We start from the raw sequence: 144,179 nt of genomic DNA, 5'->3' as shown, positions 1-144,179 counted from the left end.
AAGTAATTCTCATGCCTCAGCCTCCCGAGCAAACTGGTGTTACAGGTGCTCCACTTCCATAGATTCTGAGTGGATGATGATGAAGCCGCAGGAGCGCGGTGATACGCTCTACACTAATACCTGGCTAATTTTTGTATTTTTAGTTGAGACAGGGTTTCACCATGTTGGGCAGGCTGGTCTCGAACTCCTGACCTCAAGTGATCCGCCCACCTCAGCCTCCCGAATTGCTGTATTACAGGCGTGAATCACCGCGCCCGGCCTTTTTTTTTTTTTAATTAATTTATTTTTTTTAATAACAGGAAGTTTTGTTACTGGGATTTGTTAATGGGTATTTGGAATGGACAGCACAGTGGAAGCCCTCATGAGCGCAGAGTCCGCTACTTGTCTAGAAGGACGCGATTATGTGAGGGGATGTATCCTACCCCACAGCCATCTGGGATAAGCCGCTTCTCAGCCACGTGTCTTCAAATTTATCCGAATCGAGAGTGGTAACACCCAGTCCCCAACACCTGGGTCTTCAGGCGCCAGGAACCTGTCCTTGGCCCTGCGCAGTCACATGCTCAGTGTTTTGCGGTTTGGTGCGAGCGCACTTGACTACCCGGCCGCCCCTGTGAACCCGGCCCCTGCAATTGGGGCTTTCCGTAAGGCACCCGCAGGCCTGTCCGGAGACTACAGCCCCAGCACAGGACGAGATCAGTACAGCCGCTGACACGGACGGGGTGGGGCAGCGCTGGGAGGTGAAAGCATCCCTGCCACCACTTCGACCTTGTGCTCCGCATAATTTGTGCGCAGCCTCCCGGGATGCAGAGGGGAGCAGCTCGCGTTCATCAGACACCAGGTGGCCGCAGAGGGGGATCTCACCACGTGACCAGAGAAGGGGAAACTTTTGCCTTCTTCCGTCCCAGGTAAAAGATACACATGTTGGCAAGGGGGACACCCCCAGCCCCCAGCAGAAGCAAGGCTTGGGGTGCAAGCGCGTTCTCGAAACTTCAACAACACCGGAGGCGCGGCCCTTGGCAACGCCATGGTCTTCCAGGGTGCAGAAGGGAAAGATCCCTCTATAATCTTACCGGACTACCATCGCATACACGGCCTGTAGTTGACTGAAATGTTATCTGGCGCCTGACTGTAGTAACTTTCCATTTACCATAGAGATCAGATTTTTATGTGTAAGATTTTTTGTTTGTTGGTTTTCTGAGACAGACACGCACTCTGTCACCCAGGCTGGAGTGCAGTGGTGTGATCTTGGCTCACTGCAACCTCGATCTTTCGGGCTCAAGCAGTCCTCTCACCTCAACCTCCCAAGTAGCTGGGATCACAGGTGTGCGTGCATCACAATCCGTGGCAAATTTTTGCATTTTTTGTAGAGATGGGGAGTTTTGCCATATTGCCCAGGCTGGTGTCTAACTTCTGAGCTCAAGTGATCTACCTTCCTCGGCCTCCCAAAGTTCTGGGATTACAAGTGTGAGCCACCAGCACTTGGCCTTGTTTATAAGTTTTTTAAAAACCAAGCTGGTTTTAATAATAATATTAGGTTAATAATTAACTGTACAGGTGGTAAGAAGCCATTATGGAAAATAGTGAAAGTGGCATTTGAAAGACAAGTTTCTGAAACACGGCGTAAGAAATGAGTTAAATCCAGCAAAGGGGTGTGGCATAAAGTAGTGCTTGCTTACCAGTAAGTGTGCACTAAATAGCTATTTGCTACAGTACTGAGAGCCTCCTATGTGCTGGTGGGTTTTTAAAAACAGTTTTATTGGGGTATAATTTCTTTCTTTCTTTCTTTTTTTGAGACTGAGTCTCACTCTTTCACCTAGGCTGCAGTGCAGTGGTACCATCTTGGCTCGCTGCAAACTCTGCCTCGGTGGCTCAAGCTATTCTAATGCCTCAACCTCTCAAGTAGCTGGGATGACAGGTTCACACCACCATGCCCAATTTTTGTATTTTTAGTAGAGATGGAGGGGTTTGCCAGGCTGGTCTTGAACTCTTGACCTCAGGTGAGCCACCTGCCTTGGCCTCCCAAAGTGCTGGGATTACAGGTGTGAGCACCCGGCCAAGATATAATTTCTACACTATAAAGTGTCACTATTTTAAGTGTACTATTCAATAACTTTTAGTCCATCTACGGTTGTGCACCCCTCACCACAATCCAATTTTAGAACATTTTCATCACCCCAAAAAGATCTCTCATGCCCATTTGCTCTTCCTGTCCTGTTCCCCAGCCCCAGGCAAATCTAAGCTACTTTAAGTCTCTGTAGCGTTGCCTTTCCTCAAGTAAATAAACTCATTCAATATGTCATCTTTTTTATCTGGCTTCTTTCACTTAGCATAATGTTTTTGCAGTTCAGTTATGAATAATGCTGCTATGAACATTCACACACAAGTCTTTGTGTGGACATATGTTTTCATTCCTCTTGGGTAGATGCCCAGGCATAGAATTGCTGGGTTGTATGGTAAATTTATGTTTAACTTTTTAAGAAATTGCCAAACTGTTTTCGAAAGTGGCTGCACCATTTTACATTTCTACCAGCAAAGCATGAGAGTGCCAGGTGCTGTACATCTATTATTTTGAATACATTCATGTGGGCATTTCATAACCACTGGTTTAGAGGTGAGAAACCTGTGGTTGCAAGAGGTTAACTAACTTTCAGAAGGTCATTCAGCCTGACAAAGCCAGTATTCAACCCTATCTAGTTCCAAATCCAATCCTTTTCTCCTGGGGACTGGCTCTGTGCTGGGTGTTTGTGCTAATTGACAGGGTTGGGGGAGGGCACTTCGGTAATTTCCAGCTCACTCTGTGGAGCCACCCGACTAATCAGGTGAACCATGGAGACTGCGGCCATGGAAAAAGGAAGGAGGGCTAGTCTTTTTGGACCGGATACAAAGCCCCAACAATGATTTACATGACTGATGTATCTCTTTATGTTTAGAATGAAACTTCAGATTAACCAGTGACACAACAAAGAAACAAGCTGAGCACTATCAAGAGTCCCCATCACTGTGGACTTTGACAGCCTCGTTATCACTCGGCTGGCCACAGAACAGGGAGAGGAGATTTTTGCTTTCCTCTGTCTCTGAGTCAGCAAGTAGTTAGTTACTGAAATCACATCCGCTAACAAGTCCAGGCAACTGCTGACTGCATTGTTCCCGTTGCCTTATTTTGTACTGTTAGCCAAAACACAAACAGCAGGGTGCATAAATTGATTATATAAAGACATGGAAAATGGCATAGTCAAATTGAAAATATCAAGCAAAAAGTATATTGCTTTCTATAATCTTTATCTTCAGCAGGATTTTAATATAAGCCTATCTTCTCTTATCCATATCTTTCTATATCACTGGCTCCAGAGGAGTAATGTTAGGGTAAACAAGCATGGAGCTGGCATTTTCATTCATCCATCCTTGACAGCAGGGGTGTGTCTTGTTCAGCTTCGTATTCCCCACAGTGCGTAGCATGACATCATTTAACACCAATCTTCCTATCTTGCCTGGACTCTTGTCGTCTGTCTCTCACTAGCCATCCTTCATCCATAGCTCCTCTATCCAGGCCACTTTCTACACTTCTTTTTGAATTATCTTTCTAATATGCATTTTTTATTCAAGAAGAAATGATGACATTGCATTATTTTTATTTTTAGAGACAAAGTCTTGCTGTGTGGCCCAGGCTGGAGAGCAGTGGCATGATCATAGCACACTGCAGCCTAGACCTCTGGTGCAAGAGTGATCTCCCACCTCACCCCCACTCCCACCTCCCAATAGCTGGGACTATAGGTGTGCTCTACCACACCCAGCTGATTTTAAATTTTAAATTTTAATTTTTTTTTTTTTTTTTTTTTGAAGAGACAGGGTCTCACTATGTTGCCCAGGCTGGTCTTAAAGTCCTGGCTCAAGTGATCCTCCTGCCTCAGCCACCCAAAGCCCTGTAAAGGCATGAGCCACTGCAGCTGGCTAATGACATTTTATTATTTGATTAGATTCATGGTGCTGCGAATATAACAAAGGTTATACCAAACATGTCCATGTATTTTAAAGATGCCTATTGATCTATGGGATGTCCAAAATAAAAGAAAAAATACTTTAAGGCTGTCAATTGCTATGAAACAAAGTCCATATTCTTTAGCAGATCATGAAAGATCATTATATAACCTGGCTTACTGACCTACAGCTCTGTTTCTCACCATACAATTCCCCTTTCTGCTCTTTCTAGAAGGATCACTATTCATTCTTCCTGTATTTTTCAGCATCTGCCTCAGGCTTAGACATAGAACAAGTGTTCAATAAACGGTTCTTGTTAGACTGAGAGTTGCTTTGACCCTCTAAGAGCTATATTAATTCCATAAGGCTTCAAAGGAGACTTCTAATACCTGGGACATTCTTCATAGCAGAGGAGGTGTGAGAATGGTGAATAAATGACTACCTATTTTTACTCTTCTTCTCAGAGTACAATCATTGATTCATTCAACCTAAGTCTTGAATGCTTTTAAAGGTCAAATCTTTATTTTGAAATTGTACAAATGGGCCAGGCTCAGTGGCTCATCCCTGTAATCTTAGCATTTTGAGAGGCCGAGGCGGGTGGATCACCTGAGGTCAGAAGTTTGAGACCAGCCTGACCAACATGGAGGAAACCTGTCTCTATTAAAAATACAAAATTAGCTGGGCCTGGCGGTGTGCCCGTATTCCCAGCTACTTGAGAGGGTGAGGCGGGAGAATTGCTTGAACCCGGGAGGCAGAGGTTGCAGTGAGCCGAGATCGCACCATTGCACTCCAGCCTGGGCAACAAGAGTGAAATTCTGTCTCGAGAAAGAAAAAACAAAAATAGTACAAATGGCTGTTCCTCAAATTAGAAGAAATTCATACAGAAATAGCAACTGAATGTTAATTTTCCTAACATTAGACAATTTAGTGAAATGCAATTTGAAAGATTTTAATGGTCATTTAAACTTGACCTGCTAATTATTTCCTTAGGAGAACATAATAATAAATGAAGCAAAGAAAATGTAAATGAAAGATCTCCGTAGGCTATTAAAGGCTGTCTATTCTTTACAAATATCATGGAGGTCAACATTTAGCAGTTCTGTCAATGCTATTCTGGGAATTGGATGAGTCAAAACTATCTAGAGAATCGAAAAACGTAGTCAATTTCAAATTAACATATCCATTTGTAAATTTAATAATATATTAATGATTTTACAATCATACTGTTCTATGCTATTATATGTATCCCAGCCATATAAGCAAGCTGACATAACAGAATTACTTATCAGACCCTTTAATTATATACATATAGACATTATTGTAAAACTAAACCGGGTACAAAAAAAAAAAAAAAAAACTAGGAAAAGTATCTGTAGCTAATTTAACAAGAGTTAGTATAGTATTATATAAAAAAGCTATTAAGATAAAACACTGTTTCCAACAGTACTGATGGACAAAAGGTATGAAAAGACAAAGGAGTTCATATGATTACAGATAACAAGGAAAAGTTCTTCAATTTCAACTTCACCAGAAATCAGTATACCAGTTTTCGCTAAGCAAATTAGCCAAAGTTGAAGAAAGAACTAGTAATATCATCCATAGCTGCTAGTATGTGATAAAACAAGGAACTGATATGTTTGGTGGCAATAAAAAATTTGTACAATCCTCCAGTGTGGCAGTAAGTATGTGCAAGGATGTTAAAAATGTTCATGCTTTTTGGTAATTTAACACCAGGGAATTATCCTAAATGAGAAAAAAAAATGTATTATGTAGAAAGACGTTTGTCAAAACATTATTTATGGCTGCAAACCACCTAAACATTGAACAGTAGGAGAACACAAGAGAAATTATTATATATTTATTTGAGAATATATTTATATAAATACATGTTTATTAAATATTTGAGCAAATATGAATCAACATGGGCAACTTCCATAATCATAATGTTGAGCAGGAAATAAAAGCAAGTTGTAGAATACTTTATACATTTCGTTATACTAATTGTATAAAGTTCGAAACATGCAAATAATATTACATATTACTTAGCAATACATACGTATGTGGTAAAAGCATAAAGAAATGTGTGAGCTGAATAATCACCAAATTTCAGAAAGTGGTTACATATGTTAGAGATGGAGGGAGCTGCAAATGAGGATGATTACACAGAGGGTATCAATTGCATCGATAATGTTTGTTTGTTTTTGAGACATTGTTTCTTGTTGCCCAGGCTGGGGTGCAGTGGAGCTATGTCGGCTCACTGCAACCTCCGCCTCCCGTGTTGAAGCAATTATCCTGTCTCACCCTCTGAGTAGCTGGGATTATAGGCATGCACCACCACGCCTGGCTAAATTTTTTGTATTTTTAGTAAAGACGTGGTTTCTCCATGTTGATCAGGCTCGTCTCGAACTCCTGGTGTCAGGTGATACGCCCACCTCGGCCTTCCAAAGTTCTGGGATTACAGGTGAGTGAGCCACAGCGCCTGGCCTGATAATGTTTTATTTCTTAAGCTCTGTGAGATACATGGATGTTCATTTCATTATTCTTTTTTATCTTCTTGCGTGTCTTCAGTCTTTCAAAGTAAATTCACAACATTACGTAGCTACAAGGTAGTCTCATAGAAAGCCAGTATGATCACGTGGAGAACAGGGCCGTGGCCGGAGGGGGCGGGGCGGCGCCGGGCCGGCCGCGCGCGGGCTGCCGGGAAAGGGGCGGATCGCGACGGCGCCGGCGTATAGACGGGAGAGGCTGCCGCCGCCATGGACGTGTTTCTCATGGTCCGGCGCCGCAAGACCACCATCTTCACGAACGCCAAGGAGTCCAGCACGGTGTTGGAGCTGAAGCGCATCGTGGAGGGAATCCTCCAGCGGCCACCCGACGAGCAGCGGCTGTACAAGGACGACCAACTCTTGGATGACGGCAAGACACTGGGCGAGTGCGGCTTCACCAGCCAAACAGCGCGACCGCAGGCCCCAGCCACCGTGGGGCTGGCCTTGCGGGTAGGTGACGCCTTCGAGGCCCTGCGCATCGAGCCGTTCTCCAGTCCGCCCGATCTCCTCGACATGATGAAGCCCCAGGATTCGGGAAGCAGCGCCAATGAACAACAGGCTGTGCAGTGAGGGCCGCGCAGAGGCCCATACACCCCAATGAAAGAGGTTTGGGAGTCTGAAAAAATATAATATGGAAAAAGTGTGTACTCGAATAACATTAATACTCAAAATGATTACAGCTACTTGAAAGCCATCCAAAAATCTCTCGAAGAAATAACCCCCAAAGTTACTGTTTTTCACATTGGATGGTGATGTTATGACCTCCTTATTGTTTTAAAACTTTTCCTCTGTGTTCTCTTACGATTGACATTACAGATATAATTGAAACCCAATAAACCTACTTTAAAAATAAGCATGGCGTATTTATTAGTTACTAAGCCATTTGAACTATTATGTCACATTTGATTTGTAAATTAATGTTCTGCTTAGCTTTGAGTCTAGCATTGTGTGTAAGATGTGGAAAGATGGAAAAGACCGGAAAGAGCGGAGGTTGGCGGGGACCTGAGTTAGTTGACGAAGGGGTATGAAGGCAGGATGGGGCCGGGCGCAGTGGCTCATCCCTGTTGTCTTAGCACTTTGGGAGGCTGAGGAGGGAGGATCACTTGAGCCCACGAGTTTGAGACCAGCTTGGGCGGGGTAATGGGAGCTTGTCTCTACAAAAAATTAAAAAAATTAGTTGGGCATGGTATGGTGTGCCTATAGGCCTGGCTACTCAGGAGGCTGAGGCGAGACAATTGCTTGGGTACAGGAGTTTGAGGCGGTGGTGAGCTATGATTGCACCACTGCACTCAAGCCTGGGTGACACAGTGAGACCCTGTCTTAGAAAAAAAAAGAAGAAGAAGAAGGCCGGGCGCGGTGGCTCACGCCTGTAATCCCAGCACTTTGGGAGGCCGAGGCGGGTGGATCACGAGGTCAAGAGATCGAGACCATCCTGGCCAACATGGTGAAACCCCGTCTCTACTAAAAATACAAAAAATTAGCTGGGCATGGGGGCGCGTGCCTGTAGTCCCAGCTACTGGGGAGGCTGAGGCAGGACAATTGCCTGAACCCGGGAGGCGGAGGTTGCGGTGAGCCGAGATCGCGCCATTGCACTCTAGCCTGGTTAACAAGAGCGAAACTACGTCTCAAAAAAAAGAAAGAAAGAAAAAGAAAGCAGGGTGGGCCAAGGCTTGCTGCTCCAAATTCCTGAAGTGTTTGAGGAAGATTATTCTGATTGTTATGGTAAGGTTGGCTTCCAAAATGAGACTTGAAGTGGCAGCAAGGTTCTTTATATGAAAGTAAGCAACATAAAATAAATTCACTCTGTTGACAGAAAGAATAAATGAAGAATAAGTCAGAGCTAATATTAATTGAGGCTATTAATTCTTAGATACTGTTCATTAGATACTGTTATTTCAATGATTTCCCATGGATCTTAGAATTTTAGAACTGGCATGGGTCTTTGAGAGCATTTAACTTCTTTATGTTAGAGTCAAACAAACTAAATTCGAGAGAAGCTGAATAACACTACCAAGTAAATAAAAGAGAGTATTTGTACTTTTCTTTCATCCTACTATTTCCTTTCTTAAAAAAAAAAAGCAGGTAGGCAGGGCATAGTGGATCATGCCTGTAATCTCAGCACTCTGGGAGGCCTAGGTGGGTGGAGTTCGTGACCAGCCTGGCCAACATGATGAAACCTAGTCTCTACTAAAAATATAAAAATCAGCCAGGCGTGGTGGCAGGTGCCTTTAGTCCCATCTACTTAGGAGGCTGACCTGTAGTCCCAGCTACTTGGGAGGCTGAGGCAGGAGAATCACTTGAGCCTGGAAGGCAGAAGTTGCAGTGAGCTGAGGTTGTGCCACTGCACTCCAGCCTGGGAGACAGAGCGAGACTCCACCTCAAAAAAATAAAAATAAAAAGCAAGTGGGGGCCTAATCTTTTAACAAGAAAATGTGGTACAAATTCCTTGGCCTGCCCTTTGCCACTTACAGAAAACCCCTTACAAACTGGCTCCAACCTTATCTCCCACTAATCCTGAAGAACAAACATGGGGTTTTTGGCATATTCACCAGTAAGGCCCTCCACTCTTCTCTCTGCCTGTCTAAAACAATTTATCTTTCAAGGCACAACTAGAATACTTTGTGGGTTGATTATAACCAAAAGTGTAATCCAGAGGTAACATCATGAGTGCCCGAATTTGAAGTGTGTAGAAATGAAGTGGAACAGAAAAAACTTGTGTGTAGGAAAGAGAACAAAGAAGCCAGGGAGAACAGTAATAATAACAGTACTACTAATAATGGCAGTGTTAACTACTAACAGTAATGCATGCTTATGATATGCTAAACCCTGTGTTAACCATTTTTATGTTCATTATCACACTTAATAATGTTCTCAGTAACTCTGAAATGGTAATCAGGATTGTGTTACCTGTAACAGAATATCCTATTGGGCTGGGCGTGGTGGCTCACGCCTGTAATCTAAGCACTCTGGAAGGCCGTGGCGGGTGGATCACCTGAGGTCAGGAGTTCAAGACCAGCCTGGCCAACATGGTGAAACCCTGTCTTTAAAAAAAAGAAAAAGAAAGAAATAAAATCCTATTATAAGAAGTCAGGTTTTTATTTCCCTTCCATTCAATAAGGAGGCCAGTTCAGTTTTGTGTGACTTCATGAGAGGTCACCAAGAACCCAGAGTCGTTCTATCTTCTTTCTGCACTATTCTTAGCATATGTCTTTCATTTTTGAGATCATAATATAACTTTTCAAGACATTACAACTGCCTTCCAGAGAGAAATGCAGTGGGTATTTCTTTTGAAGGACTTCTGTCAACATGTCTGGTCAGAGCTAGTTTCGAGGGGGGCTGGGAGACCACCAAATGAAATTCTGTTAATAAAGAGGAAGGAGAGAGGGATATTTAGGTAGGCAGCCTGCAGTGTTATCCTTGTTTTATAGATGAGGAAAAAGGGGCATAAGAATGCTAAGAGGTGGGCATGTGGCTCATGCCTGCAATCCCAGCACTTTGTGTGGCTGAGGCAGGTGGATCACCTGAGGTCAGGAATTCCAGACCATCCTAAACAATATGGTGAAACCCTATCTCTACTAAAAATACAAAAATAGCCAGGCATGGTAGTGTGTGACTGTAGTCCCAGCTACTAAGGAGGCTGAAACAGGAGAATTGCTTGAACCCAGGAGACAGAGGTTGCAGTGAGCCAAGTTTGCACCACTGCACTCTAGCCTGGATGACAGAGTAAGACTCCATCTCAGTTAAAAAAAAAAAAAAAAAAAAAAAAAAGGGCCAGGCACGGTGGCTCACGCCTGTAATCCCAGCACTTTGGAAGGCCGAGTCGGGTGGGTCACGAGGTCAAGAGATCGAGACCATCCTGGTCAATATGGTGAAACCCCATCTCTACTAAAAATATAAAAAATTACCTGGGCGTGGTGGCGCGTGCCTGTACTCCCAGCTACTCAGGAGGCTGAGGTAGGAGAATTGCCTGAACCCAGGAGGCGGAGGTTGCGGTGAGCCGAGATCGCACCATTGCACTCCAGCCTCGGTAAGGAGCGAAACTCCGTCTAAAAAAAAAAAAAAAAAAAAGCCAAGCAACAGGCCAGGCATGGTGGCTCACCTCTGTAATCCCCAGCACTTCGGGAGGGCAAGGCAGGTGGATTACTTGAGGCCAGGAGTTCGAGACCAGCCTGGCCAAATGGGAAAACCCCATCTCTACTAAAAATAGAAAAATTAGCCAGATGTGGTGCCACATGCCTGTAATTCCAAATGCTCTGGAGGCTGACACAGGAGAATCGCTTGAACCTGGAAGGGCAGAAGTTGCTGTGAGCCAATATCATGCCACTGCACTGGGTGACAGAGTGAGATTGGATCTCAAAAAAAAAAAAAAAAATGCTAAGAAATAGTGGGACAAGTAGATCTGACAGCATCGCCTATGTCCCTAGTCCCTAACAGTCTGCATTATATGGCACAATTGTTTGTTTTGAGACGGAGCCTTGCTCTGTCACCTAGGGTGGAGTGCAGTGGCACGATCTTGGCTCACTGCAACCTTCACCTGGGTTGAAGTGGTTCTCCTGTACATGGCACAATTTTTTAAATGGTTTAGTCCTACTCTCTACTTAAGGTGTGGTATAAACACTATCAGAACACATTTTATACTACTGCTTCCCTTTTTTGGTAACTTCTCTTCCTCTTTCCTGCTATCTTTTCCTTTCAGATCTCAGAGGGGAGGCTGCGGGTTTTGGTTAGAGATGGAAGGAAGGAAACTAGTGTCATTCTTTTGTTTCCCATTTGAAACTGTGGCTAACTCTAGGAAACAATGGACAGGATGGTTTAATAAGACACTTGATTAAGTGTGGAGCTTGACATAGAGTCAAAAAAAAAATCTTAAGGTTTTGACCACAAGGTTTTCATGTGGACAATGGCAGATGCGTATTAGTAAGAAAGGAGAATTGTTGGTTTACTTTTCTGCATTAAGTTTCAGATGTTGGCAAAAATTCCTGATAGGTATCAATAAATCTTGTGTAAATCAACCATAATGAGCAAGGGAGAAGAAAAATAAGGTAAACGTACTAAAAAAAAAAAACAAAAAAAAACCACATGATGATCCTGTCCTTACTGGAATAATGAAATGTATTTGTTTTACCTATTTTAATACCTGTTTATAATAAGATGCTATATGCCTAAAGATGAAAGTATTTCACAGTTTTGAAGATAAGGCAACAATTACATTTTTTAAAAAATGACCAGAAGCATCATCAGTTTCTATTTTTGTCTGCACTTGGAGGACAGATGGCATTTTATTAAATTCCTACAAACCAGGTCTATAAATTGGGTAGATGGAATAAACACAAAAAAATTAGGAATTCAGTGCCTCCATGATGTATGACGTTGGCAAAAATCAGCTTGAGACATCTCAATAGTGGGGAGTGCTATTACTTTTCATCTCATGGATACACTGTTAATTCTAAGTGTGGCAAAAGCCAATGCCAGTTAATGTTTAGTCTTGTCTTTGCTGAACATCAGGGTTTATTGACAAATTTGGTATTAGAATCTTCTTAATGGGTGAAATTTTCTGAACTCTGCACGCCCTCTTTGGATGTATTTTTTCTATGACTTAAAGTGTGGTCCATGGACCAGTATTGACATCACCTTGGAATCTGTTACAAATAGAGAGTCTCTGGCTGGTTGCAGTGGCTCACGCCTGTAATCCCAACACTTTAGGAGGCTGAAGTGGGTGGATCATGTGAGGTCAAGAGTTCGAGACCAGCGTGACCAACATAGAGAAACTCCGTCTCTACTGAAAGTACAAAATTAGCCTGGCGTGGTAGCACATGCCTATAATCCCAGCAACTTGGGAGGCTGAGGCAGGAGAATCGCTTGAACCCAGGAGACAGAGGTTGCAGTGAGCTGAGATCACACCATTGCACTCCAGCCTGGGCAACAAGATCAAAATTCCATCTCAAAAAAAAAAAAAAAAGAAAGGATCTCTCCTCAGACGAAATGCACATGTAAATTTGGACACAGTGCTTTGCATACATTTTAGAGGAATTCAAAGTTAAAAACCAGGGTCTTATTTTCCTCTCTAACCTGGGGGAACACTTTTAAACAAATCTCATGTGGTCATGAGCAAGTAGGTCATGAACAGAGCATGAATAGCTGAGATGTTCATGTGCCTGTGTGACTTTTCGGTGAAGAAACAAACAAAATTTAAAAATATTTCTTCTAGAAACCTAGTCACCAGCAGTGATTGCATTTTTAGGTATCAGTGATTAATGCTTCTTCCTGGTGAGGAAATAAAAAAATTAAACCTAAAAAGTTTGATTGTGTCTTGACTACAATGAAAAGCAATTGGGTGCCATATTGGAATTTGAAGAGAAGACTTGAAAGGGAAGACTCTTACTCAGTTCTCAAACTCTCTGTTGTTTTTTTTAATACGATAAGAAAGAGCAGTTAAGAGAATATTTGCATTCCATGACCACATGAGTAGAGTAAATAAAAAACACTGCTAAGGAGGAGAAAAGGTCTTACTTAAGAAGAAATCCATACAGAACCAGTCTCTTGCTGTTTGCTGAGAGAGAGCAACAAGCTCAAGCAACGTACAATCTAAACATGAATTATCGGCCAGGCACGGTGCCTCATGCCTATAATCCCAGCACTTTGGGAGGCCGAGGTAGGCAGATCACCTGAGGTCAGGAGTTCGAGACCAGCCTGGCCAACATGGCAAAACCCCATCTCTACTGAAAATACAAAAATTAGCCAGGCTTGGTGGCAGGTGCCTGTAATCCCACCTACTTGGGAGGCTGAGGCACAAGAATCACTTGAACCCGGGAGGTGGAGGTTGCAGTGAGCTGAGATCACGCACTGCACTCTAGCCTGGGTGACAGAGTGAGACTGTGTCTTAAAAAAACAAAACAAAACAAAACAAAAAAAGAACATGAAGTATCATGGTAGGTATCAGGGTACAGTGGCGTTTTTCCTCATTTCTTCCTGTCTCTTTTAATGAAGTGTGGTCTTTAGTAACAGAGAAGGATTATTTCTCTTCTCTAACCAATAGCACTTAGTTTCCTCTTAGTCTTTAAAACTTTGCATCCATGGCCCTCAAGAATGTCACTGTCGGCTAGGCACTATGGCTCACACCTGTAATCCCAGCACTTTGGGAGTTGGAGGCAGGCGGATCACCTGAGGTCAGGAGTTTGAGACCAGTCTGGCCAACATGGTGAAACTCCGTCTCTGCTAAAAATACAAAAACTAGCTGGGCATGGTGGTAGGTGCCTATAGTTCCAGCTACTTGGGAGGCTGAGGCAGGAGAATCTCTTGAACCTGGGAGGCAGAGTTTGCAGTGAGCTGAGATCCAGACACTATACTCCAGCCTGGGTGACAGAGTGAGACTCTGTCTCAAAAAAAAAAAAAAAAAAAAAAAAAGAATATCACTGTCTCTTTAGACTTCTCATAGGCTTTATTGCCATATGTGCTGGAAAAATTCATCCAAATTTTTTTCATCTGATTTGCATGAGCAATATCTATTTCTGAGGATTATTCATGGATTACCCATAAATATTCAGAACAATGTTCCTGTAGATCTTAATCTTTGCTATATTTGGCTTAGGGTTTTGTTTTCTAAAAAATTTTCCATTTACTTTATCCCATCCAGCATAAGATTCCCCCTAGTTTACCATTTGGTCAACCACGATATTTGCAATCTCACTTGAATCAAATGGGACTATCTGTATGAAAGGCTCTGTGTGTTTTAGAGTACTATACGAAAAGAAGAGTTTTACTTAAGATAGAAATATTTTGTCCTATATTGAGTTTTTAAAATTAAGCTTTAAGTAAACAACAGAAAAAGATGCCTGAATGTTTCATCAGTGAAAATTCTTAGAAAGTATTTTCTATAATGTTTTTTGGGAGCTGTCATTTAGAACACGAGTCATTCATCTATCTTCTGAGACTACTCTACTAAAGGTTTTGTGCTTGTTTTTGTTTTTCTCTTACCATGTTGCTTCCCAGTAGTACTTCTCTGCTCTTGTTTGTAAGGAAACCAGTGGCTCAAAGTCTACAACCGTTTTTCTTTTCCATCCCTATTATGTTCTTTTGTCATTTCCCCTATTCTTCATCAGCTAGCCGTCAAGCCAAATCATACACGGAATAGAAGGTGGCAAAAGGCCACAGTTTGTTTAAATCAGGCTGGAAAGCAACTTTCTCCAACAAACAGGTAGCAGTCCAGCGCCGGTGAACACACACAGAGGGGCCCTGGGCTGTGACCCATGCACTCCCTTGGGACCAACTGGTGTGATCAGAGGAAAGAGAATCACAGATTGCTCAGCTGTGTTTCCTGCTGTCAGTGAGCAGAGAGAATGAAAACTAGGCTTGGTGAGTGAACAGACCAAAGGCAAAGTGATGGAGCTAGTCAAGTGTGTCTGGGGCAGAAACCTTGACCCCAGGCATTCCAGAAATCATTTCTAATAATTGAGTCATATCACACATCTCTTTTTTTTAGGTGGAGTCTTGCTCTGTAGCCCAGGCTGAAGTGCAGTGGTGTGATCTTGGCTCACTGCAACCTCCACTTCCCGGGTCCCGGTTCAAGCAATTCTCCTACCTCAGCCTCCCAAGTAGCTGGGATTACAGGCACAAGCCACCATGCCCAGCTAAGTTTTGTATTTTTTAGAAGAGATGAGTTTTCACCATGTTGGCCAGTCTGGTCTTGAACTCCTGACCTCGTTATTCTCCTGCCTCAGCCTCCCAAAGTGCTCGGATTAGGGGCGTGAGGCACTGCGCATATCTCAGTTTTTGAAGGATCAAGTTAAGTACATAGTTGGCTCACCACAAACTTGTATTTTTCTATGGTGTTTCCTGTAATTATTGTTACTATTTAGGGAAAACTATTAATCTGTGTTTATTTTGTGTCTGATCACCAAACTCTCTTGTAGACTTAATTGCATACCAATGAGTCTCCTTTGGATTTCTCCATGTAACGATAATTTTGTTTTCTCTTTTCTAATAATTATCTCTTCTTTTTGTCCTATATTTTATTGCATTGATTTGAACTTCCAGGGCAGTGCTGTTTGTTTGTTTGTGAGACAGGGTTTCACTCTGTCGCCCAGGCTGAAGGCAGTGGCATAACCATACCTCACTGTAATCTCACACTCATGAGCTCAAGCGATCATGGCCTCAGTCTCCAGAGTAGCTACTACCACAGGCATGTGCTACCACCCCTGGCTAATTTTTCAATGTTCCGTAGAGAGTGGGGTGTAGCTATGTTGCCCAGGATGGTCTCCAACCCTTGGGTCTCAATCAATACTCCTACCTTAGCCTCCCAAAATGTTGGGATTACAAGCATGTGCCATTGTGCTCAGCCTCAAGGCACTGTTAAATAATTGCAATACATGGGACATCGTTGTCACCTCCTTTAAAAAAAAAAATAGAGACAAGGTCTCACTATGTTGCCTAGGCTGGTCTCAAACATCTGCACTTAAATGATCCTCCTGCCTCAGCTTACCACAGTGCTGGGATTACAGATGTGAGCCACCATGCTTGGCTCTATTTTTCTTTTTATCATCTCCTTTTTATAGGAATGCTTCAGTTGATTATTGTAAGTAGGATATTGTAGGGGGTTGAATGTTATCCCCCTAAAAATATATTCAAGGTCTAACCCCCCTACTCATACCTGTGAATGCAACCTTCTTCAGGAATAGGGCCTTTGTAGCTTTAATAAGTTAAAATGAGGTTATACTTGATAAGAGTGAACCTTAAGTACAGTGATTGTTGTCCTTGTATGGAGAGGGAGATTTGGAAATGAATACAGTTCAGGGAAGACAGGCAGGTGAAGACAGAAGCAGAAAGTGAACTGATGAAAACTGCAAGCCAAGGAATTCTAAGGGTTGCTGGCGAACACAGGAATTTAGGAAGAGGCAAGAAAAAATTCCTTCCCAGAGACTTCTGAGGGAATACAGCCTTGCCAACAGCTTATTTCAGACTTCTAGATTTAGAGCTAGGAGAGAATGAGTGTCTATTGTTTCAATCTTCCAGTTTACGGTAGTTTGTTCCTAGGAAACTAATACATATATTGTTTATGTTTGAAAATAGATACTTAAGAACATTTCTACTTCTCTTTGACTAGGATATTTTGTAAAATTAATAGGGAATGAGCATTCTTTTTTTTTTTTTTTTTTTTTTTTTTTGAGACGGAGTTTCGCTCTTGTTACCCAGGCTGGAGTGCAATGGCGCGATCTCGGCTCACCGCAACCTCCGCCTCCTGGGTTCAAGCAATTCTCCTGCCTCAGCCTCCTGAGTAGCTGGGATTACAGGCACGCGCCACCAAGCCCAGCGAATTTTTTGTATTTTTAGTAGAGACGGGGTTTCACCATGTTGATCAGGATGGTCTCGATCTTTTGACCTCGTGATCCACCCGCCTTGGCCTCCCAAAGTGCTGGGATTACAGGCTTGAGCCACCGCGCCCGGCCGAGCATTCTTTAATCAAATGAGTTGTTAGCATCTTACTTGCTAAAATGTATGCATTTTTTGAAAAAGTATTTTAGTTTTACAATTGTCCATATATGTATATGCACATAAATTTCATATTTCATGTAAGTCCATAAATGCATGTCATATATCTTGGATTTTATGTTTTTCGTTTTCTTTTTTTTTTTTTTTTGAGACAGAGTTTCGCTCTTGTTGCCCAGGTTGGAGTGCAGTGGTGAAATCTCAGCTCACTGCAACCTCTGCCTCCCAGGTCCAAGCCATTCTCCTGCCTCAACCTCCCGAGTAGCTGGAACTACAGGCACACACCACCATGCCCAGCTAATTTTTGTATTTCTAGTAGAGACGGGGTTTCACCACGTTGACCAGGATGGTGTTGATCTCTTGACCTCGTGATCTGCCCACTTCGGCCTCCCAAAGTGCTGGGATTACAGGTGTGAGCCACCGTGCTTGGACTGTTTTTCATTTTTTTATGTTTTTCTTTTTCTTTTCTTTTCCTTCTTATTTTGCTTTGGACTCTCCTCTTCTTCTGCCCCTCCGCCTACTTCACCCTAACCCACATACCCAAGTAACTGTATATTCACAGATATTCATATATTTGCATACACACACACACACACACACACACACACACACAGAGAGAGAGAGAGAGAGAGAGAGAGAGAGTTTTTTCATTATTTATTTTACAAAAACGAAATATCACACATGTGATGGTCAATTCTATGTGTCAAGTTGGTTATTCCATCAGTTACTAATCTAGGTCCTGCTGTGATTAAAGTCCATTATAAATGACTTTTAGTAAAGGAGGATATCTTAGATAATCTGGGTAGGCTTCATCCAATCTGTTGAAAGGCCTTAAGAGCAGAACTGAGATTTCTGGGAAGAAATTCCACCTGTGGGTAGCAGCCTCAGCCCGTGCCAGAGAGTGTCGGCTGCCCTAGCTGCCCTTCCTTGTGGCCTGGTTTATGCATTCAGACTTGCCTAGCTAGACCTGACAATTAATCGATCAATTGTGTAATTGAATTTTCTTCAACAAATCCTTTATGATGTCTCCTGCTATTTCTTTCTTCCTACTTGAGCCCTGACTGATAGAACAGACTTTTTCTCATTTTGCCTTTTTCATTCAGCAATATGTCTTGGAAATTATTCCAAGTCCACTGACATAGCTATTGTTCATCCACTTTAATTGCTGTATACTATTTTATGGTGTAGATGTGCCATTATTTTTTCACTGTCTCCAGTTTCATGCCATTATGGAAAATGCTGAATTAAATGCTTTATATTGGTTCTTTTATTTCCTCAAGATAGAATCCCAGAATGGAAACTTTTGAATTAAACGATTATACAAATATCTCCTATAATATATATATTTCATCCCTTGGTATCCTTGAGGATGGGTTCCAGGACACCTGTGGGTACCAAAACCGACAGATGCTTAAGTCCCTTGTATAAAATGGCATAGTATTTGCATATAACCTACACATATCTTGCCATATACATTAAAGCCGTCTAGATTACATATTACAATGCCACATAAAAGTGATGGTCAATTTTATGTGTCAACTGATTATTCCATTGACTACTAATCTAGGTGTTTCTGTGATTAAAATACATAATCAATGACTTAGTAAAGGAGGATATCTTAGATAATCTGGGCAGGCCTCATCCCGTCAGTTGAAAGGCCCAAAGGGCAGAACTGAGATTTCTGGGAAGAAGTTCCAACTGTGGAGAGTAGCCTCAGCCCATCAGCCTCAACAACAATACAGTGTAAATGCTATGTAAATGGTTGTTATACTGTGTTGATTCTTTTTTTTTTTTTTTTGAGACAGAGTCTCACTCTGTCAATCAGACTGAAGTGTAGTGGAACAATCTCAGCTCATTGCAACCTCCGCCTCCTCCAGGGTTCAAGCGATTCTCTTGCCTCAACATCCAAAGTAGCTGGGATTACAGGTGTGCACCACCACATCCAGCTAATTTTTGTATTTTTAGTAGATATGGGGTTTCACCATGTTGGCCAGGCTGGTCTCGATTTTCTGACCTCAAGTGATCTGCCAGCCTCACCCTCCCAAAGGGCTGGGATTACAGGCATGAGCCACCATGCCCGGCCTTGATTCTTAGTTGTATTATTTTTTTTATTGTAGTATTATTATTTTTAATTGCTTTTTTCCAAATCTTTTCAAATCTATGCTTCGTTTAATCCATGGATGGGGAACCTATAGATGCAGAAGGTCCACTGTATACCTTTATACATAGTTAACTTTAACTGATATTACTACCTTCCTTCCTAAAGAGCTGGAACAATTCATAACACCACTAATATTATATGAGAATACAAAATCGTAGGTGCTACAGTTCTTTTTAACCTTTTTTCTGTTTGATAAATATAAACCAATATCTGTAATAATAATTAATTTCCATGTTCCTGATATGTAAAGTTTGAGCATTTTTAATATGACATTTGTATTTGTTTTCCCCAAATTTTTCTTTATATTCTGTGCCTATTTTATCATTGGGTTGTTTGCGGCTCCTTCCTCTTTTTTTTTTTTTTTTTTTCAATAGAGTCTTGCTCTGTCACCAGGCTGGATTGCAGTGGCGTGATCTCCGCTCACTGCAACCTCCGTCTCCCGGGTTCAAGCGATTCTCCTGTCTTAGCCTCCCCAGTAGCTTGGACTACAGGCATGCACCACCATGGCCAGCTAATTTTTGTATTTTTAGTAAAGACAGGGTTTCACCATGTTTCTCCTGACCTTGCGATCTGCCTGCCTCGGTTGCCCAAAGTGCTGGAACTACAGGCATGAGCCACCATGCCTTTGCCTCTTCTTATTATTTATTTATTTATTTTATTTATTTATTTATTTTTTTGTTTTTTTGTTTTTGAGACGGAGTTTCACTCTTGTTATCCAGGCTGGAGTGCAATGGCGCGGTCTCGGCTCACCGCAACCTCCACCTCCTGGGTTCAGGCAATTCTCCTGCCTCAGCCTCCTGAGTAGCTGGGATTACAGGCACGTACCACCATGCTCAGCTAATTTTTTGTATTTTTAGTAGAGACAGGGTTTCACCATGTTGGCCAGGATGGTCTCGATCTCTTGACCTCGTGATCCACCCGCCTCGGCCTCCCAAAGTGCTGGGATTACAGGCGTGAGCCACCACGCCCGGCTTGCCTCTTCTTATAAATTTGTTTTTTTTTTTGTTTTTTTGTTTTGTTTTGTTTTTGTTTTTTGAGACGGAGTTTCGCTCTTGTTACCCAGGCTGGAGTGCAATGGCGCGATCTCGGCTCACCGCAACCTCCGCCTCCTGGGTTCAGGCAATTCTCCTGCCTCAGCCTCCTGAGTAGCTGGGATTACAGGCACACGCCAACATGCCCAGCTAATTTTTTGTATTTTTAGTAGAGACGGGGTTTCACCATGTTGACCAGGATGGTCTCGATCTCTCGACCTCGTGATCCACCCGCCTCGGCCTCCCAAAGTGCTGGGATTACAGGCTTGAGCCACCGCGCCCGGCCTTCTTATAAATTTGTAAGAAATTTCTCACTTTTCTCTAGCCTTGCTCCTTGGCTCCTGCCTATAATCCCAGTATCTTGGGAGGCCAAGACTGGTGTATTGCTTGAGCCCAGGAGATACAGACCAGCCTGGGCAACACAGCAAAACCCTATCTCTACAAAAAATAGGCCTGGCTCAGTGGCTCATGCCTGCAATCTCAGCAATTGGTAGGCCATGGCAGGTATATCACTTGAGCCCTGGAGTTCAAGACCAGCCTGGGCAATATGGTAAAAGTCTACAAAATAAAAAATAGTAACAGCATGCACCTATAGTGCCAGTTACTTGGGAGGCTGAGTTGGGAGGTTTGCTTGAGCCTGGGAGGTCAAGACTACAATGAGCTGTGATTGTGCTACTACACTCTAGCCTGAATGGCAGAATGAGACCTTGTCTCAATTTTAAAAATAGATAAATAAAAAGAAATTACTCTTTGTTCTCTCTATAGCAAAAATTGTAATGTACTATTTACTGAATTTGTTTATGGTATGTATAGCTAACATACATCTGTTTAGATGAATGTAAATACGCTTATTGTCTTCATTATAGCTTTTTTTTCAGTTACAGCTTCTTGGTTTCAAAACCTGGGTAAAGAAGGTCACCCATGTCCCTAGGAAAGATGGTACAGGTGGTATTTTAGATTGTCCTGCAAGATGTTTATTGCTTTCTTGTTGTATTTTTCTTCTTTTTTTTTTTTTTGAGACGGAGTTTCGCTCTTGTTACCCAGGCTGAAGTGCGATGGCGCGATCTCGGCTCACTGCAACCTCCGCCTTCTGGGTTCAGGCAATTCTCCTGCCTCAGCCTCCCGAGTAGCTGGGATTACAGGCATGCGCCACCATGCCCAGCTAATTTTTTTGTATTTTTAGTAGAGACGGGGTTTCACCATGTTGACCAGGATGGTCTCCATCTCTCAACCTCGTGATCCACCCTCCTCGGCCTCCCAAAGTGCTGGGATTACAGGCTTGAGCCACCGCGCCCGGCCTGTATTTTTCTTCTTTTAAAAGATGGGGTTTCACTGTGATGGCCAGGCTGGTCTTGAACTCCTGACCTCAGGTGATCCACCCATCTTGGCCTCCCAAAGTGCTAGAATTACAAGCATGAGCCACCATGCCTGGCTGTATTTGTCTTTAATTTAGTCTTTTTTTTTTTTTTTTTTTTTTTTTTTTTTGAGACGGAGTTTTGCTCTTGTTGCCCAGGCTGGAGTGCAATAGCGCGATCTCGGTTCACCGCAACCTCCGCCTCCTGGGTTTAGGCAATTCTCCTGCCTCAGCCTCCCGAGTAGCTGGGATTACAGGCACGCACCACCATGCCCAGCTAATTTTTTTGTATTTTTAGTAGAGACGGGGTTTCACCATGTTGACCAGGATGGTCTCGATCTCTCGACCTCGTGATCCACCCGCCTCGGCCTCCCAAAGTGCTGGGATTACAGGCTTGAGCCACCACACCCAGCCTAATTTAGTCTTTTTGTTTATGATATATTCACCTAAAAAAAAACCCCAAGAGGCTGTAATAAATCTTAGTCATATTATGAACAAAGGGAGAATTAAATTCTTCTTTTCAAATTCTTAGCCAATTTAAAAATGTTCTTGGCTTATTATAATTTTCGGAAATTCCAAAGCAATTGTAATAGCACATTGAGTTACAATTGACATATAATTTCAGAATGTTTCCTTTGGAACTTTTGCAGTCCCTCCCCTGCCAACTTCTCTTCACTCCCCCAGGCAACCCCTGATCTGCTTCCTATCACTGCAGATTAGTTTGCATTTTCTAGGATTTTTTACAAATGGAATCGTGCAGTAAATACTCTCTTATTTTTTAAAAATTTTTTAAAGATGGAGTTTCACCACGTTGGTCAGGCTGGTCTTGAACTCCCGACCTCAGGTGATCCGCCTGCCTTGGCCTCCAAAGTGCTTGGATTACAGGCGTGAGCCACCATACCCGGCCAGCAGTAAATACTCTTTTGGGGAGTCTGGTTTGTTTTACTTAGGATAATTATTTTGAGATTGTGTTGTTGCACATATAACTAGATCATTTCTTTTTATTGCTGAATAGTACTAGATTTTATGGATATACCTCTTGTCTTAGTCTGTTTTCATGCTGCTGATAAAGACATACCCAAGACTGGGCAATTTACAAAAAAAAAGAGGTTTAATTGGACTTAACAGTTCCACACAGCTGGGGAAGCCTCCGATCATGGTGGAAGGCAAGGAGGAGCCAGTCTGGTCTTACATGGATGGCAGCAGGTGAAGAGAGAGTGAACTTATGCAGGGAAACTCCCCCTTAGAATACCATCAGATCTCGTGAGACCCACCCACCACTGCAAGAACAGCATGGGAAAGACCTGCCCCCATGATCCAGTTACCTCCCGCCAGGTGTTTCCCACAATACATGGGAATTCAAGATGAGATTTGGGTTGGGACACAGCCAAATCATATCACCATTATATACTTACCCATTCAAATGCTAATGAACATTCTAGTTTTTGGCTATTACCAAATATAAACATTCATATACAAGGTGGGTTTTTTGTTTGTCTGTTTGTTTTGAGATAGGTTCTTGTTCAGTCATCTAGGCTGGAGTGCAGTGGCACAATCATGACTCACTGCAGCCTCAACATCCTAGGCTCAAGCAATCCTCCCAGCTCAGCTTCCTGAGTAGCTGGGACTACAATGCATACCACTATGCCTGGCTAATTTTGCATTTCTTTGTAGAGATGGGGTTTTACCATGTTGCCTAGGCTGGTCTTGAACCCCTGGGCTCAAGGAATCCACCTGCCTCAGCCTCCCAAATTGTTGGGATAACAGGCATGAGCCACCACGCCCAGCCTCATATACAAATTTTTGTATGGACATATGCTTTCATTTTCTCTTTGGTAAATACCTAGTAGTAGAAAGATAGGCATATCAATACCAAGGCATATGATAGGTCTATGTTTAATGTTTTAAGAAACTGCCAAGCTTTTCTCAAATTGCTCATATCATTTCATTTATATTCCCACTAACAGTTATGACAATTCCAGTTGCTCCACATTTGTCAATACCTGATGTAGTCAGTCTTTTTTTTTTTTTTTTTTTTGAGACGGAGTTTCGCTCTTGTTACCCAGGCTGGAGTGCAATGGCGCGATCTCGGCTCACCGCAACCTCCGCCTCCTGGGTTCAGGCAATTCTCCTGCCTCAGCCTCCTGAGTAGCTGGGATTACAGGCATGCACCACTGTGGCCAGCCTGTGTGTGGCTTAAATTTGCATTTCTCTAGTGACTGATAACGTACAGCATCTTTTCATGTGATTATTTATCACGCATATATCTCCTTTGGTGAAGGGTCTGTTTATTTGTGTTGCTTCCAGTGAGAAGCCCGCTGTGGTTCTAACTTTGGTACTCCTATACATAGTTTGATCACTACTCTGCTGATTTAAGGGGGCCTTCTGTACCTCTCCAGAGCTCTCTTTCTTTTTGTAGCTCTCGTCTGACACTGAGCCCTGCAAACTCCAGCCACCCTGGAAGCCCAGATGTGTCTCCTCAATTCAGAGAAATTGCCGAGCTCCTGCAGGGTTTTTCACCCTGCACTGCAGTCTGTCATTTTCTGCAGCAAGCTTACTAGAGTTTCTAGAGCTTACTGCAGAGATGGAAGCATACTGCAGCTCTAGTCCGCTGGAGCAATTGTGGTGCACGTCTCCTCTTTTGGGTTTCTGTCCTTTGTTCCCTTATGTTCACTTTTTTAAACACTGTAATTTTAAATACTTTGATTTTTTTTTTTCTTAGTTGTTTTAGGTGAGAGAATAAATACAGTCTCATTTTTCCATCTTGGCTGGAAGCAGAAGTTCTTTACCAAAATGTTTCTGAATTTATATAAAAATAGTACAAAACAGTATATATGTTTTCTCATGAATTAAAAACTTTTTTATCTTTCTGTAGTGGCTCGATTTATCTCCGGCAGCGCTTTCTGTCTTACGATCTATTTTGTCTGACATTAATTCTGGTTTTCCTTCAGTTAGTGTTTGCCTGATGTCTTTTTCTATATTTTGACTTTCAGCCCTTGCTGTGTCTTTTTTTCTTTTTCTTTTTTAAAGTTTCGGTTTTTGTTTGTTTATTTGTTTTTTGTTATTGAGACAGAGTCTCATGCTGTCACCCAGGCTGGAGTGCAATGGCATGGTCTTTGCTCACTGCAGGCTCCACCTCCGGGGTTCAGGCGATTCTCCTGCCTTAGCCTCCGTAGTTGGGACTGCAGGTGCATGCCACCACACCTGGCTAATTTTCGTATTTTTAGTAGAGACGGGGTTTCACTATGTTGGCCAGACTGGTCTTGAACTCCTGACCTTGTGATTCGCCCACCTCAGCCTCCCAAAGTGCTGGGATTACAGGTGTGAGCTACACCGCACCTGGCCTTTTGAAAGTTTTTTTCCCAATGACACATGCCCAAGGAGGTACTGAGAACATGTATCCCTGTGTCTTTATTTTTTAGGTGTCTTTTCAAAATCAGTTTGTAGGTGTGTGTGTATTTGTATATCTATTATTTGTGACAATCTTTTTCTTTTTGTTGTATTGTATAGTTGTTTTATATTTATTATGATCTGGATTTATTATTATTATTATTATTATTATTATTATTATTTTGAGACAAAGTCTCACTCTGTTGCCCAGGCTGGAGTGTAGTGGTGCCATTTCAGCTCACTGCAACCTCCGCCTCCTGGGTTCAAGTGATTCTCCTGCCTCAGCCTCCCAAGTAGCTGGGAATACAGGGTGCATGCCACCATGCCTGGCTATTTTGTATTTTTAATAGAGATGGGGTTTCACAGTGTTGGCCAGGCTGGTCTCAAACTCCTGACCTAAAGAGATCCACCCACCTCAGCCTCCGAAAATACTGGGATTATAGGTGTGAGCCACCACACCCGGCCTCTATTATTATTATTATCAGACAGGGTTTTACTTCTGTCACCTGGGCTGGAGTGCAGTGGCGGGCGTGATCTCCCCTTATTGCAGTCTGCCTCCTGGGCTCAGGTGATTCTTCCACCTCAGCCTCCTGAGTAGCTGAGCCTACAGGCACGTGCCACCACGTCCAGCTAATTTTTGTATGTTTTGCAGAGACGAGGTTTCACAGTGTTGCTCAGGCTGGTCTTGGACTCCTGAGCTCAAGTGATCTGCCTGTCTTGGCTTCCCAAAGTGTTGAGGTTTCAGGCTTGAGCCACCATGCCTGGCCTCTAATATATTTTTTAATTTAATTTTTTAATATAAAAAATTGTTTTAGAGATAGGATCTCACTGTGTTGCTCAGGCTGGAGTACAGTGGCTATTTACAGGCATAATCACAGTGCACCGTGGCCTTAAACTTCTGGGTTCAAGTGATCCTTCTGCCTCAGATTCCTGAGAAGCTGGGACTACAAGTGTGAGCCACCACACCTGGATAGCTCTACAATTACATGCTGATCCTTTGCTCTACGTTTTATCCTCATCCCTGTCTTGCCTTTTTTGGATTGATATTTTTAATTTTTCTCTTCAATTCTATTTTTACTCTGCTGTATTAGAAATTATGCCTCTGTTTATTTGCTTCCTAGTCTCTCAATTAAACATGTATTACTAATAAAATAGACAACAAAATATTTACCATTCTCTCAAATACTTCAAGACTTTTAGGATACTCTACCTCTGATCATCCCCCTCTATAAGTGTGTGCTATTCTGTCTCGTACCTTAGTTCTATCTTGTCATTTTATTAATGCTATAGAGAGACATTATTGTTTTATAAATTCAGTATTGGTTTAGAATTACCTACATATTTTCTAATGTTGTGCCTTACAATTCCTTTATAGATATATATATATATGTATATATATGTAAATATATTTATGTAAATACATATATATGTATATATATGTAAATATATTTATGTAAATACATATATATATATATTTTTTAGATGGAGTCTCATTCTGTCACTCAGGCTGGAATGCAGTGGCACCATCTGTCTCACTGCAACCTCCACCTCCTGGGTTGAAGTGATTCTTTTGCCACAACCTCCCAAGCTGCTGGGACTACAGGTGTGCACCACCACACCTGGCTAATTTTTCTGTATTTTTAGCAGAGATGAGGTTTTGTCATGTTGGCCCCGCTGGTCTGAAACTCCTGGCCTCAAGCGATCCTCCTGCCTCTGCCTCCCAAAGTATTGGGATTACTGGCATTAGCCACTGCACTCAGCCTAAAATAAATAATCTTTTAAAAAATTTAGGCCGGGCGCAGTGGCTCACACCTGTAATCCCAGCACTTTAGGAGGCTGAGGTGGGTGGATCACCTGAAGTCAGGAGTTTGAGACCAGTTTGGCCAACATGGTGAAGCCCTGTCTCTACAAAAAATACAAAAATTAGCTGGGCGTGGTGGTATGTGCCTGTAATCCCAGCTACTTGGGAGGCTGAGGCAGGAGGCTCACTTGAGCCCAGGAGGCAGATGTTGCAGTGAGCTGAGATCTTGCCACTCCAGGCTGAGAGACACAGTGAGACTCCATATCAAAAAGAAAATTGTGTTAATTTTGGTAAAACACACGTAAAATTTACTATTTTAACCATTTTGAAAGGTCTCACTCAGTGACAGTATATTTACGTTGTGTAGCCATCACCACCACCCATCCATCCTCAGAACTTGTCTTAAAAAGCTGAAATCACAATTCCTCCTTGCATTCTAAATCTTCTACCTGTGACTGTATTTATTGTGCCTCATTTAGTACTAACGCTAGTGTAAAATATTTTGGTAGTCAATTCTTTTAATTCCCATTTGTCTGAAAATATTTGTATTTTACCCTTGGTGGAGAGAAGCAAGTTTCTCTGATGGATCTCTCTTCAGGGCCAGTTTGCTTTTTATCACCCAGACACTCTCATTACATAATTCAACTTGATGCAAGTATCTTCTCTTAGGCTTTATATTTTGAGTGGGCCCAAGACTCTATCACCTGTCTCTTACCTATACCCTGTATATCCTTAAAATAGAAACTCAAGGTGTTAGTGTTCTGCAGCATCCCCTGATGAAAGCCAACTCTGATGCAGGTTCATCTTCTAGGAGTTCCACTTTGACTTTAAATTTTTTAAATGATCATAGCTTTATAATATTTGTTAGCAGATCGTATCCTCAGAAACCTGCAAGTTTGTTTCTTCTTTCCTAATCCTTGTGCTCTTTTTCTTTGTCTTAGTTGTATTAGTTAATCTCTCAGGACCATGTTAATTAGAAGTTGGGTAACAGCATCCATCACTTGTTCCTGACATTCAATTGGAATGCTTTTAAAAGTTTAGCATTGGGCCGGGCGTGGTGGCTCAAGCCTGTAATCCCAGCACTTTGGGAGGCCGAGGCGGGTGGATCACGAGGTCGAGAGATCGAGACCATCCTGGTCAACATGGTGAAAACCCGTCTCTACTAAAAATACAAAAAATTAGCTGGGCATGGTGGCTCGTGCCTGTAAAAAAAAAAGTTTAGCATTAATTACATTTGCTGTGATGGCTTTTTAAACCCAGTCTCTTTTCTTTTCTTTTCTTTTCTTTTTGAGGGAGGCTCTCACTCTGTCGCTCAGGCTGGAGTGTAGTGGTGCTATCTCTGCTCACTGCAAACTCCACGTCCCAGGCTCAAGTGATTCTCGTGCCTCAACCTCCTGAGTAGCTGGAATTGCAGGTGTGTGCCACCAAGCCTGGCTAATATTTGTATTTTAAGTAGAGATGGGGTTTTGCCGTATTGGCCAGGCTGGTCTTGAACTCCTGACGTGAAGTCAGCTTTCTGCCTTGGCCTCCCAAATTGCTGGGATTACAGACGTGATCCACCACACCTGGCCTTTGGACCCAATTTCTAATATACTGATGAAACGACTTCTTATTAAGAATCTCGGCCGGGTGCGGTGGCTCATGCCTGTAATCCCAGCACTTTGGGAGGCCGAGGCGGGTGGATCACAAGGTCAAGAAATCGAGACCATCCTGGTCAACATGGTGAAACCCCGTCTCTACTAAAAATACAAAAAATTAGCTGGGCATGGTGGCGCATGCCTGTAATCCCAGCTACTCAAGAGGCTGAGGTAGGAGAATTGCCTGAACCCAGGAGGCGGAGGTTGCGGTGAGCCGAGATCATGCCATTGCACTCCAGCCTGGGTAACAAGAGTGAAACTCCGTCTCAAAAAAAAAAAAGCCAGAATCTCTAATATCGGCCGGGCGTGGTGGCTCACGCCTGTAATCCTATCACTTTGGGAGGCCGAGGTGGGTGGAGGTAGTTCAAGACCAGCCTGGCCATCATGGTGAAACCCCATCTTAAAAAAAAAAAAAAAAAAAAGAATCTCTAATATCATAAAATTTGGGCTTCTGCTTAAGGCTTTCTCATATTAATTGAATTTTACTCTAAAATTAAGTATCTGATGTGCTATGAAATAGGAATTCCTGCTAAAGCCTTTCCTAAATCCAAGGTATTCATAAGGTTTTAATGAGTATGGATTCACTGGTGTCAAATGTGGCATAACTTCTGTTGGAGAGTTTTCATTAGTTTTTTCATTGGTATTGATTCTCGTATGTGGAGCACTGCCTAAAAATGGATAGAAGGCTTTATCACACATTTTACATTCATACTGTTTATTACCCGTATGGGTTCCCAGCTGTGCAATAAGACGCATGATTACAAAGAAAGCTTTTCCACCCTTCATATATTCATAGGGTGTCTCCCCTGTCAGGAATGCTGTCATATTTAATAATGAATAGCTTCTGCCTGAAGATTTTTGCACTTTCTTTTTGTTTGTTTTTTTGATAACAGAGTCTCGCTCTGTTGCCCAGGCTGGAGTGCAGTGGAACAGTCTCCACTCACGGCAACCTCTGCCTCCGAGGCTCACGCGATTCTCATGCCTCAGCCTCTCGAATAGCTGGGATTATAGGCACCTGCCACCATGCCTGGCTAATTTTTGTATTTTTATTAGAGACGAGGTTTCACCCTATTGGTCAGGCTCGTCTCTAACTCCTGACCTCAGGTGATGCACCCACCTAGGCCTCCCAAAATGCTGGGATTACAGGAGTGAGCCACTGTGCCCCACCAATTTTTTTTTTTTTTTTTTTTTTTCTATATGGATTCAAGGTTTCTATGTTGCTCAGGCTAGCTTTGAATGCCTAGCCTTGCCTCCTTATGCCAGAACAACACTCCAGAGCCACCGCGGCTCCCTGCACTTCATTATCTTTACGGGGCATAACTCAGATCTGAATTTTCTTTTCTTCCCGCTCCCATTTTTTTTGAGAGAAGATGTTACTCTGTCACCCAGTCTAGAGTGCAGCGGCATGATCATGGGCTTACTGCAGTCTTGGCCTCCCCAGGTTCGGGTGATTCTCTCACCTCAGTTTTTGTATTTTATTTTTAGTAGAGATGGGGTTTCGCCACGTTGGCCAGGCTGGTCTTGAACTCCTGTGCTCAAATGATCCACCCACCTTGGCCTCTCAAAGTACAGGGATTACAGGCATGAACCACCATGCCTGGCCTCAAATCTGAATTTTCTCGTGCCCAGTGGAATTTGATTTGCCACTGAATGCTTTCTCACCTCCCCACTTGCATAGGGTTTAGCTCCAGTATGACCTCTTTGGGATGAAGTTTGACTTCTGAATAAAAGCTTTTTCACATCTACTACGTTCATAAGATTTCTTTTTTATATGGATTATCTGATGAATAATGAAGTTTTCCTTTTGGCTAAAGATTTTCCACATCTCTTCTTTTCTTTTTTCTTTTTTTTTTTTTGAGACCGAGTCTCATTCTGTCACCATCTCGGCTCACTGCAACCTCACCTCCCAGGTTCAAGCAGCTGCAACTACAGGCGCCCACCACCACACCCAGCTAACTTTTGTATTTTTAGTTGAGATGGGGTTTCACCTTATTGGCCAGGCTGGTCTCAAACCCCTGACTTCTTGATCCATCCCTGCCTCAGTCTCCCAAAGTGCTGGGATTACAGGCACGAGCCACCGTGCCCGGCCCATTTTCCCACACTTCTTACACTCATAAAGTTCTCATTCTTTATAGTGATATTTAATGAAGTATTTCTTTTAGCTAAGACACTTACACATCGATTCCATTCAGATGAATTTCCTGGATGAATTTTTCTCATTCTCCGTGAGATGTGATTTGCGACTGAAGGCTTTTCCATCTCCCTTATGTGCATAGGAAGGACATTCCTCCCCGCATGTCTTCTTTGATGTCTAATGAGACTTAATATTTTAATAGCAGCTTTTCCACATTTATCATTGTTACATGATTTCCACCTCGCCCCGCCCCACCCCGCCCCGCCCACCTTGCCTGCCTGCCTGCCTTCCTTTTCCTTCCTTCCTTCCTTTCTCTTTCTTTCTTCTCCTTCTTTTTCTTCTTCTCCCTCCTCCTCCTCCTTTTTTTTTGAAATTAGGTCTCGCTCTGTTACCCAGGCTGGAGTGCAGTGGCACAATCATGGCTCACTGCAATCTCGACCTTTGGGCTCAGGTGATCCTCCTACCTCAGCCTCCTGAGTATCTAGTAATACAGGTGTGTGCCACCATACCAGGCTCGCTCCTTCCTTCCTTCCTTCCTGTTCTTTCTTTCCTTTCTTTCTCCCCCTCCCCCTCCCCCTCTCCCTCTCTCTCTTTTTCTTTCTTGATGGGGTTTTGCCGTGTTGCCCAGGCTGGTCTCAACCTCCTGGGCTCAAGTGATTCACCTCGGCCTCCCAAAGTGCTGGGATTAACAGGTGTGAGTCACCGCGTCACCTGGCCCCAGCTAGTTTTTTATTCAAATCTTAAAAACACCCCAAACTGTTGGTATCTTATAAATACTCATCATCCCAGCTATCCACATTCAGATAATTCCTCACTCCCCTTCTCCCCTCCAACCCCAAACAATCTTGTACCACATGATTTCTTAGTAATGTTAAATTAGTTTCCCGTGGCTGTCGCAACCAAGTATCCCAAACAGGTAGCTTAAAATCTTACAGATGTATTCTCTCTTGGCTCTGAAGGCTAGAGGTGTGAAATCAAGGCGCCCGGCCCTGTTCCTTCTGAAGCCTCCAGGGAAGAATGCTTCCCATCCCCTTCTAGCTTCTGCAGGTTGTCAATAACCCTCAGCGTTCCTTGGCTGGTGGAAGCATCACTCCCTCTCTGTTTTCAGCCTTACTATACCCTCCCCTGTGGATCTGTATCTTTGTTTTCTTGTCTTAAAAGAACATCAGTTATAGGTTTTTAGGGCCTCCTTTATCCAGTATATCCTCATCTTAATTAGTTATATCTACAAAAGCCCTATTTTCTTTTCTTTGAGAGGGAGGGGAGTTGCCGAGGCTGAAGTGCAGTGGAACGATCTCGGCTCACTGCAACCTCTGCTTCCTGGTTCAAGCGTTTCTTCTGCCTTGTCCTCCCCAGTAGCTGGGATTACAGGTATGCACCACCACACCCAGCTAATTTTTTTGTATTTTTAGTAGAGACAGGGCTTCACCATGTTGGCCAGGCTGGTCTTGAACTCCTGACCTCAGGTGATCCACTTGCCTTGGCCTCCCAAAGTGCTGGGATTACTGGCGTAAGCCACTGTGCCTGGCCCCTATTTTCAAATAAGGTCACATTTATAGGTTCTAGATATGAATACTGGGGACACTATTCAACCCAGGACAAATGTCAAACACCAGTTACACTCTTGGGCAGCCACACTGGGACCCTTGTCTTAGTCTGTTTTGTGCTGCTATCACAGAATATCTCAGAATGGATAATTTATAAAAAACATAAATTTACTGGCTCATGGTTCTGGAGGCTGAGAAGTCCAAGATTGTGAGGCTGCCATCTGGTGAGGGCCTTCCTGCCACATTATCCCATGGCAGACAGTCAAAGAGTGCACGATGGGGAGCAAGACTGAACTTGCAACCTCAAGCCCTTTCATAATTGCCATTAATCCACTCGTGAGGTTGGACCCCTCCTTACCTAAACACCTCCCTTTAGGCCTGACCTCACAATGCAATTGCATTGGTGATTAAGTTTCCAGTGTATGTTTTCCTGGGGCCACATGCAAACCAGAGCAGCCTTCTTTGGCTTCTTGCTGAATCACCCGTACCTTGGCTTGAAGCTCTGAATAATTCTGACTGGGTCACAAACTCCTTGATTCTTTGTCTGCAGCCGATCCAGTTCCCATATCAGATCTTCACTTCTGTCATCCTTCCTTCACGGTGCAGATCTGAAGACAAATGACTGAATCTTTTTGGTTTTGTTTTGACTACTATCTTGTTTGATTATTTTGAACTTACAGAAAAGTTGCAAAAAATAGTATAAAAATACCCATATACTGTGACAGAGAATCCCCCAGATATGAACATTTTAACAATGTTTTTTTTTTCTTTATCCTACAGATAGGCTTTTGTGAACTTGATAATGTTTGGTTTTTCATTTTCTCTGTTTGCATGTATGTGTGTATACATACTTCTTTATTTTTCTGAATGGTTTGACTGTAAACTGCAGATCCATATCCCCTTTGCTCAGTGTTTTTCCTAAAAGCAAAAGTATATTTCTATATATTCATATTACAATGACCATAATCAGGAAATGAACATTTATACATTATTCCAGCATCCTCTAATCCACAGACCTTATTCCAATGTGGCCAGTTAGTTGGTATACTAACATCCTTTATATCTACAAAAAATGCTTTTTCCTGATTTAGGTCCAATCCAGGGCATAGCTTTCATTTAGGTGTTTTTTGTTTCGTTTTGTTTTGTTTTTTGTTTTCTTGAGACACGGTCTTGATCTGTCACCCAGGCGGTAGTGAAATGGTGCAAACATGGCTCACCGCAGCCTCCAACTCCCAGGTGCAAATGATGCTCCCACAGCCTCCCAGGGAGCTAGGATTACAGGTACATGCCAGCACACCTGGCTAATTTTAAATTTTTGTACAGGCAGGGTCACACCATGTTGCCCAGGCTGGTCTCCAACTCCTGGTTTCAAGCTATCCTCCTGCCTCAGCCTCCCAAAGTGCTGGGATTATAGGTGTGAGCCACCATGTCTGGCCTAGTTCTGTCTTTTTATTCTTCTTTAAGCTGGAACAGTTTTTCGGGCTTTCTTTGTGTTTCGTGACATAATTTTTTTTTCTTTTGGAGGCGGGGTCTCGCTCTGTCATCTGGGCTGCAGAGCAGTGGTGTGATCATAGCCGGCTGCAGCATATTCGTTGTTTTTGTTGGCCTCTCTTATGTGCTATACTATTGGCAACAGATGTGACTCTTCACCTCCCATGCTCTCTTCAGGCAACTCTCAGTAAGCTTCCTAGTTCTCCCTTGAAGCTATTATTGTCAAAGTTACTAAGGGTTTTCACCTCCATCTTTCCAGATCCACAGGTTAACTTGTTATCATCAGCTCTCAGCAACATTTGCTACAGCTGGCAACACTACATCCTTCTTGAACCACTGTCTTCCCTTGCCTTCTCAGCCATCCTCTCCAGGTTCTCCTCCTGTTATTTCATTCTCGGCCTTTTTGATGGCTGCCTTCCTGTTATCCACCTCTAAATTCAGCAGCTCCCAAGACCTTAGTCCTGGATACACTTGTCTTCTCTATATACACACTCTCTCTCATCTAATCCTAGTTAGAGGATCACATCTAATCCTATGTATTTAGACACAATGTATAATCTGATGAATTGTATTTCTACAATTGTATTTCCAGCCCCGTTCTCTCTTTTGGATTCCGGCTGCCAACGTGTTGTGTCTAGTTGGATTTTCCAAAAAAATATTTTAAATGTAACATGGCTACAATACAACTCTTGATTTTCTAACCATTTATCTCCCAGTGTTCCTTATCTCAGTTAAGGCATCAACATTTATCGGCCACTTAATTTTCAACCTTATAAATCATTCTCGATGACTCCCTTGTCACGAGCAACTCCCACTCTGTCCTGTGTCTTATCTGTTTGCAAGTTCTGTGGCTTCACCTCCAAAATATACCTGGTGTCCATACATTTCTCCCCATTTAAGCGACTTCTGTTTTAGTCAGGCTGGGCCGTTTCTTGTTTAGAGCATGTTGCCACAGACTCCTCGTCTCTTGCCCTCTCCCCTAACAAAATCAGCATACTAGAGGAGCCAGAGTTCTTTTGAAAGAAAAAACTGTGTTACTCCCTTACTTAAAACCTCCAAAAAGTTGCACTTTTTTCTTTTAATTCCCACACTTAGTCAATGATCCTATTAAACTGCACTTTAAATAATAATTCCAATACCACAGCCTTCAGAGCCTTATGTGGTCTGTCCCATAAGTAGATCCCCAAGCTTTCCTCTGTCACTGTATCCTTGTAGCACTACACGCTTTCTTGTATCACTCTGTCCTATGTTCCAACACGTCTGGCCTTCTTGCTGTTTCTCAGTGTGTTAGACTGAAAGCTCAGTCAAGGCATGGATTTTTGTGTTGTGTCTGTGCTTTTGTCTATAGTGTTAATTGACGAATCCCAGAGCATCTAAGACAGTGCCTGGCATTTGGCACGCATTCAATGAATGTCTCTTCAATAGGAGAATAGATATGTGCACACCATACTAATTATTTTGTTTTTGACATCACGGTCTTTACTTTTACCATTCTCTTAGACTGGAATGTTCTCCAAGATCTTAACATGGCTGGCTCCCCCCTCCCCTCCGCCCCATAACTCAAGGATCAGATCACATGTTAGTATCTTAGAGAAAACTTCTTTGGTACCATATTTAAAGGGCCAGTGTTCTCTGCCTTCACATTTTCCTAGTTTACTTTCTTTACAGCACTTATCATTACCTGGAGTTATTAATTTTCTTCTTGTTACCTGCACTAGAATGAAGCTGCATGAGAGCAGGGCCTTTTTTTGTTGCTGTTGTTCCCTATTCTGTCTTTCTTGTTTAGAACAGTGAGTGGCACACAGTATATATTCAACAAGTACTTCTTGTACACCCCAATGAGTGAATTTTAAAGTGTAAACTTTGAAAATCATTTAAAAATCCACATATAAAGCAAATTCCTGAGGTTCACTTCAGACCCTCTGAATAAAAACTCTGTAGGGTGTAATCTCCCTGCACATATTTATGTACTGGGAAGTTTTGGAACATTTCTGTAAAGCCATGAGGGTAACTCAGGCTTTCCAGTTTGAATAACCCCATTCCTCGTGGTGCGTTCTCTGTTGGGTTCTGTAGTGTTGTTTCTCTGGTCAGCAGACCAGTTGAGACCATCTCAGTTCATCAGCAAGGATGTAATAATGTTAAATCTAAAAGGGAGCAGTTTTCACTGAGGCCGAGGAATATCGGGGAGTGGCAGCTTTTGCAAGGCCTGCTCTCTTCCACATTGTTTCCAGCTTTTCTTTTCTTTTCTTTTCTTTTGTGATGGGAGTCTCACTCTGTCACCCAGGCTGGAGTGCAGTGGCATGATCTCGGCCCACTGCAACCCCTGCCTCTCAGGTTCAAGCGACTCTCCTGCCCCAGCCTCCTAAGTAGCTGGTATTACAGGTGCGCACCACCACCCCCGGCTAATTTTTGTATTTTTAGTAGAGACGGGATTTCACCATGTTGGTCAGGCTGGTCTCGAACTCCTAACCCGGTGATCTGCCCGCCTAGGCCTCCCAAAGTGCTGGGATTACAGGCATGAGACTGCGCCTGGCTGTTTCCAACTATTTAAATAACAAAATGGTAGACTAGGCAAGGTGGCTCACGCCTGTAATCTCAGCGCTTTGGAAGGCTGAGGCGGGAGGATCACTTGAGGTTAGAATTTGAGAGGACATGGTGGTGGGCGCCTGTAGTCCAGCTACTCGGGAGGCTGAGGCAGGAGAATCACTTGAACCCGAGAGGCAGAGATTTCAGTGAGCCCAGATCTCACTACTGCGCTCCAGCCTGGGCGACTGAGCCAGACTCCGTTATCAAAAAATAAAAAACAAAAACAAACCAGTGAAGAGAATACTACTGAGTTAATTTTACAGTTTTTCCCGTTGTGGGTGTTTTCTATTCCTGTCTTCTGCTCCCTCTCCTGTCTCCCTCTTTTTCTCAGTTAGGCAATCGTTTAGGATTTTTGTAGGTTATATCGTCAGTACTTCTCATTTAAGTTCCAGACAGTGTGCTAAGCAAAGTACTTTACTCGGTACTTTAAAGTCAGAGCTCATTTAATCTTCAAAGTAACGTAGCAAGGTAGGTATCACGGAAGGGAGACTCGCTCCCCGAGGGTCCGAAGGTCCAAGGTCTCTCTGCCATCTAGCTGGCACGCGTGCTGCCTGCCAGTGGGTATTTGGAGCTGGGTCTCTCCAAAGCTGGGCTCTTGGCTGCCCTTTGAGAAGGCAATTTTAAGGGACGGCAGGATGTGGAAGCCTACGGTGAAGAAAGGAGTGAGCTGAGTCATTGGGTAACCAGTGCGGAATCATGCTTCTCAATGTCTGAAATGACAATCTCTTCCTTTCCAGACTGGTAGAGGGGAAAGGAGAGGCGCAGTGAAAGCGCTCTCGAGGCGCGGTGGGTCAGGGTGATTGGCGGCGGCGGGCCGCTCTTTGGGGGTCCTGAGGGCGAGACCCCCGCAGCCGTAACCGGGCCGCGCCGAGCCCGGGTCGCGCGGGACGAGAGTTCGGTTTTCGCCGGCGCTCCGCGGCCAGGCCGCTTCTGACGCAACCCGTGGCGGGGCGGACGGACGGGAGGGCCGCCTCACTCCCGCGCGCGCGCGCTTTTCAGGATCCCCAGGCCCTTGGGACTGGGAGGCGGGACCAGCCCCCCGGCAGGCGGCCCTTGGCGCCCGAGAAAAACAGGCGCGCCGCACGCTCCCTGCCCGACCACGTCCGGCAGCCGCGGGAGCTTGACCCCAATGCGAAGAGCCGGGCTTTCTGATTGGCTGAGAGTAGAAACGCAGGCGAGCGCCGCCTGAGACCCGCTCTGCGATTGGGTTTTACACGAACCGCAGAGCACGAAATAAAGAGGCCTCCAGTCATTGGGCCATTGTGTGAATCTCCTTTTGGCTTCTCTGCAGACTGAATAAGCGTCTCAAGATCTTCGTCATGACTCCTAAATCTGGGCCTGTCAGTTCGCCCCAGCGTTTCTCATCTCTAGGCAAGGCATGGGGGTTACAGAGTTTAACCAATCATATAATGTCGAGATCAGGTTGCCAGGCAGATTATGCTAATAAGACCCCGCCTTTTATGCTGCTCCCACTCTGCGGCGGGAAGAACCACCTGGAGGTGGCGGGGGGGTTTGATTTCTATCACCCCTAGGGAGAGAGGATCGGGGACCCGCTGATCTTCCAGCTCCCCTCACCCAACGTCGTGTAAGTACCTAAAGGATTAAGGGAACCAGATAAGCCAGGGTCCAGAGTACCCCATAGACTGGGAGGGTGTTTCGTCTTTGCTTAGTCCCACCCAAAATGGCGCCCAGCTCTTTCCGCGTCTCAGAGCCCGGCCGGGGCCAACCGACCGCGGACCCGGGTGTGGGGGGGAATTGATGGTGGTGGTGGGGGGGAGAAATCCCGGCGGCACCGCCCGATGGTACAGTCCAGCCGGGGCTGGGACGAGGCACCTCACTCGGGGTGGGGGGTCAAACCATCTGCACCTTTCTAGGAGAAAGGGGCAAAGCCCCCACCAGCAGGCCCTCCTGCCGCCGCGTTGAGCGCCGGCCTCGGCGCCTCCTTGCCCCTGCCTCCGCCGCGCGCAGCCTCCCCCTGCGACCCCCGAGTGGCTCGCAAGCTCCGCCGGCCGCGCGCACCTCTCCTCCCCTGCCCGCGTTGGTTGGGCCGGGACGGCGGTTGCGCTGGCGCTCCGGGCGCGGCGGGCAGGTTTCTGCCGGCTGGGGGCCGAGCAGCGGGGTCCGGGGGATGGGCGCCGGGCTGAGGGTGGCGGCGCGGGCCGGGCTCCGGTGCCGGCCGGTTGCCGGCGCGTGGTGCGTAGGGTCTCGTCCTGTCTGTTGGGGCGCCTAGCTTTGTCTGCGGAGGCCAGGCCGCCCACCTGCCATTGGTGGCTAGGCCCCCGGCCTTCCTCCCCAAGCTGGCGTCCGGGACCGGGGCTGGGGGCCGGCCCGCAGAGGTGTCGCCCGTAGGGCTGTGGGGTGGCCCCTGCGGGTCTGTCCCGTAGCGCCGCATCGGGGTCGGCCGGGCGGAGGCTGGTGGCGGCCCTGCTCCTGTCCGCCTGCGCCCTGGGTGCAGCACAGAGGCGGGGCGAGGCCGGTCGGCTCTCGGGAGAGGGCTGGTGGTGTGCAGCTCTCCAGCCCCCTGCCAGCTTTTGTTAAGCAGGTGTAAGCCTGCAGCTAGGTGTTGGAACACTACTAAGTAAAATGGAATATTCACCGTCTGCCCTCCAGCCACGCGAACGCAGCGCTCTTGAATTTCATGTGTGCGCGCCTTTAGCCTTGCTTGGTGGATGAGTTGGATTTCAGTGCATTTTCAATCAATGTCCGTCTACACTTAAGCACAAGGAGGGGTGGCTTTGTGCTGTCATCGAGGATTAGAAGTGTAATGAGACCCACCCGACTTTGCTCTGGGCTCTAATTCTGCTCTTTTGCCTGTTGAAATCTTCCCTGGCTCGTCACTCCAAATTCTTTAAAGTCAGCAGTACTTAACCTTTATTAAAAACAGCAAAATCACTCATGACTGTTTTGTGGCTTCCTTGTTTCTATCACTCCACCATTGCTGTAAGGAAAGAGGTGTATTATTACATTGTATTTTTTTTGTACCTTCCTACCCATTCCAGCACCGCAGTAGCTTCCACTTTGATGAGCAGTCCTTATTTGTTGCTCTAGAAAAAACAGGAGTTTTCTTTAAAAAAATTAGGATCGATTGGGAGTAAAGCAGTATTTAAACAGTGTTTATTCAATATGGGGTATTTAGAAAGTAACGTTGCTAGGTTTGTTTATTTAGGACGCAGGGTCTCACTCTGGTTGCCCAGGCTGGAGTGCAGTGGCTCGATCTTGGCTCACTGCAGCTTCTACCTCCTGGGCTCGAGCGATCCTCCTGCTTCAGCCTCCCTAGTACCTGGGACTACAGGCGTGCACCACTACGCCTGGCTAATTTTTCTGCTTTTTGTAGAAACGGGGTTTCACCATGTTGCCCAGGCTGGTTTCTAACTCCTGAACTCAAGCGATCCTACCGCTGTGGCATCCCAAAGTGCTGGGATTGCAGGCGCGAGTCCTTCGCCCGGCTTTTAGGTTTACTTTTATAATTGAAGTGAAATTGATACAGAATGAACCATTTTTAAAGTAAACAGTGGCGTTCAGTGGAAGGCTTACAGTTTTTGTTTTGGATCAAGACAAATGCCTTGTGCCTTCTCTTATTCCGTGAGCTCCCACCCATAGCTGTTACTCGTTTTGCAAGGGCACAAAATTGTTCTGCTTTTTCAAAGAAGACATATTAATGTGTGCGTCATATATTATTGTATATCTGAATGTAATCGAGTATGTATTTTAGAAAAGCCAAGGTTCCTTTCTTCAAGGGCTCTGAATGAGACCCGGCAGGCGTCCCCAAACTTTTTACACAGGGGGCCAGTTCACTGTCCCTCAGACCGTTGGAGGGCCGCCACATACTGTGCTCCTCTCACTGACCACCAATGAAAGAGGTGCCCCTTCCTGAAGTGCGGCGGGGGGGCCGGATAAATGGCATTAGGGGGCCGCATGTGGCCCGCGGGCCGTAGTTTGGGGATGCCTGTAAGAGGTTATGGAGGTATAAAGGATAGCACAATTCAATATAATCCCAAACTGATGAGCACTACCTCAGTTCCTGCTTGCCTGTTTTGTTTTTCCTTCTAGTTTTAAGAATAATGCGTGATCATTGCAGACATTAAAGTTAAGCCGGGTGAGTTGGCTCAGGCCTGTGATCCCAGCACTTTTGGAGGCCGAGGCGGGCAGATCATCTGAGGTCAGGAATTTGAGACTAGCCTGGCCAACATGGTGAAACCATGTGTTTACTAAAAATGCAAAAACTGGACGGATGTGGTGGCAGTCGCCTGTAATCCCTACTAGGAGGAAGGCTGAAGCAAGAAAATCGGTGGAACCCAGGAGGTGGAGTTTGCAGTGAGCCAATATCACACCATTGCACTCCAGCCTGGGCGGCAGGAACAAAACTCTGTCTCAAAACAAAACAAAACAAAACAAAACCCAAAAAAACTAGAAGCAGAGTGGAAAAAAACAAAACCCATAATTACCCAGAGATAATCCTTGCTGTGTTTCAAATTGGTTTTTTGTGTGTGTGTGTGTAAAATATTTGTACAAATGATATAATCTTGGTTTAGTATCTGGTTTTTAAAACGTAAATAGGTGTCTAAAGACTTCACTGATGATTTGCCACTTTAATCACTTTCATTATTTGAAGTGGCCATCATGAAGTCCGATGAACTAAAAGAATTATAATATTTTGATTTAACTTTTTAAAAGCATAATCTAATTGATAGGGATAGGTTTCTGGGTAACATAATTCATCAAAGGGCTGAGAACTACTGAGCTGTAATTTTGGTTTCCTCATTTTTTCATTTTAAGCACTGGTAAACACTTCATAACCATGTAATTATATCTGGCAAAAAGAAAGTGTCAAACATCCTGTTGTTGCAGTGTTTGAGTTGTTGAGTTTGTTTTAAACTTGAATGCTGATGTACTTTGACCTATTGCAACTAAAATACATAGTCTTCTCCCATCACACCCCACCCCAGATAGTGTAGTCACACCCAGTTCAGCAATTTGTTTTTTCACAAGCAGAATTTATTGTCTAGTATTTTAACTTATCGTAGGTACTTTAATAGATTAATGAAGGAGAATTTGGTCTGGTGTCTAGAAAGAGCCAGTCAGTTATAAAGGAAATACTTGCTATAATCAAATCTTTGGAGAATGATCCTACTCAAATTCTCCCGAGGGATGGGGTAGAGGCAGGAGGCGGAGAGGGGAGCTTTTCGTGACTTATTTTGGCCCGATTTTCTCTTCTCTATTCTAGCATTAAACTGTTTGCCTGGTTTAGTTGAATTACTGCTTAAGAATATCTGGCTTCTGTTCTTTTTTATTAATGTTATAACATAGCTGGGCGTGGTAGCTCACACCTGAAATCCCAGTACTCTGGGAGGCTAAGGCAGGCGGATTGCTTGAGTCCAGGAGTTCGAGAACAGCTTGACCAACATAGCAAAACTCTGCCTCTACTGAAAACAAAAAAGTTAGCCAGGTATGGTGGCCCCCACCTGTAGTCCCAGCTACTCAGGAGGATGAGATGGGAGAATCACCTGAGCCCAGGAGGTCGAGGATGCAGTGAGCTGAGATTGCGTCACTGCACACCAGCCTGGGCAACCAGAGTGAGACCCTGTCTCAAAAAAAAAAAGTTATTTTACCATTTCAAGACTTATGTGGAATTCTCTGGACATTTCTGTTCACCTTCCAGAATTTTTCTGTGCCTTTCCATTGACCCTCCCTATGTCGATTTTAAATATGTGTTGTAGAAAGCACCACCTGAAGGTAGATTCTTTTTCTGTAACTGAAATAATTTAGGGAAGGGGAGCGGGTGAGGAAGTGGAGTGGAAAAGGGAGGGTATGGGTAACCCCGAGTACGGTTACAGCTAGATTAGTTAAAATGTGGTGAAAACGATCATAAACTCAAAAGTGCGCAATATTTTTAGAACCCTAAACATAGATTACTAAAAGGTTATTATTGTCTGCTAACATAGCCTGTTACTGTTTGCTATTCATTTAAACTCTTGTTTATTGCAAACATGACAATACTGGCGACAAATGCTCCTCCCCCTCCCTGTGGCTTTGAGCATTTGAAATATGGCTAGTGCTGTGAAGTGTGAAATACATATACTCAGATTTTGAGATTTAGTAGAAAAAAAATTTCAATTTATAGAATATTGATTAAATGTTGAAATGACAATACGTTGGATAGACTGGTTAAAATAAAATATATTATTACAATTAATTTTATTTGTTTCTACTTTTAAAAAAATGTAGCTGAGAATGGTGGCTCATACCTGTAATCCCAACACTTTGGGAGACTGAGGTGGGTGGATCACCTGAGGTCAGGAGTTCGAGACCAGCCTGACCAACATGGAGAAACCCCCATCTCTACTAATAATACCAATTAGCCGGGTGTGGTGGTACATACCTGTAATCCCAGCTACTTGGGAGGCTGAGGCAGGAGAATCACTTGAACCTGGGAGGTGGAGGTAGTGGTGAGCTGAGATCCTACCATTGCACTGCTGCCTGGGCAACAACAGTGAAACTCTGTCTCAAAAAAAAATGTATATACTAGAACATTTTAAATTATGTATGTGGCTTGCATATTTCTTTGAACAATGCAGCCTTAGTCTGCTAGGGATAGGGTGTTCCCAGGTGACATTAAGATGTATTGTTTTTTGGTTTCTATAATTTGAATGAATAGATACTGCTAGTATGTAGATGGCTGTTTTTTTAGTGCTTATGATAGCTCTCACAAAAGCATGATTATTATTTTGCAGAATATCTTAATCTCAAAACCACTTCCAGATAATTGAGTTAACTGTTATTTTATTTTATTTTATTTTTCGAGGAGGAGTTTCGCTCTTGTTACAAAGGCTGGAGTGCAATGGCGCGATCTCGGCTCACCGCAACCTCCGCCTCCTGGGTTCAGGCAATTCTCCTGCCTCAGCCTCCTGAGTAGCTGGGATTACAGGCACACGCCACCATGCCCAGCTAATTTTTGTATTTTTAGTAGAGATGGGGTTTCACCATGTTGACCAGGATGGTCTCGATCTCTTGACCTTGTGATCCACCCGCCTCGGCCTCCCAAAGTGCTGGGATTACAGGCTTGAGCCACCGCGCCCGGCGAGTTAACTGTTATTGAATTAATGTATTCAGTGGATCACTTGAACTTAAAATAATAAAATGACACTGGTAAACACATAATTCATTAAAAAAGCTGAGCCAAGCATAATCAGCTAAATTTTCCCAAACTTGGCCTGTTACACACTGATTTTTATAATTTACCATTTTTCAAATGTTTAAGAGAAACCTGAAATTGAGAACATTGAGCTTACATTTTTTTCTCCTGTGATTTAGAAAAAGACCATAATACTTTGATTCTAAAGGTGAAGGAAACACTTTGGACCAGCTCATGGAAGAACTGTCTTTTTTCTCTTTTCTTTTTTGAGACATGCCCACATTCTGTCACCCATGCTGGAGTGCAGTGGTGCCATCACAGCTCACTGCAGCCTTGACTTCCCATGCTCAAATGATCCTCCCACCTCGGCCTCCAGAGTAGCTGGGAGTACAGGTGTGCACCACAATGCCTGGCTAATTTTTGTATTTTTTGTAGAGATGGGGTTTGCCACATTGCCCAGGCTGGTCTGGAACTCCCATGGCTCAAGTGACCCACCAGTCTCTGCCTCCCAAAATGCTGGGATTACAGGTGTGAGCCACTGCACCCAGTCGGAAGAACTGCCTTTTTCAACACAGTTGGAGAAACATAACCTATATATATAATCCATATATTTTTTTACTTCCATGTTTGTAAACATTGACAGTTTGGCCCTAACCTGCCTTTGATGATGCCTTTCCTTTTACTACCCTGTGTGGAGATTTGATATGGTGTAGTATTCACAGCATGGCCTCAGAGGCAAAGAGGTTCGCTGCTGTGTTCAGCTTGCTGTCTGTGACCTTGGGCGAGTTACTTCTGTAAGCCTTGGTTTTCTTACCAAAACTAGTTTCTTAATTATTACTAGGGATAATGATAGTAATCAACCTCATAGATTCTGAGTGAGGATGCCTGTTAATCACTCACCACAACTGTATAAATGGCTCAGTAACAAAGCACAGAGTGCTAAATGGTTCAAAAATTGTTTATCTCTTTTGGAACCCCCAAACTGGTCTTCCCAAAGACCAGTTTCAGCCAAACTGGTCTTCCCACTGTTCCTTAAATATTTGGGATTTTCTCTCTGTGCTGTCACACCTTCCTTTCCCAAGTGGAGTGTTTGTTCCTCTCTCTCTCCCTCTCTTCCTCTCCTAGTTCTGCCTGCCAGAATCCTAGCCATCCTGCTAAAGAGCAGTGGCTGGAAAACTTTTTTAAAGGACCAGGTAGTAAATGTTTTCGGCTTTGTGGGCCATATGGCCTCTGTCGAAACGATTCCCCTTTGCCATGGAGTGTGAAAGCATGGCTGTGTTCCTAGCAAACTATTTTGGACCTTGAAGTTTCAATTAATGTAACTTTCCTGTGTCAGGAAATACTGTTACTCTTTTGAGTCTTTTCAAATATTTTAAAATGTAGAAACCGTTCTTAGCTCACAGGCTGCACAAAAACAGGTGTTGGCCGTCTGTGGGCTGGGGCTCGCTCTCACCTGTGCCAGAGCGCGCTGACCCCCACACTGCCCTGTTGGAGCCTCGAGACTATCTCATTTGAAAAAAACCCTTTTTGTCTCTGAAGATCCTGCAGGATTTCTGCACTGCTCTATAGTAACGGTAACATTTATTGAATGCTTCCTTTGTGTTGTACTGCAATTATTTGTGCTTGTTTCTTGCTTCCTAAACAGATTTTAAATTTCTGGAAGCTACAGCTGATTTTTAGCCCCCTTATGTAGAATGCAGTATAAATGAGTGCCTTTTACTTACTGGATTCTAAAATGTTTTGAGGGGTAACTAAGTGAATTAAAATACTTGAAGTTGTTTGTAAAGTTTTCCTCCCTTTTAAAAAAATTTTATTTTCACTTTTTTTTTTTTTTTTTCTTGAAACGGAGTCTCACCCTGTCGCCCAGGCTGGAGTGCCATGGTGCGATCTCGGCTTGGCAACTTCTGCCTCCTGGGTTCAAGGGATTCTCTTGCCTCAGCCTCCTGAGTAGCTGGGATTACAGGAGCCACCACGCCTAGCTAATTTTTGTATTTTTAGTAGAGACGGGGTTTCACCATGTTGGCCAGTCTGGTCTCAAATTCCTGACCTCAGGTGATCTGCCTGCCTCAGCCTCCCAAAGTGCTGGAATTACTGCTCCCACCCCTGCCCTCTCTTTTTTCTTTTTTTTCCAAGATTCTTATTTTTGTATGCAAATTCTACCATTTTCTTAGAATTGCTTGAAGATTTTGAGGCCAATTTATTGGGGGTTATTTTCAGTCCTTCCACAAACCGTGATTACAGGTGGTCTTAATAGAGTGCCCTTCTAATGGGGACTAACTATTACTCTTTTAATTATTGCTCTGTTTGACTTTTTGACTGTCCTCTCCAAGACCCTTGTTTATATTTAGTCCTTAACACAGAGCATTGACAGGACCATGTCCAATTTTGCAAAGGAGAGAAAGTAGGTAGAGGGTTAGGGAATTACACAAGTATGAGAGAGGGCTCAGAGCAAATGGGAGAAAAGGGTCTGGATCCTCAGTCCCAGGCAGGGGGATATCTATTAATAAGGTTTCAGTGTCTTCCATCATTTCTTCTTTATTCTTTTTCTCTTGAAGTTGATGAATGGAGAATTATTCTGGATTGTGTAAGTACTTCATCACTTGATAAATATAAGGACCCGTGAATGGTTAATATTTAGGACACCATTTTATGTGACATGCAAGTTCTCTCAAATACTGTAGTCCTGTGGAAGTGAGATATTACATAGCTACAAAACAGTAATTCTAGAATTAAAATGAAATTATGTAGTAGTAGTTGGACTTTGATGAACTTTGTTTCGCTTAAACATTTTAAGAAAGTTTATGTTAACTTTTTTTTTTTGAGATGGAGTTTCACTCTTGTTGCTCCACTTCCTGGGCTCAAACAATTCTCCTGCCTCAGCCTCCTGAGCAGCCGGGATCACAGGCATGCGCCACCATGCCTGGCTAATTCTGTATTTTTAGTAGAGACAGGGTGTTGATCAGGCTGGTCTTGAACTCCTGACCTCAGGTGATCCGCCTGCCTTGTTCTCCCAAAGTGCTGAGATGACAGGAGTGAGCCACTGGGCCCGGCCCTATGTTAACTTTTTTTTTTTTTTTTAAGACAGAGTTTCGCTCTTGTTACCCAGGCTGGAGTGCAATGGCGCGATCTCGGCTCACCGCAACCTCCGCCTCCTGGGTTCAGGCAATTCTCCTGCCTCAGCCTCCTGAGTATCTAGGATTACAGGCACGCACCACCATGCCCAGCTGATTTTTTTTGTATTTTTTTTTAGTAGAGATGGGGTTTCACCATGTTGACCAGGTTGGTCTCGATCTCTCGATCTTGTGATCCACCCGCCTCAGCCTCCCAAAGTGCTGGGATTACAGGCTTGAGCCACCGCGCCCGGCTTGTTAACTTTTTAATATTTTAAATTTTTTTTAGGGACAGTGTCTCACTATGTTGCTCAGGCTGGTCTCTAACTCCTGGGCTCAAGCAGTTCTCCCGTCTCAGCTTACCAAGTAGCTGGTGTTACAGGTGCAAACCACCACCACCAGTTTATTTTCTTTCTTCCTTTTTTTTTCTTGAGATGGAGTCACTCTCTGTCACCCAGGCTGGAGTGAAGTGGTGCAAACTTGGCTCACTGCAACCTCCGCCTCCTGGGTACAAGCAGTTCTCTCTGCTTCAGCCTCCTGAATAGCTGGGATTACAGGTGCCCATCACCATGCCTGGCTAATTTTTGTATATTTTTAGTAGAGACAGGGTTTTGCCATGTTGGCTAGGCCGGTCTCAAATTTCTGACCTCAGGTCTTGAGACCAGGCTGGTCTCGAACTCCTGACCTCCTGCCTTGGTCTCCCAAAGTGCTAGGATGACAGGTGTGAGCCACCATGCCCGGCAGCTTATTTTCACACTTACATATACTTATCCCAAGTTCTAGGTATCTCACGAAAAATTATGGCATATGTTATTTTTAAAATACACTTTTTTTTCAGATTCATGGTTTTAAATAAACTATCAGATATAGAAGATTCTAAAACTCTATTGAGTGGCTTTAAATAAAAACTAAATAAATGGAGAGCACAGTGGCTCAAGGAGTGGAAGATTCAATATTGTAAATGTGTCAATTCTCTGGAAACTGATTTATAGCTCTAATGTAATATCACATTTAAAAAAATTAGACAAGTTGATTCTAAAACATTTGCCAAGGCCCCAGAAAAGGCAAAATACTCCCAAAAAAGAAAAGTTAGGAGAACTTCTCTACTAGAGATCAAGAAGAGATGTAATAATAAAGGTAGTGTAATACTGGCACTGGACAGACTAATAATGATAGACCATTGGAACACCATATAGAGTCCAGATATAGTATCATGGATAGCCAGACACTTGATTTATGACCTGGAGGTACAGCAGAAAGGAAGGCAAAACAATAATACCTTTAGAATTAATATAGGAGAAGATACTCATGACTTCAGTATACAGAAGCATTTCTTAAATGAAGATGCTACAGGCACTAATAGAATAATGGGCAAAAGTCTTAAACAGGCACTTCAGAAAAGGAGAAATCCAAATGTCTAACAAACATATGAAAAGGTGTTCAACCTTGTTAATAATCAAGGAAATGCAGATTTCAGCCACAATGCCAGAACATTGTACACCTAAATTAAAGTTGGATGTTGAACAGTAGAGACTTTCATAGATGGCTGGTACAGATATAAATTCACATGACTACTTTGGAAAACAGTTTTATCAAGAAAGTCCAAAATATGCATACTCCAGTGCCCAGCAATTTCAATATCAGAAACGCATATGCCTGAGAGAACTAGAAAAAATATTTGGAGTAATTTGTTTTCATGATGTTGATTCAAGTAATATTTCAGGACTGCTGTGTCATGTTCTGAACACACATGGAGCTTTGTTTTTGGAACAACAGTGAATAAATGTTATTTATATATTTCCTTCTCTGTTGAATATTTAAATATTCCATCCAATGTCTTCCTCAATTTTTAAAACAATGCTGGAAATAGAATAGGCATTTAATGAGTATTCTTGTGTTTTTTTTTTTTTTTTTGAGACGGAGTTTCGCTCTTGTTACCCGGGCTGGAGTGCAATGGCGCAATCTTGGCTCACCGCAACCTCCGCCTCCTGGGTTCAGGCAATTCTCCTGCCTCAGCCTCCTGAGTAGCTGGGATTACAGGCACGCACCACCATGCCCAGCTAATTTTTTTGTATTTTTAGTAGAGACAGGGTTTCACCACGTTGACCAGGATGGTCTCGATCTCTTGACTTCATGATCCACCCGCCTCGGCTTCCCAAAGTGCTGGGATTACAGGCTTGAGCCACCGCGCCCGGCTGTGTTTTAAAAACTATTTGAATTTTTACAATGCGAACCCTTCATCATGGCTTTGTAGTTACCACAACTCTGGCTGTTGAGTAATTTGCTCAATTAAATCTGTTTGTGGGTGTAGTGAATTACAGCTTCCTCTGGTTCCCTTGAGATCAAGTCTAACCTGGTGGGAGACCATGGCAACTCAGCAGGTGGAAACCATGCTGAGGTCCTGGCTACTTTGCCTAGGATGAAAGCTGTTGTGGCAGAGAGGTGAAAGAGCTTCAATCTTTGTAATAAAAGAAACCTGGGCTTAAATTACACTTATCAGCCCTGTGACCTTGGAGAAGTAATCATTCTTGGTTGTGGTGAGGATTAATTGAGATCAGGTATTTAAAGGACATCTGACAGTGCCTGACACGGGATAGGTGCTCCGTAAATGGCTGTAGCTGTAATTATTACTGTTCCACTAGCTGTTTACTTAAGTAACATTGAATTTCCACAGAATGCATTTTGAATCAGGTGGAATATGATTATGCTGATTTTGAAAATAAAGAGCTGCATCTGTTAAAGGGTTCTATTTTTGTGGTCTTTAATTCCTTCAGGGAATTTGCAAATGAAGCTAACATGTTGTAGGTACACCTGAGTGAAAACGTTTACAAAGAATTTTGGCAAAGATTTCAAAACAGGAATGCTTCTGTTTTGTGTCTCCTGTGGAAAAAAATGCTAATCACATAGTTTTTATTTTTGCATTTTTATTTTTATTTTTTTTGAGATGGAGTCTTACTCTGTCACCCAGGCTGGAGTGCAATGGCACAATCTTGGCTCACTGCAACCTCTGCCTCCTGGGTTCAAGCAATTCTCCTGTTTCAGCCTCCGGAGGAGCTAGGATTACAAGCATGCACCACCATGCCCAGCTAATTTTTGTATTTTTAGTAGAGACAAAGTTTCACCGTGTTAATCAGGCTGGTCTTGAACTCCTAACCTCAGGTGATCTGCCTGCCTTGTTCTCCCAAAGTGCTGGGATTACAGGAGTGAGCCACCATGCCTGGCCTCAGTTTTCTTCTTAATCTTGTGTCTGAGACACGGTTCAGTCTATTTTTACTAAAAACTGTTTATGTTTCAGGAGTTGCAGAGTGAACAAGTAGTTTTTACACTGTTTTATATTACATATTGTAGTGTTAAATTATGAAAATTATTCTCTAGGATGATTTTCCTCTAAGTAATTTTAATAAGTTAAAAAGTTTTCCCTAGTTAAAACATTTTAAAGCACATGGGTTTATTGAGAAAACAGTTTACTACCTTAAGACTGTGCCTTGTACATTAACCAGGAGTTTATCCTAACAACTTGGGTTTGTGATTTGTTGAGTCATAGATACCACCCAGAACCATCTGTAAGGAAGGCTTTTCAGGCCGCAAAAGAACCACCTGAAAGTCTCCTAATGACTGCACTGGCTGATTCAACAAAACAGCTTGAGATATGGGGGCCAGTTAGTGTTGGGTGCATGGGTGAAACAGGGTCTTACATTGTATCTGTACCCTCTACCAGCTGTCTTGTGACCAAATACCGCTGTTCAGAAGGGAGCTGGAGGATGTGTGTTGGGAGCTTTCTAAATTCATTATTCATAGCTGAGAAACATAAATGCTTAATGATTCCCACCCCCCACCCCCCAGAGACAGAGTCTCGCTATTGCCCAGGTGGAGTGCAGTGGCATGATCACAGCTCACTGCAACCTTGAACTCCTGGGCTTAAGCGATCCTCCCACTTCAGCCTCCCAAAGTGCTGGGATTGCAGATGTGAGTCACCATGCCAGCCTGGAATTTGTCTTTCACCTAGCTTTCTTTGTTACTCTGGTGCAACCAGTTCATGAACTGTGGGAACTTTAGACCAATTAAATAAAATTTTAATTCTTCCACTTCCTCTGTGGTCTTTTATAGCTCCATCCTTATTACTGTTAGAGGCTTGTCTCTCTCATAGTTACTAGTCCCTAAGCATGCCCTCAATTTCTCTTGCCTCTGGAATTTTCTAGAAAGTTTGCCTCTACTTAACCTCCATCTTTTTTTTTTTTCTAAGAACAGCTTTATTGAAGCTGTTTACATATCATACAATTCACTTATTTAAAATTTACATATCATACAATTCACTTATTTAAAATTTACATATCATACAATTCACTTATTTAAAATTTACATATCATACAATTCACTTATTTAAAGTGTACATGATTCAGCCAAGTGTAGTGGTTCATGCCTGTAATCCTAGCACTTTGGGGTGCTGAGGTGGGTGAATTGCTCGAGACCAGCCTGGGCAACATGGTGAAACCCGTCTCTACCTGTAATACAAAAATTAACCAGTCTTATAACCTGGTCTCAAAATAAATAAATAGATGGCCGGGCGCGGTAGCTTAAGCCTGTAATTCCAGCACTTTGGGAGGCCGAGGCGGGTGGATCACGAGGTCAAGAGATCGAGGCCATCCTGGTCAACATGGTGAAACCTCATCTCTACTAAAAATACAAAAAATTAGCTGGGCATGGTGGCACGTGCCTGTAATCCCAGCCACTCAGGAAGCTGAGGCAGGAGAATTGCCTGAACCCAGGAGGCGGAGGTTGCGGTGAGCCGAGATCGCGCCATTGCACTCCAGCCTGGGTAACAAGAGTGAAACTCCGTCTCAATTAAAAAAAAAATAAATAAATAAATAGATTTAAAAATTTTTTAAATTTAAAAATAAAGTGTACAATTCAATGGCTTTAATACATTCACGGAGTTGTGCAGCTGTCGCTGTCACCACAGTCAATTTTATAACATTTTTATAACCTCCAAAAGAAACCCTGAACCATTTAGCTGTCACCATTGATTCTTCTATCTCCTCCTAAACCCTAGGCAACCACTAAGTTTATTTTTTGTGTCTATTAATTTGCTTATTCTGCAAATTAATATTTCATGTATTTTACATAAATGGAATCTTTCAATGTGTATTCCTTTGTGACTGGCTGCTTTCACTTAGTATAATGTTCTCAGGATTCATCCACATTGTAGCATGTACCAGTTCTTCATTCCTTTTTATGGTCAAATAATATCCTGTTATATGGATATACCACATTTTATTTATCCATTTATCAGTTGATGGATATTTGGATCGTTTCCATCTCTTAGCTGTTATGAATAATGCCCCTGTAAGCATTCATGTACAGATTTTTTTTAGGGACATATGCTTTTATTTCTCTTGGGTTTATTACACCTTGATGAGGAATTACTGAGTCCTTTGGCGCGTCTATGTTTAGCCTTCTGTGGAGTTGCTGGGCTGTTTTCCTTATCGGCAGCAGTTTTACATTCTCACCAGTAGTGTGTGAGGGTTCCAGTTTCTCCTCATCCTTACCCACACTGGTTATTATCTGTTGCCATATTAGAATTTTGAATGAAATTGAGAAGATGAAAATGCACTACAAAAATAAGCATAATAGAAACCAGAGTATCATTAATAATGGCAGTTTCGTGTAGTTTGTTGACATGGTGTGAAAGCTGTTGCCTCGCTTTGGATCTGGAGCTCTCCAAACGATAAAGGATACAGATTAATATTGTGCTGAAATCGAGGCCATAAAAGTATTATTCTGAAGCTGTAATATGCTGTAACTTTTCTTAGCTGGACAAACCTTCTCTATTAGTGGAGAGTTTATAATCTGTGTGATTTGAATTTCAGGTATATTTTGCCTACACAATAGCAGACATGAACCTGAGGTGCTTATTTTCATTTAACTATTTTCATTCTTTTTAACCCTGGAATGAACATGAACTGTTAGGGTGAATTAATAAGGATATGTTAATAAATACAAAAACCACAACAATGAGCAATTTTGAGTGTTCCGGTGGGCCAGGTGTGGTGTCGAGCCCTTTCCATGGGTTTTCATTTGTGCAGTGTATTTTATTTATTTCATAGTTCTACCTTAGGGAATTGGAACTGTTGGTACAGCCATAGCCATGTTATAGATGAAGTCATGACGTCTTGAGAAGTAACTTCACTCACCTGGGTCATAGAGCTGTAGCTGGCAGCTGAGGAGTCTCAATCCAGGCCCCTGACCCTAGAGCTCTGTTGCCCTCCACTCAGAGTGACACAGCAGGCTTGGCGCAGTGGCTTATGCCTACAGTCCCAGCACTTTGGGAGAGCTAGACAGGTGGATCACTTGAGGCCAGGAGTTCGAGACCAGCCTAGCCAACATGGCAAAACCCCATCTCCACTAAAAATATAAAAAAATTAGCTGGGTATGGTGGCGCACACCTGTGGTTCCAGCTACTTGTGTGTCTGAGGTTCCTGGGAGGCAGAGGTTTCAAGTGAGCCAAGATTGTGCCACTGTTCTTCAGCCTGGGTGACAGAGCGAGACCCTGTCTCAAAAAAAAAAAAAAAAAAAAAAAAAAGCAAACCAAATTCAGGCAACGGTGTTAGAGGTGGCGAGAAGTTTGGTCAGTAGCAGGCTGCTAGAAGGTCATGTTAAGATACGAACTATGACATAAGGGCTTGCCACAGTCTGCCACACAAGGGAGCACTATGTGTGATTTCCAGCCATTCTCGTTGCCATCCTAAGCCGCTGCCCCCTCCATTAACTAATACAGTTTGGAGGCACAGGGTGAGGAGAAGATCTACATTCTGGTCCCAGAACCACACTCCCCAGACTCTGCCATGCCACCCTGAGCCTGCTGTTACCCAACCACGAGCCCTACAACTCTGTGTACATGGGGAATGGAAGCACTAGGACTGATCTTGCAGTGTTGATATGGGAGGGTCACAGCTCATAAATAGGAAAATATTTAGAAGTGTATACGAACCTCAAGATCTATAGCTTGGGTTATAAGAATTGGACTTCTTAAAGAGTTTCTTTTATTGATTGGTTGATTGAGTCAGGGCTTGGCTCTGTCACCCAGGCTAGAGTGCAGTGGTGCAATCTCAGCTCACTGGAAACTTCCTCCCAAGCTCAAGTGATCCTCTCACCTCAATCTCCAAAGTAGCTGGAACAGATGCATGCCACTATGCCTGGTTAATTTTTTGTAGAGACGGGATTTTGCCCTTTTCCCCAGGCTGGTCTCAAACTTTTGAGTTCAAGCAGTCCTCCTGCTTCAACCTCCCAAAGTGCTAGGGTTACAGGCATAAGCCACCATGCCTGGCCCAATATCATATTTCACTTACAATGTATTTTTTGCTTTCACAAAGACTTATTTTGATTTTGTATGGCTTTGGAGCAGCTGAGTTCTGTGTACCTTGACAGTTGTATTGTACCAGATCATGTCATCTATCAAATGCATATTCCCCCCACAGTGTTTTTTCTTTTCAGCTCATTAAAATTCAGTCATAGGCCAGGTGCGGTGGCTCACACCTATAATCCCAGCACTTTGGGAGGCCTAAGTGGGTGAATCACGAGGTCAAGAGATCGAGACCATCTTGGCCAAGATGGTGAAACATCAGCTCTACTAAAAATATAAAAATTAGCTGATCGTGGTGGCACGTGCCTTTAGTCATAGCTACTTGGGAGGCTGAGGCAGGAGAATTGTTTGAACCCAGGAGGTGGAGGTTGCAGTGAGCTGAGGTCATGCCACTGTGCTCCAGCCTAGTGATAAAGTGAGACTTCATCTCAAAAAAAAAATTCAGTTATAAACATATATGTGTGTATATATATATATATATATATATATACCCACACACACACATATATGTTTTAACACACACACAGACACTTTCTTAGCAGTGGAAGCAGTTAAATACCATTATATTTAATGGCAATGCTTTTTTGTTGTTGTTTATAAGAGTTCATCCTAAGAGGGTTTTTGGGAAATGACAAATTGCCTCCTAAGCAGAAGACTGCACTATATTCCTTCCAAAAGACCTCCTGGGCCAGTTATGGCTTCAGGTGCTGGGGACACTCCCTCATCAGCTCCAGTGAGGTGATGCTCCTGCAGCTGCCTTCCAGTCAGAGGACAGGTAGTATACACATCCTGAATTTGCTGAACTGATGGTAAATGCCTTGCAGAGCATTACAGCAGAATCCCATGAGAAAGGATGATCGAAAAAGCCTACTGAGGGGGCAGCATTGACCCTGAGATCTAGAGATTGAGAAGGAGGTAAGTGGTGGACAGTGGCGGAGAAAGCATCCCCGCAGAGGAGACAGCTGTTGCCACCCTAAAGGCTGGATGAGCGGAAGGAGAGTATGAAGCCAAAAACAGGAGGACCCAAGGGAGCCCAATAGCGCAACCTGTGGAGGTCCAGCCACCAGAGGAGGTTGCAGAGGCGTTGCCAGGGAGATGGGAGAAAAATCAGGAAGGCGGAGTATTAGGAACTGAAGGGAAGAGAATTGCAGAAGGTGTGAGTGCCATGTGAGGTCAGGGAGGGTGAGAGCTGTGGGGGAACCCTGGATTTTGCAGTTGACACTCTAAAACGTGATGTCTCAGGGAGTGGTGGGGATAGAAGCCTGAGTGGGGTGGGCCGAGGCTGAGGCGGGGAGCAGGTGAGGCCATGGGGCTAGACTACAGGCCATACTGCAGAGTCTCAGTGCACGCAGGGAAGAGCAGTAAGGCGGCAGGTAGGTGAGCGGGAACTCGGGCTCAAGGGAAGGTTTTGTTTAATGTAAAGATTTCTTTGGAATATAAGTCTAGAAAAGTGCACACTTTTTTATTATAATAAAGATAGGAGATTCTAGCACATGCTAGCTGGTGCGCAGAGAAGGCCTAAGGGTCCCAGATGTCCTGGCACCAGCTGCCCAGGTGGAAAGGCCACCTCCATTGTCCCAGGAGGAGCAGCGAGTGCAGTGAGGGCGGGGCGCTGGTGTGGGAGCTGAGAGAATACCTGCCTGAGCTGCTGTCTTTTCCCGGGGAAGCCTGAGGCATTAGCTGGAGTCGGGATAGTGGAGGGGAAGCCTAAGAGAAACGGGGAGGGAAGGGAGTAGTCCTTTTTAGAGATGAGAATCCAAAGTTAATTCCAAGGCAGAATAGGCGTGGGAGCCAATGTTCAGTGCTTCTTTGAGATCAGTGGTTCTGAATTTAAAGAGAGACCCAGCAGTACCCACGTAGGGTTCCCTCTGGTGTGTCAGTGGGAGGAAAGTGGTCACAGGAGGGTCACATAATGATGGGCTTCAGAAGCTAATTCAGTAACAATGTTTATGTTGCTTGACTCTAGGCTACCTTGAGGAGTATGTTCTTCTCATAGTTTAGTCTAGTGCCATACTCAGGAAGTGAGAACAAAAGTCTCTTCAGTTTCACTCAGAGGAGTGAATTACTCTATTCCATCTGAAACCTTCTCCTCCCCTATATACACTAAGCGAACTCTGGAAAGATTAGCTCACTAGGAATGAACAATTACAGTGTAATATTTTGTCAAAATAAAAATATATTTTCAGACCAGGTACAGTGCGTCACACTTGTAATCCCAGCCCTTTGGGAGGCAGAGGTGGGTGGATCACCTCTAGGCAGAAGTTTGAGACCAGTCTGGCCAACATGGCAAAACTTGGACTCTACTAAAAATACAAAACATTAGCCAGGTGAGGTGGTGAGCACCTGTAATCCCAGCTGCTCGGGAGACTGAGGCAGGAGAATCACTTGAACCTGGGGGGCAGAGGTTGCAGGGAGCTGAGATCACACTACTACACTACAGCCTGGGTGACAGAGTGAGACACTGTCTCAAAGAAAAAAAAAATTGTTAAAGACTTTTATTTTGAGATAATATCTTGCTTGTTGTCCTGGCCGGAGTGCAGTAGTGTGATCTCAGCTCACTGCAACTTCTGCCTCCGAGGCAAGTGATTCTCCTACCCCAGCCTCCTGAGTGGGAGAATCCCAGACAGCTGGGACTGCCAGGTGTGTACCACCATGCTCAGCTAATTTTCTATTTCTTGTAGAGATGGGGGTGGTGGTCTTGCTATGTTGCCCAGGCTGATCTTGAACTCCTCAGCTCAAGTGATCCTCCCACTTCAGCCTTCCAAAGTTCTGGGATTATAGGCATGAGCCACCTCTCCTGGCTAAAAATAGCTTTTTGATTATTAAAAAAATACAGCTTGAATACTATTGAAAAGTATTCAGAAAACATCGAAAGTTAAAAAGATGTAAAGTTACTCAAGTCTAACTTTTCAGAGGTAACCATGGTTAACATTTGGGTGACTCTTACCTAAGACATTTCTTTATGGGTGAATATATAGGTATCTTTCTACATCGTAAATAATTAAATACACGTCTATATATATATAGTTGAATGCAGCCAGCCCACCGGGTTCTACATCTGGTGGAAATAGGAAAATACGGTATTTTTCATCTGTGATTGGTTGAATCTGTGGATTTGGAACTCATGGAAACAAGGGCTGACTGTAATTACATTTGCAAAAACTTCTATGAAGGAAAGGTGATGTGCAAACAAGCAACAGGGAGACATAAATCAAAGTGCAGGTGCAGTCAAGGCTTCCTATACACACACACACACACACACACACACACACACACATACACACACACACATTTTTTTGAGACAGGGTTTTGCTGTGTTGCTTAGGCTAAGTGCAGTGGCACCATCACAGCTCACTGCAACCTTGACCTCCCAGGCTCAAGCAATCCTCCCACCTCAGCCTCCATAGTAGCTGGAATCACAGGCACATGCCACTACACCCAGCTAAACGTTTGTATTTTTTGTAGAGATGGGGTTTCATTGTCTTGCTCAATCTGGTTTTGAACTCCTAAACTCAAGTGATTCACCAGCCTCAGCCTCCCAAAGTGTTGGAATTGTAGCTGTGAGCTACTGCACCTGGCCATATTTTATAATTTTTTAAATGAGGATAAAAAATAAAATTTCTCTCGGGGGAATATTTATTTATTATATATTTTTTGAGACGGAATTTTGCTCTTGTTGCCTAGGCTGGAGTGCAGTGGTGCAATCTTGGCTCACTGCAACCTCTGCCTCCCAGGTTCAAGCAATTCTCCTGTCTCAGCCTCCCAAATAGCTGGGATTACAGGTGCCCACCACCAAGCCCAGCTAAGTTTTGTATTTTTGGTAGAGATGGGGTTTTGCCATGTTGACCAGACTGGTCTTGAACTCCTGACGTCCAGTGATCCACCCATTTCAGCCTCCCAAAGTGCTGAGATTGCAGGCGTGAGCCACCACAGCTGGCCCATCAAGGGAATATTTAAATGATTAGCACATCTGTCACATTGAAGGCAATGAAATTACTGCAGATACTTTCAGTGTCTGAAAAGGTGTCCACAGCTTATTGTTAAGTTAAAGTATATTTCTACATATAAGGTAATGGAAAAAAGTATGGTTACATTTCTGCATGAGTACATGTATGTATAAAGACAGCTAGTTTATGTGTTGTGTTTATATGTGATAGAACAGTGGAAAGAGACACTAAAACATCAGCAATGGCAATATCTAGGGAATGGGTTGAGGTGGGAGAGAGTAACTTTTACTTTTTATTTCAAGTAATTCTGTAATGTCAAAATTTTTCCCCGATTCACTGGTTTTTAGCATACTTACAGATATGTACAACCATCATCACGAACAATTCTGAAACATTTTCATCACCTCAAAAAGAAACATCACAGGCCGGGCACAGTGGCTCATGCCTGTAATCCCAGCACTTTGGGAGGCCCAGGCAGGTGGATCTCCTGAGGTCAGTAGTTTGAGACCAGCCTGACCAACATGGTGAAACCCCATTGCCATTAAAAATACAAAACTAGATGGGCATAGTGGTGCATGTCTGTAATCCCAGCTGCTTGGGAGGCTGAGGCAGCAGAATCACTTGAACCCAGGAGGCAGAGGTTGCAGTGAGCCGAGATGGCACCATTGCACTCCAGCTTGGGGAACAAGAGTGAAACTCTGTTCTGAAAAAAAGAAACATCATACCCTTTAGCTATCTATCCATCTTCCCCTCCTCTCCTGACCCTAAGAAATCCCTGATCTTCGAGTCTTTATAGATTTTCCTCTTTTGGACTTTAAAAATATAACGTGGTCTTTTATGACTGGCTTCTTTCACTTAGCATAATGTTTCGAAGTTCAGTTATGTTGGAGTATGGATCAATACTTTGTTCCTTTATTGTGGTCAAATAATAAATATTCCATTGTATGGCTATACCACATTTTGTTTATTAATGCAGCGGTCCCCAAGTGGGGACTTGTTTTGTGGGAGACAGTTTTTCCATGGACAAGGGGTTGGGGACGGTTTTGGGATGAAGCTGAGACTCTAATGCCTCAGGTCATCAGGCATTAGTTAGATTCTCAAAAGGAGTGAGCACCTTGATCCCTCACAGGTGCACTTCATAGCAGGGTTCCTGCTCCTGTGAGAATTTCATGCTGCTGTTGTCCTTACAGGCTGCAGGACTGGTACCTGTGTGCGGTCCGGGGGTTGGACAGCCCTGCATTAATGTGCATTTGGGTTGTTTCCACGTTTTGGCTATGATGAATAACACTACTATAAACTTTGTGTTTAAGTGTTTGTGTGGATACATGTTTTCCTTGCTCTAGGGTCTGTATCTAGCAGTGGAATTGCTTGGTTATATGGTAATTCTATGATCCTTAGTTGTTCCAGGAACTGCCAGGTCATTTTCCAAAGTGGTTGCACCCTTTACATTCCCACCAGCAGCCTGTGAGGGCTCTGATCTCAGCACATCCTGGCCACGCTTATCTCACTTACTGATTCAAGCTAGCCTAGGATGCGTAAAGTGGCATCTCATTGTGGCTTTAATTTACATTTCCCTGGGAACTAAATTCCACTAGGAAGTAAAATCAACACAGTTTTAGTTAGGGGACATGTGCCTAAGGAATTGAAGGTTGGAAGGGACTGCTGAGAGGCAGAGAAGCCTGCAGAGTTCCAGGCAATCTCCTGGGGCAGAGGAGGTAAAGGATGGGGTGTGAAGGGCTGGGAGGGCAGTCAGCACAGGAGGGGTGGAGTCCGAGGTGGGGAATGGATGGGGATGGGAGCCTCGAGTCCAGCACTGGCTTCTCCTTGAGGGTTCTGCTTACGAGGCTGTGGTGGTCAAAAAAAGAAGTCAAAACACAGCCGGATAGAAGAACAGAGTTTTTGGCAGTTTCAAGTTGCTGGGGAGACAGAAACTGGAGTAGAAGACCCACCAAGGAGGAGGAGCTCTAGGATGTCTTCCTTGCAACCCTGGATGGTCACACCCTGGTGCCGACTGACAGAGTATTACAGTCAGAAAGACAGCAGGGCAACCTCGGGTGAGCCCTGGACTGCGCTGCTTGCCCTCTGCAGCCGACCAGAGAGGCTAGGTGGATCCTGGGGAGGATGGTGGGTACCCTGGGGAGAGGGCACGGGAGCTTCCGGGTGTCAGTGGAGTTCTGCTCCTCGAGCTAGAGGCATTTCCTCTGAGAGCTCCTCTCAGGTCAGACACTTAGGATTTGTACCCTTTTTTGCAGGCACGTGAAGCACGCTGGTGCTTTGAGGTTCCCACCTACTATCTCATGAGGGTATAACAGAGGACCCCTGGCAGATTTCTCTGTGAAATTGCCTTCACATTTACCAGCCAATCAGCTGCTATTCTTTATAAAAAGAAAAAGGCAAACATCAAGGTTTATCATTCTTTAGAACTCACACTGAATGTTGGTTCCTTTTGAACTCGCAAGAATTTTCATGTAGGATTGTCGGGCTAGGACCCCCAGCAAGTGTCTCAGCCTTGTGTTTCTTCTGTCTGAGTGAATGGCAGGAGCCCCTTTGAAGCACCTGCTGGCGTCCTGACAAACTCTGAGATGGGCTGGGAGGATCAGTCTTTGTTTTTTTTTGGTTCATGGAAAGTTCTTAATTGAATTAGGAAAAAGTCCACATTTCTTGGATGGGAATGAAGAAAGATTTGCTTGCATGCCTCTTTGGAGCAGAAAGAAAGGTGTGCCACAACCTGGTGGGAAACCTTGAGCTGATAGTCTCTGCAGCCCTTTGTCCACAAGGAAAGTAGGAGGCATTATTGCCTAGTGTGAAGATTTCTGCATAGGAAGTGGCAGGGCAAAGAGACACTTCATGGAGAGGGAGAAGCAGGCGGAGGTCACCGTCTTATACCTGCCCCCGGGCTCCACTGCTGGGCTTGTTTCTGTCATTCTGTGTTTTCTCACCTGGTTGGTTTGTTTTGAAGCCTCGAAACCTTAGTTCAGTTCTCTTCTGGTTATACAGTATCTTCCTTGATGCCAACCAGAGACAAGTCAGGAAAATTTCTTTAGGACATGCTACATACTAGGTTTTAGATTGTAACAGATAGCTCTGTATCATAATATCAGAAGCACAACTTTCTCTGAAATGTACCTGCCATTGCCCGCCCAGTCTCTGAAGGCTTTTCTGGAGTTTTTCCTCAATGGCATAAACTCACATCATCTGGAGGAGTCCTCCTGCACCTTGGAGCTTCCAGAGCTCCATCACGTGCCTCACGGTCCATGTTTGGAACAGCTGGTCAATGTGAGTGGCCCCTAGACACGCCTGGAGTGGCCCAGCATCTTCACAGCCTCATTTCTTTCATCTTTACCTTCAGACTTCTCTGTTTATGTAGAAATATCCCACATCCATATTGGCTTAACTGAAAAGTGAAACAATTTTATTTGGAACCTAATCAAAGGCTTATTGGCTTTTCTTTTTTTAAAAAAAATTGTTGAAATCCTTTATGAAAGCTTGGTTTCCCTGCTTTCTTTTTTTCATTCACTCTTTCTTTTTGTTTTTGAGATGGAGTTTCGCTCTTGTTGTCCAGGCTGAAGCACAATGGCATAATCACGGCTCACTGCAACCTCTGCCTCCTGGGTTCAAGCGATTCACCATTTAGAACTAAGTCCACTATTCTTTCTTTTCTTCTGAGTTCTAAAATTATTTGTTTCAGAAATCAGTTAAATGGAAAATCTCTCTCTATTATGTTCATTCCAAATGAATGAACGTAATAGAAGTTCTTTATTTTCATTCTTCTTGGTCTGATTTTGTAGCTCTGAGATTTAATGTGACACCTCTCAATCATGTGGTTGTCAGCAGCTGCTGGGAGTAGAGCACTATTTTATTGTTCTGTACTGTCATTTCTTTCCTGAACGTAAGTTTTAAACAACGTCATTCAATTGTTGTCTGCATTAAATGGATTGAACTGATGAATGTTAGCTCTTAGACCAGGGTCTAGCGTGTGGTAAGCACTCAGTTTGTGTTGGCTGTCCTCACATCCTATCCCTGTGATGGGAACTGTAGTCACTCTCTTCCCCTTGGCTGTGCTTGGGGGCACAGTGCCAGAGCGATGGCCTGTGCTTAATGATGGTGGGTTCTAGTTGGCCAGTAGGGTAGGGAATTTCACAAATCTTGTATAAAAAGCATGGAGTGACACCCAAGGTGAATCAGGGGTCAGAGATCCAAGAAATAAACCTAGAATCAGAGCCTCAGAGTTTATGGCTTAGGAAACCAGGGGATGTGGAAAAAGAGAAGCAGCTAGAATAGGCCCACGGGATGGCCTGTGCTGATCAGGCCTTTAACAGGAAGGGACCCATCAGTGAACAGGACAGGACCTTCCTTGTAACCCTCTAGTTGCTCTGCTTCTCTTCACCCTAAGAAACTGTAGAGGTACCATGTGTGGATGAGGTACTATAGGAGACCAAATATCATTGCCTTTTCCCAATGACCCTACCTCTAGTACAACCAAATACACCAGCTTAGGAGTGGGAGAGTGAGGCGGGTTTGATGGCACATTGGCAATAACAGCAGTCACTGCTATTGATTGTTCACCTCCTGGGTGCCAGGCACCTTGGAAGGGACTTGGTGTAGTCACCCTGCTTCAGGACCTGTGATTGGCTCTCAGCAATTCCAGAAAGGGGTGGGTTGGAAACCAGCTTTGCTAACCTGAGCTTGGAGAGACTGCAGTGGTGGCAGGAAGGGAATGGTGTCAGTGCGGCTGGGCAGAGGAAGGGCCAGTGGGAGGCAGGTTTTGCCTTGAATGTCAGCAGTAGAGGCCCTGGGGTGGTAACGGTTTATTCATTATCATGATGGAAAGGGGCCAGTGAGGTCCAATTCCTACCATGGTGGGTTGGGTTGGTGATTACTACCAGGGCCATCTCCAGCAGTTTTTATTTTAATTTTTTATGGCAGTAAAAGATACACATAAAGTAAAATTTACCGTTTAACCATTTAGAGCTATAAATTTTTTTTTTTGAAACGGAGTTTTGCTCCTTTTGCCCAGACTGCACTGCAGTGGATCTCCACTCACTGCAGCCTCTGCCTCCCAGGTTCAAGCGATTCTCCTGCCTCAGCGTCCCAAGTAGCTGGGACTACAGGCACCTGCCATCATGCGTGGCTAATTTTTGTATTTTTAGTAGAGATGGATTTCACTGTGTTGGCCAGGCTGGTCTCAAACTCTTGACCTCAGGTGATCCACCCGCCTCAGCCTCCCAAAGTGCTGGCATTATAGGCGTGAGCCACTATGCCTGGCCTAGGTGTAAAATTTAGCGGCATTAAGTACATTCACATTGTTGTGCACCCATCATCATCATCCATTTTCTGAAATCTTTCACTCCAAGGAAACTCCATCCCCATTAAACAGTAACTCTCTGTTCCCCTGCCCAGCCCCTGGTCACAGACAGTTCTATGTTCTGACTCTGGAGTTGCCTATTCTAGATACCTCATATAAGTGGAGCTATAGAATACTTGTCCTTTTGTATCTGGCTTATCCCACTTTGCGTAATGTGCTTAAGGTTCCTCCCTGTTGAAGCATGTGCCAGAATTCCCTTCCTTTTTAGGGCTAAATAATATTCTACTCTATGTACAGACCACATTTTGTTGACCCATTCCTCAGTGGATGGTCACTGTTGGCATTTTTAAGAGCAGCATATTGGGCACTTTATCGAGGTGCGGTTTGTATATTCAGGCATCAGAGAATGGTGGGCGCCCAACAAGAGTCCCCATATTCTTGTCCTCAGATGTAACTGAGGAGTGGATTTCAACTCAGGAGATCTTTCTCATGGGAATGATCTTTTTTAGACCGTTTCGCTTTCACTTCTGATTCCTATCTGGTTAGCTCAGAACAATCTGATTCCTGTTTTCTCTTTTCTTACATTTTGCTTTCTCTCCCTCCCCATCCCCCATTACCTATTCTGTTTATCCAGTTATTTCTTTCTTAGACTTTTCTCCACTCTCACTCCGTTTATTCCTCTTGTCCTCTCATGTCATTTCCTCTAAATGTTATTGCTGTCTTCTGGAATAGTCTCTTTTCCTTCTGTTTTTCCATTGCTTTCCTCTCTTTTCTTCTCTTCCCTTTTACATTCCCTTCTTTCCCCTAGTTAGTTTCTACTTGCTCTACTATTTAAAATTTGTGTCTCCGAAATGACCCTGGTCATTATTTCTTTCATGTAACGTGTGTGTGTGTGCGCGCGCGCGTACGTGCGCGCTTACTAGAGTATAGCCTCTGTTCTCAGCACTTTGCAAATATTTTATCATTTAGCCTTCTTTACACCTCTGTGAGCGAGATACTGTTCCTGTCTCCATATTACAGGTGAAAGAGTTGAGTCACCGAGAGGTTGGGCAATTTGTACCAGGTCAGCTACTGGTGAGCTGGAAGCCGGGCTGGGTGGCTCCAGCGGGCTCCTGGCCCCTCTACTCTGCACAGCAGAGCGTGCTGGGAATGCAGGATGCGGGAATGCCTTGCACTGGGCTCAAGGCAAAAAAAAGTTGTAGTTCAAAGTCAAATTAAACATAGTGAGTTCTTGTCCCACCTGGCTCGAAAACGTTTAGAATTTTGAATGTGAGTCTTCTGGATACAAGTCTCATCTTTATATGTACATAAGTCTTCACTGATGTTTTTATCATACACTGTTTAGTCCTTTGTTTCTTCAAGTACCATGATTTTTTAAAAAGTCATTTTATCTCAATTATAGAGCTGAAAAGGTACTCTTAGCTTATTTCACAAAAAGGTAACTGGTTTGTCTAAACGCATTTAGTTTTCTTTCCCTACTTTTTAAAATCACCGACATTGTAACACATGGTTGCTTAAATTTTTATTTTATTTCAACTTAATTATGAGTAAATATGCTTTTCCATAATTCTGGGAATCAAAACATGCTGTGTAACATAGTTTTAAAGGGAATATACATTCAAAATGTCATCAAATAGATTAAACTCTGTGTTTGGAATTTAATCCATATCTAAGTTGTCTTTTGTCTTGTAGCAGCTCTTGCTGGGAAGGCCTCTTAGCTCATTGGTTTCCTTAGCTCAGCTATGCAGGTCCCCATTCATTGCTAGCTAGCTTAACTGAATTCACTGGTTTTGGTTCACAGAGCGTACACATTTGCATAGAACTGTTACGAGACATTGCTTAATTTTTGCCACTTTTTACCCCAGCAGGTTGCTCATTTGGGCCTTCCTGTGACACTGCTTTTCTCCTTCATTACTCTGCATCAAGCTTTTCTTTGATGTATCGTTGTTATTCGGAGATTTTGTAATCTCATAGGATTACTCTAAAATTTTCAAAGTGCGTATTTTGTAATGAACTAATTTGTATCCTAGAACTTTTAGACAAAAAGAAAGATAAACTAGAAATAAGGGAACAAAGAAAGGCCGTAAAAAAAGTGAAAAACATTTTTGTAACAAGGAGGGAGGGCTTGTTTCTTGCCAAAGGACCACCCTTCAGAGGCCTTGCACGAGCTTTATGTCCAGATCACTGCCCTCTTGAATCTCATTAGCTCTGAAGCAGGGGTTGCTGACTTTGCTGGACTATTGTGATGGCTGGTAAAGCACTTTTCCTTGACTTGGCCTACAGAGTACCAGACTGTTTCTCTAAGCGGACAGTCAAGAGCCACAAGCTTGAAGAAATAAAGACAAAGCTAAGATAAACAGTGTTATGCAGAATCAGGAATCTCTTGTTGAAGACTCCCCTAAATCCTTTCTATCATCGGTCCTGTGGCCACAGCGTGACCTAGGGGTAAGAGTGTTGGAAGTCTCAGGCTCTGATTCTGGTGTTGCCTTTTGCATGCTGTGGACCTGATGTGATTCTGTAAAATAGGGGTTGCTCTAGATGATCTGTCCTCAAACTATCCTCCCTAAAACACTCGTGTTCTAGAGCTGGACAAAGGTGTCTTTCATTTCATAGAAATCACAGACAGAATTTAAATTTGAATTTTCAGTCTCACAAAATTTTGGAAACTCTTTGCTGCTATTGCTGCCAATCATTTTAGCCAGCATTAGGATGTGACAAGTGAACAAGTGGCAAAAAGTTGGTGGAAAACTTAGGAATACTTAATCTTCCTTCATTTAACAGGTTTTTAAAAAATTTATTATTATTTTTTAATAAAGTGGGCCAGGTGCAGTGATTCATGCATGTAATCCCAGCACTTTGGGAGGCCAAGGTGGGTGGATCATCTGAGGTCAGGAGTTCGAGCCAGCCTGGCCAACATGGTGAAATCCCATCTTACTAAAAATACAAAAAATTAGCTGAGTGTGGTGGCGGGCAGTGGTAATCCCAGCTACTCAGGAGGCTGAGGTAGGAGAATCACTTGAACCCAGAAGGTGGAGGTTGTAGTGAGCCAAGATCGTGCCACTGCACTCCAGCCTGGGCAACAAGAGCAAAACTCGATCTCAAAAAAAAAAAAAAAAGAAAAAGAAAAGTAAAGTGAGGTTGCATGTGACTATTATGTGGCTCATTATCGGAGTCATTTATACTGGAATCATCATGCAGGTCCAGTGTTCTTACTTTGTGGGATGAGAAGCAGCATAGAATTGTGGCTGAGTATGTGGGCTAGGCAGCCTCATGCCCAGGTTGCATTGCAGCTCCACTGCTTCCTAGCTCTGTTACCCTGGGCAAGTCACTTTGCCTCTGTCTGTCTCCATCCATCACCTCTAAAGTAGAGATATAATGTACCTGCTTCATAGGTTATTGTGAGGATTAAATGAACCAATATGTGTGGTTGCTGTAATGTTCTCAAGATTCATCCCTGTTGAAGCATGTGCCAGAATTCCCTTCCTTCCTAGGGAATGTGCCTGGTTCATAACAAATGTTGTACACATCAGCGATTAATATTTCATGGTGCTGTGTCTTCGGGGGCCCTGTCATCTGAACATATATCAGAACTGTGGGCCTGGAATTTCTCTTCTAATTCTGAAATTCCTTCTGTTATTCTATGCCATAGGATTTGATTTCCTATTATCTTTCTTTCCACCTTTTTATAACTCAGTATCTTAAAGAAGATGTGTTTTCTCTGTACACAGAGTGAAAGCACTTATTTTTTCAGTTACCAAGTGGAGTCTAATCTTAAGTATGAGTTTAGAAGGGTGTATTTTCTGTTTCTTGACATATAGGTGTTTTGTGTTACACACGATTCACCATTGTTTTCTTTCTTTTTTTTTTTTTTTCTTGAGACAAGAGTCTCACTCTGTCACCCAGACTGGAGTAGTGGCGCAATCTCAGCTTACTGCAACCTCCACCTCCCCAGTTCAAGCGATGCTTGTGTCTCAGCCTCCTGGGATTAGTTGGAATTACAGGCATCTGCCACCATGCCTGGCTAATTTTGTTTGCATTTTTAGTAGATATGGGATTTCACCATGTTGGCCAGGCTGGTCTTGAACTCTTGACCTCAAGTTATCCACCCACCTCGGCCTCCCAGAGTGCTGGGATTACAGGTGTGAGCCAATGCGCCCAGCTTTCCTATTTGTTAAATACCTAACATTCTTAGTTCTTTATCCTTATATATGAAGAAGGTGGAGCTCAGAGAGATTAAGCCAATTGCCAAAAGTGTAAGTGGCAAATCCAAGCTTTGAAGCTCTGCTATCTGATTCCAAAGGTGACATTAATACAAATATGTGCAAATCCAACCCAAGACCTGTAGTACTCATGGTAACTCAGTTAAACCAAGCCCAAGTATCATTTCTTTAAATGGAGACTAATTGCTATATAAATACTCCTGAAGAATGCTCTTTTTATGCTTGGGTCAGCAAAAATCACCATCTAGCTAGTGCATATTCATTGAAAGAAGATATTCAATTTTTAAAAATGAGCAATTGCTTGTATATCAGGCCAGAATCTCTGGGCCCAGCCACTCCTTTTTCCCTAGAGGAAGCTTCCTGTCTGAACATATGTTTTTCCTAGCTTTGCAGCGGGGGAGTTGTGGGCAGGAGAGTGCCCAGCCCCTTGCCAGCCTCCTGGCACTTGCTATCTACACCCTACCCAGCCTTTGTGCTGCCTTGAGGTTTTCCCACTGCCAGGCAGCACAGGGCTGGCTGCTGTGTTAATTTTTATTGTTATGATTTGATTTTTTGCACTTACGCTGTTTCTATATTGAAGTGTTGATGAGTGCGTCAGCAGACATTGCTTAATTTTTGCCACATTTTACCCCAGCAGTATGCTAATTTGGGCTCCTGGGTCCTATGTCCCGGGGTTTCTGGATGTTGGGTTTAGCTGAGAAGGGCTCAGTGATGTTGGGAATGAGGCTGGTGGCTAATGAGGGGGTAGGGCTTCAGGGTGGGCGGGGGAGCTCAGGGTAATGTCAGAGAGAGAACAACAGAAAAATTCTGCCTCCCCCCTGCCCCCCGACCTCTTCTGTGGTGCCTGGTCCCCATCGGCCTGGGCTGCTTCCTGGGCCCAGCCACAACTCTCTCCCCAGATTAGCACTCAGCCTCCTCCATTTTTGCCCTCACAGTTTCTATGTTCATCTCACATACTCATCAGTCTCCCTATAACTTCTTTCTGTGGCATGTCTAGAGTTGGATTTCACGGAGAGAGCCCACAGTTTGTGCTGGTTAGTTCATAATGAGCCGGAAAAGTTTATTTGTGAGTGCATTGTCTGGAATGCGGTACACTTCTTCCCTTATCTATAATGACCTGTCTGGCATTTAAGGTGCAAGGCCAGTACAGAAACCTTTGTTGCTTCTTAATGTGTCTGAGGTTAATAATGTACCAATAGTCCTGTAGAACTTAATCCCTGTGTGTCACAACATTTTCAGTGAAATCACATTTGTAGTTCAGTCTGGGATTCCAGGTACACATCTACCTTTGAAGGTGAATCTGGGGCCTCTTTCTTCACCTTTATGTGCAGGTGATGAAGACAGGAGCTCCTGAGTCCTAAGTCCCGGGGAGTTCTGGATGTCGGCTTTTTTTTTTTTTTTTTTTTTGAGACAGAGTTTCGCTCTTGTTACCCAGGCTGGAGTGCAATGGCGCGATCTCGGCTCACTGCAACCTCCGTCTCCTGGGTTCAAGCAATTCTCCTGCCTCAGCCTCCTGAGTAGCTGGGATTACAGGCACGTGCCACCATGCCCAGCTAATGTTTTGTATTTTTAGTAGAGATGGGGTTTCACCATGTTGACCAGGATGGTCTCGATCTCTTGACCTCGTGATCCACCCGCCTCAGCCTCCCAAAGTGCTGGGATTACAGGCTTGAGCCACCGCGCCCGGCCTTGGATGTCGGCTTTATCTGAGAAGGGCTTAGTGATGTTGGGAGCGAGGCTGGTGGATGGTAAGTGGGTAGGGCTGTGGGGTGAACGGCACAATGGGAACTCAGGACTCTTAGGAAGGCAGGTGATGACGGAGGCTGGCACACTAGGATACTCTATTGTCTGGTGCCTGCCCAGCCTTATGCTGAACTAGCTGGAAAAACAGGGGTTTCTTTTTCCTTCCTACTTCCCCTCACTCTTCATCACTGTCACTCACACCCTGCAAGTGAGGCCGTGGGGTGAGCTGCAAAATGGGCTGTTATCTCTCCAGCTAGATTGTGAGTTCTCTGGGAACAGAGTTTTTTGCCCACCTTTTTCTCCCCAGTGCTTGCCAGGTACTAAAAAATGTGTTCGATGTTCACCAAACATGAAACAAAATGCTACCCTTTCCTGATTGTTCATTATTGTTATGTGACCACAAATACTGCCATGTTTTATTGAGTCTAAGATGTTGATGGTAAGATACACAGTGATTTTACATATTAGAGAGAAAAAACATCTTCCTAACTATACTCTGACACAAGTGCTTTTTGTCATTTAAATTATATGCTTATTGAAAAAGCTCGGCTAGGTTTGTTTAGACATTGATTTTTATCATATCACTCTTTTGCATACATAAGAGTGAAAATATAAAGGGAAATAGATGGACTAAGATATTCCTAAAATTTCTCCAAGAGTCTGATCCTTCAGAATCTTTTTTGACTCAAGAGTTCTTGATGTGGGTGGTTTTCCACACACTAGCATTCTCTGTGCCAACGAGAGCGTTGGTGATGTGGCATTTCTTAAAGGAGGGCACACCACCCTCTTCAGGAATCTCCTCTAAGCATCTATTACCTGTTCTGCAAGTTTTAATCCTGCTGTTTTCTCACTCAGCCTTAGGCCATTTTTTTCCTGCGAATCTCAGTAATAACATCAGCAGCTTCATCCACACGGCTGTCTCTTATACCCAAGTTCTATAAGGGCCTCTGCGGATATTTGCTTCTCTAATAAAATTTATGCCCTGCTACTGTTTCCATGTCTTTTGGTTTTAATACCAACGTATAGTGTAATCTTTTTGAAGACATTTAAAGTAGCAGTTAGGCTCAGTATGTCAACAGTGCCCATGACTCAGTCGAAGTGAGATCATGCATGAGTGGGCAGTGACACTGTGTCCTGACTGCCACCTGGATGACAGTAAGATGCCATTGATTGTAAAATAGATCATTATTTCAGAAATGTTAAAATGTGAGGGGAAAGTGCTTTATAGATGCAATAAAATAAGTAACATGTACTTAATTTTTACAGCAACCATGCAGGGCAGATAATTTGGAATTTTTTTGTTTTGTTGAGACAGAGTCTCATTCTTGTTGCCCAGGCTGGAGTGCAGTGGCTCAATCTCAGCTCGCTGCAACATCTGCCTCCCAAGTTCAGGTGATTCTCCTGCCTCAGCCTCCCCAGCAGCTGGGATTACAGGCACATGTCACCGTGCCTGGCTGATTTTTGTATTTTCAGTAGAGATGGGGTTTCACCATGTTGCCCAGGCTGGTCTCAAACTCCTGAGCTGAAGTGATTTGCCCACCTTGGCCTCCCAAAGTGCTGGGATTACAGGTTGAGCCACTGCGCACAGCTGGTAATTTGGATTTTTAAGTGAGGATACTGAGGATCAGAGTGTTTGGCTTACTAATGCCCCAACTAAGTACATGGAAGATGTGAGAGCTCAGAACCCAGACTCGCCTGATTGTAAAGTTCACACTTTAAACACTATACAACACTGTTCAGGAAACAAACAAACAAACAAACAAACAAAAAAACAACAAAAAAAAAAACTAGACTAGAAGATTCAAGAAGCCAGGAAGCCTTCATTCCCTCCATCCATCCCTCCCCCTCTCTCTCTCTTTCTCTCCGTCTCTCTTTCTCTCTTTCTTTCCTTCCCTCCCTCCGTCCCTCCCTCCCTTCCTTCCTTCTTTCTTTCCTTTCCTCTCCCTCTCTCTCTCTCTCTCTCTCTCTCTCTGTCTTTCTTTCTTTCTTTCTCTCTCTCTCTTTCCCCTTCTTGCTTTCTTTCTTTTCTGATAAACATGTTTCTTAAGGACCTAGAACAGTGCCTGGCACATATGAAGTACTAATAAATACTTGTTGAATGAAGTCAATCATTAGAAAATAGAACAACTATATCATTTTCTTCCTGGAAATGAAGTCTCTAACTCTTGGGACAAGGGAAAAAAAAACAGAGGATAGCTACTGTTTTTAAGACAAGGTATATAGTTTTGGCTGTCTGTTCCCTCAGGTCTGTAGGAGAGGCAAGAAGGTGAGGGGTGAAAGTCTATCCCTGGTTACCAGAGCCTGTCAGCACTTGCTGGCTGGACAGCGATCACATGGCTCCTGCCTGGGATTCTTCCACTGTCTCCTGTAAATCAAGATCAACAGGGTTGTAAATATTGTGCAGATAAAAAGAAAATTAATAAAGGAAAATCAATATGATAAGCCTTACTATCAAAGATATTTGCGTACAGGGAATATATTAATAAACTGTTAGATTTCTTTTCTTCTTCTTCTTTTTTTTTTTTTTTTTTTTGAGACAGGGTCTTGCTCTGTTGCCCAGGCTGGAGTGTAGTGACGCAATCTGAGCTCTCTGCAACCTCTGTCTTTGGAGTTCAAGCGATTTTCCTGCCTCAGCCTCCCGAGTAGCTGGGAATATAGGTGCATACCACCATGTCTGGCTAATTTTTGTATTTTTAGTAGAGACGGGGTTTCACCATGTTGCCCAGGCTGGTCTCGAACTCCTGACCTCAAATGATCCACCCATCTTGGCCTCCCAAGATACTTCGATTACAGATGTGAGCCACCTTGCCTGGCCAAATTGTTAGATTTTTTTAAAGAGTATAAAATGTTTTGAAAATTCTGAAGTTCTGAATAGCTTGTCTGTGAAATGTGAAAATTGATATATTTCATTACCTACTATGAACCATAACTTGTGCCTAGAGTGGTCACATACATCGTTTAACCTTCACAATAAAATTATCTCCATTTTACACATGATAATCACTTTAACTGCTCCAGTATCTTCCCTCAGACATTCCAAAACAATGCAAAATACTAACATGTAAAATTCAAGATACATTGTAAAACAAGGTATGTCGAAAGTTCTCATCACAGTGTCACATGGAATAGCAAAATATTAGAAATAACCTAAGTGTTTATGAATGCAAGATTGAAAATATGCAGCTGTAATAAAGAATGAGGAATGTCTGTATAGATGTGGAACAATATACAAGGTAGGATAATACAAGGGACAAACAAGATGTAGAAGAAATGCTACCTTGTATGGAATCAATAGTATGCCTCTGTTGGTGGTTGGAGAGGGAGAGAGTATATATATGCTTACATGTATGTACACAAAATAATTTTTGGAAGAAAATACAATAAATTGATAATATAGGTTGCTTCTGAGGAATGGTTAGGGGATTCCAGGTAGGGAGATTATCCACTGTGTACCTTTTCATGCCTTTTGAATTTTGAGCCAACTGCATTTACTACCTATTAAAAGAGATGCAACCCCAATTAAAATAAAAGAAACAAAGTATACTTTTCTAGAAATGAAAACAAAGACAAAAAGGCGCTCTGGGATGTGTGTATTTTGTGAGGACATGGGCTGTACCTGCCAATCCCCACAGCACCCCAGAGCCTAGCATAGAATACACCTGAGCATTCATGCAGTCAGTGAGCCAAGCTAAAAGAAATAAAACAACTCGAATTCCTCTATAGGAAGGACACAACATCTCTTCTGTGGTGTCCCTGCTAAAAATACATATCCTGAATCTAACCATGAAGAAACATCAGACAAACTTAAATTGAGGAACATTCTGAAAAATAAATGGCCTGTGCATTTCACAAATGTCAAGGTCATGGCAGACAGACCAAGAAAGAGCAGGGAACCGTGTGGGATTGAAGGAGGCTAAAGGGCAGGACAACTCAGCGTGCTGTGTGCAATACCAGATTGCATCCCAGGCAAGGAGAAAGAATGTTGCATTCTTTAAAGGACATTCATTAGAGTTGACAATACTTGAATAAGGTCTGTGAATTAGGTAATAGTACTGTTTCAGAGTCAACATCATCATTTAGATAATAGTACTGTGGTTATAAGAAAATCATCTTAGCTGGGCACAGTGGCTCACACGCTGTAATCCCAGCACTTTGGGAGGCCAAGGCAGACGGATCACCTGAGGGAGTTCAAGACCAGCCTGGCCAACATGGTGAAACCCCATCCCTACTAAAAATGCAAAAAATCAGCCAGGTGTGGTGGCGGGTGCCTATATTCCCAGCTACTTGAGAGGCTGAGGCAGGAGAGTTGCTTGAACCCGGGAGGTAGAGGTTGCGTGAGCCGAGATCACACCATTATACTCCAGCCTGGGTGACAGAGTGACTCCATCTAAAAAAAAAAAGAAAAGCTTTTTTGTTTTTAGGAATTAGGCACTTAGGAATTTAGGAGTAAAGGGGCATTGTGTTGGCAACTTACTCTCAAATGGTTCAGGTGAAAAAAAGAGAAAAAGAGGGAATAATAAAGTAAACATGCCAAAATATTCACATTCAGGGAATTTGAGTGAAGAAATACAGGAATTCTTTGTACTATTTTGACAACTTTTATGTCTGAAGTTATTTCAAAATAAACAACTTTTTTTAAAAAGGTTCCTACACAGAACATGTTATGACTTATTTTATTTATTTATTTATTTATTTATTTTTTAAAGCAGGGTCTCTCTGTGTTGCCCTAGCTGGCTTTGAACTCCTAAGCTCAAGGGATACTCTGCCTCAGTCTCTTGAGCAGCTGAGACCACAGCTGTGCGTGACCATGGCTGGCTCTGATTTTGTAATTACTGAGCCCTTTATGTCCTTTATACAGTTTTTTAGTTTTCTTCATATAGATTTTTAGATGATTGGTAACAACTAACTTTTTCTTTCTTTCCTTTTACTCTCTCTTTCTTTTCTCTCTCTCTTTCTTTCTTCCTTTTTTTTTTTTTTTTTTCTGAGACAGAGTCTCACTCTATCACCCATGCTGGAGTGCAGTGGCATGATCATCTTGTCTCACTGTAGCTTCCACCTCCCAGGCTCAAGCGATCCTTTTACCTCAGACTCCCAGCTACTTGAGTAGCTGGGACCACAGGTGCACACCACCACACCTGGCTAATTTTTGTATTTTTGGTAGAGATGGGGTTTCACCGTTTAGCCCAGGCTGATCTTGTACTCCTGGCCTCAAGTGATCCGTCCTCCTTGGCCTCCCAAAGTGCTGAGATTACAGGTGTGAGCCACTGCGCCCAGCCTATTCCTTTCTTAATACTTTTTGTTTCTTTAAATAATGGCTTGATTAAGATATAATTTATACAACATATTAAACTCACCCTGAATATCTTTGTGTATATTTTTAAATACTACTGGTATATGAGGAAGGTATGCTTTAAAAAAAATCAACTTTATTAGGGTATAATTTAAATGTAATAAAATTCACATATCTTAATGTAATAGGTTGATGACTTTTCACACACATATTCCTTGTGTAATTACTACCCCAATTCAGATACAAGATACAGGATATTCCCATTTCTCCATGAAGTTCCTTTGTGCTCCTTTCTTTTTACATTCACCTGTTGGATGTGGCATTCTTTCAAGTCCCCCCAAATGGGGATTGGAAGAGTAGGGTGCACGCAGGGTGAATGAGTGTGGTGGGGGCGCTGTAGGGTGGGGATGAGAATGATAGTGTGGAGGCAAAGCAGGACCAGGCACCTGGATGGCTCAGAAGAGGGACATGGCATCCTCTGTTTTCCAGAGATGGGCACAGACTTTGGAAGTTTGTGTACCTTCTCTTTTTCTTCTTTGGTCTTTATTCTGGTGTTGTAGGTGCTGCCCTGTTAACACAGCAAATGTCAAGTGGACTTTTAAAATACCAACATTTTATCTTCAAAAGAAAAGACTGACTACCTTAAGAAGCCTATTTTGGGAAGGAATAAGGCTTTAACATGCAGATATTGTGCACGTTGAAGTTTAGTAAGGCTTTTGATTTGACCGCTAATCACCCCAGCACTGACCATGTGAGAAAAAAAAAATGTGTATTTGCATTCACCAAATTTTTTACACAGAAAATGTAGCTCCCTCCACTTGCCGCTTTTCCCTCATCTTGAGACTTCTTATTTAGCTGTTCATTCTGAGTAAAGGTGGTATGGGAAGTTAGTGTCCACAAGGAAAGAGCCTGCATTTGGCATCTGAGAAACTCATTCTCCTCATGAGAACTAAGATCAGCTTTAGTATTTTTAATGAGTATTGCATTATACAAATATACACATATATGTATATACAAATGTATCTGCAAAATACATAATTTTATAAGATATATATACCCACACCCACCCAATAAGTGTTTAGAACATAGCAAGCATGCAATACATTATATCATTACTATTATTACTTTTTGAGATGGAGTCTCGCTCTGTCACCCCAGGCTGGAGTGTAGTGGCTCGATCTTGGCTCACTGCAACCTCCGCCTCTCAGGTTCAAGTGATTCTCCTGCCTCAGTCTCCCAAGTAGCTGGTATTACAGGTGCCCACCACCATACTTGGCTAATTTTTTTTTTGTATTTTTAGTAGAGACGGGGTTTCACCGTGTTGGTCAGGCTGGTCTTGAACTCCTGACCTCGTGATCCACCCGCCTCGGCCTCCCAAAGCCCTGGGATTACAGGTGTAAGCCACTGTACCAGGCCTGTTGTTATATTTTTTAAATTTCTTTTCTTTCTTTTTTTTTTTAAATAAACATGGGGTCTCACCATGTTGACCAGACTGGTCTCAAACTCCTGGCTTCAAGCAATCCTCTTATTTCAGCCTCCCAATGAGCTGGGATTGGGTGAGTGTGATGGCTCATGCCTGTGATCCCAGCACTTTGGGAGGCCAAGGCAGGCAGATCACTTGAGCTTAGGAGTCTGAGACCAGCCTGGCCAATGTGGTGAAACCACGTCTCTTTTTTTTAAAAAAAAATTTTTTTTTTTTTTAGAGACAAGATTTCACCACGTTGGTCAGGCTGGTCTTGAACTCCCGACCTCAGGTGATCCGCCCACCTTGGCCTCCAAAGTGCTTGGAATACAAGCGTGAGCCACCACGCCCGGCCTGGTGAAACCACATCTCTACCAAAAATACAAAAAATTAGCTGGGCATGGTTGCTCGTGCCTGTAGTGTCAGATGCTTGGGAGGCTGAGGCAGAATAATTGATTGAACCTGGGAGGCAGAGGTTGCAGTGAGCCTAGATCTTGCCACTGCACTCCAGCCTGGTGACAGAGTGAGACTCCATCTCGAAAACAAAAACAACCCGCTTCCCCCAAAACTCCCAAAGAGCTGTGATTACAGGCCTGACTCACTGTGCCTGGCCTATATTGTTATTACAAATAATTTCTTCATTTTTACGTGTTTTTTTTTTTTGCCCAGGTGTGTTGCTTTTTGACAAAGCTTTCTTTTACTCTTTGTGATTGAAACTGTAATCTATTAAAACGTATTTATCTACTGAAAGTCTTGGTTTCTTTTCTGTGTTTTCTCAGGCACGCTGCAGACAGAGCTTTCTATCCTTCATGAACACACGTGTGGTAGACAGATGACTGGCCTCCACCTGGTGCTGCTCTAGGTGTGCCAGACGTGGAGCCGTCCAGCTGGGAGAAGATGGATTCCAAAGATGAAAGCTCGCATGTGTGGCCTTCGCCTGCAGACCATGAACAGAATGCCACACAGGTGAAGACTGGTCTTTTCCAGCTTGGTATCAACAGGTTTTCAGCTGGACATAGTTTGCTATAGTAAAGAAATGCAGCTATTACCTAGTAATGAATAGTTGGGAGGAGCCGACATGAAGCACTCGTACACGAGGAATAGGGACTATTTCGGCACCTTGAACGCTCCATTGACATGGCTCACCATGAGTTAGGAGAGCTGGACCACCACCTACAGGCTTCTCCGCCTTATCTGCAATTTATAAAAATTTTACAAAACTCTGTTTTACAACCCTGCTTTATTTACGTTATTGGTGCTAAAAATCCCAAACTATAGTTTGTTTCTTTTTTTCTTTCTTCCTTTTTTTTTTTTTTTTTGAGACGGAGTTTCACTCTTGTTACCCAGGCTGGAGTGCAATGGCGCGATCTCGGCTCACCGCAACCTCCGCCTCCTGGGTTCAAGCATTTCTCCTGCCTCAGCCTCCTGAGTAGCTGGGATTACAGGCACATGCCACCATGTCCAGCTAATTTTTTGTACTTTTAGTAGAGACGGGGTTTCACCATGTTGACCAGGATGGTCTCGATCTCTCGACCTCGTGATCCACCCGCCTCGGCCTCCCAAAGTGCTGGGATTACAGGCTTGAGCCACCGCGCCCAGCCTCTTCCTTTTTTTAAATGGAGTTTCACTCTTGTTGCCCAGGCTGGAGTGCAATGGCGCGATCTCAGCTCACCGCAACCTCCACCTCCCGGGTTCAAGTGATTCTCTGGCCCCACCTGGAATTATAAGCATGTGCCACCACTCCTGGCTAATTTGGTATTTTTAGTAGAGACAGAGTTTCTACATGTTGGTCAGGCTGGTCTCGGCCTCCCAAAGTGCTGGGATCACCGGCATGAGCCACTGCGCCCAGCCTGTTTCTTTTATGTTATCCATAGGATTTTGGTCTTGTGTGTGTAATGAGTACAGGTATGTCTGTAAAGTGAGTGGCCTTTTCTTCTCTTTTTAAATTCAGAATGTAAACCTCTAAGTGAAAGTTGTTCCATTATGAGTCAGCCATTTTAGAGGTTAGTCACTTTATCAAAAGCTGCTGTCGGCGATGATCGCTGCCTTTCAGATTGCTGCTAGAACCAGCCGCATGTTATTTTGACTGTTTTTAGTAAAGGCAAATCTCTGCATTTTTGGCATGGAATTGAATTTTGGGATGATCAGCAGTCATATGGAGCCATGTTTTATATGTGACTAAGTATAAAACTTAATTTTTAAACATTAAGTATACAAATTTAATGTTTTATTAGATTACAAAACCACAGTACTAGTGTCAAAATCAAGAAGTTACATTGAAACATTTAAGTATGCAGATTCTATTTAATTTAAGCAATATTAATACAATAAATAAAACTGATATGATTAAAAAATCTCAGTACGGGCTGGATATGGTGGCCCATGCCTTCTCCTGAAGTTTGGGAGGCCAAGGCAGGAGGATCAATTCAGGCCAGGAGTTCGATACCAGCCTGGGCAACAAAGCGAGGCCCTGATTCTAGATACACACATACACACACAGGTGTGCAGTCATAGCTCCAGGAAGTGGCGGCCGCAGTGAACTGTAACTGCACCACTACACTCTAGCCTGGGTGACAGAATGAGGCCCTGTCTCTATAAAAATAAGTAAATCTTAGTCCGATTGCTTAAAAATAAAAAAGTTCCACAGATATTTTCAGCAGAATAAATGAGAATTTTGTTTTGTTTCCCCTGGAAACCATTTTGAGGCCACTTCCTTGCGGCTATGTATTTTGGTATCTTTTGTTTATAAACGAAATTGTAGTTCTTCAAAAAGCAAAACAAAAGAAAATCTGCTTGTGATGCTGCATGACCAGGGCCCTGTCTGTGGGTAATGAGATAGTAGATAGCCAAGGTCAGGGGCCCTGTGGCACTCCTTCCTCCCAAATGGTTCTTCTGCCAACCGGGAATTCTGATTTAATGAGTGATGAAGACCAGGCGGAAAAGCTTGGATAGCTTGTCTGAAGGAAACATGTTTTCCCTTCTTAAGCACTGAAACTAGTTCAAGGCTTTGAGGTTAATGAACAAATCTAAAGTCACAAAATTGTCTTATAGCAATTAAGACTGCTCAAATATGAGCCTAATTTTTCTAATGGACAAACTTTATTTTCTTGGACAAATCAAATTTATATAGAAGCCAGACTAATCATTTAGTGCAGACGTGGAAGTTTGTTGTATTTCTGTGGTGTTTGATTACATTTTGCTCTTAGGTTTCCTTCCAGGGATTAAATTAGTACATATTATCTTTGGGATCTACTATCCTTCACCGGGGAAAACTGACATAAAGAAGTCAGGCCCAAAGCCAAGACAGTATAAGAGCAAGGATTCCACTCTAAGAGTGTCCGACTTCGACAGCAACACGTAAATTATTCTTCTCCCAAATGTGTGCTTTGGCCATCTGCTTCCAGACCTTCGATAGCAGATATCAGGCCATGTGCCAAGCTCAGGCCTTCAGTAATTCAGTCCTCCAAAGTTGACCACTCAGAAAATATTTTACAAAAATCGCTATCTGTTTTAGTTCCTTAAGTCTTGGGAGAAAATTATTTACTCCCGTGACAGCTGAAATAGTTGTCCAGAACCCCTTAAAAGTACTTACGTGTCTTCACCTACCTGGTAAGGAAGAGTTCTAGTCCGTTCATTGTTTCAGCAAGCATTTACTGATACACCTCCAGTATGTCCTTTGTGTACAAAGCAACTTGCATGAAAGAAAGTGACCTTATTTATTTATTGTTTGAGACGGAGTTTCACTCTTGTCACCCAGGCTGGAGTGCAATGGTGCAATCTCAGCTCACTGCACCCTCCGCTTCCTGGGTTCAAGCAATTCTCTTGTCTCAGCCTCCCAAGTAACTGGGATTACAGGCGCCTGCCATCATGCCTGGCTAATTTTTACATTTGTTTAGTACAGACGGAGTTTCACCATGTTGGCTAAGCTGGTCCTGAACTTCTGACCTCAGATAATCCACCTGCCTTGGCGTCCCAAAGTGCTGGGATTATAGGCATGAGCCACCGCGCCTGGCCGAAAGCGACTTTATTTTAATGTGTTCACTGAAAGGCACTCTTAGTTATAAAGTAGAATTCTTATGATGTGTTGAGAGCAATTGGCTTTTGAGTCTTGACATATTTTTTCACATCACAAAGTAATTTGTGTTTTTTATTCTGGTAGTGTTGTCAAGCAGGAACCTTCAGTGTCGTTTCCAGGATTAATTAACCACGCCCTTATTACTCCTCAAAAGAGTTATCTGCATTGGACATTTGAGGCAAAGGGGAATATAACTCGGCTGCCTAACATTTAGCAGTAAATCAATGACAAGATCCTTGGGTCCTCCTCTAGTCACCAGCTCACTGAACATGAAAGTGTATCCATCCCTATTTTCCTTTCATCGGGGATTAGAAGCCCAGGTGTGCTTGTTGATCACTTACCTTGTGAGACTGACTTGGTTCTATGTCCTTGCCTGCTTTTTACACCAGGTGCACTTTGTTCCGGACACTGGAACAGTGGCTCAGATCGTCTACACTGATGACCAGGTTCGCCCACCCCAGCAGGTGGTGTACACGGCAGATGGTGCCTCCTACACATCAGTGGATGGTCCAGAGCACACGCTGGTGTACATCCACCCGGTGGAAGCTGCGCAGGCATGTGAAAGATAATTTGTTTATAATTTGTTAAGTAACTAATTAGCCAGTTACTTGTGTTTACTTTCTATCAGTCATTGTGCTAGGTACTCGTGTGCAGAACATCTTCAGATAAGATTTGTGCTCTCAAGGAGCTTGTAACCCCAACTTGGCAGAGGAAGATGTGATTTATGTCTCCACACTAAATGCAATAAGGAGTTAGAGCATGGCTTTGCATATAGCTCTTCTCTCCGGTGACTGTTGACTAGGTTATGAGTTTGTAATTATACCTAAGTATCAAGAACCAGGCCAAAATGGTTTGACTCTTTCAGCTAAATGTGTAAGAAAGAGTCCTGCTAAGCTCATTAAGTACCACTTCTTAGTAACTTACTGATTTGCAAGCCTGTAATAGAAGCAAAGGTGGTTACTGGTAAAAGCCTTACAATTACATCTGCTTTTATTTTTTGCCAGTGACTTGCAGTATAGCTTCCAAATGAGTGACACCAATATCCCCCAACATGTAAATGTTAATTTACATTATTAGCACTTTGCAACATATAAAGTACTTTGAAATGTATATCTTTACATCTATACTTTTATAGTAGCATTTTGGTAATAAAAATTTGCCCTCATTTGATATTTCATAAAGAGGCTCAGCTCATTCCCCAAAAGAAATGAGGCCTACCTAATCATTGCCTTTCAAATCTACATACAGAATCACTGAATACTTAATGGTACTTTTGGAATATCTCTGCTTAAGTTTTAGTCCCCTGCCTATATTGAAATAAGATTAGTTTATGTAAGAATGTCCTTTGACCAACTTTTAGTTTGTTGCAATGTTACTAAATGTCTGATTTTGGATAATTTTTATTTTATTTACTTATTTTTATTTTTTTGAGACAGAGTCTTGCTGTGTCTCCTAGGCTGGAGTGCAGTACTGCAATCTCAGCTCACTGCAACCTCTACCTCCTGGATTCAAGTGATTCTCCTGTCTTAGCCTCCCAAGTAGCTGGGACTACAGGCACCCACCACCACAACCAGCTAATTTTTGTATTTTTAATAGAGATGGGATTTTGCCATGTTGGCCAGACAGGTCTCAAACTCTTGACCTCAGATGATCCTCCTGCCTTGGCCTCCCAAAGTGCTGGGATTACAGGCATGAGTCACCGCACCCGGCCAGATTTTTTAAAACCTTAGAAGAAAGGACATTTTTCTGGATTAGAGATATTAATTAACTGTGGTGCCCTGGCTCTAATAGTTTTGAAGAATTTTCTCTAGTTAGCTTTGGTGCATCATGACCCAACTTACTGCATCTTTATGATGATTAGTATTTTTCTTTTAATTATGACTTTACTGACTATCCAAAAAAGAACCCATGGAACATTCAGTTCAATTTATTTTCCTTCCCTTCTGATAACAAACATGCACTTACATTTGAAATAGCTGTAATCCTTGGGTATGTAATCCTCTTCTGTATGCCTGTCTGTCTCCATCAATTTTCATTTAATCACGTCTACTCCTATGAGTAGTGTTAGGTGTGAACATGTGAACCCTTGTTTATGTCATGTCTCTTTTGTTTTCATGAGATGCCTTTTTAACTGTGACATTCAACCCCAAGAGGGGCTTTGCTTCAGAGTAAAATTGTGAAGTAGGTTAGCCATTGGGATCATTAGCTTATGCAGTCTTTTTGGAGCCATCTGAATGAAAGGCTTTCACTAAATTTAAGATTACTGTCTTTATTTTCTTTATTAAAGAAAGATTGTTACTAGCTAAAATGGGAGTTAACTTTTCTAAAAATTGATACTTAGCTTAGCAGTAGGATAATCTTTCTGTGTAGGCAGGCTAGCTAAAGATCTACTGATAATTTTTTTTTTTTTTTTTTTAAATTTAGACTCTGTTTACAGACCCAGGCCAGGTAGCTTACGTCCAACAGGATGCTACAGCTCAGCAGGTAATGAATTGCCTTTTTTCTTGTTTGTGGATAACTCTGTGAATGCTACTGTGCCTGGAATGTCCCCATTCCTTTGCACTGCGCCATCTCTGGATGTTTGTTTCTTATGTACTAAGAATGTTCTCCAGCTCCTTTAATGAAAACAAAACAAAATGTAACATAATACTAACATATTTCATTAAGTATATATTGGAATAATCTGGTAGCAGAAAGTGATTTATCAGAGAAATTTTTAAAAATAAGAATATAAATGGTATTGGTTCAAGTACCAAAGAATAAACATGAGGTTTAAAAGTGTCTCTTTTTTTCTTGAAATTGGGATAGTTTTTGTACTTGCTCTATTTTTAAATACTGAAAAAAATCCTGCTTAAATTACATAAAAATTTGGTCCAATTTTCCTCATGCCAGCTTCTGAAAAGTTGAGTTCTTCTTGGTTTTCTTTTAAAACACTTCTTTCCCATTACCTTCATTCCTAATATATTCTATTTGGCTTTGATGACTTCCTCATTTTCTGCAAGAATGTGAAAGTGATAAAGAAGGTGTGGGAGCAGCTGAGCACAGAGGCTTACGCCTGTAATGCCAGCACTTTGGGAGGCTGAGGTAGGAGAATTGTTTGAGACCAGACTGGGCAACATAGTGAGACCCCATCTCTGCAAAATTTTAAAAATTAGCCTGTGCACTCCTGTGGTCCCAGGTACTTAAGAGGCTGAGGTGGAAGGATCCCTTAAACCCAGAAGTTTGAGGCTGCAGTGACCTTTGATTGCACCACTGCACTTCAGTGTGGGTGGCAGAGTAAGACCATGTCTCAAAAAACCAAATAGGTTTACTTTCATGTCAGGTAATTTGACTATAATTTGTCTGTATTACTGAGTGCCATGACTTATTAATAATTAAATTATTCTCATTAAGAAGCACTTTCTGGCTGGGCGTGGTGGCTCACGAGTGTAATCCCAGCACTTTCTGAGGCTGAGGCAGGCAGAACACTTGAGATCAGGTGTTCGAGACCAGTCTGGCCAACATGAAACCCTGTCTCTACTGAAAATACAAAAAAATTAGCTGGGTGTGGTGGCAGGCGCCTGTAATCCCAGCTACTTGGGAGGCTGAGGCACAAGAATCACTTGAACCTGGGAGGTGGAAGTTGTAGTGAGCCAAGATCATGCCACTGCACTCCAGCCTGGGTGATAGAGTGAGACTCTGTCTCAAAAAAAAAAAAAAAAAAAAAAAAAAATTTAAGTTAAATTTTAAAAGAAGCACTTTCTGCTTTTTAATTTCTTGGTAGAAGATTTGTATGCTTCTATTTTAAAATTTAGAAAATCAACACTAGTTATATTAATATCATCTGAAATACAGAGAGGGTTGTTAGGAGCCTTTGTTATATAAGTTGGGGTTAAATTCCTTCATAACTGGCAGTGAACTGCAATATAGTGGGGTCTTTGAACTTAAATGAGAATTCTTCTTTATTTTAATAATTTTCTGTAGTAATTAGGTATATTCTTGACCAAAACCAACCTTATTTCTGTAAATACTCATTGATTCTATCAAGCAAACAATGGATCATATATATATGGATTATATATATATAAAATCCTGTATTACTGAGTGCCATGACTGATTAATAATTAAATATATATTAAATTAAATATATATATTAGGATATACTACTATATATAGTCTTCATTTATTATTTTACATGTAGATTACTTCCTTTTTTTTTTTTTTTTTGCTGCTATAGAAAACACTATCATAGGTATTGTATCAGATTATTTCCTTAGCATAAATACCCCAAAGATAAATGGTAGAGACAGAAGGTATTTATATTTTAAGTTAAGAACCCAGCTTTTTGTAAAAGTGAAAAAAGATACAAACATAAAACCAATGAAATAAAAACCCAGAATCCTAAATTTGAATTGGAGTATGAATACAGACTTGCAATATGCTTTCTCTTAAAATACGTATTTTCTGGCCAGGCGCCTGTCATCCCAGCACTTTGGGAGGCCGAGGTGGGTGGATCACCTGAGGTCAGGAGTTTAAGACTAGCCTGGCCAGCATGGTGAAACCCTGTCTCTACTAAAAAAAAAATACAAAAATTAGCCAGGCATGGTGGCCTGTAATCCCAGCTACTCTGGAGGCTGAGTTGGGAGATTCACTTGAGCCTGGGAGGCAGAGGTTGCATTGAGCTGAGATTGTGCCACTGCACTCCAGCCTGGGTGACAGAGCAAGATTCTGTCCCCAAAAAAAAACAAAAAAAAAAAAACAAAAAAAGAGGCTGAGTGTGGTGGCTCATGCCTGTAATCTCAGCACTTTGGGAGGCCAAGGCAGGTGGATCACCTGAGGTCAGGAGTTCGAGACCATCCTGGCCAATATGGTGAAACCCCCATCTCTACTAAAAATACAAAAATTATCTGGGCATGGTGGCTCATGCCTATAATCTCAGCTACTTGGGATGCTGAGGCAGGAGAATTGCTTGAACCCAGGAGGTAGAGGTTGTAGTGAGCTGACATTGGGCCACTGTACTTCAGCGACAGAGCGAGACTGTGTCTCAAAAACAAAACAAAAAACGAAAAAAAACCCTTGTGTTTTCTAGTTCTGGCCATTGAAGTAGTTTAGACACACTGATCAACCCAGTAGCAGTGAGTATCCCTAATGCTAGGATGTGCTCTCTTAAATACAATTCACCAGCAAAAGGAATTAGGACTTCTTGGAGAAATGGCAGATTCTAGCTCCGGGGCAGGGAATGTACTGATGAACTTGGAGCATCGTTTCTTCTTTGAATACAGGGCTGCTATTAAAAACTTCTGGTTTCCTATGGCAAGAACTCGAAGGGGCCAAAATGGGTCAAATTGACTTGTAAAAAAGGATAACATCTGCAATAGATTGAAGTACTTACATATACATAGTCTACAAGTTCATACTGACGCTAAAAGAAATAATTCATTGGTCACTTTTTGAGGATGCTAGAATTTACCATATTATTCTAAAAACTGGTAAATGGAGAAAAAGAATCCTGCCTTTTTCCTTGAAGGTACTCAGGTAACCAATTACTTGCTGAGGGAATTTTCTTTATAGAAACATTCTTACTAATAAATAAAGAGGGGAAGATTGACTTAGAATATCACCATTTTGCAGCCCCTAATGACACAATCTAGGCAATGATTATCAACGGTAGTCTGAAACCATCAGGAAAAAACTAGGGAATGGTATAATGGATAGATCCGAGTGTTACCAACTTAATCCTCTGACCATTCTTAATGTCACCAACAGAGAGACAGCCATTCATGATATGCCTCCTGCTTCCTATTGCATTATACCATATATGAAGTATTCTTCCCAAAAAAAACTGGAATCTGATTGTCTAGATTCAAGTACCAGCTAGGAAGCATGGTAGACAAAATGGAACAAATTAAAAGATACACACAAATGCAGTCAGCAAAACCAGCGTGCGGGAGATTCTCTAGCACAAATGGTTTGGTTTCTTTTACAAATAAATTGCAAGGGAAAAGAGGAAGGGGAGCTTACGTATTAAAGGAGACGTCATAGGCATATCAGTTAGATGCAATATGTGGACCTCGTTTGGATCCTGATTTGAACAAGCCAACTGTAAAACAATATATGAGGCAATTGGGGAAATCATAACACTAAGTCAATATTTGATAGATTAAGAAATGACAGCCGGGTGCAGTAGATTGCGCCGGAATTCCATCACTTTGAGAGACTGAGGCAGGCGGATCACCTGAGGTCAGGAACTGGAGACCAGCCTGGCCAACATGGTAAAACCCTGTCTCTACTAAAAGTACAAAAATTAGTCGGGCATGGTGGTGGGTGCCTGTAATCCTAGCTATTCAGAAGGTTGAGGCAGGAGAATCACTTGAACCTGGCAGGCGGAGGTTGCAGTGAGCCAAGATCACGCCATTGCACTCCAGCCAGGGGAACAAGAGTAAGACTCCATCTCAGAATGAAAAAAAAAAAAAAAAAAAAAAGACTAATTTTTTAGGTATGATAAGATAAGCAATCTAAAAGTAATTTCATTTTAGAGATATATGCTCAACTATTTACAGATAAAAACATATAACGTCTTGGTTTTGCTTCAGAATAATCCAGTGAGGGCGAAAGAAGGTGGGAGATTAGCTGAAATGAGATTGGCCGTGAATTGGCCAGGCACGGTGAATTCCATCTATAATCCCAGCACGTTGTGAGCCCCGAGACAGAAGGACCACTTGAACCCAGGAGTTAAAGACAAGCATGAAGCTGAGCTGGTTTTATAAAAAAGAAAAAGAAAAAAAGGCCAGTCTAGGCAACATAGTGAGACCCCTGTCTCTACAAAAACTTAAAAAATTAGCCAGGCATGGTGGCACGTGTCTGTAATCCCAGCTACTCGGGAGGCTGAGGTGGGAGGATCACTTGCACCTGGGAGGTTGAGGCTGCAGTGAGCTGTGATTAAGCCACTCTGCACTCCAGGCAGACATTTTGTTTTTAAAAAAAATGAAAAGAAGGCCGGGCGCGGTGGCTCAAGCCTGTAATCCCAGCACTTTGGGAGGCCGAGGCGGGTGGATCACGAGGTCAAGAGATCGAGACCATCCTGGTCAACATGGTGAAACCCCGTCTCTACTAAAAATACAAAAAATTAGCTGGGCATGGTGGCGTGTGCCTGTAATCCCAGCTACTCAGGAGGCTGAGGCAGGAGAATTGCCTGAACCCAGGAGGCGGAGGTTGCGTTGAGCCGAGATCGCGCCTTTGCACTCCAGCCTGGGTAACAAGAGCGAAACTCTGTCTCAAAAAAAAAAAAAGAAAAGAAAAGGTTGATGCCATGAGTTAATTGTTGAGCTGAGTTATGGATACATGAGGTTTATTATACTATTCTATTTGATATTTGTTTGAAATTATTTTGAGAATTGATTTTCTTAATTGCTTTTCAGACACTGAAAATACATGTATTCCTGCCAACAATGTAGTGTACAAGAGTGCCCCATTTCCACACACTCTTGCCACACTGAGTATTTGCATTCTTTTCAAATTTTGCCAATCTGATAGACAAATTTTTGTTGTGTTAATATTAAGGGATAGTTTTAATTAGAGGTTCCATTGCCATTTGCACTTCAAAGAGCCCTTCATCTTTTCCAATCTCCAAAAGCAATCTGCTTGTTTCATGTTTTGTTCAAAAGGAAAGTTGTACTCAGCTCCACGAACCCTGACGTTACAAGGCAGTGTAACTATTGGCTTAGCATCTTTCTTCATGGCAGTTTTCTTTCAACCAGCACAGTTTTTATTTCTGGTTATAACACCTCAGCGTTTGTCAGTTTATTTGGTGACCTGGATAAATTCTGGATAGAAAGTTAGGTTGAGGGTTTAACACAGATGATGGTTGGTTTTTTGGTTTTTTGGTTGTTGTTTCTTTCTTAGCCAAAAGGTTCCTATTGTATTTTCAGTTGTTTTTAGTGGGGGTAAAACGTGCTTGAAGCCTTTTTCGTGTATGCATTCCCTCCTCCTTAACAAAGGCATCAGTGGTCTCCAGGCATAGTCTCCTCTTTGTTTTTGAAAACGAACATGTGTGACTCCCCACACACTGAGAAGAAAATATGCTGCACTGATAATTGGTCTCAGTAGGAATCAAGAAGCATTCTGTTGTGTGTGCTGTCCAGAGTCGTTTCATCTTTCACCTCTCAAATAAATTGTACCCTGAAACGCATTATGTCCTTTCAGAAATAATTACAGAGAGTGGTATTAAGTAGGAAGGAGAAAGCATACCATAAGTTTATAGATCCCTTTTTCTTTCACTGCGTTTTATTGTATATGACAAAATGCAGAGGATTAAATGGTTGTGTTTCATACTCTTTTCCTCCAAGTGAAACAGACACACACTGCTTGCCAGCCTACTGCCTGGATATGACCTCAGGAGCATGTGTGGTTACCTTGTTGCACAGGTATTCAAAGTGTGGGTGGTTTGCCTCTTCTGCTGCCCTCCTTGAATAGACTGAATTCCTTAGGGCCATTGTGATGTAGTGGAAAAAGCAGTGCAGAGTCAGAATTTAAATTTCATTTCTGCCACTTAGGAGCATTGTAATATCACCTGACCTCAAAGGAATTCAAATATATGCCTAGTACTGAGTAAACACCAGCTGAATTTGAATTTGTGATTCATTAAACAAATTTGTAATGCATGCCTGCTGTGTGTTAAGCTCTGTGTTGTCTAGAAATACACAGTTCTTACCTAGAAATGATTGTCACCAGCTCTTTCTATTCCTTTTCAACAGTAGTTTGCATGTTTCTGGTAAATATCCAAACTCTGCTTTTAGCATCAGCTCTTAAAGATAAAGGTAATGTTTAAGTGTTTCCTTTTGCCACAGTCTGTTAGGAGAGACATCCAGCATGGGGAGGTGAAGGCTGTTGGTTTTATCTTGATGTCAGCTTTCTCAGCAGTGGCAAGCAGCCAGTCACCATGCCAAACCAGAGTCCTTATAACAGCATCTGTTGGGGAAAAAATACATCGTGGTTTCACTAGAATAACTGAATTGCTGAATCCATTCTTTCAGGTTGGCTCTGCAGAATGAATTTATGAGTAGTAGAGGTGCATATATGCTTTGGTTTGTTCAGTGTATGATAACATTTATCACTGACTCTGGCATAATGCTTAAGTGCTTAGGACAAGGGCCGTTATTTTAAGCTGTACTCTGATGGGGAGCAGGAATACAGTCACTTCCTGCAGGTTCTGGTGAGGAGGTCGAGGTGAAGGTGGCCATAGCAGCGGCACCGCCAGAAGTTCCCTGTGGAGTCCTCACCTTTACAGGGCATTTAATGCTGTTTTTATTGAAGCTGAGGCAGAAGCGTCTTCCAGAATTTTGGCCTCCCATGTAAAACTTTCTAAAAGATGCCGAGTTACAGAAGTGGAATGTTAGGCAAAAGTTAAATGAACACGTGTTAAGCGTGCAGACGCAGTGCGAGATAGCCAGTTTGAGGTGCTTTCTGGACTCTGCGTGTTTCAAATGTTGGGCGATGCTCGCACATTGCCAGTGCAAGTCAGGCCCTCAGTAAACACACTCAGTATCATTGCTCTATGTAGAGTTCTTTATTATTATTATTATTATTATATTATTATTATTTGAGAGAGGGCCTCGCTGTGTCACCCAGGCTGAAGTGCAGTGGCCCCATCACAGCTCATTGCAGCCTCAACCTCCTGGGCTCAAACAGTTCTCCCATGTCAGTCTCCTGAGTAGCTGGGACCACAGGAGGCATGTGCCACAACTGCCCAGCTAAATTTTGTATTTTTCGTAGAGACAGGGTTTCACCATGTTGCCCAGGCTGATCTCGAACTCCTGGGCTTAAGTGATCCTCCTACCTCAGCCTTCCAGAGTGCTGGGATTACAGGCATGAGCCCTCATACCTGGCCTCTTTTTTTTTTTTTTTTTTTTTTTGAGATGGAGTCTCACTCTGTCACCCAGGCTGAAGTGCAATGGTGCGATCTCAGCTCACTGCAACCTCCTCCTCCTTGGTTCAAGCGATTCTCCTGCCTCAGCCTCCTGAGTAGCTGGGATTACAGGCACCTGCCACCATGCTTGGCTAATTTTTGTATTTTTAATAGAGACAGTGTTTCACCATGTTAGTCAGGCTGGACTTAAACTCCTGACCTCAGATGATCCACCTGCCTCAGCCTCCCAAAGTGCTGGGATTACAGTCATGAGCCACTGTCCCTGGTCCCGGCCTCTTTTAGAGTTTGGTAAGTTCCGACTGAGAGGCACAGCAGGAAAAGGATGTTTCTGCGAATTGCCACAAAGACGTCTCTAGATGCCTGAAGGGATTAATGTCACTTCCTGAAAGGCCAAATATCTCTCAACAAATTAATCTTCATTGAGCACCTACTTTATGCTCAGCAATCTTTTAAATTTGAAGAGGAAGTATATAATATTGTCATGGTCCTCAAAGAACTTAGGATAATAATGAATAACACTAAGCACATATTAAATGCTATACACTCTGCTACTGGCCTTCTATACATGTTGTTTCACTTAACCCTTACAACCACCTGAAGCGTGTATTACCGTGTCCATTTTACAGACAAAGAAACTGAGGTTCAGAGAAGTGTAGTAACTTGGTAAGTGGCGGGGCAAGGATTTTACTCAAAATGCCTGACTCTGAAGCCCGTAGTCTACTTCCCTGAGGTGCAGTTGGAGAGGCAAGATGGACTCACGTGAAAATGCATACTCATCACCAAAACAGATGGTGTTTGGCAATGGATGCAAAGCTGTAGGGATGATGTGTGAGGTATCTGGATCAAGAGTCTAAAGATCTTGGTGGATAGGAAAAACAGATAAAAGTAGTGAAAGGAAATTTACTGGAGATAAGTGCAAAATCCCCTATTTAAGGAAAAATCAGCTCTTGAAGTCCTGAGGAGGGGAAAAATGGTTTAATAACACTCTATGAGGGGAAAAGAAGACAGGGATTTTAGTTATCTGCAAGTTCAAGATGGGTCTGCAGGAGAACACTGTGGCCAACGTAAACACGAATGCACCCTGATGTTGTGTTAATAAAAGTATGGAATCCACCGAGAAATAAATGAAGACGACAAGATGATCAGGGAGCTGGGAGTTTGGTCATGTGAGAAATGACTGAAGGAATTAGGGTATTTTGGCCTTCAAATATTTGATTCTTGTGGCAGAAGGGTTACACTGATTCTACTTACCTCCAGAGGAGAGTCCTGGGCCCCAACCAAAGTGCGGAAGATCTGGGCTTCACAGAAGTTGTTGTAGAACTATTCCAGAATGATTCAGGCTGCCTGGCAAGGGCATGAAGTGTGGAAGCAGATGCTGAGTGCTGTTGTGGAGTGGGATTCTCCGGTTCCAAGGGCTGCAGGAGTTGAGAGCAGAGGAGACTCAGGGAGGGCTGGATGCGTCAGAGGCGGCTCACTGGGAAACTGGAATGTGCTAGGATTTAGAAGGTTGATGAGGAAACAGCATTCTAGGTGAGGAAAACAACATATGAGAAGATAAAGGGAGTGGTTTTTTGTTTTTTGTTTTTTTTTTTTAGCCAGAGTCTTGCTTGGATGCCCAGCCAGGCTGGAGTGCAGTGGCAAGATCTTGGCTCACTGCAACCTCTGCCTCCCGGATTCAAGTGATTCTCCTGCCTCAGCCTCCCTAGCAGCTTGGATTACAGGCATGCATCACCATGCCCAACTAATTTTTGTATTTTTAGTAGAGATAGGGTTTCTCCATGTTAGTCAGGCTGGTCTTGAACGCCCAACCTCAGGTGATCTGCCTGCCGCAGCCTCCCAAAGTGCTGGGATTATAGGCGTGAGCCACTGGGTCTGGCCCCAGGAGTGGCATTTTTTAAAACTTGATTTATTGAACAGGACATTGCTTGAGTATGACCTTGTGCTAGTTGGGCAGGAGGAACAAGATTGAATAAAGGGAATCTAGGCCAATGTATGATCCCATAACACTTAGATTGGAGGCAGGAGAACTTTTTAAGGTACCATTTTTATTTTCTGACAGGATATTTGATAGGATAACATTAACTTAATACATGACCCAAACTGTGTCTTATTTGCAGGAGACTGACTTTAGCATGATGAAACAAACAGGCATCTCATCTCTTTCTTTCTTTCTTTTTTTTTTTTTTGGAAACATAGTCTTGCTTTGTTGCCCAGGCTGGAGTACAGTGGCACGATCTCGGCTCACTGCAGCCTCCACCTCCTGGGTTCAACTGATTCTTCTGCCTCAGTCTCCCAAGTACCTGGGATTACAGGCATGCACCACCATGCCCGGCTAATTTTTATATTTTTAGAAGAGATGCGATTTCACCATGTTGGTCAGGCTGGCCTCGAACTACTGACCTCGTGATCTGCCTGCCTCAGCCTCCCAAATGCTGGGATTATAGGCATGAGCCACCACATCTGGTCTCTTTCATTTTTACTTAAAAACTTCAGCCTGTTTGAGCTGTTTAAAAGGAGAGCTGTCAGCTATTGAACTTTGTCAATCATGTGTTGTATGACATGTTAATTTTAAAAGAGAATTGGTTGAGGATAGGTCAACTCATTCCCCCTGCTACTGTGGTGTGTCTACTCTGGAAAGGCAAGAGGGACCCCCACCCCAGGTTTAGTTCAGAGGTGGAAGCTGACGATCTCTCATGTGCACACATTGAAATGGTCTGTTGCTTACCTTTTTGAAGTCTCTGGGAGACAGGGCAGGCTTCTTGAACAGTGTGAGTGAGCAAGAAAGAAACCAGGTTTTGTTGAGTTGAAAGGGGTGGGGTCAGGATGCAGGTGGTCAGGGCCTTGCCAGTTTTGGATCTCCCACTGCTGCCAAATGAAGGAGCACCAGAGCCGTCTTAGTAGGCTGCCCAGGTGTGGGACAGAAGGGGCAGAGGAAGGGTGGAGGCTTGAAAGCTGTGAGCAGTCAGACATCAAAAATGAAGCCAGCTCCTCCTCACAGCCTGTAGATGGAAGTCATTTTTCCAAGGTCTGGTATGAAGACTAGATTCTGACCAGCCCTTGTGCCCTGTTTGTGCCAGCCGGCACCAGTGAACTCAAATAGGTGTCCGAGTCTGCTTACTCTGTGCCTTCATCTTTTGCCCAGGCCTCATTGCCAGTGCATAACCAGGTGCTGCCTTCAATCGAGAATGTGGATGGGTCCGATCCTTTGGCAACTCTGCAGACCCCTCTAGATAGACTGGAGGCGAAAGAGGAAGAGGATGAGGATGAGGATGAGGACACTGAGGAAGAAGAGGAAGAAGACGGTGAGGACACAGATCTGGATGACTGGGAGCCAGACCCGCCCCGGCCCTTCGACCCGCACGACTTATGTAAGTATGGGCACTCGACTCCCCCAGGGAAGCTGTGTCCATCTTGTGCGTGTGTGTGAACATAGCTCCCGTAAACCAGGTCTTTCTCTGTGCAGCCACTGGGCTACATTCTCTGCAGGCATCATTTTACCTGGCCTTTACTGCAGCCCTTTGAGGAACACTGTCATTTGTGTTCCAATTTTACTGATGAGTAAACTGAAGCTCAGAATATTGGGCAGCTCGCTTGGGGTCACATAGGGACGAATGAGGCCCAGGCAGCCGAGCCCAGGTCTCTTACACCAGAGCTTCAGCCACCAAACCACCATGGTAGATTTGCCCAGTCCTGCTCTCTTCAGCCACATCAGCGTTAAGAAGTTTGCCTTGCTGCTTTGCCTTTGCCATGATAGCCTCTTAAGAATGTTGTTCTATCCCGGGTGGATAGCTTTCCCAGGGCCGTGCCAATAATTTGAGGGTCAGGACTCCAGCTCAGGCAGTCTGGCCCCTCAGCAGCACCCTTCATCAGCTACCCCATCCTACTGCCTGCTGGGGGTTCAGATTCCACCACCAAATCATTGTTTCTTTTGATTTTCTTGTTCTTATGGCAAAGTGCTTACTCATTAATTGCATTACTGAGGCCCTTCAGAGCTTTGTGGTTTCATCCGTCCTTCTGTATGGTGGTGGTAAAATGTGTCTGCTTTGGCTCAGTGTTCAAGCTTCACATCTAATCCCAATCTAAGAGAGAACTTGCTTGTTTTGGTTTTCCTTGAATTCATACATTTTCTTTCCTTTTTTTTTTTCTTTTGAGACAAGTTCTTACTCTGTCTCCCAGGCTGCAGTGCAGTGGCCCAAGCTCAGCTCATTGCAGCCCTTTACCTCCCAGGTTCAATCAGTTCTCAGGCCTTAGCCCGCAGAGTAGACTAGTTGGGACTACAGGTGTATACCACCACGCCCAGCTAATTTTTTTTTTTTTTTTTTTTTTGTATTTTTAGTAGAGACGGGGTTCACCATGTTGGCCAGACTGGTCTCGAACTCCAGACCTCAAGTGATCCACCTGCTTCAGCCTCTCAAAGTGCTGGGAGTACAGGCTGAGCCACTTTGCCCGGCCAAATTAATACATTTTCAAGGCAACTCCTAAGAAATGCACAGAAAATCACTTTATTTAAAAAATAATACAACACAGCTCTGTTATTTGAGAACGGTAGAAATTAAAAATACCTTTTTCCTAAACCAGGTCACCACGTAGCCAGAGTAGGGTAAAGCACGTTAAGCGTGTTAAGGGTCGCGGGCGTGGGCTCTTTGTGGTTCATTTGCTCCTCTCCGTTTTGGGGCTGTACCTGCCTCATTCTGGCAGTTTACTTACAGATGGGTGCTCCTGGCAAAGAGGCCGTGTGTGTGGCCGGACTGGTGCAAACTGAGTGCTCTTGGAATGATCTGAAAATGTCCATCCTGTCAGGGCTGAGCTAGTCGTGTCATCCCAGTGAATGAAGAAGGAAGGGGATTTGTTCCTTTTAACGTTATCTAACCAGTATGCGCTGAACTTTCAGACTGCGCAACCCTTATTCTGTTTGACTTAGACAGGCTGAGATAAGACTTCTGCAACTTCCTTTGAGAAAATTGATTCAACAGTATTGTCAGGGTTCCTCCCTGGCCCCTGAATAGTTTTATTGAGATAATCTGCATACTATAAAATTCACCCATTTTGTCTCCTCTGATAGTGCAACATTTAGCCTGATAAGCTCTTTTTACACTTCAGACATGTCATAATTGATTTGTAAATTTAGTGGTCACTATTCAAAGTACTCTCCGGCAGAGGAGTAAGTCATGGCCTGCAGATCGCTTTTGGCAGGCATAAGCAAATTCTGTCTGATTTTAGAGGAGAATTACGGGATTTTTGCTGGTCTACCAGAGAGAATGTATTACCATTGAGTGGGTAGTGCCATTAGGAGTTAATTGAATTTTGGCTTGAAAACATAGACTTGGGGATTTTTCAGGTCAGAATTTTTTGCCTCACGTCAGGTCATACTGAGGAATAGGACTTTTCTTCAAGACTCTCTCTCTTTTGCAGGGTGTGAGGAGTGCAATAACGCGCATTCTTCGGTGTGCCCGAAGCACGGCCCCTTGCACCCGATCCCCAACCGGCCGGTGCTCACCCGTGCAAGGGCGAGCCTCCCCCTGGTGCTCTACATAGACAGGTTTCTGGGCGGGGTGTTCTCCAAGCGGCGCATCCCCAAGCGCACACAGTTTGGGCCCGTGGAGGGGCCTCTCGTCAGGGGCTCGGAGCTGAAAGACTGTTACATTCACCTCAAGGTAACTGATGCTTTATCACACTTCACTCCTGTTCTTCAGCAGTGTTTCGGGGAGCACTGTATTGTCTACTGGATCCCTTGTTTCTGTTTCTTGGCAGCTGTTTGCTAGTATTCTTTTTATCTTAACTTGGTTAAATGGAAATTCACCAAGAAGATGGAGATTGCAATTTTATTCTCTGAAAGTGTTATATGAATTATTTGGAGAAGGGTAGTTCTTAGGGGCTACGGTAGTTTTCTAGGGCTGCCATAGTAAAATACCACAGGCCAGGAGGCTGAAACAATAGACATTTGTTTTCTCACTGTTCTGGAAGCTGGACGTTTGAGATCATGGCGTTGGCAGGGTTGATTTTTTCTGAGGTCTCTCTCCTTGGCTTGAAGAAAGCCACCTTCTCACTGTGTCCTCACAGGGTCTTTCCGCAGTGCTTGTGTGTGTCCATGTCCTAATCTCCCCTTCTTATTTATTTACTTATTTATAATTTTTACATTTTGATTTTTTTTTGAGATGGAGTCTTGCTCTGTCACCAGGCTGGAGTGCAGTGGGACTCTCTTGGTTCACTGCAACCTCTGCCTTCTGGGTTCAAGCAGTTCTCCTGCCTCAGCTTCCCGAGTAGCTGGGACTACAGGCACATGCCACCATACCCAGCTAATTTTTGTATTGTTAGTAGAGATGGGATTTTACCATGTTGGCTAGGATGGTCTCTATCTCTTGACCTCGTGATCCACCCGCCTCGGCCTCCCAAAGTACTAGGATTACAGGCAAGAACCACTGCGCCCGGCTAATTTTTCTATTTTTTATGGAGACAGGGTCTTGCTATGTTGCCCAGGTTGGTCTTAAACTCCTGAGCTCAAGTGATTCTCCTGCCTTGACCTCTCAAAAGTGCTAGGATTACAGGCGTGAGCCCCCTCGCCTGGCCCATCTTCCCTTCTTATAAGGACCAGTCCTGTTGGATTAGGGCCCGCTCTAATGACCTCATTTTAAATTAATTACCCCTTTAAAAGTCCTGTCTCCAAATGCAGTCACAGTCTGAGGTACTGGGTGTTAGGGCTTCACCATGGATTTTGAGGAAGACACAGTTTAGCCCATAACAGGAGCTTGTTTTCTTTATTTAAAAAAATTTTGATTGAAATGCAAAGAGAATTATGTAGGCTTAATGTAATCTGCTATGTGCTAGTAATGTTTGCGAGAAAACCACTTTCGAGTTTTGAAACAAGTCTGACCTATAGACTCTGGTTAAAGAATAGCTTCCTGTGTGGTGAAGTATGTTTATATTCATCTGTTTACAACTGACCCTTTTGCTTCTGTCCAGCCCTCTCTGCTGTCCGCTTTTTAGATAACGGCTCCAGAGAACTAGGAAAGGGCAGTGGAAAGGGGTGAATATTTGGGATGTGTTTTTTGACAAATCAGCTGCTGTCATGGGGAGGTTTTCTTTGAGTTCTCAAAATCTCCATGTAAGAATATTACTTTGTAAAGAGAAATTCCTATCCCTGGGCTGCTTATTATAAATGAATGCAATGAAACCCCAATAGGAGGCAAATTGTAATGAACTAGAGAGTATTTTGCTTGCATTTTCTGCACACTTGTAGGATGTTTTGTCATGTTCGTTTTGTGAAATATTAACTAAAGCTACGCAATTAGATTAACTGTTACGTTTTGCCAGGTAATTTTCTTACAGGTGAGGCTTCAGAAAATATCTTTTCCCTTTGGCATTTGGCAACTTATAAGTTATAGGTCCAGGATTTTTCCAGATACAAAGAGAAGAGCCAGGATATATGGTTAATTTTAGGAGCAATACTTTGTGTATTGTGACATTACAAAATGCGTCTCATATTGAAGGTTTTGTTTTGTTTTGTTTTGTTTTTGGTGTGGCTTTTTGCTTTTTTTCTGCAGGTTTCTCTTGATAAAGGGGACAGAAAAGACAGGGATTTGCATGAAGACCTGTGGTTCGAGTTGTCTGATGAGACGCTTTGTAACTGGATGATGTTTGTACGGCCAGCCCAGAATCACCTGGAGCAGAACCTTGTGGCTTACCAGTATGGCCACCATGTGTATTATACAACCATAAAAAATGTGGAGCCCAAGCAGGAACTGAAGGTACAGTGCCGCCAGACCCTGCTGCTATTTGCTAGCAAGAGTGATTTTTAGAGCTTTTTGCAATTTTATTTCTTTAAAGTGGGATTGCTAAAAAAAAAAAAAAAAAAAAAAAAAAAAGTCATTTTCTGGTTATTCACATACTTTTTGAGTAGCTACCATGTAGTGTACACATGGTATACTACATAATCCTGTAAATAGAATGGTAAGTATATGGCTTTTATGCTTATCAAAGGGCCTATGTAAGGCTGTGCATGGTGGCTCGTGCCTGTAATCTCAGCACCTTGGGAGTCCCAGGCGGGTGGATCACTTCAGGTCCAGAGTTCAAGACCAGCCTGCTCAACATGACGAAACCCCATCTCTACTAAAAATACAAAAATTAGCTGGGTGTGGCAGGTGCCTGCAATCCCAATTACTCATGAGGCTGAGGCAGGAGAACCGCTTGGACCAGGAGATTGTGTAGAGCCAAACTCCATCTCAAAAAAAAAAAAAAAGCCTACCTGAAAGCACTAGGTCCACGGGGTAAGGAGGTAGTTGTTTTGGGGAGCAGACCGGTCTAGATGCTTCTCTACTTGTGATGGAGTTGTATCCCAATAAGCTTCATTGCAAACTGAAAATATTGTAAACTGAAAGTGTATGTACTACACTCAACCACTACATCGTAGCTCAGCCTCGCCTGCCTTAAATGTGATGAGAACACTTGCATTAGCCTACAGCTGGGCAGAATTAACACAGTGCCTATTTTATAATAAAGTGTTGACTATCCCATATAATTTATTGAATACTGTACTGAAAGTGAAAAGCAGAACGATTGTATGGGCACGCAGAAGATTTCTACTGAAGGTGTCTCACTTTCGCGCTATCGTTACATCAAAAAATTGTAGTCACACCATTGACAGGAACATATCTGTTTCTGTGGTGGAGTGATTAAAGATGTTGGTTAACTTCATTTACACACTGCATAGTTGGGAAAATGATTTTTAGATGTATGGGCAAGATGTTTAGCTGTATGAGCAATAATTTTTTCTTTATATGAATATTTTACTCAAAGAATTATATGTGCATTTCAGAAATATATTTTTGGGTGATAACTATCGAAATTTATCTAAATAGTAATTCTCGATGACAATAAAATTTTGCTATGATTCTAAATGAAAATTCCTTTTTAAAAATAAAGCTTTTATTAAGAACATGCCAAAAGAGGGGATCAGAATACTCTTTAGCTTCCTGATATAAATGAAAAATAGGCAAGAAATGATCATATAAGTAAGTACATGAACATTGAATTGCACAGTGCCTCCATATGGTACAAATTAGAAATGGATACCTCTCTTGAGGGAGAAAGAATCCTGGATTTTTTTCAAAATCCTGGATTTTGTGCAAAACCTCTGTTTTTGAAACCATCAGCTAGAGAATCCATAAACCCTGAAGAAAATATGCAAAAGGAGATTCGTATCTCATACCATGTATTTCAATAAATTCCTGATTAGAAAAAAAAACTGAGGGGAATTTTTTTAACTGTGAAGGGGAGATTTTTTTCTTTTAAACCAGTACATGGGACTATGAAGATGGACAGAAACAAATATGAATATAATAGTTCAGTGTAATGAACAACCATAAAACAAAAAGGAAAGAACAGAATGGAGGAAATATTTGTAATACACATGAAAAGGTTCAACTATGAACATTGACAGACGTCACTGCACCCAGGTGGACAAATGAAAAAATGTCAGGAATTGACTTTATCTGGAGGAGGAAACAAATAGTAAGAAAATGTTTAAAAACAGAAAAAAGAGCGAATGCATTCTGGGCTCAATACCTAGATGATGGGTCCAGCAAATCACCGTGGCACATGTTTACCTATGTAACCTGCACATCCTGCATGTGTACCCTGGAACTTAAGCAACTTAAAATTTTCAACATTAACCATTTAAAAAACCCTCAAAATAACTATGAGCTACTATTTACATTAAGTTAGCAAAAATAAATGGGTACAGTACAATGAATGAATGTTTTTTAGAAATAGGAATGTTAATTGTAGAATTGCATTATTTCGTAAAATATTTCTGGAAGTATGTAGCAAAAATGTTCTTGGCTGAGTAAATCTAATCCTTGAAAGTTAAGCAGAGGAAATAGTTACAAAAAGAAGACAGAACTAGTCTATACTGTATTTTACTAACTCTAAGATACCAATGACTTTAGAATGCACTATTATTTTATGTTCCATTAAGAAAAAAATGCTACCTATTAAATCATAGTACTTTTTAAAAATAAAAAATGGTTAGAAGGAGCTATTTTAGACTTATTTTGACTTATTTTTAAAATTACATCGTACTTGTGCATTCATGAAAAGGCACGCTGAAGCAAAATAAATTGGTTGCGGTATAAACCGCTTTGCGTGCAGAGTCTGACTTCTTTTTCCTGCATCACTGTTTGACTTCATCGTGGATATTTGTGCAGTTTTGTATGCTGTCATCTTCTGGACCATTGAGAGCATTGATGCAGCTGCAATGTTTTTAAAATAAGTGTTCTGCTGTTGCCCCTGGGATGTTTCCCCAAGCCACTGATCACCTGCCTGCAAGTTTTGATACGGTGCTTTCCCATTTGTCTGAACTCATCTGTGTCTTTTTCCTCAATTGAATCACGTATCCTCGGAACTGGAGAGGCTTTGGATCCAGTCTGTAGGAAATTTCTGACTGCCGATGCCTTACTGAGAAGCCCTGCAGGATGCACGCCAGCCTTGCATGGCTTTCAGATTTCTTGTGTTTGTTCTGAGGGAAATGGCAAATCTTTTTGGCCTTTGGCGTTGCTTGGCAAGCGTTCACTCATCGGGTGTCAGTGGGCTTATAACTGAATGGGGCGAGAACAGTACAAAGAGCTTGGCCAGGTTTTTGTAGGAGCAGTGTGCAGGTAGCAAGAGCTCCACTGTGGCCATGACTGTAGAAGGCCCTGGAGTGTGAGACACGTCCTGACTTCTGACATGTTAAAATACTTAAAAATATACCTTGGAATTGATAGATTAGGGTATAATTTGTGATAGTAAAATGATAATCCATCTAAAAGTACAACTACAGGGGCATAGTTAATTAAATTATAGAACACAGACTATGTAGACGATTATTCCATGGTAAAGTGTCTTTATGAATGTTTCCATATATTTTAAATAATAGTCCATAGCAATTATATATGATTAATTCATTTAGTAATTGATATATTGAACTCCTACTATGTTTGAGACCCTAGAAAACACAGACTAGCTCCCTGTGTTCTGAGAACCTGTATTCTAGAGCAGAAATGGACAGAAAGATGTAAAGAAGCAAATAATATCTCATGGGATAAGTTCCATGAAGGAAACAGTTGGTGCAGAAAGAGCAGGTAACAAGAAAGGGACCGATTTTGATGTGATGGTTAGGGAAGGCCTTGCCGAGGAGGCACTATTGAGGCTGAGAACTATGGAATGGGGCCAGCACTACTGAGGGTCAGAGCAGGGGTGAGGGCAAAGAGCCCAGGACTTGTGGAGGTGAAACAGCAGAGCTGAAGGCTTGGGGTGGGGAAGCGCTTGGCATGTTTGAGCAGCTGAAAGCAGGCTCCATTGACTGAAGCGTGGGTCAGGGAGACTGGTAAGGGCTGAAGTTGCTTTTCCAAGTTGGGGAAATCGTGGAGCCCTTTGGAGATTATCATAAAGCGTTTCAGGTTTACTGTGAGATGAGAAGCCATTGCCTGCATCACAAGATCTGATTGTGTATTCTTTTTATTGATAAATGTTAGTTTTACATATTTTGGGATACATGTGATATTTTGACGCCTTTTATACGATGTGTAATGATCCAGTTAGGGCAACTGGGATTTAAGGAGACCACTCTGGATCCTGTGTAGATTGCAGAGGAAAGGAGAGGCTAGTCAGAAGGCCAGGTGTTTATCCAGGCAAGAAATGGTCTTGGCATGCATCAGGGTGGCAGAAGCAGAGATGGAGAACATCTGAGGGAGCAGCAGTCCTTGCTAAAGGTACATAGAAGCAAGCAGAGAAATCAAAGGTACCTTTCAGGTTTCAAATCTCAGCAACTGGGTGGAAGGTATTTATCAAGATGGGGAAGATGGGTGGGAGTGTGAGTTGGAAAGCACTGAGAATTCCATTCTGGACATGGTAAGTTTGATCTGTTTGTGAGACATACGAAATATCTAGTTGAACACACTCAGAGGGAACAGAGAAAGAGAGTCTGGGATAGCGATATTAATTTGGGAGTCATTAGCATAGTTGGTTGGAAATGGATGTGGTCACTTGAGGTCAAAATAAAAAGGCCCTACACTCAGACTAAGTTTTGAGCCACACCAATATTTAGAAGTTAGGGAGAAAGAAAAAGGCAAACAGAATGAGCAGAAGTAGCCACTGGGTGGGCGGGAGAAGGTGGTTGTCTTTGAAGTTGTCACTGGTGATCCCAATGAGGGCTGTTTGGTGGCAGCCACTATGGCTACAACCCTATAAAAACCGGTGTTTAAATATAGATAAGAAATCTGAGGAGGCTGTTTTATTTAGATGAAGAGACGATGATTATAATTCTAGTAACCATTTTCTGAAAAAGAAAAACCATGCAGTGTGTCTTGGCAAATGAACTTCCTGACTGATCTGCTGGAAAGGTATTGCAAGAGGAGCTCACAGCATGATCTTTTTTTTTTCTTTGTTAATGGGCTGTGGAAAAGCCTGAATTGTTTCCTGTAAGCAGGGGAAATAATTTAAGCATGCAAAGAACATCTGGTGATGTCCCCAGTTCTTGATGATATACTTGCTTCTTGCAGGTGTGGTACGCCGCATCCTATGCTGAGTTCGTGAACCAGAAAATTCATGACATTTCTGAGGAAGAAAGGAAAGGTGGTTAGACATTTATGTTTTACGTTTTCTATATGAATTCTAAATTGTGTATCATCACATCTTTATGAAACTCTGTTTTGTCTCAACATATTTCAGAAGCTATTCCAGTAGGTTTCTTAGAGACACACATCTTCATCTAATTCAGGGTCAAATTACAATGACATATTTACATTTCTTTCATCGGTGCTGGAAAATAATATTTAATATAATGAAAACTTCCAAATACAAAATTAGAACCTAGATTAGAGGACAGTTCCTATCCAGATTTTATCATCTCTGAGGATATACCAAGATAGGCATTGACTTTATTTTTAATGCAAATATCACTGAAGTATAATCTACATGCAGAAAGCTGCACACATCCTAAGTATACAGCTTAAATTTTCACAAAATAAACACACCCATGTAACCTGCACCCAGATCAAGAAACAGAGCATTACTGCGCCCCAGAAGTTTCTTTGTGCTGCCTTCTAATTCCTGCTCACTCCCAAGTGTAACTCTCTCCTGACTTCCAGCACCACACATAAGATATGCTTATTATCAAACTGTGCATAATAGAATTATGTGACATGTACCCTTTTGGTGCCTGGGTATCTTTTGTTCAACATGGTATTTATGAGCTTCATCCACATCGGTGTATATAATTATAATTTATTCATTCTCATTGTTATTTGGTATTTGAGTATATAAATATACAACAAGTGATTTATCCATTATGTTGTAGATTTGGTTGTGAAATGCACTTCTGTCACTAACTCTCCAGAGTTAGATCAAGTTTCACAGGTCCAGGGCAGTCATCTGCAAGACACCCCTGACTTCAGACACCAGCTGCAGGCTCTGGGGCTCCCAAGCCCCAGCCCAACTGGCTACAAGTTAGGAGGTTCCCAGTAGCTCCCCAGGTTTGAAAATTCACAAGAAGGACTCGCAGAACTCGGAAAAGTACTGCTTTTAAGGATGGCCATTTTCTTACAAAGGATATAATAAATCCTTTTGTTTATTATAATATATAAATAGATATCTAATATATAAAAATATATGGTTTTTATATATTAGGGCCAGCCAAATGAAGAGATACATATGGTGCCAAATGAAGAGATACATATGGTGAGGTCTGGGAGATCCCAAAATGTCCTCAGGACGTGCCACCCTCCTGGCACATTGATGTATGATTCCCAACCATAGAGGCTCACCTGAGCTTCAGTGTCCATTACATAGGCATGACTGATCCAATCATTGGCCAGGTGATCAAGCTTGATTGCCAGCTTCCCCACCTCCCCCTTCTTCCGTGAGGTCAGGCTAATAACCCCTGGCTCCAAGCCCCACATTTCTAATTACGTGGTTGAGCTTTCCTGCATGGCCTGTCCCCACTCTGAAGCATCTCATTAGAATAAATTTGGGTATGTTTATGGGATGAGGCACCATGAATAACAAAGACACTCCTATTACCCAGGAAATTCCAGTGACTTAAAGGTTACCAACTAGGGACAAAGACCAGCTAGATTCTTTATTACACAATAAGATCATTTCTAGTTTTTGGCTATTTTGAAGAGTGCTGCTGTGACCGTTCTTATGTGTCTTTTAGTGAACGTATGTGCACATTTCTGTTCGTGTATATCTGGGAGTGGAGTTGCTGGGTCATGGAGTATGCCTATATTCAGCTTAGTGGATACTTATGAACATTTTGCTAAAGTCATTATACTGGGCATTGACTTTGAAGTTATTTGTGCGAAAATATACCCTCAGATGATGAAACTGGGTTCTGAATCGCTAGGTTATCTGAATACAGATGTTTGCAACATCTTTCATGTTTTCAGTGTGATGAGGTCATGTGTGTGTGTTGAGGCTGTGAGAGGGTGATGTGAGGGTATTTGTTCCCTTGATGTCTTGCACGGATGCATTAGAAAATAAGATCCTAAAAACCAACTCTGCCAAATTTTAGCTTTCGATTTGATAACAAAACAGTAATGTAAATAGCAGATACTGTACAGTCATGAACCCTTTGGGCTGCAGTAAGATAAGAATGGTGGGGATCGCAGGCATTTGAGTTTTGTCGGTGTCTGTTGATCATCAGCCCTTATGATTTCTCTCCTGTGACTGTAGTTCTTCGAGAGCAAGAGAAGAATTGGCCCTGCTATGAATGTAACCGCCGATTTATAAGCTCAGAGCAGTTACAACAGCACCTCAATTCTCATGATGAGAAACTAGATGTGTTTAGCAGGTATGTATGAGGGAGAAAGGCTCACAGACTGAGTTTATAAAGGTTCAGAATCATTTCCGTATTATATTAGCTATCATTCTGTATTAGCTAGAGACACTAGCTAATGAGTGTCTCTGAGTGTCATGTGCAGGTAAGTAACCAGATGGGCTACTGAGGGAAGGGTGTTACCTTTCATGTCCTTTCCCCTCTGCTCTTCATTGACCATTACCCATCTTTTCCAGCATAACCAAGACCCAGCAATGGGACGTCCTTTCACTTTAGATAAATCTCCCTTAATTGGAGATTCTGAAATAGGAAATTTTGAGATAGCATATACCTTCAAAATAATCTGCATCTTTGATTTTCAGACTTTGCAGCAGTACAATTACTTAATCAAACTAAGTCATATGTTTAACTGCACTGTATTGAAAAGACAGATGGGGGAGAATGATATAGGATGAAGTGGGCAGGAGCCAGATCAGGTAGGGCCTTGTGGGAAATGGTGAGGAATTTAGATTTTATTCTAAGTGTGATGAGAAGTCTTTAGAGGGTTTTGGTCAGAGAGTATTGTGATGTTCATTGTATTTTTTGAAAACCATTTTGGACAAAAATAACACCTGGATAAAATTGCCTCTAGCTTATATTGGAGTAAGAGTGGAGACAAGGAGTCCCATTAGCAGCTATTGCAACAGTTTGGGGGAGGAACGAGGCTGGTGTGGGATAGGGTCATGCCAGGGGGACACGTAGGGTTGCCAGTTTTTCCAGGGTTTGGAAAGACGAGATGTATGAGATGGTAGTTAGCTAAGTGGGAAAGTGAATGTTGTAGGGAAGTGCCGTACAATGGCAAGCTATATGAAGCGCCCACTTGGAGTTCATGGTTATGAAATGAAAGTGAGCCCACTAGCATGGCTGTGCATTGTTCTCCAGCCTCATACAGCTGCAGGGGTGCCGGTGCAGAGCAGTCAGGGAATTGGATGACACAGAGTTGTGGCTTTGCTAAGTGCTTGTAACACACATTGAGAAAACAGAACATCCGTGGGATGGGAATTGAGAACACACACAAGGGCATGGTTCCAGTGAGGGACCTGGAAATATGTGCTGTGGAAGAAGGGGAGAGAACTCAAGGCAACTCAGGGCTGCACAGAAGTGCCAGAAGGATTGGATTGGAGATGCTTGCATGGCTGAAGGGTTGTTGAGTGCAGGGACTAGAGGGAGTGAACTACAGAACCAGGGTAGTGTCCGAGTGGGTAGTGCACAGGATTGTCATGAAGAGACTTACAAGGGTGACAGGGTCTAGGATGTGACCACAGGGATGAATGTCTAAGCAGGGTAGACACAGATTTGAGTCACTCTCTCCTGGGTATCTCTAAAACTCCGTTCGTGGCTCTATTGTAGCAATTTTTATATTATATTGTAATTTTTGGTTTATATGCCAGCTCCCTCTACTAGTGCCAGCTTCCTCTACTAGACCCCTGAGGGTAAAATCTGTTGCATGTAATCTGATGTCCTTAGTGCCAGCATGGCATGTGACACGTAGTAGATAATACATTTGTTAGCCAACTGGTAAGAGAAACTTGGGACAACTAGGAAGATTTGAACTTTGACTAGGTATAATAATACTCAGCAACTTTCAGGTATTTCTTAGGTAATAATGGCATTATGGTCATATACATGTAAAGAATCCTTATGAGTCAGAGAGATATGCCAAAATATCTAGAGATGAAAAGATATCTGAGATTTGTTTCAAAATCATCTACTGGGTATGTGTGTGGGCAGGTGGTGGGGGTACAGATGGAAAAGGTTGGCCATGGGTTGAAAAATGTTGGAATTGGGTTATGGGTACATTGGGCTCATCGTACTATTTTCTACATTAACCTAGGTTCAGAATTTTCCAACATGGAAAGTCTTTTAAAAGTTGCTGGAAAAAATCTTTAGTATTTGCTAAATTATTAAATAGATAAGTGGAACAATAAAATTTTGATCTGATTGACATTGTATGCTTCCCACATACATATCTTCTAAAAGAAGTTTCCATAACTTACTTTTTGAGCCTCTTTTTTTTTTTTAGACAGTCTCGCTCTATCACCAGGCTGGAGGGCAGTGGCGTAATCTTGGCTTACTGCAACTTCTGCCTCCTGGGTTCAAGCAATTCTCCTGCCTCAGCCTCCCGAGTAGCTGGAACTATAGGCATGCGCCACCACGCCCAGCTAATTTTTGTGTTTTTAGTAGAGATGGGGTTTCACCGTGTTGGCCAGGATGGTCTCGATCTCTCAACCTCATGATCAGCCTGCCTCAGCCTCCCAAAATGCTGGGATTACAGGCGTGAGCCACTTTTATTAAGGAATTTATGTTTGTTAGCAATTCATGCCAGGCATCGTGGCTCATGCCTCTAATCCCAGCACTTTGGGAGGCCCAAGAAGGAGGATTGCTTGTGTTCTGGACCAGCCTGGGCAACATGGCGAAACCCTGTCTCTACAAAAAATTAAACAAAATTAGCCAGGCGTGGTGGTACATGCCTGTAGTCCCAGCTACCTGGGATGCTGAAGTGAGACAGCTGCTTAAGCCCAGCTGGTTGAAGCTGCAGTAAGCCATGATTACATCATTGCACTTCAGCCTGGGTAGCAGAGCAAGACCTAGTCTCAGAAAGAAAAAAAAAAATCCATTAAGGGGGATATAAAATTTAATTGATGTTTACTAGGCATGCTATGAAACAATTGAATTAGAAATTTGTTCTGACCTTCCAGAAGCTTGTAGTAAAACAAGAAAGTTGTTTGAATTTGGCTACATTTCTTGGAAGGAGTATGAGGTGAGGCTAAGGGAAAAGAGAGAAATAATGGGACTCTTGTCTCAGATGACATCTCCGGGGAACACACTTGAAGGCTTAGCATGTTCTGTCCTGTCTGCCTTTTTTCACATCATTTCAGAAGCAAAATATTGTCAGTGCTTTGAATTTTTATAGCTTTTTTCTTCAGAATAATTGAAGACATATCTTTAAGCTATAATAGAGGGCAAGGATGAGACATTCAGAAAGTGTATATTAGTAAAACAGTTGTTTCCACTGAAGAAAATCCAGGAAAGTAATAAAGTGAGAGACATCAAAATCTGGGGTTAGTAAGGATCCTTTAGGTCATGATTTGTTATGGAGTATTATGTAAACATGATGACCCATAACCCAATCTCTTGTCCCCAGAACAAGAGGCAGAGGAAGGGGACGAGGCAAGAGGCGATTTGGTCCAGGTCGACGACCGGGGCGTCCTCCAAAATTTATCCGCCTGGAAATCACCAGCGAAAATGGGGAAAAGAGTGATGATGGGACACAGGTACCGGGGGACGGGAAGGAACCCTCCTTAGATGCTTGTGTGGAGGACTCGCCAGATCCCTGACGAGACGTAAATACAAATACAAAGAGACCTTCCCAATGTTTGTAGACCTTTCCTATCAGACTTTGATGCCTGTTAATTAAAGTATGATTAAAGAATGGCAGAAAAGTGTATTATCAAGGGTTACCTACAACAAAAACCCAACTTCGCTGCTCTAAAGATTTGAAATTAAGCAGTTAGTAGAGGTGGACTTTGTTTAATTAAACTATTAAAATTATTGATATTCCAGAAAAGTCGTATCACAGTCTTTTCTTTGTTAAGTGCTCTGGAATCTCTGCTACTTTGCATTCTGTGCATAGTTACCTAATTAACTTTCCCAGAGGGAGAATATTTTTTTCTGAGTATTATGAATCTAGTCATTCTGAAATAAGCAGCAATTCTAAATCTGACCCGACAGACCCTCCAGCACTGATCTCTATTCCTGCTTATTGCAAATTTCAGGACTTGCTACATTTTCCCACAAAGGAGCAATTTGATGAGGCTGAACCAGCCACTCTGAATGGGCTGGATCAACCAGAACAGACCACTATCCCAATCCCTCAGCTGCCACAAGACACCCAGTCTCCCCTGGAACATGAACCGGAAACTCACACCCTGCATCTGCAGCCACAGCACGAAGAGAGCATGGTGCCCACCCAGAGCACGCTGACAGCCGACGACATGCGCAGAGCCAAGCGCATCCGAGTAAGTGGGGAAAGCCGGCAGCTCCTTGTGCCAGCCGGTGATCTTCCTCTCACCACCAGCTTTCTGGTGGTTTTCCAAGCTATTCACCTTCCACTCTGAAATCTCACATCTAGCCCGTCACATGTGCAATCCCCTTGTTTTGAAAGAAGGTATTCACTATTTCTCAATGTCTCGGTGTCCTGTGGCAGGCTGGCATGGCTGGTCCTAGATTCGACCCATTTAGTAATGACACAGAGGCCTGGAGGTTGGCAGCTCCTGAACTAGCTCTCTGCATCCCTCAATTCACAGATTGGAACTGGAGAAATACATTCATTTAGTTATAATAATCATTTGTATTTTAAACCAGGCTAATTTGTGCCTAATCATAGTGCTCAAGTTAATTTTGGGTAACTAAATTTGCTTATCTACTGCTTCCCAGGGGAGAATGGCAAATGTCATTACTCATCACTGTAAAGTGACCTGTGTCCAAGTTGAGACGGCAGGTACAGTTCACACACCTGGAGATAGCTTGAGCCAAAGCTGTCAGTTCGAGAGTTAGTCAGTGTCCCAGTCACCTGACCTGTGTCTTGGCCTCAGACCATGCGGCTGCAGAGCTTTCATGACTTGCAATTCAGATGCGTTTTGTTATTTCACAAATAGCATTTGAGTCTGAGTTAGGAACTGCAGGGGATTTGTGTGGAAAACAATATGGCTTTGTGGGATAAGTGTCTGTGCTGATAAAAAACAATGACTTAAAACCCATGTTTGTGGCAGCTGAGTGCATAAAGACTTACTGGTACTTTCCGGTAGATGAAAGAGACATTTTGTAACTTCCCAGGCTTTACAATTTCTACATGCATGATCATTTCAGCATAGGTTTCTCTTGGTCTTCTTATTTGCCTGTAGGCTAGAAGGGACCTTGAAAAATAGTCTAGTCCATGCCTTCATGTAAAAACACACTTAAACATTTGTAGCCATATGATAGCTTTGAAGGGCTCTAAGAACTCTGAGGCTAAACAGCCCTTATGAGGGCCCTGTATCGAAACATATAAAACTCTCAACTCACTGTATGTTATTTCACAAGGGTATAATCAACATACAGAAATATAGACCAGGAAAAAAAAGCTATGACTTAGTATCTTCCCATCCATTATTCTCCTTTAGTTCCTAATCTGCACTTCTTTCTCGTGCTTAATTACTGTATTTTCTGCTTTGGCCATTTTGATTTTTTTACTAAGTCCAGAAAAATGCTTGCTAGATTTTTGTTTTTTGTTTTTTGAAAAAAAAAAAAAAAAAAAAAAAAAACAAAACAAAACAAAAAAAACCGAAGCCCACACATGCAGTGAAGTTGTGGATGCACGAACACAGTCCAGCCATAATTGTACATGCATTCTTGAATGAGCAGGGTTACTGGTTTTGGTACAAGGTTCCTTGTGTCAAAGCAAAAGCCATATGTCTCTGGCTTTTGGAGGTCAGTCTTAGTTGAGCTATTTTGTTTTTTTTTTCTCTCACACATTCTAAAAAGTAGGGCTATGTATTTTTTCATCTTTTCTATCCAGATTGGTAATGACCAACTGAAGGGAAGTCTTCCAATCCAATTGGTAATGTAACTATTTTTCTCTCCTCTAATGCTGCCTGCTCAGTTGGAGCTGCAGGTAGGTTTGTTTCCTGTGTTTCACATAACAGAATGTTACTTAAGTGTTTGCCTGACCTGCTGTTCTTTGCAACCTGTACTTACTAAATCCTGGTGGAAACCACAATTTGGTTGCTGCAGTAAATGAAAATTAATGAATAATGATAACTTATTTGAAAACAGATCAGTGAATACATTGTGGGCCGCAGGCTCCTTATATACAAAATGAAGGGTAGGGCTAAGTGATCTCCAAGGTCCCTTCCAGCGCTGAAACCACCGGAATGACTTATGCAGTGATGCTGAGGTCTAACTATGTATTTGGCCACTGTGCTGGGTACACAATAGAATTTTCACTTGAGCTTACAGTCTAAATAGGGAATCAATACTAATGTAGGGGAGTTTCCAGTTAGGTGTTCAATGTAAAAAGTGTATCTTGGAAGAGTGAAAGGTCGAAGTCAAATAGAGGAGTCAGGATAATTCATGATGAGGTGAGACTTAGACTAGCCCATGAAAGGAAGAGAGGAGGAAGGTAGACTGTTACAGAGAATGGCAGCCATGGGATCAGAGGCCCAGACACAGGATGTTCTTGCTGTGGCTCGGGACAGTGTAGACGTGAGCCTAGCCGTAGCGGGGGTGCAGTGGAACGATGGTGCAGAGAAAGCTGTGTTGAGCAGGGCTGGCCAACCAAAGGCTTTGAAAGTGGGCAGAAAACTGTCTAAAGGAAAGTGGTTTAAAAGACCCCAAAACTGCCAGGCACAGTGGCTCCCGCCTGTAATCCCAGCACTTTGTGGGGCTGAGGAAGGTGGATTGCTTGAGCCCAGGAGTTCAAGACCAACCTGGGCAATGTGGTGAAACCCTGTCTCTACTAAAAACATACAAAAAATTAGCTGGACATGGTGGCACGCACCTGTAGTCCCAGCTGCTCTGAGCCTGGAAAGTCGAGGCCGCAGTGAGCTGTGATTGTGCCACTGTACTCCAGCCTGGGAGATGGAGTGAGGCCCTGTCTCAAAAAAAGCCCTCCATACCCCAAATCAACAAACATGATTGATTTCCTTTTTGTGTCAGAATTAAAACAGTATGAAAATTGATCAGTAATTTAGGTTTTTGTAGCTATTAATATCAAACTTTAGAAATATTTTAGTCAGGCGTGGTGGTATGTACTTACAAGTCCCTGCTATGCTGGTGGCTGAGGTGAGAGGATTGCTTGACTCTGGGAGGTCGAGGCTGCAGTTAGCAATGATCATGCCACTGCACTCCAGCCTGGGTGACGGAGCAAGACTCCATCTCTAAAAAACAAACAAACAAAAATCCCCTAAACTTTAGAAACAGTTTATGATCTTTGTCCATAAGTAATCTGTTGTCTCAGAATTCATTGCAATGTGAGTTGAATCCCAAATCATAGAACTTAGCAACGATATGATTTTAGTGTCCCTAGAGTAGCTGATATATATGTATAGTGTGGTGGATTGCCTGATGAACTCAGGGAGCAGGAGAACTAGAGTGGATCTGTGTGCTTTCTCTGACATTTCATAATTTTTTCTAGAAATGAGTACAGGTGGTAACTCTGATCTACAGAAGACACCTTAGAACAGAACTAGCCTGCAAGTGGGTCAAGGGGTGGGAACCGTTTCAGCACTTTTACAACCTTGTAATGTGCCGATCCCATTAGTATCATTAGATCAGAGAAATTACAGTTTAGTTCTTGAATACAATGTTCAGGGCTCCGTGGAAATTGAAAATATGATAAGGTTTGTCAGTAGAACCAAGAAAGTGGAGCCAGGTGGTGGCTCAATTTAAATCAACTGTCTGAAGGTGCTCACACTAATCAGAAATGACAGAAGACTGATTAGCATAATGGACCAAAACAAAACTGAGTTCTGTATTTTGGCACCTAAGGAGAAATGGCATCCTCAGTGGGACCACAATCAATGTGCATTATGTCTGTCCTTGGACACTTCACTGAACTTGGATAAAGGAAGAGATTTCTACATGGCAAAAGTGATTTAAATCTTGCGTCTCTGAACCTCAGAATAGCATTGGTTCATCTGCAATATTTCCATAAAGATTAAAATTAAACAAAATAGTAAAGCTTTGATGTAAAATTTATATCCAGACAGAGTAAAAAGATGAGGTGGCTGCTGAACTGTGCACAGAAGTGAAAGCAAGCCCTATGGCTGATTTGAGAAAAACCTATTATTATTATTATTATTATTATTATTTTGGAGACAGAGTCTCACTGCAACCTCCACCTCCTGGGTTCAAGCAATTCTCCTGCCTCAGCCTCCCAAGTAGCTAGGATTACTGCCCTGGGGTTACAAGTGCCTGCCACCATGCCTGGCTAATTTTTGTATTTTTCGTAGAGATGGTGTTTTACCATGTTGACCAGACTGGTCTCGAACTTCTGACCTTAGGTGATCCGCCCACCTCAGCTACCCAAAGTGCTGGGATTATAGGTGTGGGCCGCAATGCCCGACGGAGAAACATCTATTCTTAGAAATCTCTGCAGATGCTCTAGAAAAATCCTTGAAATAATTCTTTTGAGTTTCATATGAAATATATTTCACTGATTTTCAAACTACTTTTGAAGACTTCCTATAAGCTAAGCAACTTATTAAGGGATCTGGATACAAAAAAAGAATAAAGTATGATACATCCCCTGAAGCAGCCCCATTGTCTGAAGAAGATAACTGAATTGCTGTTTATCTACTCAAGATAAGTGAGTAGGTAGCTGCTTAAAAATCTTTCTCCTAAACCCGGTTAGAGAAGTCCTGAGAAAGAAATTTTCTGTTACACAGTAATTATGTCTAGAAATTTCACTAAATCTAAAATAATTATTTTGTTTTCCTCACGTGATGATTTCACATTAAATTTAGTTTAAAAATTGATGCTTACAAGTAATTTGAAGAGTTTAAGCATTGTTCACTGCACTTTCTTCATTACACAAATCATGCACGAAGATCTCCATTAATCCTTCAGTTACCGTTCATTTATAGCTACATAGGCACAGACATTCACAGATATACTTGAAAGATTCCCCCCCGTGTAGCAATCTAGAGCTTTCTTGCAGTGTTTTGAGGAACTTATGAATGAGTCTTCATTATAAGCATAACTGAAAGATTGATTCCGCATTCTGTGTGAGAGATGATTTTGTTGATCTGCTCTCAGTAGAGCATGCATAGTTTTTCCAGTGGTGGTGATGGGTTTGCACTGAGTACCCATACTATCCCACTTGGATTTCCTATAACAATTGCATGAATTTACAAGATGGCTAATCAGCATTACAAGTGCAATCTGTGCCTGAAAACAAAGAGCAGAATTGCCTGGTCTAGGCAGGGAACAGTGTGATGAGCTTAACTTTGTTAGCATGGCATTCTAACTAGTAGAACTAACTATGCTGGGACCCTGTCTTCTGTTCTAAGAAGGAAGTGATAAAATGCATATATTCCATTTATGATGTGTGCTCATGTCTCAGTCACATAAATCTGAATCCTTTTCGGTTCTTTTTCTTGAATTGAGATCTGTAATTCTCATGGCAGAAAATTTACCCTTTAAAGTGGTTTTTAGAACGTTCTGAAGTTGTGCAATCTTCACCACTCTCTAATTCCAGAACACTTTTATCACCCCCAAAAGAAACCTGGTATCCATTTCCTCATCCACCCTGACACTGGCAAGGACCACCCTTCAGTTCTTTTTATTGTCTTTTTTTGCTAAGCGTTTTAATCAAGCCTCAAATTCATTTTCTCACGAATTTCAACAAATAACATTTGGCTGCCTTGCTCCAGCCTGGTTCTTGCATGTGTGACTTACCCTAAGTCTTTTCCTCCAGATCTTCCATTTTCATCCTGTTCCACTGTGGGATTTGTTTTATTATCCAAGTCTTCTATTGGGAATGCTTTTTTGTGTGACTTAAACGCTTTCTAAAGAAAACCCACATACATAGATGTAAAACAAAACACACAAAAAATTCATCTTTTCAAGAGGAACTCCTTTGAGGACAGCTTCATTTTCAGTCTTCCCAGAAACATCTTTCAACCGTGTGTGTCCCAGAGTTGAACTTCTGTTGCAAGTCTGTGATTGAGGAGATCATCCTCTCTTTCTCTGTAAAAGTGTGATCCATTTGCATTCTTGATTTCATCACTAAACGATCACATTTGTGTATGTCTTTCAGAATGCAGCTCTTCAGCATCTGTTTATTCGGAAGTCCTTCCGGCCTTTTAAATGCTTGCAGTGTGGGAAGGCCTTCCGGGAAAAGGACAAACTGGACCAGCACTTGCGTTTCCATGGGCGGGAGGGGAACTGCCCATTGACCTGTGATCTCTGTAACAAGGGCTTCATCAGCAGCGCATCCTTGGAGAGCCACATGAAGCTCCACTCAGACCAGAAGACTTACTCTTGCATTTTTTGCCCAGAATCCTTTGACCGCCTTGATTTGTTGAAAGATCATGTGGCCATTCATATTAATGATGGCTACTTCACCTGCCCAACTTGTAAGAAACGGTTCCCAGATTTTATCCAGGTGAGTGTCTGCTACTGCGATTCCTGTCTGCTTCCTTCTTTTGGTAAAAGAAACTTCGATTTTTGGAAAACTGAGACTGCTTAGCACCTGCATTTTCATTCCTTCTTTGAAACAACTTTACAATTGAGAACAATATTTCTTCAATCAAACTACGTTTGTAAACAAAAGATTATTGATCCTTAATTGTCCGGATCAGACATTGACATTGAAGTGTTTAAGTTATATTACACCCAGATCTGTTATAATTTTTAAAAAGTCTTTCATAATCTTTATCAATATCTATTACTTATAAGATATACAGAGCCTGTAGAAGACATACTCCCATTTCCGAGGCTGGGAACATCTACTCCCTACTACTGTGGTTTCCTGTCTTGCTTTACCAAGGCCATCCATTTTGGAAGGAGACAAAGAGAAAGTTGGTATATAATATACTTTTGTATCAAGCAACGACCGCCTTCTCCCCTGTAGTGTATTCTTTGTTGGAGCCAAATGGATGAAGATAAATTTCAGAATATTCGTAATTTCATTTGGACTTTAAGTGTTAGGATTTTCCTATGCTAGTCAGTGAATAATGAAGCATTTTGTAAAAATACTCTTTTTCAATTACCAAAGGAAAAGAAGACCAGGATTTAATTTTAGTTCTGCTCACGTTGAGAGTCTTGGAAATTTTCTCACTTCACACAAACTAGGAGAAAGGTTGCTTTAAGGCATAATTTAATGGCAAAAGAAACTCCAAAAATAGTGAAGCAAACTGTCTTATGGGAATAGTTTGCTAGGACTCACTACTTAGCTTCCATCCTCAGCTCTTCTTCACTGGATATGTGTGGCTAGGAGAGTTCAGAAGCCCTATTCCTTCGTTTATCTAAAAGTAAGGGAAGTAAATCCTAGTTGAGAAATGACACCAGCGTCAGATGGCTCTCATAAACCAGTAATGCCTTCTGTATCCTCTCATTCATGTCTTTAATTCTTCAGAACTTGATTTTATAAGAAGATGTAAAAGGATCAAAAGGGGCTAAATTGCTTCTATGCAGATTAAAGACGGAGAAAAGTAAGGAAGAATTGTTTTTTGTCTTCCTCTAGATCCTTTTTAGCAAGATTCATTTAAGCCCAAAGGAACTTTTGCTTTTTATCTTTGAAAAATGGGTTGCAAATGATCAGGGTTTGACCAAGCAAGCACTCTGTCTTCCACGTTTCAAGTCCTCTGGGAGGTTAGGATTTCTAAGGCTTTCTGGCTACTTGTTTTGTTTCTTCGTGACAGGGACAGTATGTGTTATTGAGGCCAATTATCACATCTGATTGGATTCCTCCGCGGGGTTGATGAAAACCCATGGTAATGCATTTGGCTCCCTCTAGCGTTGACAAGCTGCCTTTGGTCATTTCCTCTGGTCCCTGTGTCCACTGAGTTCTTCCATGGTTTTTACTACCAGGTGAAAAAACACGTGCGCAGCTTCCACTCCGAAAAGATCTACCAGTGCACAGAGTGCGACAAGGCCTTCTGTCGCCCGGACAAACTGCGACTCCACATGCTCCGGCATTCGGACCGCAAAGACTTCCTGTGTTCCACTTGTGGGAAGCAATTTAAGGTAAGACACTGAGACACAGCCCAAGGTGGTTCTCCTGGCCGCTGGAATTACCGCAAGCTGAGGGTAAATGCCTGTTCATTTCATCGGTTTATCACCCAGTTCTCATGAACTGGACCTGAGATGCACTTTGGGCCTTGTGTTTGACTTAGTTATAAAATTAAGGGAGGAAACTTACTTAATTCCTCAAAATAGTTAATTCAGATCCCCAAACAAGTGGAGTAAAAATGCATCTCCTAAAAGAATCCAAATGTATAATGACATTATAACTAAATTGCTATTGAGATTTCCTAACAGACCAATACCTTTACTTACCATTCAGATCAAGAGGTTTTTATTGAGCACTGAATAAGAGCCAGTAATTGAGGCTCGCAGGCAGCAGGACTCTGATCTGATACAGGTGGGAAATCTGAAGAATGCTGAGAAGGCTTAGACTACTTTGGAGAATGTTAATGACCTCAAAGATTAAAGTAAAATGTAATAAGTATCAGTAACCCACCTGGAACTTAAAAGAAGCCAAGCAAAACCCTGTAGGGGACCCAGAAATAAGAGTTAAATAAATAAATGTAAAAACAATGAAATATGCTTCATTGGGAAATCGGATGATTCTGCAAAAATGTCATTGGAAGACCTTCTGCTGAATGTGATTGTAGGTCACACTCTCATAGAAATTGGAAAAGAATCAAATGGATTCAGGAGAGGAAAATTAAGGATATATTTATGACACATGGAAAGAAATTAAAGAGAAATAGAATTTTCAAAACTTGCTTTATGGTTAAGTGTGTTACAGAATGTAATCTAATGGCTTTTAATATATAGTAGCACAATTTAGAATTCTGTAGAGAACTCCAATGTGAAAAGTATAAATAGGTCTGAGATTTTTCTCTTCTTAAATTAAAAAAAAATTGTATCTAAAAAGATTCCTGTTTTGTGTTACTGTTTGGCCATCCACCCATCCCATCCAGCCAATATTTTTTTGATTTTTCATTTTGTGCCAGATACCATATTTTAACACCTTGGAATTTTTTTTTTAATGTCTTTGCTTGCTTTCATGTTCTCCCTTACTTTCACCCAGTATGTTCATCACAGTTCAATCAGAGAAGCAGAGCCACTGTGAGTGTTACAGAAGATGATTTTCTTATAGGACTAGGAACTCAGTTATAGACGATGGAGAAGTGAGAGTCAGAAGGGAGATTCTGGGAGGCTGGAACTCGGCAGTATACCCACAGAAGCATTGGTCTGGGTGGTCAAATGGGAACTTACCTGGGACTCTGGGAGCCAGGCACCTCCACCCGCAGGGGGGCCCAGGAAGGAGAGCTGGTGCAGTTTGTGGAAGACCATGTCACTGCATCTGGTGGTGGATGTGGAGCTGGCCAACAGGGCTGGCAGTAAGGAAGACAGCTGGTGGCTGGGTGGGAAAGAGAGGAAAAGTAGGGACCCACAGGTACCTCTACTTGACACCATCTACAGTAGCACGGGGCTGCTTCCTTTCCACCTTCCAGGCTGGTGTGAGTTTCTCTTTGGCTATCTCCCAACCCGGAACCATGCTGGGAAGGAGATTCTCTTTAAATGTAGTTCCTCTTAGCCAAGTTGACACAGCACAAAACCAGTACTACCTACCTTCATAGCATATTTTCAAACTAGAATCAGAGTAGTTTTTCTGGAGAACAGCTCTGATGTCACGTCCTTTCCAAAAAACTCTTTAATAGCTCATCATGCAAATAAATCCCGAAGTTCTTGTTACTCCTAAGATGCTACAGGATCTGCCTCCTGCCAGCCTCTGTGGTTCCCGCCTCCCTGTGCACTCGGGGTGACCTGCCTGAACTCCGTAGCTTCACACGTGTGGCATACTCTCTCTCCTTGGGCCTTTGTACTTGTTCTCCCTCCCACTCCTGACTTGAAATGTACTTTCAAACTATTGTATACCTTAACCTGGCTAATGTCACTTCATATGTGGCATTTCCTGATCCCTGGATTAAGTGCTGTTTCTCCCATGAATTCCCACAGGGCTTTTTCTGGTGACTTTGTCATAGCATTTGTGTATCGCAATTGCTCGTCCTGCTAAGTGTAAGCTCCATGAGGGCAGCATTAAAGTCAAGGTGGGACTTTCTGACTTTAGGGAGCTCACACTAGCATAGAGAAAAGAATAAAGTGCTGTGAGAGGATTTCACTGATTTGGGGTGTAGGGGAGATGTCAGAGATACAGTGACACTTTTGAATCTACTCATGGGTAGGAAAGAGTTTGCCAGCTAGGGAAAGGGAAAGGTGAGGAGTGAGGGAGGAATATTGGTATCTCAAGCAGAGGAAGCAGCAGGGATGTGGCAATGCCACGATCAGGAGATGGGGAGAGGGCGAGTGATGGAGGGCGTGGCAAGAGGAAGCCAGGGAAGCAAGTTAAGCCAGCACACTGTGCTAAGTAATTAGACTTACCAGGAAGTGAGCCCTAGGCGTTTCAGAGCTGGGCTAATTCAGGCAGAGGCAGTGGGTGTGGAGAAGAGGGGCCATGATCAAGACAGGCATTGTGGGAGGCTGACAAGACCTTGCACTTGGATGAAAGGGGGAAGGGTGGACAGCAAGGAATGGAGATTTGCCTTTGAGAGGCTGGATGTTTGGGAACACCACTGGTATGAAAAAGCATGACTTAGGCAGAAGGAGTGGAGGCAGGTAGCAGATTTGGTTTGGGGGATGTTAGGGTGGAAAGACCTCATGGAGATTTGGCATCCAACACGTGTGCTTGTCACGATGTGCATGGCATAGTGTGATATTTGAGTTAGGCTTTGCAATTTACGTGGTGATTCAGTTAAGGTAAACGGGTTGTTTAAAGGGAATAGATGGGGGAAGTAGTGGATGTTGAGGCTTGGAAAAAGTGGAAATTCAGGAGGATTGGAGGAGGAGGAAGAGGAAAAGAAAAAAAAGTGGCAATGCAACAGTGTTTCATCGCTGTATCTACACTAAAGAAAGATACTGTCATTTGGCAGTGTCCTTAATCCAAATCCCACTGCAGTCAACGAAGCTCTGAACATTCCCTTCTGTGCTTTCCAGAAATGAAGGCAGGTGGGATAGGAAGAAAGAGGAGTTGGATCACATGCATTGTAGCAGAAGAGGGAGGGAAGCCTGGCACTGGAGCTCGGCCCTTAGCCTGCTCCTTGATACATGGTAGGCACTCAAGGAATATTTATTGAGTAAATGTGCTGAAAAAGGAAGTCCTTTAAAAAGTCCCTGTGCTGAAAGGTGGGAAGAACTGGGTTTGTAGAAAGGCTCAGAATCTTTACGGGACTAATAACAGTTTACTCATGTGTCCTAGAGCAGAAAGCCTCACTGGACCCGGGAGCTGGCACTTTGTTTTTATTCGGGATGGGCTCTGTCGGAGTCTCTCCATGGACTCACATGAGCATGTATCACTAGATAGTGAAACCAGGAGCTGAGCTCTGGGCCCCATGCTCCATCCATAGTAAACAATGGATTTGTTTACTTAAGCTTCTAATTCTGTACGGTGAGAGGTTCTAAATCCATAAGATAGGAGATTCTTAAATTCTTTTGGGATTTAGAAAAATATGTTTGCTAAAATATGTGGGAATTGAGTATACACATGGCTTTTTTTTAGACAGAGCCTTGCTCTGTCAGCCTCCTAAGACACAGGGATTACAGGTATCCGCCGCCACACCCAGCTAATTTTTGTATTTTTAGTAGAGACAGGGTTTTGCCATGTTGGCCAGGCTGGTCTCAAACTCCTGACCTCAGGTGATCTGCCCGCCTCTGCCTCCCAGTGTGCTGAGATTACAGGCGTGAGCCACCACATCCGGCCTACACATGGCTTCCAAAATCTGGTGTTACCTTTTATTCATTATCAATTTGTCTTTAGTTCTTTTATGCCAGGCTTATTCCATGTTCTCTTTAATCTTCTCTACATTAAAGTGCAGTCTTTATTCTCAAAAGTCAGTATGTATCTTTCCTATTTAATGGTCATTTTAAACCAAGGCTCATTGGAATGTACATATTTGCTAGTAAACAGAGTAACTCCCAGCCACTTTTAACATGACTTCCTATGTCCTAGTGTTCCAGCAACTCAGATGTCTCTTGGAGGCTTGTGGTGACTGCTAATTTGTATTGATTTTTAAAATTATCCCTTCAGTTAAAATTTTTCTACCCCCACGTCTACCCCGTTTTAAAAAATGCTCTCTAAATAGCGAAAAGACAAACTTCGGGAACACATGCAGAGGATGCATAATCCTGAGAGGGAGGCCAAGAAAGCCGACCGCATCAGCCGCTCCAAGACGTTCAAGCCTCGCATCACGTCCACAGACTACGACAGCTTCACGTTCAAGTGCCGCCTGTGCATGATGGGTTTCCGGCGGCGCGGCATGCTGGTCAGTGTCAAGTGGCTGCAGGTTCCTGTCTTCCCTGCACACCTCATTTCTGTCGATGATGGTCACTTTTGTGTTGTATTCTGTGCTAAGCTAAGTTATGTTGATCAATGGTTTTGTCAATGTCCAGGGGAAGAAACAGAGGGAAACAATTCCCAATTTGGAGTTCTCTCTTTTCTAGTCTCCCTTTGCCCTCTTGCTGCTTTTTGGGTTAATTCTTGCAAGAGGTCTTTTTCCATCACTTTTCATTACTAGTTTTGTTTTTCTTTACCCATCTCAATCTCTGCTCTCGCCCTATTTTATTTCCCTCTTTTGTGTTCCTGCATGTATTTTCTTTTGGGATATTTGCCTTCTCCTCAGCTGTTCCCTTTTATTTTATTTTATTTATTTTTGAGATGGAGTTTCACTTTTGTTGCCCAGGCTGGAGTGCAATGGTGCAATCTCAGCTCACTGCAACCAACCCCTCCCAGGTTCAAGCGATTGTCTTGCCTCAGCCTCCTGAGTAGCTGGGATTACAAGCACCTGCCACTATCCCTGGCTAATTTTTGTATTTTTAGTTGGGATGGGGTTTTACCATGTTGGCCAGGCTGGTCTCAAACTCCTGACCTCAGGTGATCCACCTGTCTTGGCCTCCCAAAGTGCTAGGATTAGAGGTGCGAACCACTGCGCCCAGCCCCCGGCATACATACCCTTTTAATGCCTGTCTTTTCCAGATATCAAACAGCAGTAGAAGGAAACTTTCCATCAAAGCAGGGTATGTGCATCCAGCTTAGCTGAAGCATCACGACAGCCTGTGTTCTGCTCTCAACTCATTTTGACCTTCTTACAGGTGCAGAATCTATTTCTGCCAGGAGCTGGAAAGTCATAGAGCAATATTTAAAATTCAGAACCGTAGTCTTTATCTCATTCCATGTTCTTAGTAAGGCTAGGGCATTAAATAATGAGAGACAAGTTTGCATGAGGAGAATTCACCAAAGAAATTCATACCAGTCTAATTTTCCTTTTTCTTTTCTTTTCTTTTTTTTTTGAGACAGTTTCGCTCGTTACCCAGGCTGGAGTGCAATGGCGCGATCTCGGCTCACCGCAACCTCCGCCTCCTGGGTTCAGGCAATTCTCCTGCCTCAGCCTCCTGAGGAGCTGGGATTACAGGCACGTGCCACCATGCCCAGCTAATTTTTTGTATTTTTAGGAGAGACAGGGTTTCACTATGTTGACCGGGATGGTCTCGATCTCTTGACCTTGTGATCCACCCGCCTCGGCCTCCCAAAGTGCTGGGATTACAGGCTTGAGCCACCGCGCCCGGCCTAATTTTCCTTTTTCTAACAGTAGTTCTTTCAGCCAAAGACCGATGATAGCTGAATTCACCACACTGAATTCACTTTTTTTTGGTTTGAATTATTGTTAACTCCTGTTAACCACGACTGTGAGTGCTTTGGTGTCAGTTGGGTCTGGTGATGCTGGTTCTGGTCAAATGCCTTATTATTTGGGAGCATTGCTTCAGAGAATTTCAGCTTCTGGCGGTCGTTATCAGAGGCATTTGTGCAGTTTCTGTTTGGTCAATGGGGTCCCTTTTTCTCATTTGCTCTTTGTTTTCACTTTAGGTAAATCACTTATCAAAGAGACATCCAGACATGAAGATAGAAGAGGTGCCAGAGTTAACTCTACCCATCATAAAACCCAATCGTGATTACTTTTGTCAGTATTGCGATAAGGTAAAAGGGAAATATTCATGCCTCTGGGGTTCCCTGCTTAGAGCTGACTTGTCCACATTTATAAATACATACGACGATTTTTTTGTTATTCTTACCAGATGGTTCCCTGTCTCTTAGAAGTCTCCATTCAGACAAGAAAGGACTAAAATTAGTCTTACTTTAAGCCAATATTTTTTTTTCTTAAGAAATAATTGACTTCATTTTTCTTACTTCCCTTCTCTCTGTGATTTTTGTTACACAAGAAGAGGCTATTACTAAGTGCCTACTGTGTGAATTAATTTCAAATTCCTAGGCTCTAAAACAAGAGTGTTTTTCATATGGCCTATAAAATATATTGTAGATTTGGGGTTTCTATAAGGTGGAGGGGGTTGGGAAAGCTTTGTGGTGGAGTACTCTACTTATACTATTCTGTTATTTTTGTGTAGTTACAGAAAAGATAGAGAATATGTATTTATTGTTTCACTGTAATATTGTTTCCCCTCCTTTTTTTTTGATATAGAGTCTTGTTCTGTCTCCCAGGCTGGAGTACAGTGGCATGATCTCAGCTCACTGCAACCTCCACCTCCTGGGTTCGAGTGATTCTCCTGCCTCAGCCTCTTGAGTAGCTGGGATTACAGGCGCCTACCACCACACCCGGCTGATTTTTGTATTTTTAGTAGACACGGGGTTTCACCATGTTGGCCAGGCTGGTCTTGAACTCCTGACCTCAGGTGATTCCCCCTACCTTGGCCTCCCAAAGTGCTGGGATTACACACATGAGCCACCACGCCCAGCCATCCTTTCCTTATATAATGTAGCTATATCAGTTTAAAAGTGAGAAACATTTTTGAACATAGATTCCCCACTAAAGATAGCAGTTGCTATTGACGTTGCCATTTGGAAGATTCTCTGGCTCCTGGTCTTCAGCTGCATATATCATGAGAGCTTTCACAGGCAGCTCTCATGCGAAGCGGATGGGCCTTAAACACAGTTCTCTTCCTGTGTCTGTGTATCATATCCAAATTTTAAACTTAAGGATAAAGGATATTTTCACAGTTATTACCTTAGATTTATAAATCAAAGGAAGAAACCTAGCATATCTACATTATGTTCTTATTTTATTCTAATTTATAGTATATCCTTGTTGTCCTTCAGTAGATCTGTTTATATATATGTGCTGGACCTATATATATATATATATATAGTTTCTTTGGGGCTACATGAATACTTTTCCTCATTTTCTTATAATGAAATTGTTAGTTTGCTTCAAGCAAGAAAGTGGAACTGTATACTGCTTTCATAGCCAGGCATTTGCATTTGCAGGTTTATAAAAGTGCCAGCAAGCGCAAAGCCCACATTCTGAAGAACCACCCAGGAGCAGAGTTGCCACCGAGCATTCGGAAACTCCGGCCCGCCGGTCCTGGAGAGCCAGACCCCATGCTGAGCACACACACCCAGCTGACAGGCACCATCGCCACCCCTCCCGTCTGCTGTCCCCACTGCTCCAAGCAGTACAGTAGCAAGGTAGGGAGAGTTTCTGACTAAAGCTGAGGTCAAAACTGCCCTGTAAGGAATCTCTTAAGGGAAGATGGCTTCTAATCCACATGGCCTGGATGGCTCCTTCTGAGTTGACAGGGCACTGAAAGAGACGTTGTCCTAGTCCCTGTAAACAGGGACCACAGCAGAGAATGGAAAGAATATTGCGGGACCTCCCCCAGAATGAGTGCGAACAGCAGCCCGAGCAGCCGGCTGCCTTCCTTTTCCCTTGGCCTGCAGAGGGCCTCATATTTGAATATTCTGTGCTTGTGTTTGGTGAGTTTAGGCTTATGGAAGCACCATGTAGAAAGTTAAGTGATGGTTTCAGAAAGGAGGTCATTTTGGCTGGGGGCATTGTGATTGATTGCTGCAGGTACTAGTTACGGGGGTGTTCGGGTATTCGGACCTTGCTCATGGTGTGGGGTCAAGTGAGGTTTTGCTCCTGCCCCACCCTCTTTCCTGCTCTTATAGCATTATGTTACCCCAGGAAGGACAGGCACAGAGTCAGTGTTGCTCTGATTTTTCTTTTTTTGAGATATAAGATAACAGACTTTAGGAATGTTTGGAGGATTTACATATGAGTAAAATGGAAAAATCACAAATTCTAATAATTATTCTTTTTTCTTGCCTTCCTTTTTCAGACCAAAATGGTCCAGCACATTCGAAAGAAGCATCCAGAGTTCGCCCAGCTCTCCAACACCATACACACACCACTGACGACAGCTGTGATCAGTGCCACCCCAGCAGTTTTAACTACAGACAGCGCCACTGGAGAGACTGTGGTGACGACGGACCTGCTCACCCAAGCAATGACAGAACTGTCCCAGACCTTAACGACAGACTACCGAACACCGCAGGGGGATTACCAGAGAATTCAGTACATCCCTGTGTCGCAGTCGGCATCTGGCCTCCAGCAGCCTCAGCACATACAGCTTCAAGTGGTGCAGGTGGCCCCGGTACTACATGCCTCCATTTCCCTTTGCCTTATGAATGCCGTATTGCCACCAGTACTTCGTTCTCAGAGCTGGGGCTGGCTGGGATCTATGTAATGTTCTTCTGCATGGAAGTTCTGAGCCTTGGGCATTTGTAAAATGCCCCGTCCCCTTTCAGGCTAATGAGGCCTCTGGCTTTAGCGGTGTAGCAGATTTCTGTCTATAGTAGTCAGGAGATTTTAGGCTCCAGCATGTATAAGCCTCCTGTGCTGTGGCAGGACAGTAGCCACAGCACCTGTTTCTGAGCCTCTTCTGAATCCTTATCTTTTACCATCCTGGTTGGCTGCTTGGTAATGAGCCAGCTTGATAAATCGTGACCTGCGTATCAAATGTCTTATATCAAAGAGAGGTTGTAAAGAACAATATTGATGGCGGGGCACAGTGGCTCATGCCTGTAATTCCAGCACTTTGGGAGGCCGAGGTAGGCAGATCTCTTGAGGTCAGGAGTTCAAGACCAGCCTGGCCAACATGACAAAAACCCGTCTGTACTGAAAATACAAAAATTAGCTGGGTGTGGTGGCAGGTGCTTGTAATCCCAGCTACTCAGGAGGCTGGGGCAGGAGAATTGCTTGAACTTGGGAGGCAGAAGTTGCAGTAAGCTGAGATCACACCATTGCACTCCAGCCCAGGCAACAGAGTGAAACTTTGTGTCAAAAAAAAAAAAAGAATATTGATTCAATCTCTGAGTATCAGTCAGTGCCTTCTTAGTAAAGAGGTAAAACTGTGTACCTTCTACCAGATAATGAGGAACTCATTCTTATTGACTAAAGAGCTAAATGAAAGAATTCTCCCAGAACTATTGTTTCATGTAATTACACTGAGGAGAAGTGTCCCCAAGGCACAAATGAACAAACTTGTTGCTTTGAAATCACTGGTCTCTCAAAATTTAAAACTAACATGGGAACAGGACATTGGAAGTTGCCACTGTCATTGACTATTCTTTGTCTTGTTTTTCTTGTGGAGGGTTTTTAACTTTAGGCTTTGGAGGAACTTAGGAGTCCCTCAAGCTGCCTATAAAGTATGATGTATAGGTACATTGTTCTAGAAAAAGGGCCTGTACTTTAGCCACTGTTTCAAAGATGTTCTTGGTACATAAAAGGTTAAGGACCACTGTTCTGGTGGGTTAATAGAGACAAACTAAAAGCAAATTCTCTTCTTTGATCTCTTTTAATTGATAAAGATTAGATCATTAAATGCAACTGAAATTTTTGATTCCTGACAACTTCTTTTTCAGCTTATTGTCAGAACTGTCTTCCCTCTGTCCTTCTCTTCCAGCATCTAATAACATTAGCGGCTTATGTGTTAGAAGCAGAGTTCTTTAAACGATCTTTTTCTATCCTGTTGTCTGGCTTGGCCTAGGTATGGCCTATCCGGGAGTGCAGCACTGGAACTGAAATTCCTTCCATTCTTCTATTTCTGTTGGCATATATTGGGATATTGGTTTTGCTTTTTTTTTTTTTTTTTGAAACAGGGTCTCACTCTGAAGTGCAGTGGCACAATCATGGTTTACTGCAACCTCAACCTCCCAAACTCAGATATTCCTCCCACCTCTGCCTCATCAGTAGCTGGGACTATAGGCATGCCATCATGCCTGGCTAATGTTTTTTTGAGATGGAGTCTCTCTGTTGCCCACGCTGGAGTGCAGTGGCACGATTTCAGCTCACTGCAACCTCTGCCTCCCATGTTCACGTGATTCTTCTGCCTCAGCCTCCCAAATAGCTGGGATTACAGGCATCCACCACCATACCCAGCTAATTTTTTTAATTTTAGTGGAGACAGGTTTCACTATGATGGTCAGGCTGGTCGCGAACTCCTGACCTCAAGTGATCCCTCCGTCTCAGCCTCCCAAAGTGCTGGGATTATAGACGTGAGTCACTGTGCCTGGCTAGCTGGCTAATTTTTGTGTTTTTTTGTAGAGACAGGGTTTTGCCATGTTGCCCAGGCTGGTCTCGAACTCATGGGCTCAAACAATCCATCTGCCTTGGCCTCCCAAAGTGCTGGGATTATAAGCCATGAGCCACTGCCCCCAGCCAGGATATTGTTTTTTAACTGAACCTTTTCTCCAGAAGGATTTCCCTTAACCTCAATCAATATAAATCTGGTTTCTGGGCCTGCTTTTTCTCCTTCCAGGCCACCTCCCCTCACCAGTCACAGCAGTCCACTGTGGATGTCGGCCAGCTCCACGATCCTCAGCCCTACCCCCAGCATGCCATCCAGGTGCAGCACATCCAGGTCAGCGAGCCCACCGCCTCGGCCCCGTCCTCGGCCCAGGTACCCTGTTCCACAGACTATTTGGAGGCATTAGCATGGCCTCAGGGACTATCGGAGTTAATGAGAGGGAAGACTTCCTCTTTAGACCTCGGCTACTGAGATACTGTTGTTTCTGGATTTTTTATTAAAGGATCTTACCTTTGCCTCCAATTTTTATATTGGTATCGTGGACACACATTAAGCTATTGGCTGCTTCTGCCCACATGGAGCCCTGTGATATGACATCCTAGAAACAACAGTCGCCTTTGCTTTCCATTCTAAATGCAATGATTTGGAATAGTGGCTTTGTGGAGTATTATAGTATATTGTATGCTACTGTGTTTGTGTGCTTGAGTCTGATATTAGATACATAGATAAGTTCTCAGAGTTCAGAAAGGGAGAGATTAGATTTTGGAGATAATCCAGGGCATTTTTGTAGAAGAAGCTGTCTTTGAAACAGGTTTTGAAGGAGGGGTACAGTTCTGACATAATAGTTGGGGAAGGCATTCTGATCTGAATAAGCTCATGCTGTGATGGAAAACATACATTAATGTGGTATAAATGTGGTACATTTATAGAAAAGAGTTATTCTGTTTAGCCTACTAACAGGAAATGGTGTTTGGGAAGGAAGCTGGGCAGGTAGTTTGGAGCAGGATTGCAGTGTGGCAGCTGGAGAGCGCTGGCCTCATCCTGTTGTCAGGAGTTCACCGACCTGTGCGAAACTCCACGAGCCAGGTGGGATTAGCCAGTGCTGGTTAATGGAAGTGATGAACTCTGGGTTCTGCTTCATTTTGTGTTCCAGATTAGCTTTGTGACACAGGCAAGTTATTTCACCTCCCATTATTTTTAACCTTATATAGTGTAGGTAATTATATTTTCTTTCATTTATCTTTGTAACAAGTTGATTGAAATTAATTTTTTGCATACTCTGGTAGAGAATCCTTTGAAAACAAATTAGAATTTCATCGTCGTGCTTGCTTTTCTTGATTTTATTCTTATTTAAAATATTACTTTCAATAATAGCAATGATAGTTTCCGTATTATAATTCATATTGGTCCGATTTACTTTATTCAGTTATTTGTAAGTCTTCAGTATATTAGAAGTTCATAATTCCCTACCATTGCTTTCTGTTTCTCCCCAGGTATCTGCGCAGCCATTGAGTCCCTCAGCCCAACAGGCTCAGCAGGGACTCAGCCCCTCCCACATCCAGGGCAGTTCTTCCACGCAGGGCCAGGCTCTGCAGCAGCAGCAGCAGCAGCAGCAGAATTCCTCTGTGCAGCACACGTACCTGCCCAGCACTTGGAATTCCTTCCGTGGCTATTGTAAGTAAGATAGGACAATGACGTGTAGGTCAGAGCCGGGGGATCTCCAGCCATGTGTCATAATTTCTTCAGCTTTATGATAAAATTTTAAAGTACCTATTGGCCATTTTGTACACTCTGTAGTCCATGTACTTCAGTGAGTTTCATGACAAAACTCAAGGTCTAGCATTCTGATTCAGGGAGCTACCCTGATAGGACATTTTTGAAACATCAGGTATATTGCTGGAGGAAATGCAGCTGTGTAATTTAGATAGTAAGGTAAATGGAGATACACTATGTTGACGGTGCTGATTCATCCTTTCCACCAATATGTGTAGAATGCCTGTATATCAATCACTGCTGTAGGCCCTGGCTATACCAAGATTAATGTTCTCATTTATATCAGTATCACCACACAATAATAATGTTAACCAACTTTCATTAAGCTCTTACTATATTGCCCGGAATGATTCTGAACCATATATAACACAGTCAGTATTCACAACAACCTATGAGGTAAGTGCAATTGTTATTTGCATTTTACAGATAAGACAGTTTCCACACGCTCACTTTTCCCAAGAGCTAGTAAACAGAGGTTTGGAACCCCGGCAGCCTGGCTTCAGAGTGTAGACTCTAAACCACCCCACTGGGCTGCTGCTGCTCCAAAGAAAATAGTCTTTGGCTCAAAGAGACCATCATCTAGTAAGGGAGAGAGAGAGAGATGAGTAGTTGATTCCAAAACCCTGAGCTTCATCTATGGAAACAGTAACAGGCTGACTGACAGAGGTCAGAGAAGATAAACACCTTGTTGGGGAAACAGCTTTGAGTGTAGGTCAGGAAGCATGAGACCTTTATCATGGAAGATGCAGAAGGAACAGGAGTAGAGGAAACAGACCTCAGTAGTTGCAAGTAGGAGGAGTAGGTGCTGAGTAGCTGAGATTACAGATGCCCACCACCACGGCTGGCTAATTTTTTTGTATTTTTTAATAGAGATGAGGTTTCACCATGTTGGCCAGGCTGGTCTCAAAATCCTGACCTCAAGTGATCCACCTGCCTCAGCCTCCCAAAGTGCTGAGAGGGAAAAAGGTCTTCTGTTGATTTCTTTTTGGGGGGGGGCCCGTCTTTGTCATGATTGAGCCTTGGCTATGTTACACAGATTCGCTACGGAGTCAGGCTTAAACTCTACCGTCTAGTTATTTTTACAATCTACTTTTTTTTTTTTGAGACAGAGTCTTACTTTGTTGCCCAGGCTGGAGTACAATGGTGCAATCTCGGCTCCTTGCAACGTCTACCTCCCGGGTTCAAGCAGTTCTCCTGCCCCAGCCTCCTGAGTAGCTGGGATTACAGGTGCACGCTACCACACCTGGCTAATATTTGTATTTTTAGTAGAGACAGGGTTTCACTGCGTTGGCTAGGCTGGTCTCGAACTCCTGACCTCAGGTGTTCCACGCACTTCAGCCTCCGAAAGTGCTGAGATTACAGGCGTGAGCCACCAAGCCTGGCCGTAATCTATACTCTTAAACAAATTAGGGGTCACAACGAGGGCTGGGTCTAGTTTCCAGTCGGGGAAGGACTGTCTTACCTGTAGAATCTGGTGAACAGACTGACCTCTGTACTCAGTGTAATTCCTATGACGGACAGTGGAGTGGGCTGGGCATGGTGGTTCATGCCTGTAATCCCAGCACTTTGGGAGGCTGAGGCAGGTGGATCACTTGAGGTCAGGGTTTTGAGACCAGCCTGGCCAACATGGTGAAACCTCATCTCTATTAAAAAATACAAAAAAATTAGCCAGCCGTGGTGGTGGGCATCTGTAATCTCAGCTACTCAGAAGGCTGAGGCAGGAGAATTGCTTGAACCTGGGAGGTGAAGATCATGCCACTACACTCCAGCCTGGGCAACAGAGCAAGACTCCATCTCAAAAAAGAAAAAAAGGAAAAAGTGGAATGATGAAGATACTCATGGTAATAATAGGAGGAGTTAGCATTCTAATCTGTAGAAAGATTCTGGAACTGAAATTTGTTAGGAAAAAATATAAAAACATAAAAGTAGAGAGAGAAGTGTAATGAGCCATCCTATGCCCATTGACCAGCCTCAGCAGTTACCAACTTACACCCAGCCTTGTCATATATATGCGCCCATCATTATCTCCCATCTTCCAGCTGAATAATGCTTCATCGTATCACCTCATCCATAAATATTTTGGTATATATCTCTAAAAGAAAAAGACTATTCGAGACAGGGTTTTGCTCTCTTGTTCAGGCTGGAGAATGCAGTGGCATGATCATGGCTCACTGCAGATTTGACCTGGGCTCAAGGGATCCACCCACCTTAGACTCCCCAAGTGCTGGTGTGGGCCACCACATGTGATCTAATTTATAAAATTTTTTGTAGAGCCAGGGTCTCACTATATTGGCTAAGTTGGTCTTAAACTCCTGGGCTCAAGTGATTGTCCTGCCTTGGCTTCCCAAAGTGCTGGGATTATAGGCATGAGTCCCTGTGCCTGGTCATGATTCTAGCATCCTTATTCATTAGCTAGAAAACTTTTATAAATAAAAAATTTTGCCTTAACTACCAAGTAACTCACAGGTACACTCTGTACAAGAAAGGCAGGACAAATGCTTTAAATACCTGATTCATTTCCTTTGTTTACCAAATATCCTTTGTGGATATTGAGATGCCACATTTGAAGGGGAATGTACTGACTGTCTCTGACACCGGGTAGCTGCATACCAGCCTCTTCTCAATTAGCAGAGATGCTTTCACTGTACCAAGAAATCACATCATTGTAAGACTCTCATGGCAGGCAAATCAGTGGGGACTGTGGCTACTGGTTCTGTTTTTGTTTCTAAAACTTGTGTTAAAATCTGAGACCATTGAACTGTGATTATTTCCTGTTTTTTAGCATCTGAGATTCAAATGATGACGCTTCCCCCAGGTCAGTTCGTGATTACAGACAGTGGTGTGGCAACCCCAGTTACTACTGGCCAGGTGAAGGCGGTTACTCCGGTAAGCTACACTACTCGGTGGGGTTTTTCCTGTCCAACCTGTGGTGCTATACAATAACTCTGACCACCACTTAACGTTTTAATGATTGGCTTTCTCTGTTTTCTCACAGTAGATGATGAATTCTTTGAAAGCTGGGTCTTGGGCTGTATCACTTTATCCTCAGTGCCCTATTCAGGAGGCTAGGATATAGCAAATGCTCAATAAGTATCTGTTCAATTAATAACTGTAATGGTCCTAGCTCCATCCCTATGAGTGCTTTTTTTTTTTGAGAAAGAGTCCTCTGTTGCCAGGCTGGAATACAGTGGCACAATCCCAGCTCACTACAACCTCCACCTCCTGGGTTCAAGCAATTCTTGTGCCTCAGCCTCCCAACTATCTGGGATTACAGGCAGGCGCCACCATACCTGGCTAATTTTTGTATTTTTAGTAGAGACGGGTTCTCACTATATTGGCCAGGCTGGTCTTAGAATCTCTACCTCACGTGATCCACCCACCTCTGCCTCCCAAAGTGCTGGGATTACAGTCGTGAGCCACTGCACCTGGCCCTTACGGGTGCTTTTATATGCTTCATGGAAAGATTGAGTCCTCAAGACAATTGGCCCACAATTGGGTTGGGAGAGAATAATATAATGAACCAATTATGGCTGTATTAAACATTTCACCCACCTGAAGGTGAAAAATATTGCTGTAAATTATCTAAGTTGGGCAGGTATGATGTTGATTGTCTCTCCTTCTTCTGTTTTTACCTTCTCTGGTTTGTTCTGGCCTGCCTCTCAGTTATTAGAAGACAGAGTACATACATATGAATTTAGAAAAATACTCTTGGCTAGGCACAATGGCTCACGCCTATAATTCCGACACTTTGGGAAGCCAAGGCAGGCAGATCACTTGAGGTCAGGAGTTCAAGACCAGCCTGGCCAACATGGTGAAACTGTGTCTCTACTAAAAATACAAAAATTACCTGGGTGTGGTGGTGCACCCCTATAATCCCAGCTACTTGGGAGGCTGAGGCAAGAGAATCGCTTGAACCTGGGAGGTGGAGGTTGCGATGAGCAGAGATCGCACCACTGTGCTCTAGCTTGGGCAACAGAGTGAGACTCTGTCTCAGAAAAGACAAAAAAGGGCAAATACTCCTGGATGGATAAGTTCTGGAGACCTAGGTTACAGCATACTGGCTGTGATGGTACACTTGAAAACTGTTAACATAGTATAGATAATGTTTTTTGCCACCAAAAAAAAATGGTAAGTGCATGAGTCGATGGATATGTTAATCAGGTTGATTTGTTTAATTATACCTTAATAGAGCTAGGAGAGAGGAAAAGTGATCTTCAATGGCTAGGAATATTGAGATATTCCCAAGGGAAGACTTTCTTAGAGGTTTCAGAGGGTAGCTAGCTAGACTAGTGACCTCAAAAACCTGATTTTTTTCTTTTCTTTTCTTTTCCTTTTTTTTTAAGTACACCCAGAGCTCTCCTGTTTCTCAGCACACAAGGTCATATTAACTAGACTTAGGAGAGAGATATAAATCCATAGTAACGCTATTAATTGTCAGTGAAAACAAATGTAAAATGAAATAATTACATTGCCATGATCGGGGCATTTTTTTGCTCCCTGTCAGACCCATTGACTTTGACCTTTTTCTGGCCTGGAACTCATTCGAGAACGGTTGTAGCCAAGATTGTTTCTCTTTTCCTGTCACAGTGTACTTGCACACTAATTTAATGTACATTTTCAGGGGCTCATGTATTCTCTGCAGCCCATTTATGGACCCCCTAGGAGTCAGTGGACCCTAGGTTGAGAACTAGCCCCCTCCCCACATGGAAAAGCCAATCATAATCAGAAGTTGCTTGGTGGGGTGAACTCAGAACATCTGACCGTAGAGGAATCAAATGGGTATTTGGTGATGGCTCTTTTCTGGGAAGAGCAAAGACAGGCTACTGCCTGAGAGTCTTTCTGTGACGTCTCTTTTCCTCTGTTCTGTAGCTGACCAACCCTCCTTCTGACTGACAATTTCTTTAAAAACATTAATGTAACAAAATAGCCAGCTACAGGTCTATGAAGGTGTTTTCTTGATGAGGGGAAAAATAAGAAAACAAAGACAATGTGTAAGTTTTCATAATGCTAAATTTATTCAGTGTAAGGGATTTTATTCTGAGATACTGTTGTTTCTGTGCTTTTGAGTGTTAAAATGTCTATTTGATGGTAGCATATTTTATTTTTATTTTTATTTATTTTTTGAGACGGAGTTTCGCTCTTGTTACCCAGGCTGGAGTGCAATGGCACGATCTCGGCTCACCGCAACCTCCGCCTCCTGGGTTCAGGCAATTCTCCTGCCTCAGCCTCCTGAGTAGCTGGGATTACAGGCATGCGCCACCATGCCCAGCTGATTTTTTTGTAATTTTAGTACAGACGGGGTTTCACCATGTTGACCAGGATGGTCTCAATCTCTTGACCTCGTGATCCACCCGCCTCAGCCTCCCAAAGTGCTGGGATTACAGGCTTGAGCCACCGTGCCCGGCCTGATGGTAGCATATTTTAAATGACCTTACTTGACAAAATAAAATTTGGGGAACATTTATTATTTTTTAAGATTTTGCTGGTCTTTTGAAATTCCGAAGTCTGAGATCTTGACTACGTGTCTTCAAGGTCATTCAGCCTCTTCAGTGAGACTTTAAATATCTCTTCTTTGATCCGTTCTATGTTAATCTTGACATCAAGTGGACAGTTAACCATCTTTTCTGAATTTGTGAATTCTTAGGAGCATTACAACAGCACATTTTGTTTGCTTCTTACATGGCCACCATGATGCAAATTACTGTCCCTGAAGTTGTTCACTGTATCATTGGTTGAAACTGCTAAGGGGCTGCTTTAAGGCGCTTACCTTTGCAGTCAGTTATTGTGACTGATCCGCCCTCTCTAAAGCACTTAGGTAAAGCATCTCCTGTAGATGCCTATTTTGGGTCCCTTAGGACATTTCTTCACATTTCTCTTCTTCCCCAGTAGCTTCACCCTCCCTTTAAGGCCCCAGGTGTTTAAAGATCCTTTTCTTCCTCCTCTAGGGTCATTATGTGTTATCAGAAAGTCAACCAGAATTGGAAGAAAAGCAGACTTCTGCCCTTTCTGGCGGAGTCCAGGTCCAGCCAGCTGCACACAGTGACTCCTTGGACCCCCAGCCCACCAGCCAGCAGCAGACCACACAGTACATCATCACCACCACCACCAATGGGAACGGAAGCAGCGAAGTGCACATCACCAAACCGTGACTTCTGCCCTGGAGCTCGAATCCAGCACCCACCTCATGTCTGTTCGGACATGAGTTTCATAAGTCTGAAAGCTCTGACACTTAGAACTCTTTTGTAAGATTTATTATTCCCTCAAGAGTTTGGAAACAGCAGTTTCGTCTCTCATCCATACACTGGGGTTTATTTTGCCAAGGTCATCTTTATCAAACTCACTCTTCAAACCCTCAGTTTTTGCCACGGAATGGAGGTCTTTCAGGGAAAAGTAGATTACGAGATGGAGAGAATTGGACTTGCTCTTGAGTTGTTTTCTTAACACGCTGACAAGCCTTACTTTTCCTTTGTGGAAATACTAAGTGGCGTATTCATACCAAAGGTGGAGAAAGGATGTGCCAAGTCCGTGGTTACTGGACTTCTTATTCCAAGCTATGGCACCGAAGGAGAAGGGGCATTTTGTGGGTGTGTATTAGGTCTGAACTGCTTTATCTTGTGAGTTTTAGTTTTCAGTCATTTCCAAAGGGAGCCTGTCGAATAAGCAAATAAAAATGATGAAACAAAAGTTGGACAGTGATGTTCTGAAGGAATAACTGTCATCCAAATTTTTCTTATTGCTGATTTTTTTTAACTTCCCTATTTTAGAAAACTACTGTTGGGCTGTTGGTAGTGCTTTCCACAGATGCTGGTCCTCAGTGAATTAGGTCAGAAGCTGACGTTCTGATAGTTCTTCATTATTTCACAAAGGTGGACTCCCTGAAAGAGAAAAGGCTGCTTGAAGTCAGCAGAATCTAAACCCCTACATTCTAGCTTTGCCTCCCATTCTCTGGTTGTGGTGGTGGTAAGAAAGAGATATTGGTACCAAGAAAAATGACCAAAACTATTGAGAGAGAGAGTATTGAAATTTTGTTCTGCCTTGCAGGATTCTTTTATCATTCATTGGTAAAGGATGCATTCCTGTTCTTACCAAGTGTACATTTAACTCTTGCTGACAGTGTTCAGTGTATTTTAGTACTTTTATGCTGTCTTAAAATGAACATTCTTTAAAGTTGGCTGGAAAGGTGGCATTTCTTATTTCTTAACACTTTTAACAGTAAACATATTGTGACTCATCTGGACTTTTTAATAAGATGATCAACTTCACACTTAGGGAAAAATTAAAATGTGGGAACCACTTACAATAATTAAGATAGTTAAAAGGGATCTGGAAGAAATCCAGTCTTTATGAATATACTGTTAGTTGGGCATTAAAAAAACCAGTATATATTTTAACAACTTTTTGTGACACAGTACACATTTCTAGAATAATTATTGCATGGTAGAATTTATTACTCCAGAACAGAAAGACCTTACTTCATTTCAAATGAAGTTCACTAATTAATTTACATTTCTGGATAAAAGCTGGTTTTTTTTGTTTTTTGTTTTTTGTTTTTTTTGAGACAGTGTTTCGCTCTTATTACCCAGGCTGGAGTACAATGGCGTGGTCTCGGCTCACCGCAACCTCCGCCTCCTGGGTTCGGGCAATTCTCCTGCCTCAGCCTCCGGAGTAGCTGGAATTACAGGCACGCGCCACCACGCCCAGCTAATTTTTTGCACCTTTAGTAGAGACGGGGTTTCAGCATGTTGACCAGGATGGTCTCGATCTCTTGACCTCGTGATCCACCCGCCTTGGCCTCCCAAAGTGCTGGTATTACAGGCTTGAGCCACCGCACCCAGCCCAAAAACTGTTTTTTGATTATTTTTTGTTTTTTGTTTTTGAGATGGAGTCTCACTCTGTTACCCAGGCTGGAGTGCAGTGGTGCAATCTTGGCTTACTGCAACCTCTACCTCCTGGGTTCAAGTGATTCTCCTGCCTCAGCTTCCTGAGTAGCTGGAATTACAGGCACATGCCACCATGCCCAGCTAATTTTGTATTTATAGTAGAGACGGGGTTTCACCATGTTGGTCAGACTGGTCTCAAAGTCCTGACCTCATGATCCTCTCTCCTTGGCCTCCCAAAGTGCTGGGATTACAGGTGTGAGCCACCGCACCCTGCCTAAAACTGGTTCTATAAATTTAAGTAGAGTCGCTTCTTTATGATAAAGGCACGTTTCTGAAAAGTGAACAGTTCTGCTGAAAGAACCTTCTTAATATGTAGATTTTGCACTTTATTTCTGAGGCCCCTTTCATATCGTTTTCCCCAACGTTTGAGTACTAAGAGAACTTGGGAAAGTTACTTCATAAATATATGAAAACTGAAAATGGACTCTCTATCTTTGTGACAAAGATATTCAACAGAAAATATTGACCCTGGATTACAAAATACAGACTTGGATTCCCTAACTCCCACAGTGTAATGGTTACAAATATCCTAGCATCCAGTCTAGAAAGACTTTCTAGGGGAAGAATGGTAGAATTTTCTAAAGGTCCAGTTTTAGCTTTTATAACTTAAATTTGGCCCTGTTACGTTCTTTTTCATTTGAACCAGTAAGGTATCTCCCCTCCCCTCAGGAATAACTTACTGGAAAATTGAAAAGAGTCACTGAATGGAATGTTCATTTTATGGCAGTTATTTAAATTTTTTTATTTATTTTTATTTTTTTCTCCCCCCACCCTCCTCCTCTCAGCTATTTTAAGTTTTAAAATACACAGAGGAAAATATTGTGGAAGGACTTCTTTGTCTCCCTTCTAAGTTCTCTTCTTCTTCTTCTTTGGTCCTTATGTGAAATAAAGACTTTAAAACCAATTTTTATATTATCAGCCAGAGATGCGGATGGCAGTCGAGCCAAGTCGTGCGGCTTTCAGATCAGGTGTTCTGCACATTCATTCCAAGGTCATAGATTTCTAAAAGGACCTGGATTTGAAGAGATGGCAAATGATGAGCCATCCGAAGACTCAATGTGGAAAACATGTATGTAGCCAGTGTGGATATTGTGGCCTCTCTCAAGACACATTGACACTGTAGACTTCATTCAGTGCAGTGTGAGTATTATGGAGTAGGTTGGATGTAGATTTTGTTTTTATTATTGATTTGTACTGACAGAAATAGACATTTCATCATGTGAAATTCCTGTTATCCTGGAAAAAAAACAAACAAACTTGTTTTGATCTTCTTGTTTTCTGACTTGGAAGTAGCCTTTCAAAAAGCTCTTAAGATATCTAGGTCTAAAAAGCACTTCATGAGATGCTAAAGCTAACCCACTGGTTGAAAATGTTGACCCTATCCTGTTATTTAAATGTGAACATTTATTGTACATTCAGTGAGTTATAGTGTTAATAGTCTTGTGCTATGCAGCAGGTGTAAAAATAAATATTTTTTTTAATAAACAAAATATTTGTTTGTTTGTATGTGTGACGCTACAAGAGTCATTTTTTCTTTTAAGAATTGCAACTTCTTGCCGGGCGCGGTGGCTCAAGCCTGTAATCCCAGCACTTTGGGAGGCTGAGGCGGGTGGATCACGAGGTCAAGAGATCGAGACCATCCTGGTCAACATGGTGAAACCCCGTCGCTACTAAAAAATACAAAAAATTAGCTGGGCATGGTGGCATGTGCCTGTAATCCCAGCTCCTCAGGAGGCTGAGGCAGGAGAATTGCCTGAACCCAGGAGGCGGAGGTTGCGGTGAGCCGAGATCGCGCCATTGCACTCCAGCCTGGGTAACAAGAACGAAACTCTGTCTCAGAAAAAAAAAAAAAAAGAATTGCAACTTCTGGCCGGGTGTGGTGGCTCACACCTGTAATTCCAGCTCTTTGGGAAGCTGAGGCTGGTGGATCACTTGAGGTCAGGAGTTTGAGACCAGCCTGGCCAACATGGTAAAACCCTGTCTCTACTAAAAATACAAAAATTAGCCCAGCGTGGTGGTGGGCACCTGTAATCTCAGCTACTTGGGAGACTGAGGCAGGAGAATTGATTGAACCTGGGAGGCAGAGGTTGCAGCAAGCTGAGATTGCATCATTGCACTCCAGCCTGGGCGACAGAGCAAGACTCAATCTGAAAAAAAAAAAAAAAAAAAAAAAAGAATTGCAACTTCTGATTGCCAGTGTGGCATGCAGGAAGCTTGGAAGTGGTCTCTCCATCTTAGCAATAAGTAAGAAGCTAAGCAAATGTAGAGATTGACATTTCTTCTTAGATCTTTCAGAAAGGTGAGCTTACAGGACAAACTGCTATTCCCCAAATTGGAAAGACAAACAGGCAAATACAGAGAATCACAGCTTATAGAACAGAAATCTGTGAGAAAAAAAAAAAACAACAACAACAACCCATGAGCAATAACCTCTGAGAACCAACGCCAGGGTAGGAAAACGAACTATATTTGATGAATTGCTACAGCCTCAGTGTGGACAAATCTGAGAGGTTAAAAACTCTAGGGGACTCAGTCACCGAACGGGGATCAAGGGAGACCCAACAATTTTGTGAGTTTTATCCCCAGGAGCTTGAGTAGGTTCTTGCAGTGAAATCTGGAGAAAAATCTCCTCATGTTTCCAGCAGAGAAAGGGGAGAAGGAACCGTTTTGAAATACTTCTGATCTTTCTATTATAACAAGAACCTAAACTGCTGAAGTTATAGCAGAACCTCACTCAGCTGGAGGAAGAGAAATCCGCAGCTCCAGCCCATTCTTGCCATCATCCCTCATCTAAGAGGGATAGCTGAGCAGCACTTACGAAGTTCACAGTCCAGAGGCACAGGCTCACCAGGAGACTGAGACCTCCTGCAGGAATGCAGAAAGCTTCCCCTGCCCCAATACCCTACCATCGCATTGTTAAAGGTCTACTTAACAGAAATTCTCTCTACCTGGCACATCATGACCAGCTACCAAGAAAAGCACTATAAGGCATACTAAGAGGCAAAAGACACAAATTTGAAGAACGAGAGCAAATATCAGACCCAGATTTAGATATGGCTGAGATGTTGGAATTTGCAGACTGGGAATTTAAAACAACTGTGATCAATATGAAACGGGCTCTATTAGAGAAAGTAGCTAACAAGCAATAACAAACAAACAATGTAAGGAGAGAGATGGAAACCCTAAGAATGCACTAAAATGCTAGAGATCAAAAATGAAGAGTAGGCTGGGCATGGCGGCTTGCACCTGTAATCCCAGCACTTTGGGAGGTCGAGGTGGGTGGATAATTTGAGGCCAGGAGTTCAAGACCAGCCTGCCCAACATGGTGAAACCCATCTCTATTAAAAATGCAAAAGCCAGGCATGGTGGCAGGCCGCTGTAATCCCAGCTACTCAGGTGTCTTGAACCCAGGAGGTAGAGGTTGCAGTGAGCCAAGATTGCGAATTGCACCACTGCACTTCAGTCTGGGAGACAAAGCAAGACTACATCTCAAAAAACAAACAAACAAACAAAAAAAAAAAAAAAACAAAACAAAACAAAAGTAAAAACAAAAAACAGTACCACTGAGAAGCTAAATAGTAGACTAGACACATCTTAGAAAAGAATCACTGAGCTTGAGGATGTCTCAATAGAAACCTCTAAAACTGAAAAACAAAACAGAATATCCAAAAACTGAGATGATGAAAAAAAGGTATTACTATGCCTCATGGGAATACTAGAAGAAGACAGAGGAAGGAACAAAAGAAATATTTGAAGCAATAATGATTGATAATTCCCCCAAATCAATATGGAACATGAAACCACAGATCCAGAAAGCTCAAAGGACACACGGGATAAATGCAGAAAATCCTTCAAAACCAAGAAACAAATGAACAAAAAGTAATGTTTCTCTTTCTTTCTTTCTTTTCTTTCTTTTCTTTTTTTTCTTTCTTTTTCTTTTTTAAGAGACAGGGTCTGGATATGTTGCCCAGGCTGGAGTGGAGAGGCTAGTCACAGGCGCGATCCCACTAATCAGCACGGAAGTTTTGACCTGCTCCGTTTCCGACCTGGGCCAGTTCACCCCTCCTTAGGCAACCTGGTGATCCCCGGCTCCCGGGAGGCCACCGTATTGATGCAGAACTTAGTGCAGACACCCTATCGGCATAGCACACTACAGCCCAGAACTCCTGGGTTCAAGCGATCCTCCCACCTCAGCCTCCCGAGTAGCTGGGACTACAGGCACGTGCAACCGCGTCCGACGTGATGTTTCTTGAGAAACTGTGCAAACCAGGAGTGTGGAATGAAATATTTAAATGTTGAGAGAAAAAAAGCCATTACTAACCTAGAATGCCGTGCTCCATAAAATTATCCTCCAAAAGTGAAGGGGAAATTAGGACGTTCTCAACAAACAAAAATCGAGGAAATTTGTTGCCAGTAGACGTGCCTTGGAAAGAATGTTAAGAGAAGTTTTTCAGAGGGAAGGAAAATGATAAAAGTCAGAACCTCAGATCTACATAAAGAATGAGCATTGGCCAGGCGCGGTGGCTCATGCCTGTAATCCCAGCACTTTGGGAGGCCGAGGTGGGCGGATCATGAGGTCAGGAGATCGAGACCATCCTGGCCAACATGGTGAAACCTCGTCTCTACTAAAATACAAAAAAATTAGCCGGGCATGGTAGCGCATGCCTGTACTCCCAGCTACTCGGGAGGCTGAGGCAGGAGAATTGCTTGAGCCTGGGAGGCAGAGTGCGGTAAGCCGAGATCACTCCATTGCACTCCAACCTTGGCAACAAGGGCAAAACTCCCTCTCAAAAATAAATAAATAGATAAATAAATAAAGCACACTATTGATGAAGTGGGATAGTGTTATGTGAAAATATACTTGGATTAATTGCGAACGTATATTGAAAACTCTACAGCAACCACTGAAAAGTAAAAAAAGAAGAATTGCTGATATTCTAAGAAAGTAAAGAAAATGGAATCATAAAATGTTCAGTTAGAGCCACAGAGTCTGAATGTGGTGGCTCATACCTGTAATCCCAGCATTTTGGGAGGCTGAGATGAGAGGATCACTTGAAGCAGGAGTTCAAGACCAGCCCGGACAACATAGTGAGACTGTCACTAAGAAAATAAAAATATATATTAGCAGGGCGTGGTGACATGTGCCTGCAATCCCAGCTACTTAGGAGGCTGAGCCAAGAAAATCACTTGAGGCCCAGGGTTTGAGGCTGTAGTAAACTATACTGTGCCACTGCAATCCAGCCTGGGTGACAGAGTGAGACCCCATCTCAAAAAAAAAAAAAAAAAACCACAAAAGGCAGAAAAGGAGTGGAAGACATGTAGGAGCAAAGAACAAGGGAACACATAGAAAACAGGAACAAATATAGTTAATATTAATCCAAATATATCAATAATCACTTCGAACATCAATGTTCTCTCAACATTTAAATATTTCATTCCACTCTCTCCTGGCTTGCACGGTTTCTAAAGAAACATCACGCCGGGTTAAAAGAAATTGTCAGTCTGGATCCAGACGTAAGCCCCAACTATATGTTGTCTTTGAGAAACCCACTTTAAATATAATGACATGTAGGTTAAAAACAAATGGATGGAAAAAGATACACCATGCTAACACTAATCAAAGAAGGTGGGAGTAGCTATATTAATTTCAGACAGCAGACTTCAGACAAGGAAAGTTATCAGGGATAAAGTGGGGGCATTATGTAATGATAAAGAGGTCAGTTCTCCAAGAGAACATAACCCTTAATGTGTAAGTGCTTAGCAACAGAGCATTAAAACATGTAAGGCAAAAACAGAAGTACAGAGAGAAATAGAGGGGTATTGGTCTCTAACTGTAATAGTGGAGTCATCTATCAGAAATGTACAAATCAAGCAGGCAGAAAATCAGTAAGGACATTGTTACGCTCAACACCAAAGATCAATGGGAAATAATATCTATAGACTACTTCTAATAATAGAGTGCATATTGTTATCAAGCACATGGAACATCAACATAGGACACATTCTGGGGCAGAAAACATACTTAAGAAACTTAATAGATATCATACAATATCTGTTCTTATACCACATGCTATTAAACTAGAAATAACAGAAAAACAGCCGGAAATTCTCAAAATACTTGGTGATTAAACACACTTCTTCATAACACATGAGCCAAAAAAGACATCTTACATTAAAAAATATTTTGGGCCAGGCACAGTGGCTCATACTTATAATCCCAACACTCTGGGAGGCTGAGGCAGGAGGATCACTTGAGCCCAGGAGTTTGAGACCAGGATGGGCAACATAGTGAGACCCTGTCTCTACAAAAAATAATTCAAAAAAATTAGCTGAGCACAGTGGTCTCAGCTACTTGGGAGGCTGAGGTGGGAGGACTGCTTAAGTGTGGGAGGTCAAGGTTTCAGTGAGCTGTGATTGTACCACTGTACTCAAGCCTGGGTGACATGAGTGAGATTTTGTCTCCAGAAATTTTTTTTTTTTAACTAAATAAGAATGAAACATACAAATGTTTGGGATGTAGTACTGAGAGGGAAATTTTATTATTGAATGCATATGGTAGAAAATAATAGTCTAAAATCAATCATCTGAGCTTCCACCTCCAGAAACTAGAAAAAGAACAACCAAAATAAATAGAAGAAAATAAATAAAAATTAGAGCAGAAATCAATGACATTGAAAACAGGAAATCAATAAAGAAAATAAATGAAACCAAAATCTGCTTCTTTGAGGAGATCAATAAAATTGATGTCTCCAGCCAGGCTAAAGGCCGGGCCCAGTGGCTCATGCCTATAATCCCAGCACTTTGGGAAGCTGAGGCGGGTGGATCACTTGAGGTTGGGAGTTTGAGACCAGTCTGACCAACATGGAGAAAACTCATCTCTACTAAAAATGCAAAATTAGCTAGGTATGGTGGCATGTTCCTGTAATCCCAGCTACTTGGGAGGCTGAGGAGAATTATTTGAACCCAGGAGGTGGGGGTTGCAGTGAGCCAAGATCGCACCATTGCACTCCTGCCTGGGCAACAAGAGCAAAACTCTGTCTCAAAGAAAAAAAAAAGACGCAAGTTGCTAATATCAGAAATATATTAGGGGACATCACTACAGATCCCACGGAAGTGAAAAGGCTAATAAAGGAATACTATTCAAACTCTATGCATGCAAATTTGACAAACTAGATGAAATGGACCAATTTCTTAAAAGATACAGTCTGCCAAAACTCATAGAAGAAATAAACAGGCATATATATGTGAAATAAATTGAATCAATAATTAATAACCTTTCCAAATGCAAAGTACCAGGCCAGATATGTTCACTGGTGAATTCTACCAAACATTAAAAGAAGAAATCATACCAATTATCTGCAATCTCTTTCATAAGATAGAAGCAGAGAGAATACATCTTTTCAAAAAGTTTTTAGTTTATTAATCTTGTGAAAAATCCACAATGGCTGCAGACAGCATTAGTGTAGCACCTTTACTCCTTTGGCTTTTTGCCAGCACCAACATTGGCCTTTGCAGTTCCCTAACTTCCTTCATTCTGTTCTTGCGTTCCTTCTGTTACATTCTTGAGGTCTTTTTCTTCTCATACAGCCATGTCTTGCAAGTCTATGTTTGAGTTCATTTTTCTTTGCATAATCCAAGGAATCATAAAGCACGCCAAAGCCAGTTGTCTTGCTACCACCAAAATGAGTTCTAAATCCAAATACAAAGATGACATCCAGTGTGG

The 144,179-nt window shown here is 42.8% G+C and overlaps 2 protein-coding genes and 1 pseudogene across 7 annotated transcripts; 2 read left to right on the top strand and 1 right to left on the bottom strand.

Moving 5' to 3' along the window:
• The first annotated feature begins 6,731 nt into the window (after window positions 1-6,731).
• On the top strand, window positions 6,732-7,091 carry LOC101031320 (elongin-B). Its single transcript, XM_003923505.2, has one exon. It carries the CDS (start codon window positions 6,732-6,734, stop codon window positions 7,089-7,091), a length of 360 nt encoding a protein of 119 aa, XP_003923554.1.
• A 29,583-nt stretch (window positions 7,092-36,674) lies between these two features.
• PRDM10 (PR/SET domain 10) lies at window positions 36,675-136,939 on the top strand. Of its 6 annotated transcripts, none has more exons than XM_074400871.1 (21): window positions 36,675-36,814; window positions 76,484-76,670; window positions 80,169-80,333; window positions 82,204-82,263; window positions 92,826-93,051; window positions 95,096-95,337; window positions 97,225-97,428; window positions 102,220-102,292; window positions 104,393-104,510; window positions 107,680-107,809; window positions 108,311-108,553; window positions 114,334-114,681; window positions 116,109-116,264; window positions 120,449-120,628; window positions 122,227-122,337; window positions 123,640-123,840; window positions 124,494-124,808; window positions 126,975-127,115; window positions 128,237-128,417; window positions 131,299-131,402; window positions 134,462-136,939. In XM_074400871.1, the coding sequence occupies exons 2-21, from the start codon at window positions 76,602-76,604 to the stop codon at window positions 134,663-134,665; spliced, it is 3,471 nt and encodes a 1,156-aa protein (XP_074256972.1). In that variant the 5' UTR covers window positions 36,675-36,814; window positions 76,484-76,601; the 3' UTR covers window positions 134,666-136,939. The 6 variants fall into 6 exon arrangements, with proteins under 6 accessions (XP_074256972.1, XP_074256973.1, XP_074256974.1 ...); XM_074400872.1 differs by lacking the exon at window positions 36,675-36,814 and adding an exon at window positions 37,428-37,720 and having other exon boundaries at window positions 124,494-124,799; XM_074400873.1 differs by lacking the exon at window positions 36,675-36,814 and adding an exon at window positions 37,428-37,720 and having other exon boundaries at window positions 126,975-127,076.
• LOC104650706 (putative uncharacterized protein encoded by LINC00167) lies at window positions 36,752-37,419 on the bottom strand (annotated as a pseudogene).
• Window positions 136,940-144,179: the final 7,240 nt, after the last annotated feature.

Source organism: Saimiri boliviensis, chromosome 6, assembly GCF_048565385.1.
Source record: "Saimiri boliviensis isolate mSaiBol1 chromosome 6, mSaiBol1.pri, whole genome shotgun sequence".
Taxonomy (NCBI): domain Eukaryota; kingdom Metazoa; phylum Chordata; class Mammalia; order Primates; family Cebidae; genus Saimiri; species Saimiri boliviensis.
Note: the sequence above shows the minus strand (reverse complement) of the source record. Positions and strands in the feature narration are given on the sequence as shown.

Bases quoted from the DNA above. Each gene is read 5' to 3' on its own strand.
- LOC101031320 (XM_003923505.2), top strand. From the start codon at position 6,732: ATGGACGTGTTTCTCATGGTCCGGCGCCGCAAGACCACCATCTTCACG.
- PRDM10 (XM_074400871.1), top strand. From the start codon at position 76,602: ATGGATTCCAAAGATGAAAGCTCGCATGTGTGGCCTTCGCCTGCAGAC. The intron at 93,052-95,095 runs GTAAGTATGGGC...TCTCTTTTGCAG, and splicing joins CTTCGACCCGCACGACTTAT to GGTGTGAGGAGTGCAATAAC. The intron at 123,841-124,493 runs GTAGGGAGAGTT...TTCCTTTTTCAG, and splicing joins CCAAGCAGTACAGTAGCAAG to ACCAAAATGGTCCAGCACAT.